The sequence below is a fragment of the Seriola lalandi genome, unplaced genomic scaffold (genome assembly GCF_002814215.2).
Source record: "Seriola lalandi dorsalis isolate HSWRI2012SDOR001 ecotype SW California unplaced genomic scaffold, Sedor1 jcf7180002054956, whole genome shotgun sequence".
Classification (NCBI taxonomy): domain Eukaryota; kingdom Metazoa; phylum Chordata; class Actinopteri; order Carangiformes; family Carangidae; genus Seriola; species Seriola lalandi.
Genome location: NW_019525507.1, coordinates 1,261,230 through 1,383,171, shown reverse-complemented (window position 1 = coordinate 1,383,171; position 121,942 = coordinate 1,261,230). Strand labels below are relative to the sequence as shown.

At 38.7% G+C, this 121,942-nt stretch overlaps 1 protein-coding gene across 1 annotated transcript; it reads right to left on the bottom strand.

Moving 5' to 3' along the window:
* Positions 1–8,511: 8,511 nt before the first annotated feature.
* On the bottom strand, positions 8,512–99,824 carry LOC111645798 (cadherin-12-like). The gene is made up of 12 exons (XM_023395109.2): positions 99,364–99,824; positions 68,210–68,643; positions 50,696–50,990; positions 47,006–47,125; positions 45,048–45,215; positions 42,227–42,414; positions 28,735–28,988; positions 23,263–23,399; positions 19,708–19,829; positions 14,429–14,549; positions 12,803–13,054; positions 8,512–9,821 (listed from the first exon to the last, which is right to left on the bottom strand). The coding sequence occupies exons 2-12, from the start codon at positions 68,453–68,455 to the stop codon at positions 9,310–9,312; spliced, it is 2,415 nt and encodes an 804-aa protein (XP_023250877.1). The 5' UTR covers positions 68,456–68,643; positions 99,364–99,824; the 3' UTR covers positions 8,512–9,309.
* Positions 99,825–121,942: the final 22,118 nt, after the last annotated feature.

Genomic DNA, 121,942 nt, shown 5'->3' with positions numbered 1-121,942 from the left:
AAACAGTCATGTGACTTAACTAACCAATCAGAAGCTACAGTGACTTAGACTGAGGTAACTGTTAAAGAATCACATAAGCAGATTCAACAATTTATCGTTACTGTTCACCAGATGTAATATTATGATTTAAATGTGTAAACATAGATATGTAAATAATTGTGTAAACTTTTTAAACAAATCTTTAGTGAATTAACTGCAATATATGAATTAACTTGAACTTCTAAATCTTACACTTCTAACCTTTTCATTTTCAACCTCTCACAGACTCAGTTTGAATATTAACTTAACTCAACATTGGATTCCTGCCGGCTCATAGCAGGTGATGATAGAAAAACCTGCCAGACAACATGAGAGCTGATCAACAAGAAGAAAATGTGTTTGTCTAATAAAGCAGGTCAAGGCAGCAACACTTTAACACATAATTCTGATCATATTTTTACCTGCTAGAAAGAGTTGTTAATATTACAATACATTTACATGTATTTCGAATTTTGTCCAAAGGGGACAAAAGCGTGTGCCAATTATACAAATGAGGAATAATCCAAGCCGAGCGGATCAAGGAGAATAACACTCAGCTCCATGCTGCACCTCGCATGAGTGCCACAAGGCTGCAATGTGCATGAGGTCACACATAGTGCATAGAAAACGATAGAGGATTGGGAGGTAGAGAAAAAGAGAGAGAAAGAACATATCAGGTGAGTAGGAATTCTTAATTTTTGAAGACAGAGAGGGATTCTGCACGGATGACCACTGAGGAAACACAGGAGAAGAGATTGGATTGACAGTCAGAAATTAGCTCATGTCATAATGGCTGCTTCTGAGATATGCAGGGGTGGACATTATCAAAGTACATTTACATAAGTATTGAACTTAAATATTTTTTTCAAGTATCTGTACTTTGCTTGAGTATTTTTTTTTTTTGTGGAAACTTATGACTTTTACTCCACTACACTTAAAAGACAGATATTGTGCTTTAGACTCCACTGTGAAGTTCTCCATACTTTGAAGCAGAGCTTTTAGTCGGTGGAATAAATTCTCCTTTATTTTGAAAATGTGATAGACCATCTGTTGTGTTCCTCACAGGAGAGAAACCAATCACAGTCAACTCCTACTCTGTCAGTCATGTTGTGCTGCTGCATGTTTGAACGGCTCAGTTTGAACTTGGCAGTGTCCTAACGATGCTACGTTAGATAAAGACCAGGCAGAAGATTCTTCACTAGAGCACCATGGCCTTATCTTAAGTCTGTGTTTGAAGTTTTAGAAATAAAGATTCCTTTCATTTTAAATGCTTGCTGTGTTCACTACGACCAAACTTCATCACTGCCTAAAAAAAATGAACTAGGAAAATGATGGATTGTTGTTGCTCAGGTTGTTTCAGAGTCATTAGGTTCTGTAATTGTGGAACAGCACAACAATGTGTTGACATAAAAAATTAACTTTTGAATAAGTGAAATACTTTTAAAATCATGTGCTCCAGTACTTCATAACGCCACTAAAAATTTGACTGAACAACTGTCACTTGTGTTGGAGTCATATTTGACCAGGAGGATCTATACTTTGACTCAAGTAATGAAGTCGTGTACTTTGTTCACCTCTGGAGATTTGTTTCATAAATCCTTTGAGCTTTTCTCTGTTTGCATCTTTTTGCTAATCGTTGCTCCCACATATTATAAGACATCTTCACCTCTTTTCATACATTGACATCCTCTAAACATCACTGCTTGCCAAAATCTTACATTTGCAGCGTTTTTGCCATAAGCTGCAATTATCCATTACAACAAAATACACTGGTTGTAGCTGCAATTCAGAACAATACATATGCTGTGAGTTTTTCTCTCCTCTGACACTCCTATCAGCAGTCGTTATTTTTTTCATCACAACTCACTGTTGCAAGATAGAAATAAATTCATGTCAAAGTCTGATGTTTGTTGAACAAGCCGCAAATCCCAATATTCCCAGGGAGTTTTATTAAAATAACAGATTAAGAGGATTGTGCAGCCTTGGCAGAGGTATGCACCCTCTCTGGTGTTAATCAGTAATCTGCTCAATTTCACAGATGTGTGGTCAAATCTTTTCAAGGAATCGAGGGTTCCTCCACGTTCAATCGTTTACTGTACCAGCAGTGCATTGAAGAAAGCTTAAGCCAGGAATGCTAAATTCAATACTCTTGCAGCTCTCACTCTCAGCAGAGCCAGATCCAAATTGGGTGCCGCGGTAACAAGAGTTCACACGTAAACCTCCAACACAGATAACAAAACAAACGGGTGTTCACAGCAGTTGAAGCTGTGGTTTGCCCTCGGTTCATTCTCTACGCATGAGTAAGTGCTGCCTACTGGATACCAACATCCTCCTTTTTATAGCCGTGGAAAACCTTGCATTCTGGGTTTGCTTGCTGTAGTTTGTCCACATGATTTGCACTTGAATACCACAAGCACCACTGCAGCTGGAGGAGACCTGAGAGCTGTACTTTGAATCTTCTCAGTGCTGTTTTCTGGTGCCCCATGTGCCGAACAGACTAGTCTAAAAAGTTGGAATAAACTGCTCCAAGCATGATAAATGTGTACATTCTCAGCCTAATCCTTCACTTTATCAAGGCTTTTCAGGGTTTTACAGAGAGGCAACCAGCTATAGTCCTTCCTTCTAGCTAAATAAAAAAAAGAAAAGTACAAATGCATTTTCATAAATGTGTTGAAGGCAGCCTTAGAAGGAGACGGCTGCAGAAAGAGAATCCCCAATATTCTTTTAGATAACACCTTTGTAGTAGTTGGCTTACTAATAGCATGCACGTTCGTATCTCGCCAGGCAGCTCAACCTGTTTTTGTATTGGTTTTTAAAAATAGCACAGTCCCTCGGGAGATACTGCATAGGAAATGGTCTGTGTCTGTTGGTGTTAGTAAAGCACACAGGCAGCCGATTGGATGAGTAAGAGGAATGAGTTTGAGCCATGTGTGGTCTACATGTTAAGTCTGAACAGACAACAGAACATATGCTCCCGAGCTCACTGAGTGGTAAACAGAGAAGATGACTCGTCTTAGTTAATGACCTGGCAAAGGCAATGGTGACTAAATGGTTTCATTTCCTGATTGAGAGCATGAAAAGCGCATCAGTACTCTGCGTGCACAAAACATCTTTCCAACTTGAAGCCTTAGTCTGTTGAATCTTGTATTTTCTAGCATTGAGAAACATTATTTTCACACAGCACCACAGGAACATCTTCATTTCAGTAGAAGTAGAATGACTAACATACAAAGTGGAATCCATTTCCGTCTGCTATTATGAGTAATCAGATGTAGTGGCACTATGTCAAACTCTCTTGGCCATGTCAATGATACTTTTAAAAAGACTTTGGTAAACTCCACAACTCTATTATTCTTTTTTTGAGTTAACCATTCTCATGTGATATGTTTAATGCTGTGGGTTGTGTGTACCACATTGACCTGCAGTAGTGCTGACATAGTCTTTTTTTTTTTTTTTTTGGTTTGCATTGTAGGTCGCTGCCTTTTTAAAGCATGGGGGTTGGGGGGGCGGGGGTGTGTATGGTACAAGGCGCATGCTGAGTTATTATGGCATTTAATGTTTAATGCAACTGTTTCCACTCTGGCCGTTTATCGCCTGGAGCAGCAATATCCAGGACTTTTCTGAACTACAGAAGAGCCAGGGGGACGACTGAGGTGAAGCTCAGTGCGACGTAGCAGAACACACTTGTGTTTGTTGACTGTTGAATTTGCAAAATATCACTAAAGCACTTTTCACTTTTTATTTGTCACATTTTGTTTTCAAATGGAAGGTGTGAGAGTACGATTTATTTCACTCATTTAATTCTGTTTGGTTTTATTTTCCTCTTTCCCATGTTTTGAATTGTGTTTCTTTTTTCCTGGTGAGAAACACTTCGCCTCTGTATGTGAAAGGTGCAACACAAATAAACCTGCCTTGCCTGCTTTATTGTCCCGAAAGGCTCTTCTTTGTCTCAGTAAACATTCGTTTTGTCTTTTTGCAGTATTAAACTAACAGTTCTACAATGGGCTTTTCAGGATAGTAAACAAGTGTGCTGTGAGAGGAAGTAGAGCCCACTACATTTTAGGAAGTGTTAACAGCACAATCTATCTAGTGTTTTATTTGACATAACAAATGACAAATAATACAAAAGTCCTCTGACTTAAACAGCCATATAGGTCGTTTTTTAAGGTTGTGGAACAATCACGGTTTGATTTTAGCACTAAAGCCACTTAGTTGGGTTTCGGAACAGATCGTGGTTTGAGTTAATATACGTACTTACTTAAAGTTAGAGGAGCTTCATCGTCATGGAACCAAAATTGGATGATCTGGTCTACAGAGGATTTCCACCTTGAATCTCCAGCTGTGTCCGCCTTTACCATCGCGCCGCATAGCGCCGCTCTTGTCACCTAGCAAAAAACTTTTAAGGCTTTTTGGCGCAGTTGTACCATTAGCTTTTCAACTAAGCTGAAAGTAAGTACTTAGACTTAAAAGTATAATCCTCAGGCTCTCTGTCGGCATTGTTTGCTTGCATATTATTTTCATTGATTCATCAATGAATATTGGGATAGGTTGCACCTGCGAAGCATCCACCCGTTGGAAACGAAGGCCACATTTGAAGCTGCCTTCGGAATGGGACAGTCTAATCGCGCAGCTGTGATGCAATCCGTTTTCAAATACAGCCCCCGAAGGATACGGCCCCTGATTTGAGACACAGCTATTGACTAAAGGTTTTAAATGGGAAATTAACAGTGGTCTCATGTGTTTTATCGACCCAGCTGTCCCCCCCACCCTCCTCCTAATGTGGACTTTATTGATCTTTTTACTGCATCACCTGACTTCCTCCTTTGCTTGTCATAATTAGAGCTCACCTGACAATAAAACGTTACTATGGGTCGTAATAAGCTGCTGACATATACGACCTATGGGAGTCTCCAAGTCCCCATGACGAGAGGTGTTGACTTACTCAGTTTTGGCCTGATGTCTGAAGGTTACTGTTGATTTGTTCCCTTTCAATTCTGCCATCCCTTAATTGAATGTAATATAATTTTAATTAGTGTAATGCGGTTTTTGACTTGCTAGGGAGAACAACAGCAACCAGCTGGAAACTAAAGACACTGCATGAGAGAAGAATTCAGAATTTTTCACGTGGAATTTAAAAAGTTGCAGATTTGCAGATTTAAAGAATTTACTTTGTGTTTTAATTTTGATGTAATACCTTCAAAGGAAAAATGCAATGCTTTTTATTCGGTGGCAGACTTTTTTCACCCTGTTCTTTTCAACCCTGTCTCCAGTGTAATTCCAGAGATAGGGTTGTGTTTGGTAGCTGTGACTTCTCAAGTGATTTCCAAGTAAATGAGCTGTACATGTACCTGGACTTTATTGGTGGTTTGGAATCATGATGGAGATAAGGGTGTAATTGTCACGCCTATATAGATTCCAAAGCAAAATTTAACACCAACTGTGGCCTTTAAATCGACCCCATCACTTGACACCTGTCAACAAAATGTGTGCATTTTAAGCGTCATTAAGACATAGTACCTTGCTGAACCTTTCTATTGAATCGCATTAGCTTTACACTACCTAGGTGTACCAATAAACTATCAACTGTGTGTTTATTAGGTACACCTAAGTGCTAACAATTATTGCTTAACACTCTGTTAACATGTTCTTAGAGAGAGATGACTACTGTGTTACTTATATGCTACACTCAAGGGTAGTCACTGCTTCTTCTGAATAATTAACAGGGTTAACAAAGGTTGTGGCCACAAATACATGTAGCTTTGCACACTAAGATCAGCACATTCCTGTAAACCAAACCTGTCAGCTTATAGAGAGCACTCAGCAGCAGTGGAGACAGCTTTATTTCCATATGCATAACTACTCTCAGAATAATACAAAGTGACTGGTATTAATTAAAGCAACCCTTATGTATCAGCACTATAATCCCTAACTGCAGTGCAATACAGGGGTTCATTAGAAAATTAGGCATATTTCCATGGCAAACTGAAAAGTAATAAGAAAGAGTCGTCTTGGTGACGGTGCGTATTCATTTATTTCAGTCTAAACAAATTGCTCAGTGCCTTTAACAATAGAGTTTGTTCAAAAGGCGCTGTGACAACTCGTCTTTGTTGAATCATGACAGCTATGCTTGCACAGACTTGTATGACTTTGAAACACATTGGTTCACAACCAAACAATGCTGCCGTAATTTGTAAGCTCGGTAAATTGTGATGTTTCCCTACAATGCAAAGTCAAATGTAGGGACATGTTTGCTGCGCCTTCCCTGTGGCTTCTCGTTGTGATGAAACTAGTGATGAATGTAGTGCAAGGAAGGGGACATTTTGATGTTATTGAGTCTCTCTACTCATAGTGGAGTACTCGCAGTAAAACAGCCAGAGAGGAGACTGAACAATGAGATTGGACAGTGCTGTTCACTGGGGGACAGAGGGTTGAACCTGCTCCAACATAAACAGTATCAATGCCATCACTTCTTTTTGCTTTGGCCGGTGGTAATGGTTGCTCTCCTCTGAGCTATTGGGTGTATTGTGCCAGTTCCCTCATGTTTATGCATAGAACGGCAGCCACCTCACTCCCACACCCACGTTCCTCCGTTAGTGCTGATGTCTCTGTTTGGTCTGTCTCTGCAGCCTTGTGCCACCAGACATGGTGAGTCATAAGTAGTGTGGAAATGGTGTGTTTTGGGAAAGGCCACAGAACAGCAGGGGGGGGGGGGGGGTTTAGTCATCAAAATGATACTCACATGGGTCTGCAACTAATAGAGACTAAACTAAGTGGAGCTGAGGCTGATGGGAATTTCATTAGTTCAGCAGCTATTTAGTCATAAATTAAAATATTGACATTTTGACCTGATGAAAAGCATAGGAAAAGCTGGAGCCAATGATTTTCTGTTGATCCATCAAAGTGGCAATCTGGAAGATTTGAGTCCTGGTTGATTTGGCAGTACCTGTAGTTAATGGTGGTAACTGCAGATGTGGTTTAATACTACAGGGGGACAGCAAAACTAACTATTGTTGTTTTAATAAAGAAGTTAGACAAGCATGAGCATTTTTTCCATCATTCTGTTAGAAACCATGACCCGATTTTATGCTGCACACAGCAGGAGTCTGCGAACAGCAGGGCACAGTGAAAAGCGTTGGTTAGCTGACTGAGAAGTTGGAGGTGTACCGCCTGTCGCCTGCAGCTCTTCCTCTTACACCTCACTGTGGCCGCTCCTTCTTGTTTCATTACACCCTGCAGTGTTTCAGACTGAGCCGCTGTCGGAAAAATGCCAAAAATGGCCGTTGTCTTGTTCTGTAGACGAAATTTCGATGGACGTTAACAGTATAAAACACATTGCATTTCCTGTGCCTGCTAAGTTAAATGCTTTTAGCAGGTAGCTGCGGCAGTAGGAAATGTTCGGTTCGAATTAGCAGTAACTTAATACAGGATTTTTTTCTGGGAATGTCGCTACAGAAACACCCAGTTCATAATACTGCAATACAACATGACCGTTTTAAAAATTATTCACGTGATAGTGCTCTCAACTAGGGGAGATCATGGTCATGGTTAAAGTAAATGATCCATCCCCAAAAACCTCCCTCAAACAGATGTCGTGCCATAACATCATATGGTTTCCACCTTTGCTATTAAGAGCAGAGAGTTTCTATTATTAGTCTAGTTCGTGCCATGGTATACATCTCCTCTCTAGTACCTATTTCTGTTGGATCTCTGCCAGTTACAGACCATCATAACTCAAGATGACGGTACGGGTATAGAAGTTAACTTTAGTCACTGTTGTTGCTGCTGCTTACAAGGGTCATAGATTGCTTAATGTCCAGCCTTGAGGTATACCTGTTGGATGTGATAGCGAGAGACAGAGAAGGGGAATCACTTCACATCCATTGGTAGACGCTGTCTGTATGGTATGTCACTGCTTTGGCTTTCATCCAGACCTTCCATTATGTCGTCAGCAGACCGTGGCAAGAAAGGTCTGAGGCACTCTATTCAATGACTGGGGAAATAGGGCCATTTTGCTTCCTTACTGAAGCCTCAGTGTGACTTAGTAATTCTTGCACTTTGATTGCCTTTCTTCAGCGTGCCGATATTTAGCAGAACCAGGAAACACTCCCTTTGAAAGCATTTATTTGTTGATTTGTCTGAAGAAAACCAATCAAATGTGAAGTAAGTTCTCTCTTCAGGGAAGGTTGAGCTGTGTTGTTGGTGGGATTAGCGGGGAAAAAAAGGTGCAAGTTAAATACTGTCATTTGATTCATTTGATGGTACATATGAATATGACATATGTCACCATGGATTCAAAAGATTCTGGTAATTCTACTTTGTGTACCTGTACCATTTGTTATATCTAGCGTGGTATAGCCCATTCACACTGACTGTCCCAGACAGTGCCAATGCATATGGTACATTTTTAATCACATGAGAAAAGTGCATTACTTTCAATATTAATACATCAGACAGAGTGTGAGCCAAACAAGTAAACACAGGAAGGGATTTTGTCCAAGTGTGGTTTATTTAAGAAAACAGTGTTTATTACATGACTGAACTGCAGTATTTAGCCCTAATTTATCTTTTTACAACTCTAGTACAAGTCTATTCACAGGACCCACATAACAGAAACATACATTTTCATGTGGGCCTTGATTAATTACAAAATTACTTGAGTGTCTCCAAAAATAAAAAATACAGATCGATGACTGAGAGATAAATAGATAAATACACAAAAATCTAATCAAACTCAATCAGCCAATAAATAAATAGAACAATAAATAACATTCAAAACATCTTTGGCCGAACTCAGGCCACTTCATAATCCCCAACAGAGTTGACATTGGTCTTGGTAGATGCCTGGGCCAGTCAGAGCACAGTACTGTGTGCTGACTCAATCAGCTTAACCTATGGGGTTCTAAGGAGCAACACTGGATATGTGGCATGAAATAGCGAGTGAGAGAGAACAATTATATTGAGGCACTTTTAAGGATGTTGTAGGAAATGACAACATTTCCGTTTGTATGTGTATTCCCCAAGAGGAAACAAATTGTAAGACGAAACAACATTCAATTTACTGACAATTGAACGGCTGCTTTGCTCATCATGTCAATCATGTTACCGTATGTTCCCTCGATTTTTACAATTTTGGGACTGAGCATGGTAAAGTACCACATAAAAAAAGAAAAAACAGTGAGCTGGAAAGAAGATGAGAACAGATAACATGGGAGGAAAACAATGCTGAAACGCTGTGTGTCGCCAACCAAAAGAACATTGTTACATACTTGCTTTTCGAGTCTGTGAATAACATCAATGTGTGTTCTCTGTGGTTGTTGAGTCCGACTGAGTTTCTGACTGTTCCCCAAATATCCCTGCCAATGTCTTAAAGCGGGGCCCCCAGTCATTGAGGTAATCATAGTCCTCCTCGAGGTCTACTGCAAGTGACTCGATGGAGCTGAGCGACTCGGCCACAGAGCCGTCGCCCTCGTAAGCATACGTGGCCAGGGAGTCATAGGGAGGGGCTGAGTTGTCCACGTCGTGCTCTTTCAGACGCTGGTTGATGAAATCTCGGATGTCGGCACTGTCCTGAGACGCAGCCGGCCTGGGATCTCTCTTCATCTCGGGTTTGACGTCCCTGCGGAACAGGTTCTCTTTGACAACCTTGGGATTGCGGAGCGTCCCCATGTCAAACGCGTGCGTGTCCTCCTCGCCCCCTCCTTCGTCATCATAGTGGATTACATTATCCCGGATGTCCTCTTTGGATGACATAAGGGTTTCCTTTTTCTTCTGCCGTCTCAAGCCCACGTAGAGGACCACAATAACTGGGGGATCAAATTGAGAGAATTACATATCAGATGACAGACTGAGATAACTGTGTGCACTACCTGTGAGGAAAGAGGAGACTTTAGTAATCATGGTGTTGGTGGTCTGAAGCTCAAAAGATATCAATGTATTGAGGAATTTGGTCGACATTTTTGAGAAGTTAGACATTAGTTCTTAGCCGATCCTGGCAGGGATGGCAAGATGTTTGGACAGATATTCATAAAGAGGATGAAGCCTACGACTTTGGCAGTCCCCTGACATTTCTTGTAGCAACACCATCATGTTGCCATTTGTGGTTTTGTGTGAAATGCTTTTACAATTGATTAATAATCAGTAAATCATTTGATTGATTGACCTAAAATTTGGCACAGATGTTCATGTCCTCCTCAGGACGATCTACAAACACTTGGGTCATCCCTCAACATTTCATCAAGAGCCGTTGTCAGGTCAAAAACAGGCGTATTCATCCCATGCTGTGGCTTATGGCGAAAAACCTTCACTACTAATCACATTCTCATAAGCTTCAGGTGTTTAGCGCTAATTAGCGGATGTTAGCATGTTAACACGCTAAACTAAGATGCTGAAAATGTCATTGTCAATGTCATTTTAAGTATGTTAGCAAGTTGGCATTAGCAATTAGCTCAAAGCACCACTATGTTTATAGGTACAGCCTTACATAGCCAGGCTGAAGACTCTTAGTCCTGTCTACCGGTGTCCTTGAGTGCCAAGAAAGGCGCCTTTAAATAAAATGTATTATTATTATTATTACTGTAGGTTAAATGTTAGAGTAAAGTCAGAGTAAATGGAATCCTGTTGAAGCAATATAGAGCATGCAACCTTGATATGTGCAAAAACAAATTTAGCCCAATTTTCACCTACATGTCTAGACATATTCTGACCTGCAAATCAATACCTACTGGGATTTGAATTGTTATTGTAGCACAGAACAAATAATTGCACTGTTGGCATTACATACTCAGTTAGCACAAGAGCTGTAAACACTGTTGGAGGCAAAAGTGTACCGCTGAGAATACACCCAAAGCGACAGTTTACTGTTTTAGCACGCATCCCTTCAGAGCTTGCGTGAGGTTCTGCATATTTTGGGCACTGTAGTACCACTGTGTGATTTCTAACACGTAATGTTACAATAAATTTCCTTCTCTCCCTTTCTCCTGTCAGTGCAATCTGTCTCCCCCTGTCTATCTTGCTCCGTGTCCCTCTCTCTGTCTGCTTAGTGAAAAATGCAGTAAAATATGTGGTTTTCCTCTGGGTTTTTAATATACAGTTGCATCTAGGAGAAAGAGCAATGACCAGGATAAAACTGAAATCATTCAAATGAAAGAATCCAATGAATATATTCAGACTGAAAAAAAAAAACCTTGAGTAGGTCTCTTACTTTCATCCTTTTTGCATCTCACTTCCTTTCTGCCTTCCTTCATTCCCAAGTGATTTTATCTACCTGTGTATAGTGTGATAGTGTGCCAGCTCCCCCCAGTGGCACCTACACAGACTTCAACAACAGGCAGTTACTATAGGACACACTGGTTGGACACAGCTTGTCACTGGGTGCACCCAATCCGTATCAGTATGGAAGAAACAGCAATGCAGATGAAAGTCTCTGTGCTGGTCTGTTTAATTTACCTCATCATTTCTTCGCACAGGAGAGCTACTACAACTGGGTCATCCTGACAAATCCTACACAGGAACTAAGTGGCTCCATGGAAATGTTCTCACTGTGAGTTCTGATTTTCTCTGCCACTTTCCTGCTCAGGGACAGCATGACAGTTTGGCACCTGCCTCAGCCCTGGGTGTGAGTCAACTCCGAGCTTTGAAGACATTTGAACACACCGATACAGCCTCACAGTACACCGCTACAATCACCTGTGTGCTTTTATGTCCCCTCACATATAAAACAATGGAACTGGAGCTGATATTTCACATATGAATGAAAAAGGATTAATGTTGAAGCATAGTTGCAATTTCATGGATGATTCTCTGTTAGGCCATATAATAGAGATAGAGAGAGAGAGAGAGAAAAGTAAATACAACTCAATTCAAAAGGTCATGGCTAGCCTTGACTTCCACAGTAAAATGGGACCTTCTTTAACAACCGACCGTCCCACATTCACAATTCAGAAAATGATGCCATAAACCCACATTTACTTCCTCCCTGCTATGCAGATGAGTTTGGACATTAATAGCAGGGAATTAAGGAGGGGTTTTACAACTATGACCTTGTGGGAAATGTAAAAGCTGCAGCCTGGGAAGCGACCACGGGGCAGCCAAATTGGATTTAGTTTATAGAGCCAAGCGTCCCTCCTTCCAATCTCAAATGTCTCATTGAATGACCAAAATCATATGGGTTATGTGATTATCTGCAGACTTTCCCGGAGAGATGCCCAGCCAAACTGATGGTCAGCTCAGTCTGTTTGGAATCAGTTTTTGTCAGAAATGGCCGAATGGAAATAGATCTGGTCATTTAGATGTACATTTAGATGCATATTTGTATTTCATGAACTGAGCTCAGGGTCTTGCAATAAATTTTAACTATGACATTTTGAGCTAATCAAAATCTAAAAACTGCACCAGGGAAGACTTAAAATAGATAAACTTTGGACAAAGTGAGGTTGGAATTCAAGGATGGACCTTTGCACAACATTTCAACATTTGATACGGATACATTTTCAACTAAATTTGACAGAAAGGTCAAGCAATAGTCATATCTCAACAAGAAAGAATACACTGAGGTGACAAAGCTCACTGAGATACATAAATTATAGATTAAAAGATATATTTATAGTCTTAAAAATCATACCCAGGTGGAGCAGTGGAAGGTTATTTTGTGCTTTAAGATCATGGCTGTAGCACTAAGGCAATACAAATAACAATTAGGGTTAGAGTTTCCTGTCTCCTTAATGATTATCAGTGACAATGTGCTAAAATGAAGAACGTTTACAAGCCAGGAGACAACAGGTCTCACCTAACAAGATGATGATACATAGAAGTATGGCAATCAGAGCTCCTGTGCTGAGACCCACGGGGAGAAAGATGGCCTCTGCGCTGCAGGTTAACAGGGATCCATCGGATTCGCAGCCACATACACGGATGGTAAGTGTGCCAGTGCTGCTCTTAGGTGGGTAGCCATTATCTTCAATCATCACAGGAAGGAAGTAGATCTCTTGTAAACGGCGTCTAAAGCCACTCCGCTTTGTCACAATCCCGGCTGTGTTATCTAGAAGAAGGGAAACAGAGATTTTTTTTAAAACATATGTAGCCCTAAATTAAAAAAAAAAGATTTGTGTGGAAAAACTTAAAGTACTGCAGCAAGTGCGTATTCCTTGATCTATACAGGTGTTCTGACCAAAGCCACAGAAAATACTCCACCCAGTCCAACCTCATATCAGTCAGACAATCCTCTGAGCTACATTACAAGTCTGTAGGTACAAGAATGAGAAAGATAAACCTTTTCAGTATCTGATAACTCTTTATGTTTGATATGAGATCCTCCGCAAATGTGCCTCTCTGAAAAACTGCAACATATCAAAGACATGGCTTATCGCAGCTCTCGCCATTTTACACCGCTTACTTTAAGAGGCGATGGAGCCTAACCACACCCACTACATTTACTGCCCGAAACACTGTAAGGCGTTTTCCCTCTACCTGCACTGCGAGAACTATTTGGATCTGTTGTTATTTTTTTGTTATCTCTTTGTGCAGGCAGCATCACTCCTGAGAAACAGCAGATTAGCTACGATAGATAATAGATTAAAAAAAAAAAAAAAACAACACACAAAGGGAACAACTTGGGAAGACAGCCGGAGGTGTGAGGATGGCGAGTGGAATAGAGGTCGACAATGTATACGAGAGAGAGGGAACATGTCATGTTGGACCTGCCTGGTTCTGTCTGCTACAGCTAGACTGTCTGACCCCTGTCAAGCTAGGTTTGTTCTACTGACAAAGCCTGGCACATTTTCTTGACAGGAGGTCAGGCATTTTAGCACACCTTGCATGTTGTGCACAACAGCGATTGTGTTTCTGCTCCCTCTCTCTCTCTCTTGCTGAACCTGTTCGCGGTGCCCATGGTGTTTTTATTTCCTGTCCCTGCCTATCAGATCTCACTCTGTATCTGGAGAGTGTGCTCGCAGGGCCCCTGGCAGTCAGGAAACTGCAAGACAGTGTGTCCAAAAGGTAAAACTGGATCAGAGGTTCGGACCGGGGCTTGTCAAGGATGGTGAATGCATTCGTTTTCCCTGGCCTCATCCTGCCATGTCCCACTTTTCATTACCGTCTTTCTGGTTAGACTTCAAAGGGCTTGGCCAGTGCTCTCTGCAGAGTGTCATATATGCCCTTATGATAAGACAACGTCTGACTGCATGTGTTGAAGTTATTTTTAGAGCTGAAACATGCCACTCTTATTGCTTAGAGCAGAAAACTTTTCACCTAGTTAATAATAATTACTCCTGAGCTTGTTGTGGCTTAAGTAGTTTAGCGGAGGAAGCTGCGTACACTGTCACAAGGTGATATCTTCAGGCTCTACACTGTATCACACTGCACTGACTCACCATGGCACCAAACACAGCTGTTGTCCCACCATAAGGACACTTACTTCCAAAGTCCCGGATGGTGAAATTCTTGTTGTTTTTCATATCTTCCTTTGGTGATTTAAAGGAGAACTGTTGTCCAGAAGTCGAGAGATCCTGGTCTTTTGCACTGAAGGTTTGAATCACCTGTTAAAAATAAAGTTATCATTAGCATTTACTTGTCGTTTTATGTTGTAGTTCTGTCTCTCTCCTCTTTGCATGGAGTATACCGTAAGCCTTTCCTCTGCATCCACTGATTTGCACAGTTGGAAGGTTTTGTTTTGAGTAGTCTTTTCAATGTCAAATAAAAATTCCTACAGGTCAATTTGTTCTGTCAGAAATTGTGAAATTATTCAACTAGTCCTGAACTGACTTTATGTCAGACCTGTCAGTGCTGGAACAAGGCAATGGATTGTTCCCTCTGTAGTTTTGGATACAGTCACTGAACACTTGATTGATAACTTGTTGAGATTTCTAGATTACCTCAACACATAGTGTGATGGATTAAGTTCATTCAAAACTGCTGGAGCTTGTTCAAGGGTCATCGACAGTTGTTTTATATTGAACTTATTTTACAGTACATCTGCTGTAACCATAGAGAAACCCACAATAGCAGAAGAAAAAAGACAGTTTGATCAATCCAACACCTACTTCAAACAAACTCCATCATTTATGTCTGAAAATGTGCAACAGGGTTTACTGAAACAAGTCCTCGCCAAACGAGCATTAACCTCCACCCTGCTGGACACAGACTGCTGATTCAGCCACATCTGTGTCAGACTGCTGACTTCTTTTCCCCAAAATGTCTCGGAGCATTTTTTGTTTTTGTTTTTTTAGCTGGTTGTCCTGCCAGCCCAGCTGTGCCACCAGTCTGCTCTCCCCTGCTCACTGTGCTTGACCTGCTGGACACCTGATGCCCTCGGCCCAGGATCCCCCACACGCAGGAGCAACTAATCAGCCCTCCTGCCCTGTTACATCCACCTCACTGTGCTGCTCTCCCTCTCTTTCACCTCTCATTATTTGAATAAAATCCTGACACCAGGTGTTTTGTTGTGTTCCCCACAGCAGATGTACACTTCACACTCTTGATTTTCTGTGACCAAATTATCTCTGTGATGAATAAATCTGAAGCTGCAACCAACAATTACACTTGCATTTCATCCATCGACCTTCTTTTTTTTTTTTTTTAAAGCGAATTAGTCATGTTAGATGTAATGGCTGATGCCCATCAAACATTACCGCAACCCAACGTGACATCTAAAAATAGTATATTTTGCAAGTGCAAGAGCAATTAAGTTGCATCCCACAAAACTGCTGTGTTACAGGTTCCAGGTCCAAATGTCCAACATCTTACTCAACAAATGACTGAATCATTTTTTTTTATTGATTTTGCAAATATTTTTAAAAAGCCGTTTCAAAGGCAAGAATAAATACGGAACTGAATGAATATCAAATGTTGGTATATGACACTGGCTCGTTAACTTCAGTACTAAAATAACACCATTTGTTGAATTTTCTAATTGCAATATTAGTTGGAATCCATCAACTACAAATGCTCTTTTTCTCTTTTCAAAGTGCCTCCCACCTCCTCTCAATCACAAGGAGAGCTGCGCCTGCTGCTACTGCTTATTATTTAGTGCTTTTGTATATGTGAAATGGCTTTAAGTGTACTCTGATTTTGCACTCGGCCGCATTTAAGTTCAGTGAGATAAGAGTGGCAGCTAAATGGTGCAAATGTAAATGTAATTATTCCGGCATAACAAAGTGATTGAGGTGGTTAGCATTCCACTGTGTTATTATGTTTTTTTAAAAAGCAAAGGAAATAAATTAAAGAGCGGGGAACATATTATAGCACTGGTTGTCCTCAGTATATCTAATTCGTAGCGCTCCACAGTAGTAAATGCTTGTTGTACGTTTCCTTTGTTGCTGCGTTTTCTCATTTCACACTTGACCAGTTGACCGGTCGGGCCTCTGAGTACAGTAAATAATAAAAAAAAGGAAATATTCCACTGTATTTCTTTGCCACAGCACTGACCTTTTTTTTCATTTGCAAATCTCACTTATGCCTTATGTCCTCTTCCTGCTCTTCCCACACATTCAAATGAAAATAGTAGGTTCCCTCTCTTGCTTGGCGATGTCCTGGATAGAGATTATTTGCCATGGGAGGTTGTGCCATAGCGTGAGACACTCCAAAACAAGTGGGCTGTATGCTTTTTGAGCAGTTTGGAGTACAGATAATCATCAAGGGAGAAATGTGATGGATTTTTACAAGTGAGGATCTGCAATTCTTTATCATCCACCAGCTGTGCGCAACACCTGGTGGAGTCACGCTGTGGGAACACTGGAGGAAGGAGTGTATTCTGCACTGGAGGGCAAGGAGAGGAGAGAGGAGCAGGAGAAGAAGCGGAGGGGAAAGAGGAGATAAAAAGAAGGAGATTAGAGCAAGTGAGTAAGAAATAGGATAGAAGATTAGAAGGTGAGAGGAGAGGAGAGACGGTGAGACTTTTAAATACAAGGCGCGTGTTGTATGATGATTGCAGCTGACCTGAATATCTGGCTGCAGTTATCTAGTCTTGCAATGTTTCTGCTGTTTGCCGTTTTTGACTTTTTGTACTTTAAAGTACATATTTCTCTATAACTCAATCAGCTGAGTGGATTAAATGTTACAGACCTCATTTGTCTGATGAATTGAATAGCTCAATGGTGAAGTGTTCAGAGCAGAGGTCATGCAATTGAATATAAAGAACTGTTGATCCTGAAGGCCCCTGAAAAACTGGTTTCTAATTCAAGTTTTTCTCTATAACTTCATGATTATATAAAAATACTTTGCTTTGAATAATAATTTATGTCTGATATGGTTCAATTAATTAGTTTTCTTAAAATTGCATCTACTCTTTCTCCTGACTGGAAAATCCAGAGTGTGCAAATGTAAAAATTGTTAATTTCAAAAGTTTAACTAGTGGACAACAAACGTCTCCTACTTCACTGAGAAGTCTCGTAATGTGACAAAACTACATCACGTTTTAAACTCAGACTTAAAGTGAGCACACAGAAACCGACTTCTTCAGCAGATGAATGTAAAAACAGCCTTCTGGTGTAAAACTCCGCACAAACTTCACTCGGCTCAGTGAAGGGCAAACATCCAAATGAAGTGACAATAAGTAAAGCACGTTTTTTGAGACGACGGGGACTTGAAATAGGCTAAAATGAAAGTCAAAGTTTGGAAGAAAACTGTGCCAAAAAAAAACTGTCAGCAGATTTTGGTTCAAATGTTGCTATATCCTGATTGGAAAATTTAAGTATGTGTTGACAGGTTTTTCCACCGCAGCTCTGCACCCATCAAAACAGTGAGAAGAGCACGGACAGATTCAACTAACCCAAACTTGTTGTGCTTATGTAGGACACCATTGTTGCAAGCAGCTGAATGAAAGAAAAATATTATCAGGGCCTTTAAAAAAAAAAAGCTTTTTCTAAGTGTCTGGACTTGACTTTGAAGGCTGAAAACATGGCAAGGAAGACAGCGGTGCCTTCAAACGGAGAACACAGCCGTAGTTTTGATTGTAACGGGTCTGAGGACTGGCAAAACATCCTCAATGTGATGAGGAGTCTACAGCAATTTGATAGACTGCCACAAAGAAGCTGTTCCCTCACAACGCTAACTGCATATAGATGCTAGTTAATGGGTTAATTTACAGGCACAGGTGGTTTAAAATGCAGCCAGGCAAATTCTCCACAGCATCTCAAATATATCATCTGAAACAGTGGCATGTCGTCAGGACCAGCAAGGCAAGCAGCACTTGATCAGTTAAAGCTAAAAATAGACATTAATTAGAATGTGGAAGTGATATGTCTCCTTACACCTTAGAACAGCGGTCTGTCCCATAAAGGATCTAATATGGCCTGTTTGCATTCATCATGTAATTTACTACCCTCTAGTGGCAGCAGTAGGCTATTGTCTCTGGAAGCTAACTTCACTACCAGCTGTTGCATTTATCATTTTTCCGTCATTTTCATGGGTGTGTCCCGTTGACAAAGTCTTGGGCTTGACAAGAAGAGGGGGGAGCAGCATGTATTTAGATGTTTGCGCATGTGCATTGAGGATAATCCTGGTGACTGGCTATAGCTAGCCACAGACAAGTGTGGTAGCTGCCCTTGACTCAGCTGCCACCGTTCTGAGATCAGTAATGATATTGCACACATTATTATGTATGAAAACTGTACTGGTGCATTAGAAAAACAGTCTTTTCCTAAGCGTTAAGAGGCAGCAGCAGCAAATAAATTAGCACATTACACTGAGATTAATCATCTCAAATTGTTATAAGTGGTCGTAATACTTTTTGGTTATCACACTAATATCTTTTCATTTCTGTTAATCAAGGTGTAGGCTTCTCTGTGCAAGATCTGCAGTTAGTTTGAGAAGTTTGCGACAGCATATTAAGGCAGGAAAATACAGGATTTTGCATTGTCACTGGAGCGTGTCATTATCAATTAATGGGAAATATTTCGAAGATTACCATAAAGGTGAAATTTTACTTCTATACTGGATATCTGAAATGTTTACTGTCAGTTCAACTGAATAATCCCAATACTTCGTCAACCAAGAAGGAGTGCAGAAAGGTGGAGATGTCCAGGCGGAGTGCAGCAAAATGCAGGAGAGAGACAGTCAGTGCAGGAAACACAGGCAGCACAAAATCATGAGATAGAGAGATTTTCTACTGCTAGTGTCATGAAAAGGTGTGTTTTTTTTACTCTGGTCCATTTGCTGGTGTAGTAAACTGTTGAGTCGTACGTCAAGATGGTGATTTGTGGACGGAACAATATGACACAACCAGTTCAAGATTTAGATTCTTACTCTGTGCTGAGGCGTATTCTGCTAAACCCCTTGAAATTAAAGGTTTTATTCAAGTGACCTTGAAAACCCACCCTCTGTTAGGTATCGATGCAAAAGCTAAATGTATATACGGTATTTACTACAGCAATATGGTGCTCCAAAAAGCAGAAAAAAACATCACTACATTTTTATCTCCACACACAAGCAAAATCAGCGTTTATTTCTGCCTGAGTGTAAACAGTGACTCTATGTCAGTGCTTGTATAAATCAACACCTTTCAGATTCAATTTAGCACCTTTAGAGAGATTTCAACAACCACCTTGAAGCCATATCAGCTCATGGGAAGAAAAAACAACACTCCAATCATCCGTTGGGAACTCACTGAAAAATCAACACGGTTTAACACTCGAAGATTCGCTGTGTGTAATGCCATGAGCGTGTGAGAGGCAGGGCAAAGAGTACATGCTAACATACCTGTCCCATTTTAGCGTTTTCACACACAAAGGTCTCATAAGGACTGGCTAGCTCAGGTGGGAACTCGTTGATGTCCAACACGTGAACGGTGACGGCGACCCGACTGGTCAAGACTGGACTATCTGGAAGAAAAAAAAAACACACACACATCACAAAACTGTTTAAATAAAGCACAAATGTGCAATCAGGACTGGACAGTGCAGAGAAAAACACAGGAGTATTTTTTTTTTTTCACAGCACTGACATCATGTGGATATCTAAAGTAACACCACCTTGATGATGAGCCAAAGCACAAAGGTTTATCCCTGTTGAAGCAGGGTGGCCGAGTGGTTAAAGAGGCAGGGTCATGCACGAGTGTCCGGTCAGTGTCCTTGAGCAGATGCTACACCACCCAGCTGCACGCCCATTATAAGACGCTCCGCTTAAATGCTAACAAAACCTCAAATGTGTGAACATGTTGATGCATAAATTGCCTCGGGACTCTGCTCTGCTGCTTTATGATGCTTTTGATTGATGATGAAAAGGAGAATTAAATAAAAAAACACACAATAAATGCATTACATCCGCTGCCTACAAATAAAGCATGCCTCACATTATGGTATATGGCTCTACAGAGAGGATTCTTTTTTTTTTTTTTACTCAGGTTCTGTTATGGGTTTTAGCCATAAGATGTGCAACCCATATTAATTATAGTGTGAAAGCCCCCTTGAGAAAGACTAACTTGAATCCAGGGTTGTTTGTTACAATGGTCCCTTCACTGCAGGTGCACGGCGCGGAAATGTTCTTTTTGTGTGGAAGCCCAAGTAAGGTAAACTTTATGGATTTGATGTGGGAATAGGCTTTGCTTTTCAGTGGGGGGCTTAGCGTGCACTTGTTTGTGTGGGTGCAAGCGCATGGGTGCGTAGGTGTGCAGGTTTGTGTGTAGGTGGGTGGTTGAGAAGAATGCAGGGGGGATCTGTAGAGTCGTCTCACGGGGATTGGAGACGCAGCCACGGCTCAGTTAGTAACCTGTCTCTGACCTTGATGGAAAAAGCAATCTTCCCACTGAGGTAAAAATGACACTGAGCATGGGATTTGCTGCTTTGCACTGACAAAACTACTAACATTAATGCTCGGCCAGCAAAAATACTGATCTTTTCTGTCATCGAGGTCCTGAATACTTTGGCCTTCAAAAAGTTGCAGCAACTTCAAATCTTGCCTATCAATGAAATCTGTGAAATTAGTTTTTTTTTTTTAAAGTCTTCTGGATACAAAAGTTTATCGTTTCCTCCTCCTCTCATTTCAAAAACTCATCTTCTAAACTGTTGACCGACTCTCAGTACATCATCAGTGATATATCTTTCGGCCCACTAGATGGAGCAATGGTATAGTGATTATATTCAAATCTGACTAGCATCAGCATTTCAGTCCAATAACACATGCTCTGCGTATTTTATTAAATCAGATTCCTGTGTTGCCTGCTTGAGTGGTCAGCCATAAAGTTCCTTGCCTTATATTGCCTTTCTGTTGGATATTACTTTTTTAATGAAGCTCATTTTAATAAAAAACTCCCAATCTTTGCAAGTCATCAACCACAAATCTATAAAGTGTGCTGGAAAACGGAGATAGAAAGATTTCTCGTGGATAACAATCTGTTAAAAGTGAACCGGGGCCAGAATACATAAGCAAACTCACGACACAAATGTTGTGTGAAACGAAACTCAGTTGCTGTAAACAGAGAGAAAGTGTGCTTCCTCAATGCCTCCTGCCAAGGTTATTATTGCGCTTAATAGATCTTTCTCTCCCTATGACTCCTAAAAATTTGCCACTGGGCTTAAATGCCAAAAAGCAAACCGTTAATCTAACCCTGGCTCTTATTTAGCCCGCCTTCTGCTGTGTACTGTGTCTCATGAGAGCAGCACACACTGCTCTCATTTTGCTGCATGACTGCAGTGTCTAGCAATGACCGAACAAGTCTCTGTGGCTTTGTGAAGTGAAAAGTCTCCAACTCAGGTGCTGTGCTAATAATTGCAGAGTAAAAGAAGCTTTAGTCAAGGAAAATGTCATCTGACAACTCATATTGTTAGATATTTTATTCCGATAATTGTGAATAAAAGGTGTGGGTGGATACATTTTAAAAAGCAAAAGCAGCAAGGACACAGTAGATGCTGAGACAGGTCAAATACGGAGGTGAGCAATAATTTAGTGTTTATTGAAAACTGCTGTGAACTGCCATCTGAGGCTGCTTGAGACTGTAGAAAACACTTTCTTTGTCTGCCTGACCTCTCTTCATAGAAATAATGAATTATTTTTATGGGCATTAAAAGCCTTTTTTCTCATGGTTTAAAATCCAAATAACGGACAGACAAAATCCCAACGATGATAATAGAGTGCATGGCAGAGGAGCCACAACAGCAATGCAATACTGTGAACACAAAGTTCTGCCAAATCTCACTCAAGGTCAAAAGCAGATTTGAACTTACAAGTTGGGACGGACACCCTGGGGGTGCTTTGTTTATCTCTATGCTTCCTGCCATTATTTTTTAAACAGTTTTTTTTCCTTTTCTGCCATGGGGGAAATTGTCTCTAGACAAACATTGGCCCTTGGAGAGGGGAACCAGAGAGGTCACAGAGGGCTGTTTCAGAGGCTGATGTTGGTGAAAGGTGATAAGAAAGGAGTAAAATGTAGGTGGGCGAGGGCAATATGTGAAGAAATACTGCTCTATTCCTGCGTCAAGTATGATCAGCCTTGTAAAACCATCTCCATCTCCCCCCTCCATCCACACTGCATCCTTTCAGCTTACCTCATCCTTGACACTTATACACAAAAGCCACACAAAGAAGCACACACACACACACACACACGCATAGAAAACAGAATTAGCATGTCACTGCCATGACCTTGAGGGGAAGTGAGTAATATCAGTTTCCAAGGCGACAATGACTCAAGTTTTAACAGCCCATATTTCACAGTCTATCCTAATGAATATACAGCGTGGGTAATTTTGATTGAGCACCAGCCTGCCTCTGGGATAATGACTTTGACGGTTCTTAGCAGATTTGATGACTTGATGACGATGGATTTGCTTATTTATCCGGAAATTTGCTCCACTTCCTTCATAAAAACATAATTAGCTTGATGACATGTCTTAAAGGCACGGCTCCACATTAGCTCGCTCTTCTTCAGTTTGGCTCACAACATGCTGTGACGCGGCTGCATCTGCTTGCTGTAAAACTCTGGATGGTTCACATTTTACTGCAGTGTAAGTAAAAGTTGACTCTGGCAAGAAAAGCTCCCTTCCAATGCCAATGTCATCAAACGTGTAAAAAAAAAAAAAAAAACGGCAGTTAAAAAGGAAAACAGAGTTGAGGTGAGTGTGCTAGAGGAGACAATGTCCTGAAGATACATTCTTCTGGGAGAGCCATCATGGTTTATAGTCACCTATAAACCTTTCCAGCAAAATGGGATTGAGTATTGACTTGAGTAAAAGTGTGTTAAATCCTTCACACAGATTATGGCGGGGGAAGGACAACGACACCTGCATGAATCACAATGTGTTTTGTTGTCATACTTACTAAGTTTGGTGGCCACGACGGAGATATTGTGCTGCGCGATGCTTTCTCTGTCAAGGAGTTCGTTTGTGGAAATCGTCCCCTCCACGGGATCAATGTCAAAGTAGCTGTCCAAGTCGCTCTTCCAGTCAATGGAATACCTGAAAGAAAATGTTTGTTTAATGGCATTCATTTCCCACATAAACCAGAGAATTAAACCACAGTGATTTTCCCTCTGGGCTCATGTATTTGAATTAGGCGTAATATAATGTTGGCATAGCCTTCATTACTCATTCTGAATGGTCATTTCCAGAAAATGTGCTGAGGATTGCATATATATTCCAATCTAGTAATGGGGCACATGCACTATGGCCATGCTGAGCAAACGCTTTTCTTGAGAACACAAATGAACTTGAAGCACTGTTGAAATCATATCAATCTTTTGCGGCCGATGGAGAATCAAAGGTTTAAAATGTTTTTTTTGTTTTTTGTCTTTGAACAGAGGGGAAGACGTCCTCTCTGTGAAATGCATCATCTTTGGTCTTGCCCAGTCGCTCTGAGTGCAATACAAAAGAGATCTGAAAATCAAACGGCATGCCACTGTCAGCGCCATTCATCACAACATGGTGTTTGATCTGAAAAGGCGATTTTTCATTAATAATTTGGTCATCGTCGGTTGAGTTCCCACAGGAGAAAATATGTTGTTGTTTTCGTCTTTTATTCCCCTTCACAAGGAGGTCAGAGGTTGGGGGTTTAGTGCCTTGCTCTTGGGCATTTCCACATGACTGATGCTTAATTTCTCATGGGCTTGAGCCTGGGCCTTTCAAATGAAGAACAGCCTCTCTATGCCATCATTCTGCCATTTTTTTTTTTCTCTTTCACATGGCGAGCTATTTGATCTTAAAAGGCTATTTCTCATTAATATTTATCATGCTTGTTTTTTACACTATAGAGCCTCAAACTGGACTTGACTCAGTCATTAAGTGAAAGAGGTCTAGTGTACACTCAAACACCCAAGTTTTTTTTCTGTAATGAGAATGATAATAAAACCACTTCAGTAGAAATATTTTACAAGCTTTCGTTCCATCAGATTTTCTGTTTCAACTCTGATTTGTCCACGTCTTTAACTCGGAGTTGCGTGCAGCCTTGAAGTGAACATGATCGTGTCCAAATAGCTTAGTGTGACTTTCTTTGATAAATATTACAGTCAAACTCCCATCAAGAGTTCAAAAGATCAATGGTTTGCAATCTCACCTCAGGGCAAAACGTTTTTTTTTTTTTTTTGGAGGGGTGTTATTGGAATCAAGCTGCAACTGATGTATATGTTCAGAGTCGGTATGGCCTAGCGGTAAGAGAGACCGCCCCATTACCAGAATATTACAGATTAAATCATGTATGTGAATGTTTTGAAAGTTCCTTGAACGAGACAACAACCCCCCCACCGCCAACACCAGGTCACTCACAACCTCAAGCTAAATGGCAAAACTGTTTCAGGAACTACATTTCTTTATAAATAAATTCCTGTGAGATATGGAACATCAAAAATGTTTTACTTGTAATTGGTTCAATCTCTACATTATCTTTAAAGAGAATAGAGCTAATCAACAGCTGTGAGAAAGAAATTACAGATCTAAAGAGTCTACTTAAGCTCAGCTCAGTACTAAGAGCTGCAGATATGAAAATTAATTACAGTTTTATCTCCCGCCTTGAACTGCAGTGATGTTAATTCAGTCCAGTGAACATTGCACACAATACACAAGGTAATTTAAGAACAGGGGAAGGCATGTATGAGTTTATTTTCCACAGTCATTGATTTTTAGAGTTTAAGCTTTTGCTGCTGTAGTTCCTTTAAAGACCAAGACCATTGTGGCTCTGCTGTGTCTTGTGATTTGTGATATTACCGTTTTAGACTGAGGCCAAAAGTGCAGTCTTTAAAACTCATTCAAACTGTAGGAAGCTCTTTAGAATCGTCCAACAATGCAGTATTCATGATGCCCTTTTGTTTCCCCAGAGATAACTCGGCACTATACTGCTAAATAGCAAAATCATTTGAGTCTAAAAGCATAATTCCCTATGCATGATGGGTCACTGGGTCTATTGTTTTGAGGTGAAGAATGCAAGGCTTCCCTCTGAAGGCACACAAATGAACAATGTCAGCTGTGATATTGATGAATATTTAAAGTGCTGTAGACAAAGTGGAGATCCACAAGAGTGGAGGGCATAAGATTTTTGTTGTACAAATCTCTGCTTTTTCCATTCTTTTGTTTTCCCTGGAATAAAATATTCATAATAAAACAACTCCATGCAACAGGTATTGTTGCCATTTATGTAACGCTTGAGTGATACATCTTCGAAGAACCATTACTACAAAGAAATCTGCCTGAGCAAAAGCAGCTAATAGATCTTAAAAACAAAAGGGTTCTCATACATTTTTAATAATGCACTTCTTTTGTCTTTGTCTATTGTTATCTACCACTCAAGTTTTATATATCAGGGTAGCGTGTGCGTATGTATTTGTGTGGTTGCAGGTGCATGGTAAGACAGAGAGACTGAGAAAGAAAAGGAATGACTTGCCCTGAGTATAATTCAGACAGATCTATAAAACCGAGCAGTGATGTTCAAGCGTCTCACCTAATAATTACCAAGGAGCGACCAGCGATCGACAGTATAGTGCACTGTAAAAGTATTTTGTTAAACGCTTTATTGAAATATGAATTTTGTCTCATCAGGATTCATTAATGAGGTCTATGAAAACAATCACATATAAATCAAAACCTAAGGAATTCACTTTAATCTATAAATTAAATCAGCAGAGATGGCATTAAATATTCAGTTCCTTTGCTTCTGTGGGGCTACACTGATATACCACACTACCGCTTATATTTTTTATCATCTGTCACGTTCCATTTAGATCGTATCTATTTTAATGAACAGTGTAATGTGCAAACATGTTTTATACTGTCCAAACACCAGCTCTTTTTTCCAATCCAAGCCAACATTATTACTCTTAGCATTAACTAGTTGCTTCCTGACAGCTACGTCAGGACATGAGCAATAATAAAAACACTGGGAAAGCTTCCTCTGTGTAAGTTAGTTCATTTTGATTCCCACCAAGAAAGTTGAAAAGCAGAACTCTGAGTAACACATCCACTTCACTGTCCTTTCAATTACGTCACATCACTTTGCCAAGACAGACAACACTACCAGCAAGGTGCACAGTGTTTTGCACTTGTTCTTAAAGAATATAAAATTAGCATTATTTGTGTCAATCATAGATAATAATAGACAGCAATATAATGTAATCTACAAAATAAGTCTTGAAATAACTTTAAAGAACAAACCCAAGTGCATGGAAACAGCTGATGACTCGTTTAAGAAAAGAAATGATCTTTTTCTGAAATCTTATCAGGCTTTAGTGGATGTTAGCCACAGAGGTTAACATGTTGTATACACTAATGGTTCCTAAGCAAAAGGTGAATGAGTTCCTACAGCACTAAACTCCTAAATCATAAGCTACAGGGCAAAATAGCATACAGTATATAAAACATGTACTATCATAGAAACTGAACATGACTTACATCCAGTGTCCAGCTGCAAATACAGTGGTTGAATGAATTTAGAATCTAAGTTTAATATAGTTTTATCAGTCATTATCAAATAAAATCCGATAATATCTTCGCTCTCATGCAGATATTACTCTCATTTTGAGAGAGCAGATATCAGGTGCAGATATGCAAATACGGGAGCCACTAATAATGTTATAATATTCTCTGTTGCGCAACGTCACCAACAACTCCTGACCTGCCAAGAGATGACGCTAGCAGGATTTTACACGACAATGTCAAATGTTCTACATAGATTGATTAGTCCTCGAGCTGATGAGTAAAACTGACAATACTCTCAAGATTAAAGCCGTGATGACATTGATGAATGGAGACTGGAGACAAACTGAACATGACTTACATCCAGTGTCCAGCTGCAAATACAGTGGTTGAATGAATTTAGAATCTAAGTTTAATATAGTTTTATCAGTCATTATCAAATAAAATCCGATAATATCTTCGCTCTCATGCAGATATTACTCTCATTTTGAGAGAGCAGATATCAGGTGCAGATATGCAAATACGGGAGCCACTAATAATGTTATAATATTCTCTGTTGCGCAACGTCACCAACAACTCCTGACCTGCCAAGAGATGACGCTAGCAGGATTTTACACGACAATGTCAAATGTTCTACATAGATTGATTAGTCCTCGAGCTGATGAGTAAAACTGACAATACTCTCAAGATTAAAGCCGTGATGACATTGATGAATGGAGACTGGAGACATTGACGAATGGATTAGAGTTCTAAAACCTTCAATCACTGGTTGCAGTATCACAGTACTTCTCCCGTTAGCTCCTTTGTCCTCGCAGGAGTAACGAGGGAGATTTGGTTCAATCGTAAAACCCCTCAGGATGAAGATGTGCGCTAAGATCAAGGCCTACTTCATTCACGATAAATTTTTATTCCAAAGTAAGGATGATATGAAAAGGATTTACATAACGCTTCTTTTACCATCACACAGACATGTGGTTTCTTTCTTTATTTGGATTTTGACCTCTATATACTGCACACTATGTCTCCAAAACACCAACACTGCGATCGGAGGCCAGCGTCTTTATCTGAATACTTCAGTACAGAAGTGTGGTTGGTTTATGCATTATTTTAAGTACATTTCTTAAATTTTTTTTACGGAAAATATACAGTAAATGATTAAATGATGTTTTTCTGGGATTTTCATCTTTGGCTTATTTGTGAAAGTCCAGAGTCAAAATTGACTTGGAAAAAAAATCCTCTGAAACTGCAGATGAATCTTAAAAATATTGAAAATGGATGAAATATGTATTTTTTTACCTCCACCAAGGAGGTTATGTTTTCACCTGTGTGTTTATTTGTCAGCAGAATTATCCAAAAAGTACTGAACAGATTTCCACCAAACTTGGTGGAAGGATGGGGCGTGGGCCAGGGAAGTAACCATTACTTCAGATCTGGATAATTTACTATGAATTATTACTCTCTGAAGTCTGGTGTATGTTGTTTGACATTGCCCTTGCCTCTTTCAGAGTGCCCTTCTAGTTCAACCAATATCATTACAAATGAACCATTTTTTAAAGCATTCTGATGTCCCATTAAGTCCCTTCAAGTTCCATTAAGGTTGAGAATTTGAACTGTTTACTTAAGACATCGAAACTCGAACTTTAAAAGGAGATATTGTTTTACACTGAATATCATCTTAAAGCTGTATATCACAAGTCAAACTGCATGTCAGACTCTTGCTTATGTGGTTTAACAAGTTTAGCAATTTTTGTATTTCATATCACAAATTAGATCACTTTTCCGACTGTAACAAACCTGATTAAATGCATTTTGATATAACACCATCATGTAACACCATGCACAGACAGTTGTGTGTAAAGTGTGTATTGTGTTAGACAGAAGAGTTGAACTTCACCTGACTGGACTGCTGCTGGCATCTAAATCCTGTGCCGTCACCGCCCCGATGATGGTACCTGCGGGTGTGTCCTCGTACACATCCATCACATACGCGGGCTTATTGAACACTGGGGGCTCATCCACATCCAAAACGTTAATCTTCACTGTTGCTGTGTCTTTAAAGGCCCCAAAGTTCTGAAATCGTGGATCCAGGTGAGCATTGGAGGCATCTACCTTAAAGGTGTACGCCTTCTTGGATTCATAGTCCAGTGGCTACAAAGAAAGAAGAAAGAGAAAAGAGTAGAGTTACAGTTACTTTTACACCGATAGTTTATTTTCAGGTCATAATCATGTCTGGGTGTAGAATGTGTCAGCACTCCTGCTGTAATTTACTTTCTGTGTAGTGTTCATCCTGTACAAGATAAGAGCTCTTGAGGAAATGCTGTAACTGAATATGAGCATCAGTGTTTCAACAGCAGCTCACTTTCAGTTTGTTTTTGTTGTTCTTGTATTTTCAAGGATGAGGATAAGAGCTATCAGATCTCAACATCACCTTTCTCATATCCAACAAATTCCAGCATTCGGCTGATTTTCCGATGTTTATGTTGTCACACAAAACACATTCAAATACCATTGTTCTCACCTGCATGAACAGCAGATACAAGATAGTAAACAAACTTGTGAAAATGCCCTCAGATATGATATTGCAGGTGCTTGTTGTTTGCATTTTCATTTATTTAAGTGACAGTTCAAAACGAAGTCGATTGCAGAGTTGTGCCTGTTGCAGGAGAGACTCCCTGTAGGTCCTGACCAGGTTAATGTTTTGCCCTGCCAAAGTGAGAAAGTAAAGCCGCACTTACTTGGTTCAGCAGAACTTCACCTCTTTACAAGAGTTCTTCAGACACCAGCTTAGGGGTTCATATGTTCTACCCCCTCAAGCCTCTGACATATCAGCTCAGGGTCAATTAGTCAAAAGCGAGCGGAGGACTTGGCATCCTCAGCATGTCTGCGGCTGAGGTGTAAACATCCGACAGAAGTGACTCCCGTGTTCGTGCTTCTGCCTGTCTCCTGCCCTCTCATGTGTGACCGACCATACTTGGCGAGCTTGCAGTCAGTCATGCTCCACTGGCCTGGAGTCACATGAGAGACATTCCTTTCTGTGTATTTCAAATTGACTAACATGTAACCACTATGGCAGCAATGCTATCTTTCAGCCCCAGGACTTGGGCTTCTCTGGCATGTTGCTCCAAAAGACACCAAATGAAAACAGCTGGTAATAGCACTGTGAAATATGCTTATGCAAAGAGACAGTGAGAAGGGGAGGTGTAGTGGAGGATGTAGAGAAAAAAAAAAAGCTTTTGAGCTTGTGATGCAAAATAAATATGACCAATCATCTGTCCAAGTTAAACGCACATGAATTAGCGATATAATTAGAGTCCAACCACTAGAAATGATCAGAGGCTGTTCAGTCATGATTTCACAGGGATAGCAGATGCTTCTCAAGCCCTCTGTCTCGCCTCCATCTCTATGGTTTCACAGTCTTTCTGCTACAGCAGGTGTCCGTAAAAATAAAAAAAAAGAGAGCAATGTGAAGGCAAGCCAATCTGAAAGCAATCATTGACCATCAACCACCATGATTGGTTTGATTACAGTGCGCCAGATGCAACTGAGTAGGCACAGCTATAAGATCCTTCAACAGGAAATACACTCCGTCCCTTTCAATCTCTTTCAAGAAGTGACAACACTGAAAGAAGACCAAGCTCTCTAAAGCAACAGTCCTGTACAAACACTGAATTCATTGTAGGTGTCATTCAAATGCTGATCCCTACAATCAAACTCAAAGACTTCCCGCTAAGCTACACCTACAAAGTGGTCGAAAATGTACGGCAGTCATTATTTCAGTTTTCTGAGCTCCCTGCTGCTCCCTGTGATTTGCCGGAAATGAGAATCAAAAGGAACTCAATGTACCTTGCTGCACAAAGAGACGCCAATAAATGCATCAATATTATAATCATCACATTCTCACTATTTTCAGTTTATGTGATGACAACTATCAGGTAAATGACAAAAAATAAATAAATATCTTATATTAGGAGGCTCTCTTGTGCAGTATATTACACTGTGCCGGTGCGTATAGACCGCCATGCATAGCTCAGCTGAAATACATGCACAGGTGGAGTAGGAGGAGGGAAGGCGATGCTGGGGAGGTGGACAGCAGGAGGTGTACACCAGGCCTCATTAGCCATGAGTCTCACTGGGGATGAGGAAAAGCGTTGCTTTCCATCTCAACATGCTGCATCACCACAATTAGGATAGAGGCTCAAACTCTCACCCTTTATAACTGTCTAATTTTCATGTAATCTTCAGCTATCCGAAGACAGAGACTTGTGGAGTGTGATGGGGAAATGCTCTTTACACAAACAGAATTTGCAGTTTTGACACAAATCTCCCAGCATGCACAGCTGGCTTCCTGGAGTTACAGTTGACAAATAATGCCTTAATTTAAAACAGTTGAGCAGGAGAAATGCTACTTAGGTGCAGGTGTATTCAGCAATGTTAAAAGTGACTGGTTTCAAAAGATATTTACATTTTTATCTTTTCATAGAGCCAACTTGTATTTAGCTTTGTTCACTTTGCACTTTGTACTTGAAAAGTATCACCTCAGTCTCAAATATTTACATTGCTATAGCTCTATAACTAAGCCAATACACAACTACATGTGGTAGATACTGAGAGTACATGGTAAAAACTGAGAGTTAAAAAAAGAGTTAAGACTTGTTTGGTATACTCTTGGGTCTAGAGGCATTCCATCGCACTTAGAGCACTCCCTGTCACACTTTTTCTTTTCTATCATTATCCATTATTGGAAAATATGCATTTTGAAAAACTAAAATCCTGGTGATTTAGTTTGTTATTCAACATAGCGTTACAAAAAGAAAGAAAATGCTGCTAATTAGCTTATGCAGCGACTAAAAGAGCTGGTTAGTAAAACTTTTGATCCCTGTTAACTATGGATTGTAAATAATCAAAATAATGTTGATTTTTTTAAACAAACTAGTTAAGAAAGGACAAGAAAGCTAAAGTAGTCCATTTATTGGTGGATATAAAGTACATTTACCACATTTCTTAGAAATTATGGAGGTGATTTTTATATACAATAATCAGCCTTAAAAGGCATGCAATGGAGTCCTTATAGCCTTTCTATCTGTTACACAGTTTGCCTGCCTGCCTGTAAACTTTAAACGCTTCTTTCCCACCTTCACGATAGTTGCTGCTCTCTTCCTTTGTGACGCAGAATTTACCAGTGTTGATGTTAATAATGTTAACATGTAACTGATAACTTCTACATGATATGCTGTCCAGATGCCCTCAGTCTAACAAAAGTGTTGTTTATGAGAGTAATTCTTAGTTGGCCAGATGCTCGATTAGCTAGCTATTAAGCTAACATTATCAGCAAACCCAAACAGAGTATTTTTTTTCTTTAGTACCTCTAATATAGTTACCAGAGGGCATGCTACATGACCTGACAAGTGTCTCTGCTGAATGATCTTCCATATTTGAGTCAAGTGATTTTGTATAATAGTTTGTCATTGAATGTCCACTTATTAAAAAAAATTATTTAATCCATTGGACATATTTATTTAGTCTAGTATACACTATAGTAATTCATCAGGATTGAAAGGTTTTGGTGGTAAAGGTACTCATTAAATTGCAGCAAAGAAGAGAGATGACATCGCAGGAACAAATTGCGGCTCATTTCCTCAGCAGATGTAGGAGTGAGAGGCCTTTCTGACACCAGTGGAACACTGCATGGACTACCATATGATTAACTGTCATGCAAATCCCACAGATTCATTTACATATTCCGGTTTTGGGTGCAAAAACTGTAATGTTGAGCGCTTCACTGCCTTTTTAATGGGTCTAAGACGCAGGATGGTCCAAGTGTGTCTCGGATATCTGTTGTTAAATAGGAATAAAATGAGGCCAGGAGGGGCTAATGAGAAACTCTGAGTTAATGAGAAGACGTGCTAATGTGTCAACACTTGACTTGGGGAGAATCAAATCAGATCTGGAGGCCATAGGGGAAATTTCCCAGGAAGGAAAGAAAATGGCCATTCATTCTCAGACTGCATGCATCATTTTTAGTTTTTCCCCCTTCCTCGAAGATGACCTACTTATGCACTCAGAACCGGTGCTGTATGAGTAAGTATTACCCATATCCACATATACATCATCCTTAAACAAGTTGCCCACGTGTATGCATGTTCAATTACACGTTTGAAGTGTCTCATTATGGTTTCACTTGCTATGCACCTTTTATGGGTTACTGTGGACACAACAAGGAAGTGAATCAACGGTAGAATTTGTAAGGAGGACAGACCGAGTTCCTCTCATGTCAGTGCTGCTGCTCTTCAACATCACAACAGAACACACTTGAAATTCTAGACATGGTGCTGCGCCCTTTGATATGTAAATGTGCACCTTCATTGCACTGGCAGTGATACTGAATGAAGGAACTTTTTTTTTTTCTTGCCAATTGAACCTGTTAAGTTCCAAGGGAATTTGTTAATTTAGAACAGGGGACTAATCAAGGCATCACAGTCTCACAGGTACAGTATAATGTTTCACACACATTAAAAAGTCCTTGCATCATCACATTCACGTGTGAATACAGAACAATGGATGTGCTTGTTGACGATTTGTGGTGAGATAAAATAAGAGAAAATCCATAAAGTGAAATGTGTTTCTTACTTGACTCTAAGGTGTGTTTCTGTCCTCCCTCACAGCTCTCTGCACGTTAGAAAGTGTTAGTTGCAGCTGTTTTGTCAGCTTGGAGGTTATTTTGGGGATGGGAGAAGCAGGATGATATGCATATTTAATAGACTCTCAGTTTGTTTGTGTGTTCAGTTCAGTAGTACAATAGCAGAGTTCAATATTCTTTTCAAACCTCTTCAACACTCACCCACTAATACAAGGAAGAATCGTCTGCCAACACCCATGGGTGAATCTAGTCTTTCCCCTTGAAGAATCATTATCACAGCACAGCAAGTCATTAGCAGGCTGATTTCATTTGTTTGTGCTGAACACAGGTATAACCTGAAGAGGGTGATGATTAAATAGTGTGAAAAATACTGCAAATGTTGTTTAATCTGTGATATGCAGAGGGGCCTTAAATCCATTTAACCACAGTATTATATATTTACAATACAATTTATGAATCATTAACGCCCCCTCATATGATTTAGCCTCGGAGAGCAAATCAAAGCTAAGCCAAACATGCCTAGAATATCACACATTTCTAACTGCAGCTGTGTAAGGCAACACATTTGTCCAAACAGACACATCAGGCTACGTCAGGGTGCTTAATTCTAGTTGGGCCAAAACCTCTTGATCCCACATGACAGCACATATCATCGTAAACCTAAAGACTTGCCTCTTGGGTTGCAGTAAGCTTTAATAGTCTTAACAATGCCCAATAAGCTAAATTCATTATTTAAGCTGCTACAGTGTGAACATTTCTCTGTGATAGGCAATTATGACTCAGTAGTTTGAGCCTGGTCTTTCTCTGTTGTGAATGAATGACTTCATTTATAAGGTCGTTGCAGTCAGTGACTGACAGTTCAACAAGATTCTGCCATGCAGAAGAATGCTAAAGACCTCTAGCCACCATTGTGCCATCGGCAGTCAACTGACCACAGAGCACAATAAGCTTATCATCAGTGAGGAAAAGCTTACATGCCTCAGAGAGCCATTTGATGTCCCTCTGAATACCAGGGGGTCCTAAAAGAGATGCTCACTTTATTGTGCTGCCATCAGTCACATCAGTTTGTGTCCTTGGCTGTCTCGAAGCATCTCCATCCCCACAGTGCTCACAACAGTGGAGTGCCATCTGAGAGCCTTGCCAGCAGCACTGTCCACACCGCACTGAAGTGGAGTGACTGAAAGACTCGCACTGCCACTCTTAATAGGACAGGGTTAGCCATGGGATGAGCCCCGGGACACTAGTTTAATCTATTACACCCACACCTCCCCTGGCCACTGGAGAGAAAGCACTTCATCGGCTCCAAGCGCCACCTCTGCCTTCTCTTTGTCACTCTCTCTCCTCTTTTTCTCGCTTTGTATTCATTCTCTCACACACAACACGTGCATACGCAGACGTACACAAAGACATTACTCCCTGCTTGGTTGCCTGGTGAGGTGTTATTCATCTGTGCCGGGCACCTGGATCTCCTGCTGTTCTGCGGTATTGTTTCGGTCTTTCCCTCTTCTTTCGACTCCTTTCACACCAGGGCCAAAAATAACTCATTTCACCTCCCACTGGAACATTCAGCACTATAATCAATAGATTAGTTTCAACTCCTGTCTGTGAGCAAGACTCTGTTGGTATCATACTGCTGGATGAGCTCTTAGATACAAAGACTATCAGTTTTGAGCTACGATATCCTGCAATCACCCAATGACAATGTAGGGACTACATGAGTGTTTCCGAGACTTTTCTGAAGGTAAGGACATTTTGTTATTTTAAATTGTATGAATGTGTCCTTATGTAAACTACAAACTATATTAGACAACAACCTGTTGTGTTCCCTAATATTCAACCAAAAATTCTCACATTTTTCTGGCCTTAAGTCAGGTTAGCAGGTTGTTCATTACTTTTGACATTTGGCCATTACTGTTTTTTACTGCCTGGTTGTATCTCATCAAGACTGAGAAGGCAGTAACAGCTTCCATCCTCTGAAATGATTTACTGTTCAAACAGCCCAGTAATGACATTTCTGATAGAGAAATTAGACTGCAGTCACTGTCTGGCTTTAGTGAAATTAAGTCCTTAATTGATGGCAGGAAGGATGAAAAAGGCTTCTTGCCTCAACACTGCCAATGGCTTTGACTTTGGGGAAGTCTAAATGGGGCCATTTTTGAGCTGAGGCAATCCAGGCGATTAGTGGCATTTGTTTTGTATGCAAATGTTTTTCAGTTTTGCACTCTGTTGGTGACAGTCTGTCTTTTCTTAAATGTCATGCAATACTACAACATTAATTATGCGAATGTGCTGTTCTCAGGAAGTGGGAAAAAATGTCACCTTATGCAAGCTGGATGTATCACTGGATATTTCTTAGACTATTACCTTATTATAAATCCGTTTGCAGTGGTAAATCAATTACAGACCTGTAAAATACCTCAAAACATCAACCTGATCTGGAATCAGCATACCAAAATAAAGTTTTTCATTACATTTGCAGTCATCTGTTTTCAAAACTCTTATTTAAGTGTATTATGAATTACCTTAACAACCAACATGAACACCCTAGCAGTCACTTAGAAAAACCCAAATGATAAAACTGAGAACCAGAGCAACATCAACCCCTAGTAAATCACCTGCATTTAATACTTGTGCTTTACATTGTGCCATTCATTCCCTCAGGCCTAGCTACTAAGAGCAATTGGGGTTCAATGTCATGCTCAAGGACATGTGGACAGGAGTAGTCAGGGATCAAAACACCATCCTGAATCACAGCTGCCCAATCAACATTGAGTATGCAGCACTATAGCAACCACTGTGATCAGCAAAGTAAGTACTGTAACACCATAGCAACAAATACTACATAGAGATAACCTCATAACACCATATCTGCACCCCAAAGAGCTACATGCAAGCACCAAATTACTTTTAGTAGTCATATATTGTAACCATTACTATTTGTATTAAATACTTTAGAACTAAATATGAGTAGTTTAAGTGAAGTCTACTAGTGTGCTCCGTCTTCTCCACATTGTTTTTTGAACCCCTGTAACACAGGGCAATGGATAGGGAGGCAGTGCCAAAGGTCTGCAGCAAATGCTCTTTATTCAATGCACTGTGGGCGCTGGGGGCATTGAGTTTGTAGTGTGAGGAGATAGTCCTGTATTAAAATGGATTCCCTGAATGTGAGCCAGCGACTATTATGCCACCCATGATGTCATTAAACAATGCGGTTCCTTTAGGCTTAGCGCAGCAATTTTCAATTATCTGCCATCTCTTTTTTTTTCCTCCCAGGAGAAGGTAAATAAACACACAAATGGACAAATGACATTTAATCTGACTAACAATTCTTTTATGAACACAACCCAAGGTTATCATTCTGAAACTCTCAATCAGTGCGCCTGCCCTCCACATACTCCATGTTTGAATAAGCCTGTGTCCTTCCACATGCTTATTCATGTACAGTATGTCGCTCTGTGCGCACACATTTGTCTGCACGTTTCCCTGGGAAATTCATTGGTGGATTTACCTATTGTCTCCCATAATCTTATGTTTTGCAGATGGGATGTGAAAACCCCATCCATGCCTCTGTGCCTCTTTTTTTCTCTCCCCCTGTATCAGCAGACTGGGAAACAGATGATCATCCTTTTGAACCCATTACTCAGCCTGATCCTCTTATCATAACCAACCTTCCCGAGTCTGTAATTTGGGGTCTGCCAAACTCTGCTCTTTGTACAATGTGGCTTTCGTCTCTGTCGTGCTGTGTTTGTTCGACGTGTGCGTGAGGGAGGCAAGTCAAAAGAGAAAGGGAAAGGGGGGGGGGTAGAGAGAGGGATTGTCTGCACACATTTGCACACCTGTCTCTGGGGATATCCTACCAATCTGAAATAAGACAAGTCTGTGGGCGGGTCAGTATTCTGGGAACACAGTGAGCAACTCATAAAGGCTTCATCTCCAAGCTACCTACTCCCCACACCTTTCCGAGGCACGTCTCGTTCTGTCGCTCCTCTCCTTCTCACTCCGTCCATGTCCTTCCAATATCACAATCACACATGTGTAAGATCACATGTTGTTTAGTAAATTACACTGTGGGAGGCTTGGTCAGTTAAAGGGGCTCAGAATGTCCCCCATCAACAATGGCTTTGTGCAGCAGTCTCCCACTGTAGGGACTATATCACGCTGCTTCATTGTTGTTATGGCAGCATATCAAACACTGGAAGTAAAACAATTAGAGGAAAGATGCATCCTTGCCATCCATCGAGGGTATACATGATATAAACAAATAACTGTCTTCATTTACATCATAATTGCATCCTGTCACATTCTGTTATTCCATTACTGCCAAATGAGAAGGTCACTATACAGTGATATATGGCCACGACTATAAGCACCATTCATACGTTCAGTGCGTGCACATATTCATGATTTACTCACAGAGGTGCTCACACACACATGCATGTAGAGAACTGAGGGGGCTCTTACACTGAGCAGGGAATCAATTACTCACTCGGCTGCATATTTTTGGGGATCAAAGGATCACACACCTTTGTGTGCTTGTGTGCTGGGGCATGTACTAAAAATGTACCAGTTAACGAATACCTCAGCCTGATACATCATAAAAACAAATGCAGATTTGCATTCCCCCAAAGAACATTTTAGACACTTACATCAGAAATACCCTGAAAGGCACAAAACCAGATAGAATTGGCTGCACATTTTTCTTTTATTACTTTTGCAATCAGATGAAATATATGCTCTCTGCCTGAAATGAAACAAGTGACAAAAACAGATATATTGCCACTTCTTGAAAGTATTTTGTGAATTTGCATGGAAAAGGCGAGATTTAATGAGAAACCCACTTTTTTTTTTTAATTTTCCAGAAGTAAATTTGCATCTAAAGCCACAAAGTTTTTGGAGGAAGTCATCCAAAAGTTTGAGGTTTGGTGGTAAATAAAACTCATAACTGTTGTCTTAGTCTTTCAAAATGCAAGTATTTGTGACCATATATGTCCCTATATATAACAGAAAGCACCGGTAGTGCTGTGTGATCAAATTAAAATGTGATACCCATTATTGGTTAATAATAATGTTTGCTCTCACAAAATTATTACTGATGTGTTGGTACAACAGAATGAGTTGTTAGTAAAGTTGTGACATATCAGTATTTTGGGAAAATAAGCAGAGAGCTCATTCCAAAAAAGGAATCCATCTCATTGGTGCATCATAGCATTGCTTACAAAAATCTTCACTTTCTGACACATACATTTTTCTCCTTTATTGTATCGCAGAGACATTGTGTGACTGTAGCATTATGTCATCTTAGCATTGCTCTGCACTTCTTTTATTTTTCTATTGAACCTCAATAGCACTGACAGCAAACGGCATTTAAACTCACCACAGGGGTGGACTGCATCCTGCCAGAGGGAAATGCAGCAGCAAGAATGAAGGAATCAATGTGCAAGGGCTTGTGTGAGCGAGTCAGCAACACAAAAGCAGGTTCATTCATTCATTCATTTTCTACCGCTTATCCTCTAGTAGGGTCGCGGGGGGGCTGGAGCCTATCCCAGCATCTTTTCGGGCGAGAGGCGGGGTACGCCCTGGACAGGTCGCCAGTCCATCGCAGGGCAAACACATAGAGACAGACAACCATTCACACTCACAGCCACACCTATGGTCAATTTAGAGTATCCCATTAGCCTAGTCCCCATTTTGCATGTCTTTGGACTGTGGGGTGAAGCCAGAGTACCCAGAGAGAACCCACACTTGCACGGGGAGAACATGCAAACTCCACACAGAAAGATTCCACGGCCGAGCCGGGACTTGAACCCGGAACCTTCTTGCTGTGAGGCGACAGCGCTAACCACTGCACCACCGTGCAGCCCACAAAAGCAGGTTGAAAGCTTCTATTTCTGCATGTTTGCCTGCATGTGTCTACACAAGAAATTGCATCTGTGCGCACCTGTGTAGTTTTGTGTGTGGGCAACATTCACACTATATGCTTCTTAACTTTTTCATGTCACATTCAAGACACTGAGCAGTGAGAGGTAACAGCTTGTAAACTGTTTCTAAACTGCATATTGCACGGACTTCTACTAACCAGGCTGGCCTATGACGCTTGATGCTGTCAGATACCAGACAGATTAGCGAAGCATCAGTGAGCCTCTACACAGTACACTTACATCCTGATTAATATGACCAAATTTAGGCAAGGAGTCAGTCTAATGATGATTTCATTTATATTTTCAATGAATGCCCTTTTTGTCATACAGTTTTAAAAGTAGGTGTACCTTTTAATGTATGTATGAAATATGAGACCATACTGAGACCGTTTCATTCCCTGCCCATGCAGCACTCGTAAATGCATATTACCCACCCACTAACATTGAGCTGAATGCTTTCAGTGTCTAAAGAGATATAATATCATGCTCTTGCTTTCTACAGTCGAGCTTGTGAGTAGAAGAATGACATTATTTCGATTAGTGTGTTTGGGTATGATGGATCTTCAAGTCTTTAACTAGGCATACCCTAAGGAGAGTGTCACAACAGAGCCGAGAAAGTACACAAATGAGGGAATACTTTTAATGGGGAGATTTTCACTAAATAAACCAGAACATCACGAAAACATTATGAAAGCTGACGTTATCAGGCGCAGTTGTGAAGCTCATGCTCTATTACTCGATGTCTTCTTATCCAAGTTCAAACTTGGTATGGTTATTATTAATAGCATTGTTTAGAAGGAAAACTGCACTGTGGTAGGCTATATTTGAAATGAAATGAAAGATCTATCAATTGTTAATTCACTCCGAAGGTCCTAAGGACATGAGGTCATGATATTATTTAAGTATGAATGAACTGAATTTTGGAAGAGGGCTTTATAATTTTTTAATATATAGGCTAAAGTTAATAATTGATTGCATAATAAGTCTTATTATAGTCTGGCTATTTAGTACATTAGTACTTATAGCACTGACTAGACCACTCTATTTCTCCCTCTAATTTTAGTCTGTGGCTCTAATGTCCTTTTTCTTCACCTCCAGCAGTTGTGGGTCTCCCCTTGAAAATGAGATGATAGATCTCCAGGGGTTTATCCTCGGAGTAATAAATTTCTCTCATATCACTGGCGCTTTTGTGCCACTTGCCATTTTGTGGAGTGATATCACGGCTCTACAAATGCTCTGTATGTGGTAAAAAGTTGGCATTAAATGAGATACTTTTGCTCTGTGGTTCAAAGAAAGTACAACCAAAGACCAAGACCTCTTGCTGTGGGTCACGATGCACTGGATGTATTAATCCATGTGGCAAAAAAGAACATATGGCATAGTAAATGAGCCCTGACACGCTGAGTGAATGCTTCATATAACACAGGCACTCTGAGGGAGTAATGCTTTTGCTCTGAACTGCGCTTTAAGGCATGGATAGCAATGAGACAAACAGTTAGAGAGCAACATTACACAACTGAAGGATCATAGGTTCAGCCCTCATATCTGCCAAGTGACCTGCTGGTACAGCATAATGAGAAACTATCATCATAATTTATTTTATTATATAACTTATTCTATCTATATTTAAAAGTTATCTCCTCCATTTGTTTTGTCCTGTGGTGTTTCTGTTATTGAAGTAAATGCATGTAAATGTAAAATCTACTGCAAAATATACAGCAGTCACACCAGTGGAATATTACCGCTGGGGAGTTTCTAGGTGTAAATATAACACAGAGAAAATCGCATACCTGTGGGAAGTAGGGGTGCTAGGAGTGCAGCAACACCCCCGCATCCCAGGTGCAACACATCCACCTCCACGTTGCTGAGTAAGGCCATATATATAGGCTATATATATATATATATATATATGTATATATATATATATATATATATATATATATACATACAGTATATGTATGATTTTTTTTTGTATGTCAAGATTTTTTCTTTCTTTTGTGTTACATCCCATTGGTCCTAACCCCTGTAACTAGCAAAATCTTTTCTCATTGTAAGCAGAGAGAAATTTCCATTAGATTCAATGTGCAGTGTTCAACCAATAAAATACCAGCACTATAAAGGTGTGGCATTGTCATGACAACTCTGTGCTAGGTCTCACTATAGAATTCGTTTTAAGTATATGTTTTTTCATATTGTCAGATTGTTTGATATCATGATAGGGTGCTGTCAAGAGGTTATGATGTGTTTTATGTTATAAAAAACACTCAATATACAAAGTTATATAAAAAAAATATACCATATTATATACACCAGCTTTTATTACTAATTCACCTGCTTCACAATAATGCAAACTTTATGTTTACCTGTTATTCTGATAAATTCATTATTATGTTGGCCCAGATTTCCACATCACTAAATTCCATCAGTACAAAAAGAGAGTCATATGATACTGTACTTAAAGCTGCTGCTCTCAGTTATTCCGCTGTGAGAGAGAAAGCCATTTTCATAAACCATGTGAAAAGTCAAAGTCAAAGTCAAAGGAGGTCTTGAGCTTTTTTGACAGCAGCTTAACATCAGTTGGAGAAAACAGAAAAGTGGGGCTGATGAGCATAACCTGACTCTGTTGTTGTTGCGGAAATGTGCATGATTGTGAATTTACCATAAGAGCCATACAGGTAATTTTACACCCCTCATTTTCTTTTTTCCCCGGCCTTGATGAGCCTTTTACTTGCTGGCTGCTTATTATCTGCTGCTCTTACATTTTTTTCAGCTTTTATATGAGAATTTGCAGATTTCTTTAACATTTTGTATTAGTTTCTGAAATCCCGTACCCTTTTGAGAATGATGATCCCCTCTTGGTTGTGTTCATTGGTGGTGATGTCAAACATGGCACCTCCATCACCTGGCACAATAGTGTACTCTACTTCTGCATTTCTCCCGATGTCCAGGTCATGCGCTTTGATTCTCCCCACAGCCGACCCCACTGCAGAAGACTCAGGAACTCTGATGTGAAAGAAACCTGTGAACAAACAAACATCAGACTGAACTCAGAGTCATTCATTATCATCGCTTGACATCGGATGGAAACATTGAGCTCTTCACATCCTGTCTTTTATGTAGTCTCTCACCCACCCGAGGATGTCTTATTCACCCACAGGCAAGTTGCTGATATGCTCCCTGTCTGAAGTCAGGCCTGTGGCTATAGGCATGACATTATTCAATTTTGATGTGTCTGGACATCAAGGCTGCTCTGCTTTTGATAATTGGCTGGCTAAACCTGTAAGATCAACAAACACAAGAGCCCAGGGGCCTTAATACTCCCAACAGCAGAAATCACCGCAGACGACGTGGGAAGAAATCTACAAACCACCAAATAGCGGATCGCTTGCAATGCGGCTTACACTGGACAAGAGATAGAAATTGATCTTTTCTGTGTTCCCCTTCACTCTCTGTTCAAACAATGGCATCCTTCTGTGCCAGAGACATTAAAACTTAACTGTTGCATTACAAATCTACACCTGGTGTCAACATTGAGGTGCCGTGGGCAATTACACCTCCTTTTTCACACTCTTGATGGTTGAAAAAATGTCAGCAAATCATTGTGACATTAATTTTCAACATTACTTTACAAGCCAGTGCTGTGTCAAAGGTTACAACATTCATTTGGGGACTATCCATTATGACTAAATGAGTAAATTTCCATTAGTCCTTATAATCATAGTGTGGCTCTGGTAGGCTTTGTGTTTACATTTATTTATTTAACCAAATTCTTAACACATTCACACATTTGATTCAACATATTCCTAAGATATTTCTCTGCTGCAACAAAGAAACAGAAATTAGGTTGATTTATTTTGGGGAATTTGATTCATTCGGCCCTTGTATGGGGAATAAATCCTCACTTGAACTAGAGCTAAGGAATGAATACATCTAAGAGAAGACAATGTGCCACAGAGAACGGAATGAATGACTCTATATAAACCCCGTCTCTTCTTGACACAATGGCAAGTTGGAGATGGATGAACTTGAACATAAATGTCTATGATAAGCCCGAGTGTCACACACTTGGCAACAGAAGGTTGAAAAAGGATGCTGCTCGGCAGAGAGGTTATTTCTTATTTCTCAGTGGAGGACCAGAATAAATGTGCTGAAACAAACCCAAATTCCCCTCTTAGTTTATTGGAAAATGTTGCATTAAATGCTCAGTAAAGTCAGTACTATACATGAGGTCATGATACACCACAAGATTCTGGTGCTGCTGTGATGTGTAGTCTATGTTATTGCACTTCTCATTTGTCATTCTGCAATTTTACTGCGGATCTTAGGTTTTTCCTCAGTGTTGATCCTAGGATTGAGAGATGGGGAGCTGAGGCATATGGATGATTTTTGGTGCTATAATTTCAATAAATAACAAGTACTCTCAAGGACATGCATTAATTGTAAAATGTCCTTTAAGGTTCACATCCTTGCAACTTTTCTTTTTGTTAGCTCCAGTGCCAAAAAGGAGTGAGGTGCAGGTTAAGAGTAGTTCACAAACAGCTGCTACATGGCATTGTCAGTAAGTAAAAAAAGCTTATGGGATAATTCTGCAAAGCCAGAAAGAGGTACTCTACACCACTATTACTCATGACCTCTGCAGGGTTTGCAGTTGCAACCACCTCTGGTGCCATCATAGAGGTTTAGGGGATTGACTTCACAAATGCATAATCTATAATAACTAGGGAGGAAGAGAGAGATTTCTGGAAGCGACAGATGTGGGGTGGATTCAAGCAGCAATATAATATGTACATTAAAACATCTGATGAGGTCCAGCAGTAAAGCAAGAACAAATATATATTTTTTTACATAGCCTTCTACAAGCCTTCTACAGACAGAAAAGAGAAGAAGACAAAGAGAGGATTTGGGACAGGGCAGAGGAGGCGCCATACTTGGCCCACACCTCTGTGCTGTGACAGCATTATGGAAATATCATCTTTTCCACACAGCCAAAGGAGCATGACCGTCTGACTGCCTGAATTTACATGCAGAGGAGACCACTCAGTGTCACCTCAAAATACCTGAAGAGACTGCATCAGTACAGCACAGTAGTTTTGCTTTCCTGTCATACACATGCTGTTTTGGAGGAGGAAACATTTTGCAGACAGTTTAGTATTTATGCCTATATGTAGAAAAGCTTTTACAGATCAATGAGTATACAGTTATGTATTCCAGCTTGGCTTTTTACATGACCTGGTGAATAGTACAATCAAATTAATCTGGTTTAGCAGCTTATATAAAATACCGGATAAAAGACAGTGTTTAAATACACTGACTCAATCCCTGGTGCAGCACCATCACGCTCAAGCCTGATCTAAATATAGAAAGATGCCCCTAGAGTGAAATAACACAAATCCTGGTTCATTTGCCAGGAGTAGTAGCTGTAGATGCAATCATGCTAAATAAACAGACCTTTGCTTACGACAAAGCATAATGACAAATAATGAAAACCAATTACAAAGAGTAGATGTGATGAATGCCCCCTGCCCTGTTGTAATTGCACAGTGTTTATTTTGTTATCATAAAATATATCAACCTGTGTAAGGTCATCTGCATTATTACTCCTTTCCAAAGAAGAAAGTCGGTTTTGTGTATCAATCTACAAAAGGCACTCACTTTTAGAGAACCTGGGTGGGTTATCGTTGACATCGCTGAGGGTGATGTTGACGGTGGTGGTCCCGGCCAGGCCCCCTAGCTGGCCCCCCATGTCCTTGGCCTGGATTAATACCTGGTACTGTTCCTTCACCTCTCTGTCCATATTGGGCAAGGCTGTCTTTATAACCCCTGGTGTATGGTAAGATTGATGAGAAATACAGATAATAAAAAACTGAGAAATAGAGGAAGAAGAAGAGATAGTGAGAGACAGAGATAGTGAGATAAAAAGACAAAAGGGAAAAAGCGGTACACATAAAATCCACTGAAATATGTTTGATGCCAAATGCACAATTTACTTCAAAATGCACACTATATTTCAACCTAAGGAGTTTGCTCCCCAGGAAGAAGCTGCACATGTGCCCCTGACCAAGACTGAAATAGAGGTCGTTTCACAAACTGGAGACACTTGACATTCAATGGGGAACTCTTGTGAAGCCATATGATGATTCACTTGAGGATCAGAGACCCTGAGATCAGAGAGCGTTTGTACTGCAGATTAATTGCTAGGTCAGTGGGAGGTTGGCAGGCTAAAAGGAAGCAGGCAGTATAGGTGGGTCTGCACTTTATCCCTCGTGTTACTCCATTTATTATGGTGAGGATGTGAGGATGTCTCAGACTCCTAACATACATGATTCCAAAATCAAACACGAAATTTCTGTCTTATTTTTTTCTGGAGAGGGAGGGGTGTCTGTCTCTGACAGGGATAATTCCTGTGACATGCATGGTGAATTACCTATGTTGTTATCGTCCCCCTCCCCTGCTCACCTTTTCCCTCCCAGTGTTTGTTCAACTTGTTGATGTGCGTTTGGAGATAGATGCAGGCCCAGCAGGGCAAACATTTACTTTAACAGTTAGATTTTTTCCAGCAGCAGTTTGAAATACAGTCACAGGATGTGCTCTGTTAGCAGCATAATCAGCAGCAGATTCCACAGAATCTGCCCGTGTGATATGTATGAACCTATTTTCATATGCTTTGAACTGTACCACATAGTAATCCAACAGCGGCCCACTGCCAGCAAACGCTGGTGGTATGAAGGTTTTTTAGATTTAGAGGAGTCATGTGCCACAACCCCCTTGCTGCCACTCTGCAACCTTTTTACTGCCTCTGACACTATCCGCCCGATCCAGCAAAGTGCAGGTATAAATAAAATGAAAAATAACTAAGACTGTTGATGTTTCAGCATCAGTTGTTGTTGTGTTATTTGTTTTTTTTGCAATTCAGTTAAGCCACCTGCTATAGCAGTTTGCTGACTAACTGTACACAACACTGACTACCCAGTATCCTTGCAGCACAGGTTCAGAAAGTCACTGGTGGTTTAGAGATAGCAGTGTATTTCCTGTTGCTGAGACTGTCAGCTTATGGGTTTACCTAACATTTTGATATGTTGCAAAAAGTGATGACATTCTGCAATTCCACCGAGTGAGCACCTGCCCCATTTAGAGCTACTGTAACAGAAATAAATCATGTTTGATTTTCTTATCTTGCTCTCTCTGAAACAGATATTGTGACTCTTTCTCTCTCTATCATACATTATACCCACCAATAATGGTGAATGCTTGAATTGACCCTTTATTTAATACCTGTCAAATAAATATTTATTTTTTGGGGGAGCATGTGTCCTTTTATGTCCCAAAGGTCAATTCCTGGGCCTGTTTTATTGCCCTGATGTATGGTACCACTAGTCCAGTGTTTAGACACTCAATCATTCATATCATTCAAGACTAATGGCCTAGATAACCTTATTTCACTGCAAGATTGCCTCGCTGCAATTGCCAGGTGCACATAAAACAGAGGCACTTATTTCCTGACATGTCTGACTCACACATTTAAAGTAAAATTTAATTTGTTTATGAACGTTGCATTGGCAAAAATCACTATTTTGTCACATACTCAACACAAAGACGGATAAGTATTTTACCTGTTTTAGGGTCAACAGAGAAGTATGGCTGGCCATGGAGGATGCTGTAGACCACTCTAGCACTGTTTCCATAGGTAGGGTCATCCGCGTCTGTGGCTGTCACTTGCGTCACATATGTCCCTGTGGAAAATAGTGGGTAGACTTATTAACATTGACTTAATTTGTTTCCCCGTGGGACTGAAATCCAAAGTGTTTGAGGTTCATCAGATTCCTGAATGAACCCACCTGACACTAATGAATGATGAATCACAACTGAGAACGCCAAAGTTGACACTGAACAGTCAAAGTCCCTGATAGAGTGCAATGGAGAGGAGTGCAGAGGAGACTGAGTGTTTTGGGAAGTTGTTCAATTTTGCTGTTGTATGTTTTGATTTGCACATTTGTAGCAGCACTAAGTGGCTATTATTTTAAAAAAAGAAGCAAACACAAGGGTAAAAATGCTCTTGTGCAAACATTCATTAAACTATGTTACCATTAAGAAAACAAAGGTCCATGGGAAGAATAGTATTAAGATGGCAGTCTTCCAAACTCCTGCAGTAACAGTGACAAAATAATTACTTGCTGGAGGTTAAGCTCATCTCCCTTAACTAGCTGGCATTGAAAACACCATTCGAATAACACAGTCCTTATTTACCATCTATTTATGTCCAACAGATTTAATCAAAAGTTTCCAGTTTGAGTATCTGACCAAAAAACGTCTTGTCAGCTTGACTATTTTATAACTGTAAGACACAAACAAGCCTGGTGTGTGGGCAGATGGGCAGATTCTTTAGAAAGAATCCTTGCAGGCAGGTTGACATGGATGCCTTCACAGGCAGACAGCTCTGTGTGCATATGTCCATGGATCAATCACATGCCCACATCTGACTGGCTTAAACACATGCTGTGTAAAATGTAGGATTTGTGGAATTCTCACTATGAACAGGAGACACTGACCACAGGGATGGCATTTACATGGTCATTTTAGATTCGGTTAAGCTCCCAGTCGCCTGTAAAGAACTTGCTGTATATCAAATAGGCTTTGCAGTCTGAGCAGATGGTAACAATGGAATTAAAACATTAGGTGAGAGAGATTAGTGTCTCAATCCTCCCTAACAAAGCCACACATTCCTGATTAGACATACCAGAGAAGGACTGCATTGTGTTCAACACGAATATACAATAGATGAGATAATACATTAACACGTATTTTCAGTTCAGCCAAGGGGAGAAAATCCACAGCAGTAAGAGCTCAGATGTAGTGCAAGTTTAAAAGCCTTCATGCCCGGCTGACACCTACACATTCCCTGGCAACAGAGGTGACAGCCTCTACTTCAGCATGAGATTATAAACAAGTTGAAAAATATATTAATATAAATTGTGTTCGTTTAATTATGGTAATTCAGGTGTGTGAGTAAGGGCTAGCTGGAAGGAATGTCTTCAGAGGTCACTGCTGATAAACACAGGAGGAAAATGCAGACAGTAGTTTTGCAAAGTGTAGATTATATGTCTGGCTTCATTGAATATTCTTTACATTACAACATTTGACAGTTTATTAATGTTACAATACAATCCAGAGGAAGCCAATCAACCTAACACAATGTACACTTATTTTTCTGACTACAGTTGAAATACAAAACACATTTTATATCTAAATATGAAGATAAAGATAGAATAATTGCAATGTTGCAATAATAGGACTCATCTGATTGGGAAAGGACTTCTGCAGAGGTATATGTAAAAGAGGGAAAATATGGTATTAATAAATGAAAATGCAAGTTTGTAGACAAAGAGTGAAATGAACAAATTCCTCTCAGGTAACTCTCTTCAGTATTTTTTTTTATTTTGTCACTCTTTCTATATCAATCAGGGATAAGCTTGTTGCTAACAACTCCAGGGGAGTCTCTGGATTATGCCACCAGTAATTTTTTAATGTTTGGCCATAGATTAGTCTTCATTACCAACCATTATTGCATATTTATGTTCAGCAACTCTCTCTTTTCATTTTTGTTTTACCCCCGCTAACACAGAAACATCCACAGGGACGTTGTAGTCAAAGACAACAAGAGGGGTGTAATAGTTAATGAACCCATTGATCACACAAGTCTCGCTGGTATAAATATTGATAAAGACTTTAGTTGGTTTAATGTTTATACAATGGCTGCCTCTCCCGTGGCATGTTCTTTTTTGCGCTGGCTGTAAAGATAACTTTTTACACAAACTGTGTGGGGATGTTGAAAACTCACAAATGAATTGTCAACAAAGATATTTCCATTAGCGGCGTCATTCTGCATAATTTGGAGACAATTATCAGAGTTCCTTATAATTTTTATGGTATCTGCTGTAACGTGCATCAGTGAAGGTTAAGTCTAAACCCACAACTCATTTAGTCTTGTTTTCTAATCAGAATTGTTCATTTTCCTGTTAGTGCACATTTTGTGATTCTGCTTGATTTCTCGCACCTTGATCACTTTGTTTTAAATGTAGAAGTTTCGTTAGATACTCTTTAATGTTTTTTTCCGCACTAATAGTTGTTTAACAAATATCAAAAAACAAAACACTGTACATTCATATTTAGCATCCTCCTAAAAAGCAATCATATTTTGGCTAGAATTATTTTCATGAATAATTTCCATAAGTAATCGTGTGTGATTAATTTAATCCCTTGTTATTAAAAGAAGCAGACACATGAAGTTAACTTTGCTTATCACAAGGAGTACTACTCAGCCTGTGAAAACAGTTGTCTAATGTATCCTAGTGGGCTTAAGGCTTTGAATTCATCACAGAAAACTGGTGTTACAGAGTTGGAGCCTGGAGTTGTAAAGATGTGGGCATTTATGCAGCCTGTTGTCTATCATATCCAGTTGCATCATGGGAAATGTAGAGTTTTTGGGGCGTGACTCATACTAGGCACCAAAAGTCATGACATTTCATGCCTCCGGTGTTTTGATTTTTACTGTTCTTTAATAATTTGTGTCCAACAACTTTATGGAAGTGACACACATAATTATTGTAACTAAACATGAAAAGGATGGTCTAAAATTACTTTTGTAGACTGTTCAGCATCAAATTGAATAATAATAAAAGCGAAAGTATGTATCTTAAATCACAGGAATATAACATTTTGAAATAGGTAAATTCACGTGAAAAATTACAAGAATGTTCAAGTGATCTTAAACAAAACTAATTATTTATCTGCCAAGCAACCTAACTGATCATCTGTGGGTGTTTAAAGTTAATCTTTGTTCTGCGTCTCTGATTCCACTGAAACAGTTTGTGTTGTAGTTTATGATGTCAAGTGCTCACATGGGGGATGGGCTGTGTTGTTCCTACTTTCTACTTGTACTCTAGAGACTGCTGATTTTTTAAAAAGTTTTTAGAGCTTCATTGCCATTCACAACAAGAGAAACCATTCTCTCACGAATTACCTTGATCTGTTCTCCCTGGGGAGGGTGGGGTATAAAGACAGAGCTGTGAAATATACTCGGGGTACACCAAGAATAACTGGATCTCTGTCATGTCAAAATGGGTTGGAAGGAGCAGCTTTGCCCCCTGGTTGTACCTGTGATGCTCCTGAAACTCTGCTTTTGTCTTCTTTGGTTAAGGAGGCGAAAACAGAGCTTTTACTGCAAATAATTCCAATTCATTAGTGAAAGCACTGGCTTCTGAATCTTTACTGGGCAAAACAAATCACTTCAGATGGCCACTTGCCTACTGGTGACATCTCAGGCACGCTGGCCGTATATGGTCCCTCCAGGAACTTTGGTTCATTGTCGTTGATGTCTTGAACCTTGATTACAAATTCAGATTCAGGCTCCAGGGGCCTATTGGTGTTGATGTCAACAGCTTGGGCGCGCAGGGTGTAGTAAGGCTTCTCCTCCCTGTCAAGACTCCTTAAGGCATGGATGTCCCCCGTTGTTTGGTCAATTGTGAAAATGGAGCCAGCCCCATCCCCCGAGAGAGTGTACTTCACCGCACTGTCCCCCTTATCGAGGTCAGTGTGCAGCTGCAAGACAAAATAGGAAAAAGACAGGTTGAGTGCAAACTTTGGCACAGATAATGATTCATTGAAAGCACTGGGGAAGAGCTGTCAAAGAACACTATTTCACAAAGACAGTCAAGGAAACTGACTGTGCATCAAAGAGCAAATTCATGTCTCCGCAAAGATGTGCAAAACACTAAGTCATGAGAAAAATAAAATGATCGTACTTTCAGAACGTTTCACAGATTAATGAGGCTAAATCTCTCATAAATAATGTATTCTCTCAGTGCAATTATGCTGCAGTGATAACTCTTCAACATCTCAGAATCTTTTCTATTCAAGCATGACTCAAAAACCTTCAGCTATGTGTAATAGGAGATAGGAGTTTTTCTCATAGTGGCAAAGATCAGAGTGTGACAACTAGAGGTAAATACTCAGTTTCCACAGAAACACTTTTTAATACTTTCACCTGACAGCGGAGGCCTGTGACCAGATGACTCTCAGCACAGTTAAACACACACAAAATACTACTACTCCAGTCAGAGAACATCTTTGTTAATATAGATCCAGGGCCACTGCAGCTGTCTTTGTACAAGACAAACACATTTGAGGCTTTTGGCACAAAGCCTATTGACATAGTTATGTTTACCTCCCTGCAGAGATCAGTTATACTGTTCAAAGCATTTTAAATATTTAAGGACTCTAATGCAATGTGATCATCACCATATACAGTACGGACATCGATTTTTGCCTTTTTATCAATAGCATGGACTTTCCACCAACACAGCAGTCAACCTGCTAGTTTGGGGCAATATGGATTAATTGCATTGACATACCCCTAATTCTACACTTTACAATTGAGCATGGGGCCCATTTCAAACATTGCTATAACGAAATGGACTTTGGTTATTTATTTGGCTGCTTTCAGATGGGTGAACTAGCCTTTTCCAACTGGTGTCATCGGACTGAATACTGATTACAATCCTGTAATCACTTTCTTATTTGTGCAGCAGTGAATGACTGAATGGATTAACACACTAACACTGACTTTTTATGAGTAATTAAGTCTCTCTCTACCCCACTTGCAAACATCAAGAAGCCATTTGCACGTAGCCAATTTTCCAGTGAACCTCCAGCCAAGGAGAAGAGAGTAAATTTGAGATGCAGCTATAAATTCTCTGTAGGTTGCGGTTCAAAACAACGCAAGACGAGCAGATGCAAGCACAAACACACTAGGCGTGATTGGTGATTCAGTGCAAATTGCCCTGTTCATACAAACATAGCATGGCATTATAATGCTCTCACCCATGGTGCATTATTCATTGCTATTCAAATGAATGAATTATTTTTAGGACGTGACCCTTGCTATGACAACTAGATCACATCACATTTTCTGCAATGAGCAGAAAATCTGAAATGTAGATTATATATTGTCTGAATGAATAATGTCAACAACATGCGCCTCCTCCACAAGCTAGACAATCTGACAATGAAACAAAGTAGATTTCAAACTGAACTCTCTATTTATCCTTACCCAGAAATAAAAAAAGTGCTGGGTACATTCAGTGGTGGTGTTGGTAAGTAATTATTAAGTTCAGACAGGTAAAGCAATATGCTTACTTTTTGAGTGATGTCAAAAAATTTGGTGAATCAGGTGATGAATTTATATTTTCACAGTTGAAGGTCATTATATGTAGTGCCAACCATGCATATTATTAGTTGGAGGAGCCTTTGACATGGGACAGGCCCTGTTGGTCCATTATGATGTATAGAAATGCAGACTAGATATCCAAAATGCTGTGGATCAAACTTTTAAATTGATTGACAGAAAACTTTCCCCCTTTAGATTTCTTTTAGTTCATGATGTAATGAAAGAGGCTCTTCTAGTCTTGAGCAAGGGAATAACGGGTCAACTAAAGTTGAAATTGATCATCCCTCACAGTCAATCACAGAAAACTTTGGAAATGGAAACCTAAATAAGTAAACATGCTTCAAGAGCTTCAAGAGACACACAGTGAATCAACAATATCAGTCAGGCATCAGAAACCTTCATCTCCATCTTGCTTGACTTGTTTCATTTTCTCCAGCAGGACACCTCATTTTTAATTTTTTTTTTTAATGATAATTAATTTGCAATACTGTTTTTTTTTTTCATGTGTCCCTAATTAAAACAATGAAAAATGCTTTGGGCAAATTTCTTTTTTTTTTTTTTATTACAGCCTGTCTTTAGTATAGCTTTGTGAAAAAACAAACAGAAAGTCAAAGCTGATTTTAAATTGCACTTTAAATTTACATATCAGCTACAATTTGTAGGACCATATAGCACCTTTTTATCCTCCCATCTGTGCAATGACATGGGGTTACAGGTGAGCTGTGGAACACTTTGTCTCCTACAAGAAGAAAACGAGGGCACAAGGGCATGAGGGCACGAGGACGGATATTATCGCCCTTGCGGTAAATTGGAACTAAACTTAGCAGCCATCATGTTTCGCACACGGTAGAGTTCCGGGAGAAAAACTGAAATGAGTGGACCCACTCAGAGTCTCAACTTCGCCAAAACAAGCTTAAACAAACAGTACTCAGGAACGGCTCCGTGTATTTTTAGGCTGCAAAGTTTCTTGGTTGAATAGACTACATTTAAACAAAAAAAGTATTTTAATTACGCAAGTGGACGTTGGCAGCTAGCCAAAAGCCATACCGAGAACAGCCGCAGGTGTTAGCAAGAGAAGATAATCAGTTAATTAATGCTAGCTGGATAAAAATACACAGCCTTGGACGACGTTTTGAAGAGCTTTGGAGGTACAGTTACTCAAATGCAAACCTTTATGACTTTCTTTGAAGTATTTTAAAAAAAGAAAGAAGAGGAAGTCCCCCCTAGAAGACTTGTAGCAAAAAGCCAAGCAGCTGGAAGCGGAGTTTCGACCGCTTTGGAAATGGGAGCTATCAAAGTATTACATGTAGTGCTGTACGCTGCGACATGTCAAATTAACCACGACAAATAACTTAAACGTGGACTGTTGTGTGTCGAAAACCCGGATACCTTGAACAAAATGGCTTCTTCTCCAGCTGAACGTCGAAAGGACTTGACAGGGGAGCTGAACTTCGGTGGACAATGTCAGAAGTTTTCCCGATGCAAATAGAAGGGGTATGGACAGCAATGGTGTCGTGGACGGGTTGTCAACGCACCCGGGTTACCTGTGACTACGAAAAGTAGGACAATAATATATTTTATCCTATTAAGTGTCGCTGGGAAACCGCTTTGCCCTTTTCTGCTTTTATTTTGTCTTGCTTGTTGAAAGGCCGCCGTGCCATTGATTATTTTGCCTGTTGCAATTTTTGCGTGAGAGTGCAATAGGGCTGGGCAATAATCATTACAATTTATTTAATTCCAATGAAATTCTATGTCCATATCGTGTTCCAAATCAAAGAATTATTTTAAATTAACGTTGAATAGAAACTCAAAAAATTAGTTTTTACTGTTCATGTTTTTGATTTTTTTGCCTCTACCTTTAATGCAGAGCAGTGGAACTATTTTATTGCATTCAACATAAATTTTGGTACATTATATATACCAATACCACCATATGGACCATGTGTGTATATATGTGTATGTACCATATTCTTTGTTTACACTTGACATATTATGATCTAAATTGGGGGAAAAAAATCATAATAATTGATATTTGGAAATTCATTAAAAAGATATTGCCCAGTCTCATGTGTGGGGGTACACATATACACAGGCTTGTATTTGGTATTGAAATGACATTCTATTGTGTTTTCTGCTGCTGTGCTGTTCATTTGCTGCTGTGCATGTGTGTGCACATACATTTGTTTGGTATTGAATTGAAAAAGATGTGAACTTGTGAATATCAGCGCTTGAATCTGGTTTTCTGTTCTCAAATCTTGTATTGCAATGTATGATTTCTCCTTACAGAACCAAACATTTTTCATAACATGTTGTAACACATGTATTTTGACACAAAAAAACAAACAAAAATACATATGCATGTACATACTAGTGTGCATGTAAGAAGGATATCTTGAGGGTTTTACAGACAGATGGAATGATCGACCAGATGGCAGATGATTTCACACACTTCGGAGGCATTCTGACTTCAAAAGGTAGGACATTATTTTGTTCTTTTCTGTTTTGTGCTGTGCTGCTTGGCCGCCGTGCCTTAAAACTACATACTGGTGTTGGTCGCTGTACCACACACTTGCCTGTGAGCATGCCTGTCATGGTTTTGTCTCACCTAGAGTGGGGGTGTTGGTGATGGTTGATTTTTAGGGAATTATGGACATTTATGTGTTATACTATGCCATGAGACAAATTGGGGGAGTATTTTTAGCTATAATGGTTGTAATAATTTAACATTGTGAGACATGTCATGTAAACCCTAAATATAAACACGGCTCATTTGTTATTAATTAGCATAAAAGCTGCATTGTTTTGTTTTCAACCTTATGGGTTTAAACAGCTAACTAGCTGTAAAAACTATTCAGTGATTTTTGTTTGGATTATACTTGTTGATGTGTGAAATGTAGTTGCTGTAGTGTAGGGATTTTAACTTGGGGTTGGAAATGGGTGATGGTTTTGCTGAGGGCTGGATTTATCAGCAACATGCTTCTGACATGTCTGCTGTCTACCTACAAGTACAATTCTATTATCTCTATTCTGTTCTGTTCCTTTCTATGCTGCTTAGGTTTGTGCCATTATCATGGTCACTGTACTTGCCTGTGTGTATGTGTCCATGTCCATATGCATGGATGCCTGTCATGCTTTTGTTGACCTGTGACAGTGTTGTTGGCAATGATTGGTTACATTTTGTGGTTTTTGTATGTGATTGTTTTGGAAAATGGTTACAGTTTCGTGTAAAATGAACTGAGCAGAGAGCCTCCTCTCTAATTGAAGTGCTGCCATCAGAAAAATTGGGAAGCACTTATTTGAGCAGTGATGATTATAGTTATATATCATTGTGTGATTGTTTGAAATGGTATTTAACTGGCATATCCGTAGGTTAGGCTGCAGAACAATGATGATTAGCACTAAATCACCAGCCTTATGAGTTTAAACCTAAACTTACTCTATGGGTATGGGTCTTTGTTTCTTTTATAGCTATAAGCCTATATAATCTAAACAAAATAGAATCATCCAACAATTACATTTTAAGTTGAGCCAAATGAAAGGGAGCTGTTTCTTGTGGCTCTTTTTAGCTCTCAGCAGTATGGTTTAAGAGTCTTGTTGCCCTCGGGTGCTCCCCAGAAACTTGTGTTTCCAGGTTTGCCAGTCTTTAATAAAACACTGTGTATTCTGGTACCCTGTGTTTTAGTCAGACTGCAGGGAATCCTGCCAGAGTAACTGTTTTGCATAATTGTTTATTTATTATCCATCTTGTTTTCTATAGTTTAGTAATCCTGTAATCTTTTGCAATCCATTCACATTATATGCGACCTCATTGTGCTAGATTATCTCAAGATCTTAGTGTTGCAGACTTGTTCAAACTGTTTTGTCCCATTAGACAGATGAATTGTCAATACCAATAAACAGCAATGTCATTATTAGGCATGGTGAAAGTTACTCCTTTTGCTTGTGGCGTACTGCAGAGATCAGAGTGGAAGATGGACTGTTGCAACAGTGTAGTCATAACAGGGTCCTCAATCTCTTACTAGTTAGACCCAACCAACAAAAACACATTGCTGATGGAAAACATAGTGGGGTCCACACAACAACATAAACACCTGAGTCCAGTCTTATGCAATCCAACACGGATTGTCAGTAATAAACACTGTTGTGAAAATATAGTGTCCCATTTTTGTTGAGAATTTTTCATGATATGCAGTTTGTGATTGTAAGTACATTATATTACAAGCTGTTCCTCTTAATTTGTCAGTCACTCCTGGTGGACAAAATAACAAGCACCTTTCAGTGAGGTCTATACCTTTTTAGTGCTGAATCAACATCTTCTAGACAGAAATTTGGCGTTATCCTAAGCTGTTGCCGGCTTCCATCTTATACTACACTGCACAAATGCATTTGTTATTATTATATAGATAATAATTACTATATTGATATTCGGCAGGCTGTCGAGGCAACACAGTACTTTTCTTGACTGAAGCTGGATGGACCTTTAGTATCTCTGCACTGTGGGCAGAATCATATTTTGTGTACTGAATGATGATCACTTTGTATTCAGAATTAATGGGGAGTTTACATTTGGCTGTCCTCTGACTGACAAGAATAAGAAAAGAATGGCATATTTTTCCACAGTTGCAGTATATTCAATGCAAGCACCCAGGAGGGGCACCTGCAAGTCGATTCAGAAGTGCACAATTAAAGATGAAATGCAAATGTAAAAAGAATAGGCACATAGCATCATTAATTATAAATGCAAGTTGACTGATATTAATTAAAAATTCCATTACTCTAACAATGGTAATCAATTATATAAAAAAGATTTGTTAATAGGGAGGCAGAGGCTTCTTTTAAACTACAAAACACCCATTGGGCTCAGTAGACAAGAGGCACAATCACAGCCACAACCATCTTAACAGTATGCCAAAAGAAAATAAATTATTTTACTAAAGAGAGGGAAAAAAGGCCTTTCTTGTAACAGTTATTTCCAATTCATAAAACATAAATCAACAAAACAGTCTATGCATGCAGAATTCAAATGATGGCATTAGTGATAACCTTATGTAAATTCAAAAATGTAAACATACATCTGGTTAGCATAAAGTATATGCAGAGTGACTGAGAGCTGGCTTGTAGAGACAGCATGATGATATGCACCCATATTATGGTGAAGATGTCTTACCACTCCATTTTTCATGATAAGCATAATTAGCAAGATGCTCTGCTCAGGGTACCAGTAGACATGACAGCTATAAAAAGAAACAGGTAGTGTGAGGAACTGAAATAAGATTCTTGTTACCATCCAAACTTATACCATCTGTTGGAGTAAATATGTTTTGCATTCACGATTTTCTCAGATGATTGCTCAGTGTTATTTTTTTTTTTTTAAGATGCCAAGAAGGATTGTCAAACATTTTAGTCAGTTAGTTGATGCTTTTGTCAAATGGATTAGTCAGGTTTCATGAAGTAGTTCAGAGTCTTGCTGAACCTCATTTTGCCAGGATGTATGGCTTTTTATGTACACAAATTAGATATTGTATGGTTTCAAAGCTGTGACTTATAATTTCCACAATGTTCTTTCTAACCATTAGGCCATCTTGCCCTGTCTGCAACAGTTGAGGCAATGTAGATGGCCAGCTAGTGTGTCAGCAGTGTCATGGTGCAGTGCATCAGCAGTGCTGTCAAAACAAATATCGGCAAGCCCATTATTCATCTCCTATTAATCATCAGTGCAAAATACTTCTATTGACTAAAGCTGCTCAACTACTGGTACAAATGGGGAAAACGGGAGCTCATCTCACTGGCTATGGAATAACCACATACTTAGGATAGTGGTTGTGCTTTACAGGGAATTCTCGACTCGGAGAGGGGGGTTGTCCCTTTTTACTTACAGGATTTGCAGCACATGGTCCCTCTTTGGCAATGCAGTAAACTCGCATATTGATTAATTTGAGTGATTTCAGAGGAGAATGTAACCAACCTCTGTAGAAAATGCTGTAATTGGATTTCTGCAACCAGGATTATGTGCAGCTCCTCAGGAATGCATATGGAAGCCACAACTCTTTGCTGATAGCAAGCCGACATTGTTCCTTGAATGGCCCAGCAACCCTGCACCAGCAAGTACATTTACAAATCAGTAAACATTCTGAAAAGGGTTAGAGTAATTTAATGTGTTTGGTATTGATATTTACTGCTTTACAATATAAACATGCCCCCTAACTTGTCTTATTGTAGCTTTATTATATTTTGTGTAGATATAGGTTCTGCTCCATATTAAATATAATATATGTTGTATCTTTCCTAAGAATTCATAATGTGGTTGTTAATTAGTTTAAATCCATTCAGTATCCATCTGTGTTTTGTATGCATTCCGGGCCTACTGCTGTCTTGAATATATTTTTATGCTGCTATTCATGATTAGGTCTCAAACTACCTTTCAATCCAACAACTATTCAGCCACTGTCCTACCAACCCAGTAGTGTGATGACAGACTGGCAGCATGTTGGTATATTGTAGGGGGCTCCAAGTTTGTGCATTGTCAGGCCAGTGCCATGTCATTCCACATCATGACTGCTGGTTGTGAAGGTTTTGGGAGGTAGTCAGTGTACTGGTGAGTTGCTGATGGAAAGAAAACACTGTCAAATGCTGCAAGCTTATTATAGCTGATCGATATTGGCTTGCGAGCCATTTCTTTGCTGCTGACAGCTCGGAGCTTGCTATCTGCGTTGTGTCACGCTTCAGTCAGGTAATAGGGATGGAGGTAAAAATGCACACATACACTCAGGAGACTACTGAAGCGATGTATGTGTGTGTGTCTTAGGGCTGAATGATATGCAAAAAAATCATATTGTAATTATTTTGCGATTAAAAAGTCACAATTGTAGTGGAAAAGGTAAATTTTGATGATGTGACTTTGGATGGGGTCTGTATCAAACAAGCATGTTCCCTTACATCTGGAGAATATGATTTGTAGGCCGGGGCGTCTCAGTAGCACCACAATGCTTGAGTTACAATGGTAAGTTGTGACACATTTTACCTTTTTATCAAAACGTTGCAGCTCCTGTGATTTGGATATTGTGCTTGGCCATATTGCGATTTTCATAATATTTTGATTAATTGTTCAGTCCTAGTGTGTATGTGTGTGTGTGTCCAAATAAGAGAAAGCGAGAGATGAACCATGAGAAGACGGAGAAAGGACAAAATGGAATAGATTGACAGATATAGCCTTGGGTTTGTGACAACAAATAGAAGCCATTGAGTTATATTCACCTCCAGAGCTGTAATAGTGCAGTGCCCCGAGTGCAGTGCTCCGTACCTCTCACTTGCAGTCGTAAACAGGCATTCATGAGAACCAAACAACTACATTCACTCTGGTTGATACAACTGTTACTTAGGTCAATGATTGTGCGAACTACTGAGATTCACTATGTAGCAGCTTTGTTAATAAAAGTTATGTAAAATACGTGTTTTCATGTTATGTTTTGCATGGCAAATAACATAGTGTAAGAATGATTTTTGACATATCACATTAATGTACATGATTGTTATTGATCTTAGAGACTGGGGTTAAGGCTTGATTCCCTTTTCTCATATCACACTTGATTAAACAATACAGTGATATTGATACAACATACAGAATGCAATTTTCTACCCAGAATCACAACAGTATTCCCCATCAATGTCAAGATTCAAATGGAAAATGTTGACCATGGTTGTAAGTGATACCGATTGGGACATTAGCACGCCATTTGGAAATATGATCCAGGCAATTCAGGAGAAAAGTCCATTACCCATGAGGACAAAATATATGAAATATATTACTTTGGCAGGTCAGATGAATGACATCATTAGCTTTTATTTCAGATGTTCTTTTCAGAATTTCTTGCAACATTCATCATCAAAATACATTACAACTGTAAATGCCTTCAACCTCTTAATATGTTCTAACAAGCGACTGAATCACTGGCACACCTCATGCATAATCTTCAGGAGTGCAATCCCTTCAAATTACTTCGCACTTGACAGTGAATTAGTTAGGCAACACATTTCTAAATGAATTTCGGGATAAGATCATGTATGAACATTTAAAGGAGAGTGTTTTATACACGTTTTACAAAAGCTGCTCATTTACTACAGTTTCTTTATTTACATTCAAACATATATGCATATCTCTGTGTATAATTCCATTCATAAAACATCTGTATTAACACTAGAATGTAGTGTCATCTATTTGCTGATATACTGTATGCACTGGTGTGCCCTGTCTCAATGAATGCAGTATTGTTGTGTCAGGTAATCAGGTACTGCATTGGACATGCTTTATGGATGTCACGGAACACGATTATTGTTAGGCACTTTGCTCGGGCTCTGCATATAGTAGCCTTGCTTAGCTATAGGTCACTGAATAGACCTCTGCATACAGTGCAAAGCAATGAAGTTATGAAGCATGTGATTTTTAGAGACGATGTTAATTAGCTCCTGGCTTGCACTTAGTCCCACTGAAGTATTTTACAACAATGGCTATCATCATCATGGCGTGTAAACAGGTTTGCTGCTTTTATATGGGCCTCTTCAGGTTTTCAAGCATTTTATAGCTAAATTCCAGAGCATTTAAATTGAACCATATTTAACAATGTGGAACACGCTATCACCAGTGAGGCTGGTAAATTTCATATGGTCAGATAATGGAATCTCTTTGTTGGGCTTGGTGCATAAGTCTTGTTGAAAAGGTTTTTATGTCCTTCTGATAGGTCCTCATTGAAAGATTAAATTGAGGGCTCCACATCAGTAATAAATCTCAGCCAGGTGTGGGGTGGGACTGGGAGCAAGAGCCATCAATGAAAAGAGGGATGGTCATTCCTTGTCAGGCAGGAAGCAAGGGAATAAACAAGTTGTGGGAGAAACAGGGCTGCCCTTTCTAGGAAAAGTGGTTTATTGACTTTTATTTAAATGAGCGACCTTTAGTCGGCAAGTCTAAGGAACGAGGCATTGGAGCATGACACTGCATGCCATCACATTTTCTGTAAGGGTACTGAGAAACTTTTCTTTCCTTGTGTAGGTCCTAAGTGTGACTCTAAATAAGCTGATTGGGTTTCTTTTTAACCATCAGTGAATGTTGTGCTGTTATGGTTATGAAGTTTGCTTTCTGAACCTTATGGCTGGAGGGTTGTTTTCTTTTTTTTTTTTTTTTTTTTTTTTTTTTTTATTGGAACAGATTCCCTTACTGCATTTTCTTGCAAAGTGTGTAATTTATTTATTCCCCCTTTGAGAGACTCACACATATCCTTGTTATCATGTTCCCATGTATGAAAAGAAAACATGGTTGTGTCTGATGCTTTCTATGGGAAGGAACACAATAAAGTCCCTCTGACGTGCAAAGATGTTTTTTCAGTACACTGAGAAACTAGAGTCGACGTTACCCATATGTGGGTCCAATCCCTCATCAATTAGATTGCAAAGGATAGGACTTTAAACAAATGCTCTGTGTAGTCTCTTTCAGCTCCCTTGGTTTCTATCCAGTCCCTCTGTACCTTCTCTATCTGTCTCTATCCTTTTAATACACACAACACGCTCCTCTTTTACTCATAAATCAAAGCCTTTATGTGCATTGTGCTATCACAGGATAAAGTCAGTATAAATTAATAGACGGTTCATATGGAAAATACAAGTGCACAAATGTTCTTTTCTTTTTTCCTGTTTGTTTCAAATTTTATCTACTTACATCCCAGTGATGCGCTGTATGCTTTGTTTTGTAGCATCTTGTCAGAATGTGCCTGCATTGTTAGTCATGGCAAGCCTGAGAGATGTGTTGCTTTTGATTACACATCCCTGGTAGTAAGTGGTCATTAGAATATTAATCATGCGTCGAAATAACAAGAACAGTATCATTTTATGTAGATTCTGAATTGCCACATTACTATAATTCTAGAGAAAATATGTCAAACAGAAATTTCTGAACATTATTTTCAGATGGAGGGTGCCGTGAAGCTAGACAGAAATGCTGGGGAATAGCTGCTGAACTCAGTGGAGAGTTTAACAGAGAGTGAGGGAAGCAGCTTGGCTTGATATATAGCCTCACCACTAATGGCAGATTTTTCTTGCAGATAAACACTGCTCAGCATAGGAAAGGCCTCAGCATTATCTAATTGTGAGTGCACGGGGTCGTTACATTAACCCTCCTAAATCCTCCGGGCTTTAATTGCTAATCTGCAATGATGCGACTGTTGTCAACCAGAGATTGTCAGAAGTTTTTCTACATCAAGGCATATAATAAATGTGAAATGTTGGTGCTGTTCTTATGGTTCTGTTGTCTCAAGTGAGACATTTTTTAAAACTGCAGAGGAGGACAGTCAAAAAAATCTAAAGCTAATCGTTTTTATCTGTTTGTTTATTCTTAATGGCTCTGGGTATTGGTAGTGACATCTAACTATTTTTCACTCAGAACACATGCCACGCAATAAATTTGAACTGTTAATAAGTGGCATAAAACCTTTTTCAAATATTCTTGCCAGACTGCTTTGTCTTTGTTTATAGTTGAGGTCCATTGTGGTATTAATACCCCCATTGTACTATTTTAAAAGTAATTGATTCACTTTAACCAGCAGTGTCATCTTCCACAGAGGAATCTTAGTGGAGATTCTCAAGAGATTGTGACCGTGTGAAAAATGAAATAATCACTCTTCTAAACCACTGCAGTTCAATTGCCCTTGAGCAAGGCCCTAGAGCAGTTGTTTCCATACTAATGCCAGCAGTAGGGACCAGTAGCAGCGCTAAAGACCATGCTGAAGCTTGTCATGACCTTATTCGCACCTCAGGGTGCAAAGAGGATAATTAACTAAGTAGTGTAAGTAACAGCCTCCAGTTATGACTGTAGGTTTCCTAACATTCCCTTCACGTTGTGTCTGCCACCTCAACTTGCTTCATCAAGAATCTGTTAAGGCAATAATATATAAACTGTTGCATGAATATTTTTATAAAGTGTGTGTGTGTGAGTGAGATATCATTATGAATAATATTGCTGTACAACTTGTTTTTCAGTTACAGTTTCCCAGTTTTTTTTCTCAAATTAGGATGCATACATTGGATATGTGAGTCTAAATTAATTAAGTCTAAATTAATTCATTCTTTATTTTCTAGTCATACTATGCCACCAAAACAAGTGGAAATGCAGACGATGCATATTTTCCACTCATGCCACAGAAGAAAACAAATGTTGCATTCTCATTAATCCAAAATAGACCAGAGAGCATATAAAGATAAATTTTTAGTATTTCCTTTCCCCTATAATTAAGTGCACAATACAAAGATTTACCTATCCTTCATATGATGACATGCAATATCAGAAGAGAAGGGTTAGATGTATGTTTGGGTAATCTATAATTTGAAATAATCTATGATTTGATGACTACTTTTAAAAGAAGTTTACCAATCAATATGACAGGAAAATTTTTAGAGTACATAATGTGTCGCACAAATGTCATCCAAAGCTTAATTTGTGTTTCAGTATGGCACTGAAAATGTACACAAAAATAACTCTAGAAAGAGTAACAAAGATAAAACCAAACCAAACCACTAAGACAGGTGTGCAGTAAATGTAATCTCTGTTAAGGCTATTGTATTCATTTTTTCATAGTAACTGTGTCAGAGTTTTTTTTGGAACATGTATTAGTAGTATGAGGCAATATTTTATTGGATTGCACTGTGCTGAAATCTATATTTTCAATTTTGTCCAACATTGATATATACAGTCTACCATATTATTGGACATGGGCTAGCACAGAGACAGTGAAACTTATATGTTGTGTGCAAGCACAAAGATGTATTGTATTCTTGTAAGGTTGTATTGGTTATACCGGTTTAATGGTGAAATAGATTAGTATCAAATAGCATACATAATTATTTTTGGAGTTGGTTGATGGAGTTGATATAGGTTTAGTGACTCATATGACCATTTTAAAATTCTAATGAAAAAGCAAACTGTAAGACATTCACAAGGACAGCTAAATGTTATCATCTTGTTTCCAAACACCTGCCGTCACTACAAGCAACCACTGGTGCATTCAGGTGAACGTCACCAGTTAATAGACAAATTAGTTGATCCGTAACTCGGGTACTCTGACTACACAGTGCATCATCAGTGGTTGTACCTCCTCCTTTCCTCCTCCAGTGGTTGTCTTGCATTTTGTATGCTGTCAGAACTGACAAAAATTACCGCATCTTGTTAGTAATGTGAATTATGTTTTTAATGGCCAGTGCTAATTAGTAGTGATTTGGCTGTTGCAATTACAGTTGGCAGTGATGCATTTAATTTAACACTCTTGAAATAGATTTTTTTATCATTGCTGACACAGCCAGGTTTTGATAAAACTTACACAGAATTTCAGCAAGACTTCAGTGTTGGAAGCATCACACCTTTCTAAATGATGTCGTCTTTTCTTAGTTTAATTGCACTGTAAGGTAAAGCAAAAACCAACCCAAAAACGAAATGTAACACTTTGTATAGATCCAGAGGCCTCAAAGATAAATAGCAGCTAAGAAAGTTATAAATAGATAAGGATTGACTTTATTACCTGCTCTCTCACCAGGTTTTCAGTCTTATATTTACACCTGTTGAACAGCCAAAACATTTTAGCTATTTTCTTGTGCTTTTAATATGAAATGTACTACTGATTTGCAAAAAAATAAAGCTAACCATAATAATTATCTCACCAAATGACTCATAATTCAAATCATCAATGTTTTTATAGGGCAGCTCTAAAGATGAATAAATTATACATTAATACAAATACATCAAATTAAATATTCAGTTTGATTGTAAGCAAAAATTTACAGATCTCAGGTGCTCTTGAGCCTTGGATAACAGACTTGTTCATAAGACACCAAGAGAATCCAAGTATTCAGATAGCTACCATGCCAGACTTGGGTAGGGATGTCATGCATGACCTTAAAATAAGAAAGTGAGCTTTCAGTATTAGCAGAGCAATTTTTTTCCAAAAACAAAAGGTAATCGATATTTTCCCAATGTATATGAGCAGGAGAGGAGGGGAGAAAACAAAAATCAATCAAAAAAAGAATATTGAACTGGAACAGCACTGTAAACAGACATTATGAATGCAAAATATTCACATGCTTATATCTCTCTCTGTTTTTTGGATAGACAAGTGTTCAGAAGTTCTATGTAAAATCTTTTTTGGAAGCAACTTTAGGGGGGAAATAAAAGACTGAACACTTCTCCCTCAACTTTTCCTCTTTGCTTCTGTTGCCTCTCATCAGAGTACACTGCCAGCATCGCCATAAACAAAATGCAATTTGAAGGTTGTTTTTGTAAAGCTACATTACCTTAGATGTGCACAGTGGATAATTATCCTATTTTGGTAATGAAATTAGCAATAAACAGTTTCTATGGGCAATTATAAAGAATTTGTGTTATGCCAAAAAGTTACTCAAATATTAGTACACATAAAAAGTAGAACCAAAGCATGAAACTGTTACATAACCCAATTTTTAAGCACTGGCATTAACGTGCAAACCAGCCATAAATACTAAGGAAATCTACTACTACACTCTGCAGGTCCCTGAATGGAAATCTTGTTTACGCTCTGGAGTGAATATGTTACCACAATTAGGCATTGATATATTACACGACAATCATTAATTGCCAAGACTTGTGGTCCATTAGAGTCAGTTTATCTGTCTTGAAAAGAAAACTGTTACCTTTTTATAGGCCTCTGTGATGGTACTTGATAACTCCTTAGAAGACCTGTCAGTAACATCCTGCCCTTCTGGTCTCTAGCAAACTTTTATCCTGTTACAGCTACAATCATTTTAAAAGCAAAAGACTTTCCTTTAAGATTGTCCTGACAAAAGTCCCAGGATCTCATCTCCAAATGCTTTTCATATGGCATAGAATCAGTCAATTATTTTGAAGCAGTGCAGCAGCTCAGGATTAAGTGACTTAGGAGTGCAGGAGACAGCAGCCTCCCTCCCCCTACTTATAGCCTCCGAGACTTCCACAAACAGCATGGCTTGTCAGGGCTGATTGCAGTGGCACTGGGGCAGATAAGTCAGTCTTACTATTATCCTGTGTAAGCTAGGAGTGCCAAATTACAACTTTAGCCTTAAAACCCCCATAGAGTTTACTTACGGATGTCTTAAGCCACAGCAGAGAATAAAAAAAAATCCTATACTTAAAACAGAGATGGCCGAGATTTTGGTGGTGGGGGGGGGGCAAAAAGAAGTGTCTGATGGGACGTGTGTATATATCTCAGACTATTGGGTGTCGCTGCTGTCTTTTTATTGCTGTCAGCATCTTCCCTGCCTCATAACCATGATGTTCTGACAGTTTTACAAGGACTGTAGTTTAAATTTATTTCTACCATGCCATCGATTCTCCCACTGCTTCTCTGCCATGAGTATCTGGCTACTTTAACATAGAAGTGTAGGCACATCTCCATTATCATATCTAGATTTTTTTTTTTTTCCCATGCCCAAAACTACGTATATCCTAAATCACTAACACACAGGGACAGTTTTACAAAAATGTTATTAGATTAAGATAATTAGGCTCAACTCTGTGGGCAAAGGACAATAGATCTCTTTTGGCAATTGCTATCAGGGTGGGTAGATGTAAGTGAACTGTTTGGAGTTACCTCCATTTATGTATGAATATGTCCTAAAATATGGTCAGATCGTCATCCAAGTTACATTGTGTTTGTTCATAATTCTATTTTAACCAATAACACACAAATCCTTGTATTGTTCTTGACCATATTGAAAACATCATTCAAACATTCACAGTGTAGGCTGGAAAAAGAATGTGAAGCCATCGGCTAATGACTTTAACAAAAGCTAATTGGAGTCAGGAGTTATCAAACCTGGAGTGCAATCAATGGAACCAGATTGGAGGTGTGGGTTAGAGCTTCTTTGATTTACAAAAAAACACTTAAACAGTTTGAGTTTGCTGTTCACAAAATACATCTGCTGATGTGAAGCATGTTTCACAAAAAAAGGTCTCACAAGACTTAGGATCAAGAATTGTTGATTTGCATAAAGCTGGAGAGTGTTACAGGGTCATCTCAGAGAGGGGGGATATTCATCAGTCCACAGTCTGACAAACTGTCTATAAATGGGCATGATTTAGTCCTATGGCTACTCTCCCTAGAAGTGGGTGCCCAGATAAGATGATTCCTAAAGCAAAGGAATCATCAGGCTGCATACCAACATTGAAATATCATCCCAAAGGTGTGAAGTATGGTGGAAGGAGCATACTTTTCATTTTTTTGCCACTGTATTTTTATGTATATTTGTTTAACTGGAAAGCCTAACCTAAAAGATTGTCCCAGAGTTTATATGTACATATACGTGTGAATTATAAATAAATATATTGTGATGGTTTCTTATATATGTTAATGTTGCCCTGCTAAAACCAGAATAGCTTTAAACTTACTCAACATTACTGTTCTTTTCTGTTCTTTCTCTCCAATGTTATCTCCCTCACGTTCTATCGCTCCCTCCATTTACCACCAATTCAATTTCTTTCAAGCTCCTTACTATGTGATTTATGACTTCTTGCGCACAATAAATAACTGGGAAAAATAAGGCTCTTTACCTTGCCCACGTACTGCGGGTCTGACCCCATGTATTCCTCCAGTACAAAGAACTGGTTCCACACCCAGCCCCTTTTGACCCGCTGAAATCCAGCTGCCCCATTCCTCATAGGGCCCACCAAGCTCCTGGCGTGCTCCCTTCCTGTCCGGCTCCGTCCCAGTGGCGGTGAAGGTGGATGTAAAGAAGAGACTGAGCCTGCGTCGACAACAATCCACAGGAACAGCAGCAGGCAGTTCCTTGTTAGCATTGGCAATCTGTGAGGTTCAGGTCCCCAAGTTAAAATCCAGTGATGAGAGCTGAGCCACACTGAAACAACTTGTGAAGGTCGTTATGGGGAATGGGTGAGGTGGGGGGCTGTACCGGGTGTGGCAAACCCGCAAAGCAGTTTTCCTGGGTCTGGCAGGATCCCACTCAGAGATTTATGGAGCTCATCACCTGAAGGAAACAAAACAAATACTCAGTTTAAAAGGTTTGCTTTAGGTTTCCATTACCTAATCCTGCATTAGTTCATTACCTATATTCATGATGCAGTGTTATTATTCTGATTAGATACAGTCTCACGGCACACATGCTCATCATGTACAGTAGGTATCTGTTGTTAATACTTAGCTGTTCAAAAATGCCAATGATTTTGTGCCAATTTATGGCCCCTATTTTTGTCCACACCTCCCACCTGCTTTAGTTTTAAACTGCTCAGCGTTAGAATTATTTGCCTGCGTAAGGCTTACGTCTGCACTACACAGTTCTCTTGGATGTATCGTCTCATTAGCTAGATTACTTGTCTCTTAAGTGAAAACTGTGACTTTGTTATGCTGTCAGATACATGCCACCACACACTGTGCTGCATACCTGTCAGTGTTACTGCAGTTCTTGATTACCCGTAAAGGGTGAAAGTCATGTATTATTTAATGACACTTTAATGAGAGGGTGCTGATGAGCTTTTATGATTTGCTTCAGAAACCATGCCTCAGTATTTTAGTTAAACCTCCCAGAAAGCTGCTAAAATTGGAGGAAAACCCTCTTCAAAAAAATTTTGACCAAAATGTGCTGTTGTTAGAGCAGTTGCAGCAACCATTTGAAGATATAGCATGATGCATTGGCAGTTCATTTATCAAAATGACATATGTGCTGTATGAGATGTCAGTGCAAAGAACCATGCACACAATGATTTCTTTAAGATGCTTTGCTTTCTCTCAGACATCACTCTGGTGAGGAGCACAACAGATTTGACAAGCATGGCCACAGGAGATTGTTCCGCTTGCTGCGGAATGTCATTTGACAGACTGCTTTCTGTGAAAGAGGGAGCTCGTACAGAAGATTACCAATATGTAATCCAGCTCACAGATGTGCAATTGAATAATTAATTAGTTCTTTCTTCCAATATGTTTTTTTTTTATTTTTTTTAATGTTTTTTTTTATTTTTTTATGGTTTCACATATTTCAGTGGAAGTACCAATGAGTTGGAAGCATGGGTGGGATGCAGCATTTTACAGCATTGTCCTGTCATACCATTGAAGCTGATTTAGCATGCATGAGTAAAGCACAAGTGTAGTCAGGAGAAAAAAATGTGAATGCATATTTTTCACCACATACTTCAGACAATTTTTGAATAACTAAAATCTCTTCATACAACATTGTTCCTTTTTATAACAATACACCATGATTCCAGAAGTCCATGTAGCTCTGTTAAGTTACTCAAGGTGCAACTTGTGAGCTACTAAAGTTCTGAATGTTGATAGACATAAAATGTCTGGTTTAAAGTTTATTTACCTGTATTGGTTGATGTCAGGTGAGTTATGTTTGGATAGGTAGCAGATTTTTATCATTAAGAGGAGTAAAATGGGATTTTTGGAATTTGACAATTGCTCATTATACAGTTGATGCATAGGAGAAAAGAAAATATTACAGAACCAACATAATTTGTTAAACATCATTCATTATTGAGCAAACAGCTATTGTCCTGTTGCTGTTCCCACCTTGTTTGCAATCCTGGCTATCATCTCAACACTCAAGCATTCAGCTCTGGCTTTGTTATGAGATACTTAATTGTGCTGAAAACAAGAGAAGCGAACCACAAATGGTTGGAATGAAGAATGAAGCTAATGGTTTCCACACCTGTCTTATTGTTACTCTCTCCCTCCTAATGCACTTATAAGCTGTACAGTAATGGAAGACAGCGTGCCTCTAATTTCATAACCGGAGCCCTCATTGACATCATTGTCTTTGATTAATTATACAGACTTGGAACATCAGCTTCAGATGGAGACGACTTCAACAAGGTTATGCTGTGCAGCCAGATCCATTTATTCTCTGTCACCACAGTATCTTAAAAGTCAAAACTGATCTGCAAAGTTCTCAGTGCAAAATTGGCAGGAACTATCTGGACACGGGTCAGACATGCTTCTCCCGCAGGTCACTCCTCATTTAGCATTGACATAATGGAAAATGACTGTTCCCATAATTCCTGCAAAATCACGCCTCTGCCACTGTACAGCCCTGGGAGGGCTTGATGCATATTTTATGAGATAAGTTCATTAGCATGTGTCGGGCTTCGGTTGTGAGCCTTGACCCGTGTGTCTACTTCAGATAACACGACACAGTGGGCTGACAGCGTTCTCACACACCACCTTCAAAAATCAAAGAACATATGGCTAGCCGATCTGCTGGTGCAGATTACCACCCACAAGAGACTCCCACAGAAAGTTATTAGTCGTCAAGGCTGCCATAAACATGACAAACAAATAAGTAGACATTGACTTCGAGAATGGAGGGGAGTAATGAGTCATCTGGATCAAGTTTTTGTTTTGCATACACTTTCATGTCCTGATAGATATGTGGGCAGAGAGATTTTCTTTTTTTTTCCCCCTTCTTTAACAACTGCAGTGTTTTGCATTGTAGACTGACTCATTCAGAGACATAATGAAGCTATAGTTGTGAACCATAACCCTGAGTTATCACTCTTTTGTGTCAGTTTATAGATCTGTTTTTCATGTAATAGAACGATGCAAAAAACATCTTATGATCATGCAACCAAAGCATGTACAGTACACAAAGGCAGCAGTATTGAACCCAATGGAGAGCAATACTGTAATATAGTATAGATAATTCAACATCTTATACGATCATTTTGCATAAACATGCTTAAACATTTCACATTTAACTGAGAGAAGATGAAGTTGAGTGTCTGGATATGAGATAATGGATGTGAAGACAGGCTGTGTTGAGGTGTCCTGGACACTAATAGTTGTGGTAAGAGGAGTATCAGGATGAGCACATGTTGCCAGTCAAGATCTGCTTTTTAGGAAATGACCCATGTTATCTGCAGTGGTGAGATTTATACTTTACAGACTGAATTATATGACAATAGTGTTTTAAAAAAAACAAAAAAACATTTCTATCAAATTTAGTTTCTTTTGAGTTTTTCTTTCCGTACAAACGAGCTATAGTTTGTACTTTCTACAAAAGTGGTCATCTATTAATTCCACAGTTCAGTGGAGTAATTTGAGTAGGTTACTTGAATAGTAACCTGCCAGAAAATGATTAGCAAATACAAATTAGTATTTAAAGCAAACATTAGTGTTGAATCGGTACTGATAAATACATTGCAGGGCTGTTTTTAAACTCTTCTTCAGGCATTACAATCATGTCATGAACCAGATTTTATTTGAAGACAACACAGTAAAATTTTAGTTGTTTTGTTTATGAGATTAGAGGCTCATGTAAGATGTCTTTTATGTATCTTTTAAAAAATGTAGAGGTTTGGGGGCGTCGTGTGGCGTAGTGGTCTAAGCAGGCGCCCCATGTGTAGAGGCTACAGTCCTCGCTGCAGTCGGCCCCGGTTCGAATCCAGCATCGGACAGCCTTTCGCTGCATGTCATACCCCCTCTCTCTGCCTCCCCGTTTCCTGTCTCTCTTCACTATACTGTCGAATAAAAGCATAAAAAGCCCCAAAAAAAAAAAAAAAAAAATGTAGGGGTTTCTTCTGAAATGTAATGATTCCAGAAGAAATAAAAGTAATCTAGATGCAGCTGTTGTATTGTAAATCTTGACTGTCTGCATTCACTTGCCTGAATATGACTGTCATGAGCATTAAATGTGCAAGTTCAAAAATCAACAATTCAATGCAATTAAAAGAAAGGAAAACAACAGACTGGCAAAAACAGTTATGGCCTCTCTATTATTGTCAACATCTGTTTGTTATAGCAGTGAAGGCTCTTCTCATATTAACAGATGTGTTGATGTTCAGCACTGTCACCTCAGTGATCGAAATGGTGACCTCAACTGAACTGCAGCACTGGCTGATGAGAAAATATGTGCACCAAGGCTGAGGGGATGAAGGAAAAAAACTTTGAGTCAGTAAGGGAAATAGCTCTGAAGACATTGTTTTTGTATGGCTATATTATCATTGAAACCCTTCATGGGAAGAGTGGGATGAGAGAAGTGTAGGGGGAAGCAATGTAATGAAAACGGGAGTAACAACACAGCTGGCCAGTCGAGCTAAATTATCAAAAAACACCTCAAGCGTAGGTTATAGCACAACCAAAGTAATGAATAGTGAATGAAATGGCTTTGTTAGTTACTGAGACACATTTACTCATTTACAATGCGTTTGGCTCTAGCCATTGTATTGGCTTGGCATAAAAACAGGGTCCCTTATCCATGTCTAGGTGTGAAACAATGACTATGCACCACAGTGGATATGTTGCTGTGTTTGGAAAAGAAGGATCCTACACTGACGACAGATTTTCTTTTCTTTATGATATTCATTGGACGGCTGCTTGCATGCAATGCCTGTGCACAAAACTTGGTTCCCTGAACAATGGAAACATTAATATGATGTGATGAGTCATCTTCCCCACTTTTTCTTACATCCCACGCACATTATGTTTGGGGAGAGCCAAAGGATGCCTTCAACTCACATCATGTCTCGCCAGTTGTTAAAGTTGGTGGTGGATGTGAAATGCTGTGGGCACTCATACCAGGAATATGATGAGTTTTTACTTGGCCAAAGTCACCTCTCACTGTGTCACTGATGCTGTTCCATCTATAATATAATAATAATAATAATAATAATAAAGTTCCCACCCATTGTGGTTCCCACTCAGACCTTGAAGACACAGGTATTGTAAATATTTGGGTTAAAGTCAGAATGCATTAATGAAAAGTTTTCTAGGCACTTGTAGGACAGCACTGTGGGAAGACTGACATTTCCTTTTATATGGCTCACCCCCTCTGTGTGCATCTTAGTTTACACATTACAGGGGTTTGACCACCAGCACAGCAATTTAAATGACCTACCTTTGCTGAAAATTTGGTTCAGCCATAAATAACCTTGTTGTTTTAAAGAGTGAATACCACTATTGAATGCCAGTAAGTATTTCTGAACCATAGATTTGTCATGAAGAACACTTCTATCTTTCATTGAGTTCATTAGAACACAAAGACAGTAAGCCAAAACACATTATTTTTAATAGTGACAAATGGCAACTTCTCTCATTGCCAAGGCTATTTCTGTGATAAATGTGCCTTGATGCTTCCTTTAGTAAAGTGCTATGTCGGCAGAACCAAGAAGTCATCACTGGAAAGAGGCTTTGCAGAGGGTTTTGGACAACAAAAATGTAAGCCTCAAGAAATCAATTTTTGTTGAAAAAAGTTACTTAAAGTAGTAGTTCAGTCACAAGTGGTATGTAATGTATTTATTTAAAATATATTACACAAACATTAAATTGCAAATTTAAAAAAACCCTGTATTTCCTGAAATAATGTTTCATCCCAAGGATTGGTATCATTGTGGATCTGGGCATATTTTAAAGGACTAGTATCGGCTTAATAAAGCCGATCAAAATCATATTATTTCTTTACTATACTCTACTGTGTCTTGTCCATTTCAACCTGCTGGTGTTGCAGTGTTAATGGCCTTTACCATAGACAGGCTCTACAGTGCAGCATTTCACTTGTATGCCAGTGAAAGAGCATTTTAATGTGACCTGTGTTTTTACACCTGGGTTGGTAAAATAATATCGCATGGATTCATTAAGCTCTAACTCTAATGCTCTCTTTCTCATAAGCAAATAACTTTGTACAAAACAATCAGGTGCCCAGTGTTGACCATTGCTTTTGCCAGTTAAAATGACAAATGCTGCTGTCATATCAGCAGTTCCTGATTAATCCAAATTCTGTCAGTAAATTGATAGAAGGCCAAAATTAAACCTTTTTGTTGACCAGTGATTGGCCAAAGATCTTGTGAGAGGGAAGAAGTTCCACACTGCGACACCACTCAGTGTGACCATGAGTGTTTTTGTAAGGTCAATGACTCCAAGAGTAATATTTCTTCTCTCTAACTGAACGTTTCACATTGGTTTCAGGAATTACATTCTCCTAGTTAAATAATGAAGCTAATGGGCTTAATAGCTTTGAACCAGTATCAAGTAGCTTGTGAAACTTAAGGTGTGTAAAATTTAGTAGTGTACTTATGTTAGTACACTACTCATATTGACCTGATAGTAAATATCAGGTCAATATGAGTATTGGCTCAGATTAGGAATCAGCAGATACCCAATGTTAAAAGACTGGGATCGGGAAATCAAGAAATTTGATAGAGACGTCCCTATTTTCAAAAATATACACAGTGGTTATGATGGAAAGGCTTTGACAAGTTACTGCCAGAAAGTACATACGGCAATAAAAGCAAGCGAGACAAGGTAAGTTTTGCTACAGCAAGAAATACAGAAGATGTAAATTTTTTCTTTCATATATATATATATATCATATCATATCATATCATATGAAATGTCTGTCATCCATCACTCCTACTTTTCACTTTGACACCTTCTGTGTCTGAGACTATAGTTTCAGCCTAAACCCAAGCCAATTCAGTGCTTGTTATCCATAAACAGGAACGAGGGAGGGAAAGAGGGATATTAACTTTCCTTTCATATTAAAATAAAATCTTAGGTTGTCTTAGAGCAATGAGTATAATTCAAACTTCTAAGTACAGAGAAGTAAACTGGATAGGCAACACATCAAATATTAATAAAATAATAAATTTAAAGTACTAGTTTCCTCAGGCCTAATCATGTTTACACTGTCACTCCAGAGCTTAAGGTAATGTTTCTTATACAACCATAAACTGTAAATAATGAAAGCAACAAATCTTTTTCCCCTCAGGTTTCCTATAACTGATAATCCAGTGCTCAGTTATCTTTTATCATGTCTTATCATATCATATCATCTGAAGTTTTGACAGATACAAATATTCAGAGTCAGGAGACATGCCTGATCTTATTCTAGAGCAGTGAAAGACAGGCAGCTACTGAGATGAAAGATGAAAAGAAGCAGCGCTGTTGCCCCAAGGTAGCTATCGAGCACCATTGGTGCACAGGCAACTACTGTCATCTAGGCAGACAGTTGTATCCCTGTGTGCTTGAGAAATAACTTTTGACCCTGTGACTTATGCTGCTTGAACAGTTCTTTATTAAAGAGAATATATTATGAGTAAGCATATATTCACTGTCTTAACACCTTGTTTTTAAAGACCTTTTTTAAAAGGTGCTGCTTATCAAAAGCACATCAGTACCTGCAGTAGTGTCAGTCCTCTTTGTCAACATTGGATGCATTCAGTCACAGTATTGGTCATCTGTGTTTTAGCAGTGCTTATACTGTACATGTTATACATAAATGTTGTAGTTATATATGTAAGTCAGAAGCAAATAGATAAAATAAAAATTTGAGTGAAGCAAAATACTTCGTTTGACTGGTATAGACAGCTGCATTGATGAAAATTAAACTTATGAGTTCTTTCACACTTGTGTGTTATGGACGACTGAGTAACAAGGCTGATGTGAGTCCGGTGTAGACTACTTGTTATAGAGACTTTGCCAAAGCAGTTGATTGACATGTGTTTTTTAAGAAAGTAACTTGTCACCTTAAAATTCTGGTTCAGTCATGAATCGATTTACTACTCGAGAGTTCTTTCTTCTTTTTTTTTTCCTTCTTTTAAAAAGTGTGTTCCTGCAGGGTAGAAAAACGCTTTTTGAGTTGTTGTGGCAACCATAGATTACCTTTCCCCACTAGATAATATACTGATAGCATATGGCTTCATCAGTTCAATTTTGTCCAATTAGAAGCTCTTATATCATTGCATTCTCACACTGCCTGAGATGGTATATTACCTTGAGTATTATGCAGTGATGATGAAAAATAAATTAACTGAGTGTCCCACTGAACGAAGGTTGCCTCTCTGTTAGAAAATGAACTTTTCCCCCCAAAGATATGGAAGGCTTAGCTGTAGAGACAAAACTGGCCTGAGGCAATAAAGAAGCACCACACTGACTCAGCTCTCCCCAGTGTGAACACGTCTCTATCCCCTGCCAACAAAGTCTATGATGCAACAGATATAGCTCCATTGAAAGGTTATGATTAAAAAGAAAATACATATAAAACTTCAGATAGGTTCTGTGGATCTGAATTATGGATTTTTCTCCTTAACTCTTAGATGCTAAGGATAATCTGTGACATATTGCACACATACAAAAAGTATCCCGAAAGATTGAACAGCTCAAAACTGATGCATGGTTCCTGTTGTTTGAGTCAGAGCTGCCGCTGTTCTCTGATCTGAACTGAATGACTGTACATTAAAATAAAAGGTGTCAACGTGGAGACCTGTCAACACACAGCTTGACTACGAACCCACAAGCCAAATTGACAGTGGGGGGAATCTTGTTTTACTTGCTACTACAGGATGTGCAGTGCAAACTCAGATAGTGCCTCGACCCCTGCTGCTTAGTTCAAACTGAACTAAGGAAAGCCAGACTATAGGGCTGAATTTTGAACCCTGTTGTTTTGTTACAGATTGTGTCATTAAATTTTACTGACGGCGATGCCAACTATTTACAGAGGTTATTGACAGGAAGTCGGATTATAACAAGACAGACATTGTGCTGAAGCACCCTGTCTTTTCTGGTTAGAAAAAAAAAATAAAATTTTGTCAAAACAAAAAATAAGAAACTAATAATTTCTATAAAAACTAATGATTGTTACATTACTAGTGATGGGTATAATCAATTTGTGAATGACAGTGACCAGTACAACTACTTTTCATTATGAACATTATGCTGCAGAAAGACTAACATCATCATGGGGATAACAGTTCTCTAATGTACCCTTTGACAAACGAAGGGCTATTTCAGTAAAACCCCCAAACCTCCTTGTACAAACATATAATATTTTTGTTTATGTCACCCAAGGGATGGATTTACAGAAATGTTAATGTAGCTCAGCTTCTCTTCCGTGGACTAAAAAACACCATGTTGTTGTTTAACAGTCAGTGAATGACATTATTTGTTGGTGACTGCTCTACTCTGACAAGCTGTCAAATAATATAATAATTTATTCTTCTACTACAAGTGTTGCAGACATGCGTTCATGTCCCACAGTCCCACTAAATACAGGATTCTCAATTAAAATTTTTTACAATACAGTCAGTTGAACCTCAAATCTCCTGCTACCATCATAAATGTTATTCAATGGTGAGACGATACTACAGCTGGCTGGGGACCAACACTCTTTTTAAAAAAAGACAGTTTAAAATGTCTTTTTTTTTTTTTTTCCTTTTTTTTTTACCGTAATGCAATTTAAATCAAGAGTCCCTTAAATTACTGAATTTAATGCTTCCGTTATCCCCATACTATGTGAGGTAGAGGCAAGGCCCCTTAAGTATAGGTACATTAAATTCAGTCATGGGGTAAACCCTTTAAGGAAGGGATAAATTGAGCAGCAAAAGTAACTGAGTTGAGCTGAGTTGAACTGAGCTGAGCTTAGTTGACTGATTTAACAACATATAAATAATGTCTAATCTGGTAAAATAGTTTTCAATTCTTCCCAACTGCATTATGTCGAGACAAAACACGTTAAGTGTCAAAGGTTTCACTCGCCTGTGGATTGTGGATCTGTAGTTTCATGTCTGCTCAATTTTAGTTTTATACTTTAATAACATTAAGGCAGGACATCAATCTGTAAATTTATGGAATGCTATGGAAAGTGGTCATATAATGAATACACAACTTTATAGTTAATGGATAAACAAAGCTACCAGATAATGCTGTGCAGCAGAGAATTTGGCTTCATTTGCAACGCAAACTTCTGACTGGCCAATTCAGTGGTGATTCAGTATTGTTGAGCTGGTCCTGCACAGTTAATTTGTGTTGTTTCTATCAGATTATCCAAAACAGCATTTTCAGTATTAGTAGGTTTCCATCAAGCCTTCAATGGGTATAGTGAATGGAGGATTTTTTAGTAATTTGCCTTTGTGACCTTCATCAGTCATGTGCACAGCTGAAACTTTATGAGAAAACAATTGATGTACTGCAAGTTGGCCTCTTTAATCACAGATGAACAGCTTCTGTCTATTACAGCTGTTGTCTTCTTCTAATTACCCTGATGTAATAAGTGCATTTGTTTGCTGTGACAGACGTATATCCCAAACTATTATGACTATCATTACCCGGCCGCAGCAGTTTTCAGCCGACGCGTTTCCCATTTTCGCTTAATTAGACATTGCTAAATGTTAACAGATAAAGCTTGGGCGAGCAAGTCAGTCCGTGTTCAGATTTACACCCAGGCTGAGCAGATGGCAATAAATTAGATATGAGAAAGAGAGAGGAGAGAGAGAGAATGGGCATTGGCCTAAACAATTCTTGAATACAAGTTTAATGGTGGAAAAAAAGAGAACCTGCCATGTTCACTTCTGTGCCATTTTGAAGGTGCCACTCCCCATTCTTATCAACAAGTGCAGAGCTGGTATTATAAGCAGTTTCCCCTCTTCCCATCCGAGGTGGATATATTTTATTTTATTTTGTTTTTCGTTTGCTACTCCAGTTATACATTGAAAAGCAAAGCTATTACGTATGACAGCTTTAATATTGCATTGTATGTTCAACATTTAGGAAGTTTTCACCCAGTAACAGCCTTCACATCAACGACAGCCTCTGTACCTATCATGTTGATGCTCCACTGCTCATTTTGAGTACTCACAAATATATGAATCGTAAGCTTCTCAAGATTGTTATTCACTGAAGCCTTAAATGGGGCTAACATCTTCACGTCTGCAGTCAACTGAATACTAATAGCATCCGACAGTTCAGTGTTGCCAGTCAGAGTTCTGTTTTGCAACAAGTGTATCTTTGTCAGTCTGTACAGAAATTAAAAACTTGTGAAACTTCTATTTGTGTCACCGCCAGTTGATCATGCATGGAGTAACAGCAGTCTTATTGCAGCAGTCTTATTGTCATGCTGTGCTGCAATATAAAGTTCTCTCTTAGCTTGAAAAGTAAGTACAGAATAAGTTCATGCTGAATAAATTATCTTCAGATTGTGTTCAATTGTGTTTCATTCCTTTTGTTTACATTTTCTCTTCCACAGAAATGAATAGAGTCGATGGGGGAATTCTCCCTCGATGAATGCCTTATTATTTGATTATTTGAGACAGCTCTAAAAAGTGTGTATGTCTGGAGGCTTGGTGATGCTTAATTAAGTGGCTCTGATGCTGTGGAGCCGTCACTTTTGCGATTGGAGGATGGGGGAGAACTGAAAACAAATTAAGCCCTTTTGGTATGCACTATTGACAACAATGTGGTTCTCATGAATATGAAAATCAGCACTTGACGTGGTGTGTGGCAAATGCCTCTCATGACTGGAATATAGTATATTAACATCTACCATGTCTCAAAGTTGTATGGGACGAATATGGTGCTCTTTTATTCTTGTATGGCATTTATATGAGTGAAGGTAGCAGAAATAATGATTTTGAATTTTACAAAATCACAACCTGCCATTACAGTTTGTAGAATCACACATGGAAAAGTAAGCCTAACTTTGTGAGAGCACAATTCAAACAAGGCCATCATCAAGCAATGGTGGTGGCAAGCTGTTTGGTTGAAGACACAATATACCCTCTAATAGTCACTGTACAGTATGTACAGTGTGGACAGTTACATTCATTATCATAACATTTGTTTCTTTCTGCATAATATTTTCCACATGTTCGTAATGTGGCTTAGCTGTTATTGTTTAATAATGATATATTGATTATGACTATTCCATTACACATCTTTTCATACAGATTCGCCCTGAGCATTTAACTTAACTATTTTATTCCAAATACAACCACATTAGTCTCTTTTTCAGAACAAGATTCATCACCATGGTTTTTCTATTACCACAGTAATCTAAATGCAAATTTTAACTGTCCCGTTTTCCACCAGGATGATGCTTCTGGCACAGCATGTGCACTAGAATTGAGATGTGTTTTTTTCCCCTCCTATTCTACCTCTGTTACATGGAAATTTAATCTCGAATGAAGACTGCTTATCATGTTGACATATTGCAAAAGAAAAGATGTCACTAATTGAACAAAAATAAAGCCTTGTAGTTAAAGCTTAACACTGTTTGTCTGCATCTACAGAACTAGACAGTCAGCTGTGTAAAACTGGGATGACTAAAGAGTCTAATATTATACTAAAATAAATCATCGCCTTGCAGGGAGGAATCAGCAAGTTTAGTTATGGATTCTGGTACTCTTGGATTATCAAGATCTTAATTTTGAATCTAATCAAATTGCAGTTTCAGCATCAAGTCCTTTTTTAAATAAAATGTGTAAATGTACTGCTGGGGATATGCTGCATTTACCATGTGGACTTAAATGGAAGCTTTGCACAGTTTTTGTCACTGAAGGTGTCAGCCTAGTTGCTTTCATTGCTCAGGGAGGAGAGTAATACACACCATACACACTGTCTACACACAGTGTGATGCCACAGCTATCTTGGATGCACTGATATGGACTGGTGGCAGTGAAAGGCTTCATCATTCCTGCCTTCCTTCTTGCCCCTGCCATAAATTTTCCCTGCATGGATATAGTCCTGAGTGACACCTGGTGAGTTGCTTTCTCCTATCTCCGCTCTTCCTCAGGACTGTAAATACATCTGTAGCGCAGGAGCTGAACGTGTCCGTCCTCATGTAACTTTAAACCCATGTGTTGGTGGTCTGATACCAATAATCTTACTCTGCACGTCGCTGCTTTGGCATTGCCACTCAATTGTACTCTTATCAATGTGGTCAAGGACGCTTGCTGTGGCCTTTTTTTTTTTATTTTTATATATCATCTCTTGTTCATTAAAGGTTTGAAGGCCGTGGAATATCTGTATCCACATCATTCTTTTCTTCACTGTCTCTTAAAGTAGGTATTTATCCAAAATGAAACACATCTGTTTGATTGCAACATAAAAATAGTCTACAATGCTTACTAATTATTGTGTTATAGTTGCCTCTGTTTGTACATACAAATTTTAGGTGTCGAGAGTTGCACCTTGATGTACAGGAAGTTAATGCAGAATCTGAAAAACTTTTGATGCCTGCAGAGAAACAGCTTTTTTACAAGTTCACAAGGAAAGAGAAATCTTTCCTTGAGTCAGAGCCTGACAAAAGAAAGCTGGACTCTTATATGAAGGCTGAACCTGCGATAAAGAAATGTTCAGATAAATACAAGGTTGACACTTTTTCAGTAAAGAAAAGACATTTCAGTTTTCAGGCTTAGGATGTTTAAATGAGACAGCAAATTTTATCATCTTTACCATCTTTCTTGTTAACAAGGGGGCTTGCGGACAGGATTTTTAAAACGAGCCTGTGGGAGCCTATTTTACTCAATGTTACATGCTCAATTCTGTTTACTTCCCTAAGAAACTAATAGAACTATTTTCAGCTTTCTGTTTACCAGTTTTTTGTGAAGCTGACAAAAATTTAATCTGTCCTGTGAAAGAATAACACGCGAAGTTATGTGAGGGGGAAAAAAAAAAAATCTTTAGTTGGGGATGTGGTGAATTTTGTTATGCTGTGAAAATCACTCTTTTTAATCTCTGCAATGTTGTTTGAATAGGATGGTCCTCAAAACATTTTCTTTTAAAACAAAGGAGAGTCAAAGACCTGAGTAGTCTCAACTATATGGTTGCTATTCAGGCTGCTAGATAAATGATAAGTGCTTAAGTGCAAGAAGGCTCTCTCAACTGAGGCTAATTATACATTTTACAGTCTCTGCTGACAAACTGCTGTCTGTGTGTTGCTGGAATATAAAAAGTAGATTTAATGTTTCATTTAACATTTTGACATTTAGCTGCCATTCAGCAGCTTTGGAATAAGAGCTAAAGTAGAGGGAACACTAATCGGGGTCTCCCTGTACAGTAACAAGAGCTTACGTACTACTAGATAGTGCATGTGAGATGGCTACCAATACTTAACAAAAGTACAAATGACATTTTAATTGTAAAAGTTATTAGTCTGGCAGTCTCTTGGTGCAACATGGTTTTTATTTATTTATTCTTAAATAAGAGGGATTACAGGAAACTTCAGGCCCAGCCTTTTTCTTTCTCTGCCGCTGTCTGTGGTGCTGATTTGTCTTTCCAGCAGAACTGGCATCATGGATTTTAGCCTCACATCTTTTTTGTTTTCACAGTTCTTGAATGTCTATATAGACATTAGAAAGCACGGGGAAGTCTCTTCTTTGCTCTCAAATATTCACAGTATGATTGTTAAATACAGTGCAAAGACATTGACAAGATTAATGATTTGAGCATCCGATAACTGCCGTCAAATGCTGGCACTCGCTTATTCCTTGGTAATCAAGTACCAGTGGAAAAAACACTATACGCTATGAACATTATTACATTATGGTAAGATTCAAAACAACATGTAGAAACACTGAATTAAAAGGAATAACTCATAGAATTTCATCTTGTCAAAGATAAACCTCTGAACTTTTCAGACAGTTAATGTATTAAATTAGTTTTTTTCAGCATGTGACAATATTTCAATAATCTATATTGCTATACTCGTGTTGAGCTTTCCTTTAGAAAGAGAAATGGGTTTATACAAACATTTTAATCATTTCTGCTGATAATTACGTGTGAAAGCATATCTGCTGTAGTCCAATAAGCATTTAGAATAAATGATGAGGAATTTTTAACTCGGTATGGTCTGCTTAATTATTTAATGTCTCGAATGGATTCAGTAGTCTACATCAAATGGATGAACATCAAACAGAGGATAAGGAGATGACAATTATTCTGCTGCAGAACTTCCCATCCACTCTAAATGAAATATACAAATCTTTGAATTTTGCAGGTAGAAAACCCCTTTGCTAACTTACACCATCTCACTCTGTCTATTCAAATTTTATTAATTCTTTAAATATCAATATGTGAACAACAGTATGTTCATGAAAGTACAAAAAATAGTTTAAAAATAGTTGCATGTTAAACAATGTAATACAGGACTTTATAGAATGTTTTCCAATATCAATACATTATATTTGCAGCTGCAAAGAGTAATGGAATTGATGTGTTGACTAATAGTACACGGTTTTAGAGTCTGTCCATATTTTGACAGTCCAAGATATCTAACTCCACAGGTTTTGCCATTGTTGGACTACATCTTTTGCAACAAATGATAACAAAGATGCATAATAACTGCAGGGATTCCACACAATCCTGGCACAAGGAGAAACACAGTAACATGTAAAATTATTATACAGAGTTGTTAATCAGTGTGTACCTAGGTTCAGTGTTTTCACAATTACTCTGTCTGACAGAAGACTTATACTGAGTGTAGCATGGATCAGATGTGTGACATTTTATTGCAGGAACACCGACACACCCTGGGACCTGCAACATATTGAAAAGAGGCATGACCCTGACCTATAACCCCATGCATTACTGTCAATAAAGATGAGCATGAATCAGATGGGTATACAAACTCACATGTCACTCAGGAGGATAAGGATATTCTGTTGCTGCAAACTTCTACTGCAGATTCATCAATTAGGACCTTTTAACAATAGTAAAAATTATTGCCAAACCTATTGTAATTGACCAATAGATCTTTCAGAATTACTTCCTTACTCCACTTTACTTAAAGTAGTTATGCATCATACACCTATATAATACAGTGAGCAGGTGAAACAGACTATGAATATGTTTACTTTCAGTGTCTCTTCCAAGTAAAGGTTTTTAGATAATTGTGGTAGACCTATCTGATTGCGAGTGCTCCTGTCGCTTGCCCGGCGTGACCGTAATTAATACGAGAGTAAGAATATAGACCCAAACCACATAAAAAAAAAAACAAAAAAAAAACAAACTCCTTTAAAACACCTCTTTAGTGTCAGTGTGAGCTCTGGATACATTACAGGCATTAAAGATAAGTTAATAAAAATATACATCACAGGCCAGTTTAATTAAATATATAGTATGCAGTTTTTTTTATATAGCTGCAGCCAGGGTGAAATATCCATTGGATCTTTGGTGGATGACTTGCCTGGCTGATGAACTGATAAACGTCCATTATAACTCAGATTCTCTTGCAGCCTTGCTGGTCTTGCTCTAATTATGTGATTGAGAATTAGATACATGTTCTACACTGTACCTTTTGATAGATTTTAGATTATGTATGGAGGTTGCACTGCGGATACTTAAACAAATAGCTCTTCTGCAAATCGATTCCTCTCAGCTTAAAGTGTCAGAATGTCAGCACGCCAAATTTGTGTCTTAGAGGAATCAAATGAAATCATGAAGACCGGTGTGTTATGTTGAAGTCCTTTGTAACAATTTTCACATATTGTTTATGTACCCTTCGAAAAGTGTGTGCCCTCTCCTTTGACATCTGAGTCAAAGGAACAAATATGTAGGGAACAGTGTGTGATCACAAGAGCAAAAAGTAAGGACTGCATGAGTCTTTTCAGGAGACTGTAACAGTGAAAGTGCCAAGAGTGTTCATTTGAACTTATTTAACAGGCTAGCATACTGGACTGAGGTCATTGCACAGTTAAATGTTTGCATTATACACTTTTTTTTTTTTTTTTTACATAGATGTTGAAAGCAAGGACTATTCAACAGTTTCTCCTTGTGTATTTTAATTTCTAAAAAAAATACTGATTGACAGTGTAATCTTCAGTCTGATTCAGTACTTAATTTAAAACTTGACAACAGGGAGAGGTATTTTGAACTTTTAGCTTGTGATACAGGAAATTCAAAGTCTATGGACTGTTTAACCCCAGTTTCATCATGTCAAGCACTTTCTGTATCCTACAGCGTTCTGAATATACAATAAGATGTGCCAAAGTCAAATGAATAGATGCTATATTGCAGTCATGTCTAATTGGAGTGGTAATTCTCAAAGCCTGTGGTTCAGCATTGAGAAAAACATATCAAGAATCGTTATATTCTTATAAGAAGGTTTTACATCGCACTATTGTCTCTTCAAACCTCTCTTTGTCACAGAAATAAAAATAGGAGTCTCAAGAGCATGTATCACAGAAAATAAACAGAACACATGTTTTTCTTGCTAAATAAAGACTGCATATATGCAAGGTAGCTAATCTATTTAAGGGCAGTTTACCTCAGGACAAATAAGTCCTGAGATTTTTGCATTGTCAGTAGTATTAGAACAAGGCTGAGATCTTGGCTGAGACTTGAAAGAGTCCACGGTGCCAGGAACCTGACGTTGTTTTCACTTTAAGTGCAGTGTCCATTTTGCATCTGCTGTAATGCCCTTTCTTTGCCACATTGTTTTAGCTGTTTCCTCCTGTTTATCAGCCCTACAAAAAACCCAATGTTTTGATGATCTTTTTTACCTCTTTTTGTTGTCTTTTTTTGGCTGTCACATTATCAGAAAATCTACTGGAAGATTCCACTAAGTGCACTGCATAATTTCTTTTAAATAACAGGAAAATTGGCTGCTACCAGCCATCACCCATACCTCACATAATTGTTGACAATTGATTCGGGTCTACTTGGGTCAGCTGTGCTTTTTAAAGTATTCTTCTTAAAGCCATGATACTTTAACGTGTAGATGCCTTAAGTTGATTTGTCCATCATCCTGTTCAGTGATGTGTGTTACGTCTAATTTGGATGTAGAATGCCCTTGAACATACAGAACATCTTTTATTTTTTAATGGAAAATAAATACAAAAATAAAATTTAAGTGGAACCCTGAACAGAAATATCATATCAGTAACATAACTGGGCTAATTTCTCCTTTATTGGAGTTATGTCCTTGAAATGAAACCTCCCGACGAAGCACTCTGGACCTAATTTCATTAAACAGTAGATTTTGCCAAGTCAGTGAACCTAAAATGATGCAGTTGAACTCTCTGGTCTCCAGTCTCTGTCAAGGGGAGAGGGGGTGGGAGTGAATCAACCTTAGACAGGTTACCAAGCTGTGGCCTCCAGTCAACCTCAACTCCTCCTCAACTTGCTCTGTTTTAACCTTGCTTTAAATGTGTCCTTCATTTTCTCCTACATGTTGTCCATTTTCTGCTCAGCTGTGCTGCAAAATAAAACTAGAAAGAGAAAGACAAAAACAAATATTTTTTTTCACGGAGTTATGGGTTATTAGGCACACAGTCGCATTAAGCTGAGCCTCATTATCACGGCAAAGAGAAACTCAAAAAGCATTAGGGTTGGAACTCACTGATGTATAGCTATGATCGTCACATTGGTTATGCTAATGGCTGTCTGTGTTTTCCATGTGTGTATGTGCTAGCCTAATAGCCATGTGCATCTGAGTATGTATGTGTGCATCTCCATGTCCCTTAGAGTTTGAAAGTGAATGTGGCGTTTCAGTGTGCTGGGTGTAAGAGTAGTGACAAGCAAAATGGTAAATGTTTCCTTAAAGCTTTTCATAGACTTTCAGTGTTAGAAACTCAGCGGTCCAATCTCATCACCTCAAACTAATGGGCCATTATGCACATTGTGCACACTAGAAATTCAGTGTAATAATTATCTAATTAATTAATGCAGATCAAAAGAGTGCAAGCAGAAGAGAATTGTGTTTAGGATTTTGCCTTAGGCAGCCCTCAGTGACCACAGTATGTGATATAAATGATACGCCTCATGGAATCTCATCTTCCTCCCTTTAGCAATCGGCACTGCAAGCTATTGATGTTTGCAGCTACGCACTCTGTACTGCTGGGCAATATTACTCTCTTGCCAGCAAAAATGGTCCACTTTAACCTGTGAAACCTTTTGTGCAAATAGGAGAGGAGTCACTTTGAGACTCAGTGACTTTGAGGTGGATGTTCTATGGGATTATAGTTTTGAAACGGTTGTGATCTCATTTATTTGCCACCTCCACTGCCTGCTGTCATCTGGCTGTGATTACTGAAAACAATATGAGGCACAAAGCTGACAGAGAACATTAGGAATGGCAAGGGTGATGTGCTTTCAATTAGAAGGAAGTCTTTTTTTTTTTATTTTATATCCAGCACACTAGTCTTCTCGCTCAGTGTAACTGCATGGCCCATAAGTCTGACGCTTGTCTGACATTGAAAAGAGATTTTAGAAGTAAATAACAAGCTACAGCATTCATCTTTATTTATTGTCTGATAACCTGCCCCTTTGAGAGTTTTTCGTCTCCAAACAGACGGCTCTCCCCCTTCCGGAGATTCCTTTTTAGGCTGTCAAGCCCCCCCATCTCAAATCACAGATAATCTAATGGACCCTCAACTGAGCCTCACTATTAAAGTGGAGTGGTCTGACCTCAAAGGCATTCAGAAAACTACTTAAGCACCAGTGTTTTTCAGCTCTTAATTAATGTGACACGAGCACTATTCCCAGAGAGTTTAATCAAAGCATTCTTGAAGGTATGACAGTCTCTTCATTTCATTGAAGTGGACTGCTACTTTTTTGTGCTCCACAGTCTAGTTTTCACTGCAGACAAATGATGCAACATAGAACTTGCAGTTTTGAAAAGCAGCTGCTATAACATGTCATGCCTACAATGCAACCTATATAGCCTACATTGGATTTAAACAAATAAGGTAGGGGGGCGGGGGGTGCTTACCATTAAAAATTAAATGGCGATGATATCCAGTTTGTGGTGTTTGGGATAATTAATTTGCATTATTTATTGATTTAATATTTGGGAATTCTTGGGGCTACTTTGTCACAGAGGACCCAACAGCATTCATAATCAAGCATCACAGTCCAACGTTATTAGCCTCAAGCACTGCTGGTATAATCAGTCAGCCAGGTAATATTAAAAGGTGGGCTCTTTCAGGCTCTCAAGTGACATAACTGCCTCAATCAAACAGTTATCACGCAAGAGGCCAGAGGGAGAGAGAATAATGAGAAAGCAATATCCTAGATTAAGAATTAGTCTTTTCTGTAATGGCTCTGTCTCACTGGGTCAATGGTGCATAATGGTATAGCATACAAAATTGGGGTAAAGAAGATTTGTGGATGGTGCACTGGGGTTTCATGGCTCACACTGATGGGAACGAAATGGAATCTATTTGTCCCCTGCACCAAGTGGAAAAGTAAAGAGTACAGAAGTTAATGCTTTGCCTGCTCATAAACACAAGGGCTTCCTCTGCTCTGATGGTCTGTCTGTGCCACTTTGTTTCCCCAGTGTTAAAAGCTCTATTTGCCATTTTGTGTGTGTGTGTGTGTGTGTGTGTGTTTGTTGCATTAAGTTAAGAAGAAGTGACAGCCACTCTTTAAAAAAAAAAACAAAAAAAAACAAAACAAAAAAAAAAAAATTGCTGACATGTCTAACAATAGAAACTCATGTATTTAACAGTTAAAATATTCACTGCTGAATATGAGATAGCAAAATATTTGTAAAAAAGCCTTTATTGCATTTAGAAATAGAAATGGAAGCACCTCTCTCATGGTACTGGTTGAGTTTTAGAAAGGATTATTCTGTATTTCAGATAGTATGCAATATCTTTGGTCTGTTGCAACAATACTGGCCCAAAAAGTCCCATAGGGTGGAACTTTCTCACTCGCTTCTTTCCATTTGTACTTTATTCTTCGCAAGCTGTATTGAAATATTGAATAGATGGAGTCTAATGCTGACAATGGCTATAAAAGGCTTATGAATAACTTCACATACTGCGTTTTTTTTTCTTCTACATTATTCAGTTCCAGTTAGCAAGTAAACTTTCAAAAGCTATTGCTATGTATTTAAAGTGGAGCAGGTTAATGTGTATTCCTTAAAGAGGAAAATCTTCCACAGAAAATCAAAGTTGTTTATCCATAATTCTGTGAGCTGAAGTGAATATGAAAAAAATAAAAGAAATTCTATAAGGTTTTCTTTCAAAGCTCTTCTTATTGTAGGCTATAAAATATGCTCAGGTAATCTGATACTGCAATGAAATATGGGGAAAATCCTTTTCACCTTTTGTTTCAAGTAACATTGTCTTTATTATTCTGACTTCAGCCCCTATCTCCACATATGTAATGTTTAATAATAGATAAATAATCTTAAATGCTAATAATTTTCTAGTAAATTAATCACATTCATTTGGGATCCTGTGGAATAGAGATGAGAAATGCTGCAACATGCACAAGGTTAGTATATTGGTATATTATACATTACTAGAAAAGGCTATCTTGTCCCAGTAAGAGACCCTGCTGTATAAATGGGAAAAAAAAAAAAAATTAAACTGAGGAAAAAAAATTGATTAAGGGCTGATGAGCAGCTACTGCGAGACATCATCTGTCGAATGTGACGACACCACACGCTTCATTTTTTCCAGCAGCTTCAAGCCTCAAATCATGATTTCCCCAGAGCAAATGTTAATTACGTAATTCATGCTCATATAAGATAATGGATCATCCATGTGTTTCTTGAATGAGTCACATGTCTCAGTTATTTGTCCTTTTTCATTCTCTTCTGCACAGTTATCACAAATGGTTTGTATATCTAAATGTTATGCCATCAGATGCATGTGGAGACTTAATCATCACTCGACCAAAGACATCTCCAGTTTGTTTTAATTATATTTCTTCATGGTGAAAGGTAAATGGTTTTCTGCAGGAGTGAAGCAAACAAAGTAAATCACTATACTGAATGTAAAAGGTCTGTTGGAACAGCGGTTTATATATACAACGACTTGTAGTTGTGCTACCTTTTTTTTAATTTATCCTTTTCTAGTAACGTGTACAGCATACAATTTTATGTATTTTATTTTATTCACTAACCTTGACTCGTTAGCTCGATGTCACAATATCAGTACACCACAGATCTCTGAATAGCTTTGTGTATTGAATGCATTAAAGAGTAAATGCGCCACGTGGCAGAATGCATTAGCTATCAGAGTTCTGCATAGTACAACAGGAAGCATTGTTTTCTTCACACAGCTTTGGTTTAGAGTGAAGTAAAAAAACTTTTTAAAAATATGATGTTGAGAGTTTTGAATCACTAACAGATGCATACTCATTCTTTCCTAAATGTATCTAATTTGTTCATTATCACTGTTCTTTGGAATCAAACAAAGACAATACATCCATAATTGTTACTGTAGCAGATTGCTTCTCAACTCCTTAATTTAAACTGAATTAAAAACCTAACCATTTTAAAGTTAAGATTTTTCCCAAAACATAACCAGAGTGATTTATGGCTCTATATAAGAAAGATGATAGATCTTTAAGTCCAGGAGATTTTATAGACGATCAGTGATGGGGCTGGCGAAGGCCTTGCTTGCACAAGGGTGACTGGGCACATTGTTGTTTATGCTCTACACCATGAAGTCAAAGGACTCTTGCTCATCAGCAAAACTCAGCGGGGTAGGTCACAGCTGTCAAATACAAAGCCCCAAGCCTTTGGGGTTTTGTCTTGAATTTTGCTTTCCTCTGACTCATTGTTCTGCTCTGATGAAGAAAAGTAAAACACAGCCCGTGGAGGTTTAGTAAGAACAATGGGCACTCCTGTGATTGTGCATCCATTTTAATAGTACTTTAAACTAGGAAAACCAACCATTCTGTTAGGTTACTACAAGTTCATACAGCAGTCTTCACATCATGCGCATTAATGATTAAAGGCACAGATGTTTACTTCAGTGGATCAATGCAGGTATAACTGCAGTATCATGTACTTATTATGCCAAACATAATAGCACACTGTGAATAAAGTCAAAACATATCACCAGCCACCTGTCATATAGAAAACTTTTTAAAGGTGGTTAGTTTTCATTTTGTCATGTAGTGCTGGATTCAAGGTTCCATATGTCCTACTTTTGATGAATTTAACTTTTGCCCCAGGCATTAGCATAAAATACAGGCTGATTCTGTGGGAGCCTATGAAGGTTACATTTTCAGACTTAATATGTTTTTAAAATTGCTTGGTGCATCCAGCACCTGATAATTTTAGATACAGCATACAGAATGCAGTGCAGCACCTGTGTAAATATCACCATCTGCATGGGCTAACCCATGCATACTGGCATTCCAAGTATGCAGATACAAAAGCAAATAAACCAACACATTCATCTGACAAGTCAATATGAAAAGTCCTACCCCACTGACTAAATCAAGATTTGTCCTTTTTTTTTTTTTTTCTCCCCCTGTTCTTTTCAGTTGCACGTTGGGGCCATAGAACCAGTTATACCAACTACTTTTTTCAAGGCAAAAGGGACTGTTTGACGCTGTTGCCACATTTTATCTGTCTGTTGCACTGACCAAAGCATTTGATTGTCAAAGTCCAGACTCGGTTTGTTCCAGTCCTCTCCTTTAAAATGCCATTCCCGCCTTTTTCTTTTCTTTGAAGCACACTAGAAACATATTTCTGGCTTTGTGTGATGCATAATATTTTGGCTATACTTGTGTGAATAGTCCAGTGTTGCTACTCAACATACTTTGAGGTGCGGAAAAATACTGTCAAGCTAAACTGAGAAATTTTACTAAAAAACAACCACTTGAGACAACAGCAATCCAAAAACATAAATTATCTATGACATTTCTTTGCGTATTTCACTGTGCTGAATAGACTATCTTTGGATAGCTTTCAGACTCTCTTATCACCAAATCAAACTCATTAGACTTTCTGTTGGCACAATATGTTGAATTTTGAATAGTACTCTGTGGATTGTGTTACAGATATTAAATATTGCAGTCTGCACTTTTGAAGAACGCCTCCTCAATGCAACGCTTATCTTAAAGCTGTATTGTAACTTTTATTTTGAGAGTTTTTCATTTTTAAAAATCAGTGAAATCCCAACCTCAGTCTATGTAACCTTAAATAAAGTTGATAAACTTTTTGATGAATAAATAAAACTTAGTAATTAATTCATAAACTTTTATTTTTGTGTTTTAAGTGTTGGGAGTTACAGATCTAAAATTATTTGTTTTGTTGAGTCCTCAAATAATAAAGTAATTAAAATGTATTTAAAGTCACTGCAAACAAGGATGTTTTTTAGACTTTATTTTTTCATTAAGTCCTGTGACTTGTTTGATTTTGTGGTATGGATTATCCAAAGTTTTATGTCTTTCTCGGAAACTTGTGACATTAATTAAAAAGGCAATGGGCTCCTGTTGTCTCTTTAATCTTAGTCACAACTGAGTAACACCCAACTCTCGGAAGTCTCTCTTTACAGGTAAACACAATACATTAACCCCCACTGAATCTTAGGCCCCCCTTCCTCAGGCCTCACTTCCTCTCCCCCTTACACCTCGTCCTATTCATCACAGGCACTGCACACACTGAGGAAAGTACGATCATGCTGACCTTGAGGAAGTCTTGCTCATAAGAAGGCTCACCCAGGCCAAGATCCTGGGGTCTGTCAAGATGATTTCTTATTCTATTTAATCGAAGAAGTGCAATGCTTTATCACTCCCCGAGTTCATGGTTTATATAAGGCATAAGGACCAGCCCTGTTTGAAATGGTAAGCTGTTAAGTCAAAAACCCTGTACACAAAAAAGATGTCCTTAAGAGTCACAGTGATTTAGGTGTGAGGGGGAGTGAATGGGTAATTTTATGTTAAATGGGCACTCTTCTGAATAGTAAACTAAGAAACAGATGACAATGTCCCCCTATCTCCTCAATGACATTTTCCACTGAGGCATTTGTTTGAAGATAAGCATGAATGAATGCAGTGTTTTGTTGTCCTTATGCTCTCATCTAAGACCACAGAGGAGAGTTTGATTCTTCTGCTGCAACAAAAGTTTTTGACTAGATTGATTGATAGATTTCTCCTTGTCAGGGTTTGAAGTTTGCAAAAATGTCATTATGAAAATGCATATTTGATCATGTAAAAATACATAAAACATACAGGTCTAGCTAACTATCGCTAACACCATCAGCAGCTCTCTCTGCTGCCTATATCTGAAGAGGGTTTGTGCTACATCTTGGTTTTTAAATGAAGAGTAAGATAAAGTTTATTGCAAAAGCCACAGTCCAATATTATTAAAGGAATCAGTAAAAAGAGCAAAGTCAATAAAGTACCATGGCATATTTAACAGACTTTTCTGTGGTCACAGAGTGGAACCTTCATCATATCAGCAGCAGGTGACATGACTGGCAGTCTAAACCTCATATAGACTCAGAGCATGATAATAATATAAATGAGACTGATATTTCATGGGTAAGTGCGACTGGGTTTTGTGGTTAGCTCCCATTCTCTCATATCAAATGACTGCCTGCTGCTGTGCTAGCTCAGCCTCTGTTCTACTCCAGTAAGTTATGATGTAATTTTCCTCTCTGCCATGATAACGATAAAAGCAGGAGATACCAGAAGGAGCAACTTCCACGGGTAAATATTTCAAATTAAACTTCAGCACCTACACAAGCCATTCTATGCACACAGACTTGGAATTACACCTCGGATATTGTAAATCGTATGGAGGAGAGTTTTCCTTCCTCTTAAAATGTCTTTTTAGAATAGGTTACATTCTACAGTATGCACCATGGTATCCAAGACTGAAATGTTACAAGATGTGGTGTAAGATACGGTGATGGTATTACTGAACAGATGGGATATAGACTAAAACATTTATGCTGCACTGGTTGCATTTAAACTAGTCTATATGCTAGGGAGGATGGCTTGCTCAAGCGTGTTAAGCAAAATGTGAAATGTTATACTTTGTGAGAGGTACTTCACAGGAAGGTGGTGTCTGCTGCACTGGGAAATGATGTGATTTAAGGAGCACATTTTCTTTTAATGAAATGAAGATGAGTTTTGACGTGGATGAATAAAAGTGAAAATTTTATGTGGCATACAGTAGAGGAAAGAATTAATTGCAGAGGCTCTTGAAAAGAGGAAAAGGGAAACACTGTCGCTACTAGACAGGTGAGCAACACAACCACTGCTTTATACTTCAGATATTTTATATCCAGGAGAGTATATTTTTAGCAGTAATAAGATGTTGTGACTGTGGTGGCGACAATAACTGGGGTGTTATATTAAACCTTACCTTACTAAATTTTCACACCTTTCATTTTACTTGCTGAACTTAATACATTATTAAAGAGAAAGTTCATGATTACTATTTCTGTTTTGGACAGGTACATTTGTCGGAAAATCTAAAGAAATCTTTTAAAAGATAAAGGTACCCATGATATGATGGATTTGCCAAATGACATAAAAATAATTTTTGATAATCTGCTGTTTAAGTCATGTATTAAGCAAGGTTCTCAAATCTCTAATTCAATGGGTGAAAGTTTTTAGAAGACTAAATGATTAATAATGTCATTAAAAAACTAATCAACTGATTCATTGACAATCAAAATTATCATTAGTTGCGGCTGCCATGCTAACCTCCATAAATGGAACTGTATCTTGGTGGTCATCTTAGACTGAAGCCAACTCAAGTGAAAATAAACACATATAAATTTAATTGATTATTCAAATCAAATGTCTTTAAAAAAAATAAAAGTCATGTTAATGGTCTTGGAGTACTCTTCAAGATTTAATCAATTCACCAAAATGGAGTATTCTATATCTATTTCTAACTCACACTTTCCTGCAGGAGTGCTCCGGTGCCGCTCAGCCCCTATAATGAAAGGCCCCCAAGCACCGTCTCTAGAAATCATTACAATCTCCCTCTACCTCTAGGGTCAGTAAACTAATAGTCATTCACCTGTGTGACAGGAAATCTTTCCCAAGTTGCCACTGGGGGCTGGTGAGGTTGTGTTTAAGGTTATAGAGTCAAGTCCAGCCTGAGATGACTGCTTATTGTTTGGATGGATCCTGATGATTAAATGTGTGTCACATCGAAAGCATTTCATTACAAATGCAAAGGATGGGGATTACGTATATAACCTGCTAATTGCCTGTTTTTCTGAAATGGGTAAGCAATTGAAACCCTTTATTCAATGTTTGCGGAATATATAGACACGACAAAGAACAGCTTTGTAAATAGTAGAGTAAGCACATTGGCAATGAAACACCCTCCATCATCCTCTTGTACTTGTACTTGTGCCTGTGCATGGCCTCCAGTGATTTTTATGACCACAACTGTTCCTGACCATTGTTGGCTGAGAATGTGTTTTGGGTTTTTCAAAGGGTTGGCACAAATGTATTCAAAGGCACCAAGGCCCCAAGGTCTCTTTGGGCTATTTTAAGACTTTCCTCTACAGTATTCTAAACATGAATGAATGAATGGAAGTTAATAAAGTACTCTAATAAAAGGAGAAACAATCTACTGACCTCACTTTGGAGTTTCCTGAAAATATCTTCTAGTGAAATGGATGTGAATGGAAATTCATGTAAGGGGATTTGTAAAAAGCGAAGCCAAGCAGCTTAGCAATGTCAATGAAGCTTAAAAAAAAAAAATAAAAAAAAAATAAAATAAAATCAATGTTCAAACTTTTCGCAGTCAAGTCTCAGAGGACTCGCCTCACCTTTTATCTCACACAGAGCAGCTTACTGTTTTGTATGTTTATAGGGCAGAGCAGTTGTCCTCGATATAAAATCGTATCTTCAGGTAACTGCATCCTTCCTACTTCTATTTTCACTGCTACTTCAAACAACACACATTTACCACAAGGAAGGTTATATTTGTTTGCTTTCCAGAAAAGCCTTGGCACCAGCAGGCTGCAGAAACTGTGAGGTTTAACCTCTGCGGGGTATTTCTACCACAGAGAGGAAGAAATGCCATGTCCAAAAAACTGACAAACGAACGGAGACAAATCTATATAAATAATTGCTAAGTAGAGTAAGGAGGAGTTGCCCATCATTCATAGCAGAAGCGTGCACAATATCTCCTGGAGACTGAGCTTCATCCATCACCGCAAGACTTTAATTTGAGATGTTTAGGACCCTTGCTGCTGATTGTCTGAGAGCCGGGGAGAACCTTCTCTTAGAGGTCTGCAGGGGTCTTGTCTGAGTGTTGCTCGCTGTGAGAGAAATTGCTGCCTGACACAAAGCACGTTCATACAAGTACAATAGTTTCATCTGAGATTGGCCTTGAAACTGCAGACAGAACATCCAAATTTACTGTCTGATTAGCAAGCAAGCTTCTGCCATTTAGCCTATTACATCTTATACTGCTACAGAAATGAATACAGACGGACACACTTTCACTTTTCACGCACACACGCACACAGTCAGACACAGACAGACACATAGATTCACATATGCACACTTGGACACACCTCATTTAGAGCGGAATGATGTCAAAATGAGTCCATTGAGTGGGGGTGGAGATTGAAGAGCCCAAGGTAAGGAGAGTCTGGAGACTCCAAATAATCTCAAGTATTGATTCTATTTAAGCCCAAGGCTCTTGATGGACACTTACTTCAAAACGCGATGATAGGTGGCATATCCGGATGACTGATCACTGTAATTCTGCTTACGGTAAAGGCTACGGACTATCCATAAATAAAAACTCACCTAATCAAACAGTGCAGCAGATGCGATGGTATGATGACAGCCAAGTGGACATGTGCTTTAATTTACTGCAGAGCACTCAGTCTTACCATTAAATTTACATGGACACTGTTGAGAATAGAGAAAGGCATAAGGAGCGGGTCGACTTTACGTTCACCCTGGCAAGTGGTTTTGGTATCCTGCTGTGGTCAATGTGTATCTGTCAGACCATGAAGGTGATTGATAACATCATGTTTTGCTTTGGTCATATCAGGTTTCCTCTGGTCGTGCATGTGCATTTAAAGATAGAATTTTAAGAAACAGATATGAACTGATTCACATCGGTCACAGAGTGAATCAAACACAATCACTTAATACAGGGTAATATATGAGCTTATAGCGAAAATCCATCTTATTTTTTTGGCACAAGGTATTGAATTAATCATTAATCCTAAAAACCAATTAAACTTGATGGCAGAGTTATACAATCAAATGTGCTAGTTAAAAGCTGCACACGCTCAAATAATTTCATTGGCCAAGAAGAACTGAGACTTGATTAAATCTGTGTAAACACAAGGCAATGTGGTACAGTGTGAAACAGGGCAGTCTGGTATAATGGTGTTCAATATAACACAATAAGATAGGCTGCTGTTTTCCTGCCCTCGCACTGAACCCTGTCACTAGATAGGTGGAATTATTATGAAATTGTCAAGAAATGCACCTAAACCAGGTAGTATCAGTGTCATCACTTAATATACCGCAAGTATATTGCATGTCTCTTCATTTATCCCCTCTAATGCAGTTATAATACCTGAGTGGTTGGTGGCTGCATTCCCTGAATGCTCATTTTCTGCACAGTAGCCTCTGTGTACTCAGTGTCCAGCTCCTCTTTTCCTCTGGAAGTGGACTCCTTGGAGCGTAATTTGATTATTCCAAAGCAGGTGTTTTCAGCTGCATGCTGATAAGAGGACTCGGTTCCTCTGACACTGAAGTGAGTAACATTAGATGTGCTTAAAGTAGTAGAAGGCAAGAGCTTATTTTTTTTTTTTAATCTAATCTGTAAATGAAGATGGGATTGACTTTGAAAAGCGGTGCTAGATTTCACAAGGAATTTCTTCAGTCAGACTGAAATAATGTTACACACATACTGAGGATGGGAAGTGAGTAATCTGCAGTTTGCCTCGTCTAATAATAGTGAGCTCATTGGTTCTTAAGTCCATAAAGTGGCAATAGTCATTGTTTGTCTCAGTCCATGTGGCTGCCTGTTACTCAGATAGTAGATGCGTTCGATGCAACAGAGTGTGATCACTGTGACTTGGAATGTTTGAGGAGATGCAAATTTGATGTTATAACAACTTGCAGTGGGGCTGCTGATGCAACAATCAAATGTTCAAATCAAAGTTCATAGCTGATGTAGCACAGCATCGCTCAGGGGTACATTTCTATATTTTGTGTCCTTATATTTTCTTTCTGGCTCATCCGAATAAGCATCTGCTCCTGCGGAATGGGGGGCAAGGTTGCATCTGTGATCCCATGTTTCCCAGCAAATCAGATTCTGTGAAGCCTCTTTGATATCCTCTCAGATTGTTCTCTCTAATCCCTCTCCACACCACAAGAATGGTTTTACCCACTAATAATATTGCTGATATACACTGTGTGCAAACAAAAGGAATAATCCCAAGCCTGTGATTGAGCCATCAGACCCTGCGTGCCCTAACTCTCCACTGAAATCATTGTTTTATTAGCACTGCACCGTGTAAACAAATACTACACTCTCTGTTGCATTTAAACTGGACACATTTTCTTGTCCTTGAAGCTGTCATCTCCATCTGGAGTAGACTATCAATTAATATTATTCCCCTTTTCATTTAAATTTGTATAAGAAGAAAATGAAACATGGTAAAGAAAATGTAGGTGGTTTGCTACCTTATTTAAACACAGCTCAGATCAACTTGCCACGACCACTTAACATGCCATGGTGTGATAATCAGTGTTGAACACTCTCCAACACAGAGTTGAAAGGCTACATAGCCTTTCATATGCAGATGAACTGAAATAACTCAAATGGGGTCAGCAACATCCAGAGTGAAGTGTTGCTTGACATGTGAACCAATCTGCTGTAATAGACACTTACTGAATTCTCATTTGATTCTACAAGCTATGATAGAAAGCCCAAGTGAGAGTGCACAACTGCCTAAGTGTCCGCGCTCGTCTGACTTAAACAGCAGTCTTGTTTCTCACAACTCCTTTGGTTGAAAGATTGTCAAGGACATGGCTGAGCCACATGTCATCACACTTAACCAGCTGTTGGAAATAATTGGCTCAACTGTGTTTGCAGAGGGAACTATACCGATAATCGAATAAAGCTCCTCCTGTTCTGTGAAGCTGTGTCAACAAGCTATAAAATGTAACAGCGCACAGCAATTGACAGGTCTAATGCTGGAAATCAGTTTAATTTCTATGAAGGTGAATGCCAGGGTACATGTGACAGGCAGAGCAAGAAAAGCTGAAAGAAAGATAGACTTACCTTTAGTGGGACACTTTGGAGCAGAGACGTAGCCAGTTTAATCCAAATCTTCACTGAATCAAACTGTCCTCCCACCTTTACGCAAGAGGAGACTCTCTCCTTTGCTGCTTTTACTCCTCTTTTAATTCCCTCTCTCAGCCTGCTTTCCTCTTTGGTGCTCTTCTTTCATTATCCCGCTCTCTGTGTACAGTTTGAGCCCACGCTGAAACAGAACAGATGCCTGTGAGTGTGTGCGCTGCACGAGGTACAGAGACAACAGCTTCAGAATAGCTGGAGAATACACACCAAAGTGGAGTGTGTCCGTGCGGTTACAGAATGACGACTGAGAGAGAGAGAGAGACACAGAGAGAGAGAAAACGGGCGAGTGAGTGAGCGGTGAAGTGAGAGAAGAGAAGCTTGTGTGTGCATGCATCAGAGAGTGGGTGAGAGAGGAAGTGTGTGTGCGTGTGTGTGAAGGAGAGAGAGGGGGAGAGCAAGAGAGGGAGTGAGGAAGAGAGAATGAGAGAGGGTTTGTGAGCGCTGCAGGCTCAGTGGCGAGCGACAGTCGTGATTGCATTGGCGTAAGGCAGTAGCGCAAATCTCCCCCCCCCTTCGCGTCAGGTCCCCTGAGCACTGGGGGATCTTCATCAAGCAGATTAGAGCCAACTACCAAGCACCCCACCCCCCCTCATGACACACACACACACACACACACACACACACACACACACACACACAGAGCCAGTGGTCTGTGTTGTGGTCACCAGGGATATTTAAATCGGAGAGACACTTGGAGAGGCTTCTTTTGTCTAGAGCTCATGTGCTTGTGGATCCTTTGAGGTCCAACTGAAATCAGAGAACTTCTACTTTGCAGTCAGAAGTGAGTTAATTAATCTTTTCTTGGAAAGGATGAAGAAAAAAAAATATTTTCTTTGCTATTTCCAGTAATTTTCTGTGGAAGGTTGGGCGTTGGAGTGAACGGTGTGGTTGTGGCGGGGTTCATTATTCTCACTTGACTGACAGCTGAGCCAGGAAGAGAAAGGGGACGTAATGTAAACACACTTGTCCTGTTAACTGACTTGCAAACCGAGAAATGTAGCTACATGATGTAACGTTGTTACCTTCTCAGCATCGAAAGTGTTCTGAATCTGGACGTTTGCCAGAAAGTTTTAAAGCTGTTTAAGCTGCTTCAGCTGACTACCTACTGGGTGTGAAGCCTACCTAATGACATTAACCAGCCCTTTTTCACTGGGGGGGTCATTTGTTTGCTATTAGCTTCTGCGAGCCATGTTGTGAGGCAATTTGTTTTCATGCTTGTAGACAAAATAGACACATTGCAGTGCAAAAGTTAATGTTTTCACATCTTTACTTTCCATGTCATTGGCTGCTGAATGGCTGGCTGCTACTGTTAGAGACAATTATTGCTTTATGCTAATACCATTACAATTAAAGTTTATATAAACAAATTATGTGAATTGGTTCTCCATCTAAGTTGATAGATACCCAATGGCAACCTTACCGGCAGATACACACCAGATGCCATCCTTAGAACAAAAGTTAAATTTGGTGCTTTTGAGTATCAGTGAATCGAGGCCACAAGGCCAGGTCATTTACACAGCATATTGTATATATTGAAGCTGAAAAAAAAAAAAAATTAATTTCAGTTCAACTTTGATCTAAGCGCAATAGTGGAAAGATGGTTTTTGGGTTTTGTCTGGTAAAACAGATTGAAGAATAACCATGGTGAGGTGATGGATTTTTTAAGTAGAGTAAATTTTGGATTAGTGTTAATAACAGAGTTGGTATCAGGTTCATGATGGATTTTTAAGATTATTGTTTGGGAATATAGCAGTCAAAAAAAAAAAAGGACCAGGGATGAAGTGGAATTATACAGGTAACTAAAGTTCATTGAGTTTTATATATAAATACCCCTGTGTTGATATTTATGGGGCTCTAACAGTATAGTCTTCAAATTAGGAGATGTTTATTTATGGCCAGGTTTTGGTTTTTGTAAGTATTGGGTTTGTAATGAATTTAGGAATTTTGGCTAAGGTTAGCTGGTTAACATTAGGCAAAGGTTAGTGTAGGATTCTGGGGTGGAGTAATGCAGATGTGTGCGTGCGCAGGGATATATTGTTGAGGTTGTGAAATGTGTCTTAACGTGTGCTGGCAGTAAAAGAGGTGATAAAGCACGGGTGTAAGGGGAATGGCCTGGGGTGGGCTGGGGGGTGGGAGAATCCAGTTGTAAGAGCAGGCATCAGCTGGCTCCTGCTAATACCATAACCTCTCAAAGAGAAAGAGCTAATAAAGGAACCCATCACCTCCCCCTCTATTCCCAACAGATATCACCACAGAGAAAGAATTACATCATCTAAACATCAAAACTTTAGGGGTTTCTCTGAAGTCTGGCAGTTGTTGCTGACGGTGACCTAAATTCTCTTATTTTCATGTCTGGCATGATTTAATGCACTGCTACTTTCCTTACTTGGTCATGCAGAACACAGATGTCATCTTGTCTCTCCCTGGCATATTGAGGAGCAAACACCAGCTTTAACCTTTAAAATTAGACCTTGATATGGTGGGGGAATCAAAGGTGGCACACATCACTCTATGGAAAAGGTTATTGCGGCATTAGCATTTAGTCCTCTCTACATTTCATTTCAACTGTCTTGAAGATGGACAGGACTCACAGAGAAACAAAATTCCCTTTCTTTTCCTTTCTTAAAATGACATTTTTTGTTAAAATGGAAACCTCTACTTTAATTTCATTCAAGTAAAGGATGTTGAATATTCACACATTTTTCTAGAATTGCTTGTAAGAATACATGACTCTCCTTTCTCTTTATGTAGTTAAACTTTCAGGACAGGTACCAATTGCCATCAAAATGCAAAATAATAGTAGAGTGCTTGACAGCAAGCGGCTCTTTATCTAAAGATAGGAAGCAACAAATTTGAAGTCATGGTGGAATTTTACACTGAAGACTCCCCCAGTTGCACCCGTTTCCCATTTCTCTTATAATATGAAGCAGACTGTGAAAATCAAATAGTCAACAGAAATTAAAAAAAAAATCAAATGAATACAAATAATCTGCTTCCACTCCTCAGAGGAAGCAATATAAAAAGAAAGCGATGTGTGAAAAAGGAACACTGAATCACATGAAAATGATGCTTTTTTTTAAATAAAATATGATTCTCAAAAGCTAAAGCCATATTTGAATGTAGTTATGCAGCATTTTATACACTCAGCAGTCCTGGCTGACAACCCTGCTCCCAGATCAACCCTGTCCAGATGGCATGGCGTGGCCCTAGAGGACTCCATTTTTAATCCTCTTGGCACAGGCTCCGCTAAGCAAGAGGTGGAACGGATGCTGGGAGTCAGGCGTCAATCAGGGCATTTCTGACTGGCCCACTGCTGAATGGGAAACAGAAGTGACCCTCACAAGTATGCATATAGGAGAGTGAGAGAGAAATGAACTGGCATCTAGCCATACAAGAAGTGGCTGACATTTAATTGAAGGTCATGATACATTGTAACTGGCCACTCATGTTGGCTCACTGCTGATTTGATGCAGTTTCCCTATACAGCATCAGCCCTCAACAACTCATTCCTTCAAATGAACACCACACCTCACATGTATACTGTACAGGTTATGTTGTCATAGTTCAGCCTTATTTGAATAGTAGCATGCCATGCTAATGCAGTTCAAAGTACCTATCATGGTAACTGAACTTTGAAACAAAGTAGTAATGATGAGCACCAAAAATTGTTCCCAAATGTCAGAATTTGCTTCCACCTGAACTTTTGTTTTGAAACTCATCATATTTACATTTTAAGGGGGAAAAAATACGAATTTGGATCCTTTTTGGGACATGAGAATTAGAGAAATACATGTTTCAATAAAGTTGCACAAAAAAAAAAACAATTAAAAGAATGTGGGAAAAAAAAGAGTCAGTGAAAATGTTGTATGCCAAAAATGTCAAAGACTTACTTGTTAAAAAAATAATATTGCTGGAGATAATATAAATAAATCTAGTGTGGTGGTCAGAAATGAGTAATTGTGATCCAATGCACTAGACTAGCTTGATTTCCTCAATGGTTCCACAGGATAGAACCATACTCATTTATTTGATTAAAATATCGCAATATTAGTTACGAGTAACATATCAAAAGACAATGTGGAGTGAATTATGCCTGTGAATTGTTAATAAGCTAAGGGAGTATTTACACTGTCAAACTAATGCACAGTAATAATTCCGAATTAATTGCATCTGGTTTTTCTTTTAACTTTAATTGGCCACCAGAGGAGTGCAATGGCTCATATTTCTTTTTCTTAAGATTTCAAATAAGTATGGAAAAAGAAACAAAGGTGTCTATCCTAAATACATGTGGATCAGCAGTGTAATATATCAGGGTTGGTCCTAATATATGGGGTAATGTAGATGCAATGTTTCAGTAAACCTCCAGTGAACCTAATTTGAGGGGTGACTTTTTGAGGGTTGTACAGAAGAGGAAAATCCAGAGATTGTACTCAAATTATTTATTTATAATTCTTTTCTACTCATTATTTTCCTGGAGCATGACTGGGATGAAGGGGGGAGGGGGGGGTGGATGGATGTGGATGTGTCGCAGGACAACAAGGACCCAGGTGTAGCTCTGATTAGCGGCTAAGCTAATGGAATCACTCGTCTGCCTCTCTCTGGATCACGCAGCTCAAGACAAGACCAGCCTGTCCTGAGGGAGGTCTGGCCCAGAAGAGAGCATCTGGAGCTTTGGCCTGCCTCCTCCTGTCTGACTTGACTGCAATTACCAGCGGGAGAGAGACAGGCATTATCCTGTAACAAATACACCAAATCTGTGGCTCATGATTTCTGGCTTCGGCTCCATTTAGGTCAAGCATACCTTGTTTTTGACAAGCTTCACAGATGTATCCTTGTAATACACTGAGAATTAACCTAAATTGGATTTTTATCTTTAATATAGTTAATTCAGTGTTGCATATAGTCAACATCACCTACCTGGTATGTATCAAATGACCATATTTAATAACAAAAATAAGTCGCAATGTTCTTTTTCGTACCTCTTCATCACTTTTACTCTATTCTATCAAGATATTACATGGTTGGTATTACAAATACATCTTCGCATACGATCTCTCTCAGCAATTCATGATATTAATGCATAATGTGTTTTTCAAGAGGAATACTTCATACATAATGTTTCTACATCAGTCACCATTGGTGCATGCAAAACTTGTCTTTATATTGGGAAGCAAGTTGGAAACTAGTAACAACATTTACATTTAACATTCACCTAACTCTGTAAGGGGAGTGCCTTACCTTGTGGTTATAGTTGTATTTGTTTGTGAAAACTCATCCATATCCCCAATGTTAAATCAGAGCAGAAGAAGGCGCCTGCCCACATAAACAGGCTCTTCACAATCAAGACCTGAGGCACAACGAGAAGAGAGTTTTTTAAGTAAAACTCAAATGCTGAATTCTGATCACAGTACCAATGCCGCATTGATCTGAATGGAGCAGTAATTAAAACAGCCATGTGTTTCAGAGAGTTGCTTGAACGGAGCAAGGCAAGCACTCTGTCTGACAATACCACTGCAATACAGGTTGCCATTAACAACAATCAGTGCGGGCACAAGGAATGAGACATCTAATCAGTTTCTTGAAGCTGTAATGCCAGCCTAATGAAAAAGATTAAAAACGCTTATTTGAGAGAGGCCGGAGCGTGTTTCCCTGATGATATTTTTCTTCCTGCAGCCGAAGATAAAAGCACGGTAATATTCTCGACCAGGATTTATGATATTGAACATGGAATTCATTTTCATGGATGAAAAATATTGGTCGTATGCCACAAAAAAACCCACATGCAGTTTGAGTTAGAGTCGCATCAGATTCTAAAAAATGAAATTGCCCCACAACTAAAATGGGGGGTCACATGTTTGCAGGTAGGAATGAAAACTCTCTCAAAGTTTGGATGATTTGACAATTTGATCAGCAATCTTTGCAAGTAATCAGTTCTGGCAGACACAAGCCCACTCCTGTCAGTGCCACTGGCTGCTGCAAAATGAGCCCATATTACTTGTCTGCTGCAAAGGCTGAGGGATGTGTTGTCAGGCAAGCATTTGGCAAAGGTTTGGAGTGGGAGTGGGAAGGAAGAAACGCATTAAATACTGTGGAGAGATGAAGCGGCCAGTATATGGGCTCCAGCCTGCAGAGGTGGAGGTATATTGAACGAGTGAACGAGGAAGGGCTGAACAGCCAGGAGGGCTGTGGTGCAGAAACTGCCTCAACTCACCGCAGGCTCTGAATTGTGTTCTGCAGCTACAGTATATTACCTTTTTATGCTGTCTACCTGAATGCAGCCCACAGCCTCACACTTGAGCCTTTAGAGAGTATTTTAGTATTTCACTCCTGCATAATTTTACCTCGAGCCTTGTGTTGTGAAAAGGATTTTGTGTTGTTTCCTTGTTTGAAAGAAGTAATATTGTTAGATTTCTCATTGTATGTTTGTACTGAGATGATATATGTGCATTTGTAAAGACCTGTATTTAGATGACACAGTTGCCCCGCTGTGGTCTGTTTTTCTGGCCACTGCGATGTGATGGGATAAGTACTGAGGTCTGTCCTATTAATGGTAGCAAGCCAACTTGGATGTTATGATGAAAACGAGAGACATGTAATCTCTGAAGGAAGAGCGATGCCAGGGAAACGGCTTTCCTGTTTGTCCACAGTACGGATTTAGATCCCTTCATCCCAGCTCTCTCTCCCACTGCCTTCACAGGGTTATTATTGTCTGAATTCCCATGGTGTGGACAATCAACAGATGTGTTTAAAGAGAATTTATTTCCCCTCCCAACAAGCCTACCCCTTCAACCAGTGATATTCTATCGTATAACACAACATGGCAAATTTGTCATGATTGCCAAGGTATTGTTTTGCAGATGGGGTTTGCATATGACTGACATTCAGCAAATGCTTTGTCCTTCAGCTAAAATATCAAACCAGCATTTACCTCTTTGGAGGTCAAAGCTGGCGTTGTAATAACCGGCAAAGAGTGTAAGAGTGCCATTTTTAATTGTAAATGTCAGTGTTACAATCATATTAATATATTTGAATATTAAAACATGGCATATTAAAACATATTCCACCTTGCAGTGATTGGTCATCATGGTAGTGGCTGATCTTTGGCACAGTTTAACCAGTGAGTAATTGTTTGATGTTTCAGAAATGTCAGCACCAAGGTCCCAGATGGTCTTCTTTGAAAGGGTAAATTATTTATCATTGTGCCTTTTTTTTCTGAGTGTGTGTTTGCACAGAATGTGGTTGAAGGAAACATAATTAAGGGACGTCTTGTCAATTCTAAAAATAAAGACTATTAACTTATGATAGCTTGTAGTCTACAATTTCAAACATTTAATAGTAACATTGACTTACAAACAGCCCAGTATGCAATTGGACAGACAATTAAAAATCAGTTAAACAGTCAATTAGAAGTGTGATTATTTTAACTACCAACTATTATAAAAATGAAATTGCCTGCCTGACTATTATGTCTGTCTGACATGGAGCTACTCTCAAGATTTTCAAAATGAAGTGGCAGAGTTGTTTCAGGAATAAAAAGCAAAAACACAATCGCTGGGCAGTATATTACAAAATACCAGGATTCTCATTGTGGCCATCTTCAACACATTAGAAATAATACCAAGATGCCATATGACCAACGGTTAATTCTGGTTGTTACTTGAAAGGTGGATATTCATTTAAACAGGGTTTCACCTGGGTTTGATGTTCCAAAAGTTTGTATTTTCATGTTAAAAGACACTTTTGTGTACTCTTTGATGTCAGGCGAATTCTCTGCTTGAAAACACAACTGGTTCTTTGAAGAGTACAACAAATAAAACACAAATGAGCTGTGTTTTATGTGCCACAGTTCCGTAGGAGATTTTTTTTTTTTTTTTTTTTTTTTTTACTTTATTGGATCACAGTCAGGAAGCAGAAAACATGGGGAGAGAGTGAAGAAGATAACATGCAACAAAGGTTCCCATATGGTTTAGAAACAAAGATACTGTCAGAGTATTCCTAGAATACTAGATGCCCCAAAAAAGCAACAGGAAATAATGAGGTCTGTACATGTGTCATGAGTAACCTGGATATCACAAACATACAAGGTAGCTCTGCAGCAGTTACAATCCAGAGCCTAATTTGTTACTGAACATGATTCCAGCAATTCTGTTTCAAAATTGGGTCAATAAATTGCTGTCAGTCTAATTAATTTGGCACTGTGTCATTAAAGCCAGAATGATGCTGTTGTAGCAATGCTGCATCCACCATTCTTGGCAAGCAGGGCTAAAATTAATATTCAGCTGGATTGGTTGTCATGCATATACACACACGTGTGTCTGTGGACACGCATATAGGCACAGAGAGAGACAGATAAATGTAGTGGGAGATGCCGGTTATTTAAAAAATTATGTTACCAATACAAGCAAATGATTGCCTTCAGCTTCTCCTTCAGGAACTGTTTTCACCGTGAATAATAAGGGATCCTACAGTTTTGGGAATACATACTGAGCTTCATAAACTTGAATCACCTGCTGTATTTCATTAGTACAACTCATAAACACATCAGAGTGAGTGCAGCTAGTTCTTCCAGTGACTGACTCTGCCAGCTGTTTTTGTGTTTTTATATTGAGCGACACCTTGTGACCATAAAAGCTTGTACTTGTTACATGCCAAAACACATTTTTCCACAAATTCCTCAAAGAGCCTGACATCATGTGCTGCCCTTTTTGCTGTGTGTCATTTAGCAGATTTGCTAAATGAATTGTCCAAACCATTAGGCATACATGGTTTATCAGTGGTCAACATGTGTGGTCAATTAAATAAAGGGATACTCCTCCATATAATTTCTGCATGGAAATCTGGGAAAAAAATTGCTTTGAACAGGATGGGTGCTTGCTAAAAATGCCACTACATTTCTTAGTGTAATCTCCACCAGGGGCTCCTGGGACTTGCTGTCGCCTCTGAATGTGTTAGCTAATAGTGGAATATCATTCGATATGGTCCTTGGCTGTGGACATAATTCATAGTACTTTTTTTTTTATGATGCATATTTGTGCATCATAGTAAGAAGGGAACAGGCTTTGGATATTGAGAAGAATCAGGCTCTTTGAGGCAATACAGTGTGTGATCTTCTTACACGCAAGGGCCTTTTCAATTTTCTCTTTTTACCAAAGGAAGTCAAGTTTTTAGATGTCCTATATTTTATGTGCTGTTGGCAAGGGAAATCACAGGCATTCTTCACCAACATCAACAGGCTTGTATGTGACAAATAATGCAGTTCCTGCTTGAATGCTTTTGTAACTCGAAGATTTTAAATCTGCCCTTGTTTTCCCGTTTAGACAATCCAAAAAACCTACACTACTTTGGAAGTACACAAAATAAATTGACTCCTATATCCTCATAGCCTCTGCTGGGGGCTTATTTTGTGGTGAACTGCACAACACCTTATAGTGGGTTTGAAGAATGATTGTCATTTTACAGCATTTCAGTGCACACTTTTCTGTGACCTGTCACGAAAAGGTCCAGCCTGCTTGGCAAGGGGTTTGGTTATTATTGGATTTAGCTTATGGTGATGTTGAGTGCGGGATCATTATCAAATGGTTTCTTCCAACAGGCACTAAAGAGTAGTGTTGGCAGCCTTAGGCCTCAAGCTGTTCAACCTTACGCTCACTAATTGCTCTCTGTCAGTAAGGCCAGAATGTGTCAGCTCAACAGTGTTCAAGGTTCAGGGAGGAACTCAAGTCAGGGAACAAATTTAAGAAGAGGAAATAAGTGGTGTCACGAGTGAAGAATTGTAATATGGAGTATTAATGACCTTTGTATTTGGCAACAACAAAACATTTTTGTTTGATATATTTGAACTTCCAAATATTGACATGAATAAGAATTACCATTGCAATTAATGATATTATCATCCATTCATCTTCTGATTATTTCTTTGCTTAATCAAATAATCATTTTCTCTATAAAATGTCGAAAAGAACTTGGATTTTTCTCACTTGATTTAAATAGAAAAATAGGCTAAATGATGAAGTGATAATCAATCGGTTGATTTCATTGTGATTAATTGAACCGTTGTTTCAGACAATTTTTTTTTTGTTAATGTATTTCCACAGTAACACCACAAAATGTGCTACAGCATACCTTGAATGCCACTAAGTATGTATGTATTCAGTTTTCCCTACTTAAATGCAGTGAGCAGGCGTATTATGACAAAATCAAGAGCCAGACTTGAGAGTCGGGGGAGAGAGAACTAAAAAAGTGAGTTTTGATGGTTTTAGTTTGTCATAATAACATTAAAGTGTAATTACACCCAGCACTGTTTAAAAAGACAACAACAACATGAAACAAATGCAAATTTACGGCAGCAATTGATTGGTTTCATGATAATGATGTCTGAAAATAGGCAATTTCAAACTCCAGGCATGTGTTCAAGCACAACCCACACACACTTTTTTTCTGTTCTGCTCTAATGGAGGAAAACTGTTCCCAGACCCTTTGTCTGAACTTCAGAGCACTTCTTTTTTAACTCGTTTCGCTCCACTAGGAGTGGAAACTGTACTTCAGAATTAGGTTGTATGGTGACTTGTGGTGACTTTTTCTTGGCTGATTGCATTGTCCAGATCAGAGAGGCAGAGAGAAAAATACACCAGGTTAATTTTTGTGCTTTTGAGTGGAAAGTGCAAACCTGGCAATCTACACTTTCCTCGGGCAAAAAGAGGGACCAAATAATCTGATAACATACAAAATTCAAGGGGCTAAGAGTTAAGAAAATTAAGAAGTTGCCTTTGGACATCATTCACGCATCAGAATGTAAAAATCCTCCAGACTAATAGCATTTTCTTTGGCTGTAGGCCAAACAGAACCACACAGCCTCAACAAACATGTTAGGCACAATCTGTAATGTAAACTCAACCAAAATGGTAGCTCCTTTTTACAATAGATTTAATACATAAGGCCTGTAAATATTCAAAAGGCTGTATTGCTTCAGCACAGATTTTCATTGTATGTATGGTCTTTTTCAAGTTTTGTATAATGTTAGACTCGTTTCCTACTTGGGTGGTCCAGTACTCATACAATACAGTGTTCTACCGATGGCCACTCATCAGTTAAAAGTTACCTGTAAGGAATAGCTTGTTTTCTCAGTGGAATACAGCATGTTGAATGTGGTTGTTTTTCTGAAGAGGCACATCACAAAGATGGACACAGAGTTGTAATAATGACATAAAAACAAATTGTTGATCAAAGTTGCTAGGGGCTTTTTACTATAGAAAATATAATAGTTAACTTAAGTGAACTGTGGGCCATCTTTTTACATATGTGCAGAGAAAGCCATTACTACCCTTTGATCACTTCCCTCTTTCATAGCAGTGGGGAACGAATGCATTATGTCTCACATAGCATATAGCAAAGTAGGGCTTTTAAAAAGAAAAAAAAATTAAGGCGGCCAGATTGTGCTGTTTTGACAGTTTCCCCTTTATTACACTCCATGTTGCCTTCTTGGTGTTCGGCCTGCTTGCACATAAAGGTGATGAAATGGAAGCAGTCCTTGAAGAAAAGACATCCTTTCATTTTTAAATAATAAAATCACACAATCTATTATTTATGCACCAAATGTCCAGCTAGGGATATCAAATGCACTTTTGAAGTCTGGAAGGGTTTATCTTTTCACCTTTTTTGAAGCTAGTCCCAACAATATAAAAGGAGGTGGGTGTATACAGATGGAGAATATAAAGCTGAGTGTGTGTTTACTTATTTATCTGTTTCATGCATTTACTCTTTCAGGGCTCAGTTCACAGGAAGGGCAGGATTGACATCTTAGCCTTTTGGGTAAGGATATTTCATAAGCTGTAATAAGTGTTGTGCGCCAGCGGTAACTTCTTTCTCTTTGAAGACAATTCAGAAGTCCTGTGAGAGTTACATATTACTTTTTCCATCCTATTGAAATTGGACTGGCAGCTGGTTTCAAGTTTGTATTACTGGAGAACTAATGACGGCAGCGACAAACCTTTTGAAACATTTCCCACAATGCAAGGATCTTGCTAGGATAGAAAAGTTTGAAACTTGATGACAGTAAATTATTGCATTGCATCTTCTAGTCTGTGTTTAGATTGACGGTTCCATTCAAAGGCCTCTAGACATCATTGTTGTTTATTGTTTTATTGGCCTCACCCTGACCTTTGTTTTGATTGACAAGTTGACCCCTAAGATTTCATCCACCACAAACAAGGGAAAAAAAGTGTTGGCTGACTTTTTCCTGCAACGTATTGGGCACTAAATTCTATTCCCACAGAATAGATATTAAATCCTTATGTGTAGAGTGTTTATGTGATAATAACTAGGGATGTCAGGATACCAAACATTTGATTGTTGCTACAAATACTAAAGAAATTCTACAATTCGCAATACCAAGTTCTATACCACAGCAACAAAACGGAGGTTCCGCTGCACACATAATGTGCTAAAACAACTGCACGCACCTCCATATAGTCAGTGTGTAAACAGCAGTTTAAATAGACTAACAAGGTGACAGACGCATGATGTGAATATTAATTTTACTAATTTTAACTACAAATGTTAAGCACGCTCGTCTCACGTTATGAGCTGTCGCTCTGTTAAGTTAAGCAAACTAATGTTACCTTTGTGAATTTTGTGTATGGAGCGTTGCTACAACAGCTGCCAGCTGTCACAATTCACCAACAATAACGGAAACATTTCAGGACATGAACATTTTGGCAATGTTGATATAAAGTCAACAACTGAAACTGATCCAGATGCCTGTCTCTCAGCTGCTTAGATAAGTCTGAGGTGTTTTCTTCTTTCATTTGAAATGCTCTGAGGCACTATTTGTATACTTGCTTTAAGTCTTCCATAACTTTACCCTGATGATCTGTGTTAAATACAAAATATCTCCATGCACCAATCTTGACAGAAGTTTTTCACAACTCATGGCGGAGCTGTTGCTTCTTCTCTTCGATGTCAGATGAGAATATTTGTAGGATTACTACACTGCCTTCGTCAGTCGTGAAATCCCCATTAATAACATATTTTTTTATTATTCCGATGCCATATGTTTTTCATGTTCTTTGCTTTCTGCAACATTCGTGAAAATAATTTTTATACTACTAACCAAGGGTCTTGACAATTATGTAACAATAATTCTGGAGATTCTCCTTTTTCAAATCTGTTTTGAACCTTACATGTCTTTAGGTAAAAAAGTAATTTTATGGATAATGATAAGTGCATGCTAACTAAGTTATTGCTATGTAAAACATTTTTTTTTCACTGAACGGCCTATTTTGTGCTGGTTTTGTTTTTCCTGATATAAAAAATTCTAGTGAAAGAAAGGAAAGTTTTGAATATATTTGCAGAACAAATGTGACAATTTGTCATGTTAAACCATGAAGTGAGAAATGTATAATTGTTGTATCCAGGGCACTGGTGGTTTTAGTGAATTTTTATTATGTGATTTTGTAATTCACAAACCACAGAGGTTGTTGATAGTTCATTAATTACCTGAGGTCTCCACATAATGATGATCTCGTGAGAGCAGGGCTTAAGGCTTACTTCTGTTGATATATTTGTCTGGCATACTTATGCATGCATACATAGATACATACACACATTGAGAATACAAAACATGTTATATGGGGGGGATTTTCATTCATTTTTCATTCATGCCAAGCATTAAAAGAAGCAAACATGAGGGAAAAAAAGACAAAAGTGATGAATTTATTGAAATTGAAGTCGAACAGTTGGTTTACAGTATGCTCTTGCTGCAACCTGGGTGTTGAAGAGAGCCTCTGCTTCTGCCTCACTTAAGCCTTGTTAGCCAAACCTCAATTGGTTTTCTCTTCCACATATTTTCCTGATCTGATGAGCGGAGACATAAATCCTGTTTTGCTTGAGTGTCATCAAAGGGAAAACAGACCCATTTGCTGCCCATCTGTCGTGGAGTAAAAACATGCAAGCAGTGTAATCGCTGGTTTACCCTAAATAAGTCTCTGAGTTTGTAGGCGTGGCTGAAAAAGCATGACAGTAATGTTTCATAATACTCCTATTTGGGTAAGCTATGACAGTTTTGTAAATCTAAGTTTGAGGCTCCTTCCCAAAACCACAGATTTTAAATTTGTATATGAGACCCAGCTGTGACTCAGTTGTTTTCCTCGTATTTAGCTCAATGCAGGCACAAACAAACCATGCACATAGAAACACACACAAAAAAATTAGACTTATAATCACAGTGCTGATATTTCATTGACATATAAAAAGAGGTCTGACATAAAAGGAATTAAATTCTTAGGGTTGTAGGAAAGTTCTTTGGAAAGTTAAGGAAAAGTCGCACTTACACATGTAAGCCACTACATGGACTAGCACTAATATAATGAGGTGTATGGACCTTCACTAACAATAAAGTGCTCTGATTTGAATTCCGAATTCCCCTAAATGGTTGCCTAAGCATTTCAGAAGTAGGCATTTTCTTACACACTTACACTCTGTCTCTGGTGATAAATCCCAATACCAATGCCTATTACTCCTGCTGGAATAGGGCTGTGTTCTCCACTGTAGAAGGATTGAATCGACTCTGCTTTCAGGGTGAACCAGTAATGCGGAAATGAAAGAAAAGCGAAAAGTTGCAAATTAAAGTCCACGCTTCCACTGTCAGGTTCTTTTCAACGGGAGCTGTCAGGGCTTTGACCAGAGGTCTGATCGCACTCGAGGAAATGATAATTAAATAATGGAGGCCCACGTCTCGCAAATTCCATTGTATAGATTTAGGATCTCAGCAGTTTCACCTTCCCTACTGTGCTGCACAATCAATATTTGATCAAGGTCCCAGTCATCAGAGCCTTTGCATCTCCCGTTTTAACTTTTAATTCCTACCCCAGATGTGTAATTCCCTTAAACTGGGATGGCAGCCTTTGCCAATATTTGACTTTCTTAGTGTGTAGCCACAATCAGTGCCCCTTGAACTGTATAATTTCAGGCATGAGTAGCTTCCATGTACCTCGAATTGACCAGAGAGTGTGGTCCATAAATGCATTCACGGCATCTGCCCACACATCTGCCATATAAAGAAAAAAAAAAAAAGTTGAGCACAGGCATTGCTTGAAACCACATTGTGGCTGTGCTCGAAACATGTCAGATCAATTAATACAAAACTGCAACAAAATGCACAATTTCCATGTTAAGATGGCCAGTATTAAGCCAAACTCATACTTGTTTACTCTGAATATTAAGATTCATTACATTATATACAAATATACTGAAAATAGTAATGATTTACTTTTATGTTCTATGAAATTCTAATTCATTTTTAAACACTTGCCAGATGGGAATTCTTTTTTTATAAAAGTGTTTTCACACAAGCATTGACTGAGTGCTAATGAACAAATTAAAATGGTGTTGTCTTCACAGTTTAGTGAGCCACTGGGTGTTAAAGTGATTTAGAGTTATTTTCAGAAGACACGACCGTAATATGTGGGGGAAAAAGTTTCTGCAATGGTGACGAACAGGAAGTCATTCATTTCTTCTTTTTTTATTTATTTATTTATTTATTTTCCTCAAGTTTTTCCTATTTTATAGGAGTAAATTCAGCTGGGGGAAAACACAGAGGGTTGTTGAAGGCATTCTGTTCTTTTTTAGACAAGCACTTGGAATAGGCAATAATTAAAATCTTATTTACATAATTTTCTTCAAAAACTTTATGGACAGCAAATTTAATTACACAACGGTACTTACTCACCATGACCTTGCATTAACTAAAAAACAAGATGCAATTTTTCCCTTTCAGAGTTAGTCTAATTATATCATTTGAAATCATTTTCCACCCCTTCCTCAGTTTCTAACATACTGAACATACCGATTTTCATGTGACCACTAGAGAGATTTTCTATATCTCTCTAGGGGTCACATGGAAAAAAAAAAAGAAAAAAAAAATCCGTACAGCGCTTTTAAGTTTGAACTAGTAAGCAGGACAATTAGAAACCTCTCAGCGGTAAATATTAAGTGGATACTGTGCATTTGCCTAAAAATGAGGGATTAACTACTTAAAATGTTCTGCTTGATCCCTTGACTGGACTTCAAAGTGAAGTTATATGGGAAGGGGAGTGTTTAAGAAGGCTGGGCATTATCTGTGGCCGTTGTGTTACTGACACTCAGAAGTCACAGAGTGCTTCCAATAAAGTTTGAACCCAATGGAAAGCACACCATGATTACAATGGACAAATGACTGGTGTGACATGTGGCTGTTTAGCTGTGAGACTAAAGTAAAAATCTGTGGCATTTTTGTAAGAAGAATGCCTATTTAGAGTTTTTTTTAATCGCAATATGTAACAAATTGTATATTTTTCTATTTTTCTGCTATGTCTTGCATAGGAAAAAAATCCACTTGTAATCAAGGACTGGAGCACTTAGCATGGTAAGTGAACAACTGCGTATAATTAAAGTGAAAACGAAGTAAGAAAAAACGCGTCACACTGTCCACATTTACTGACAAGTAATACAATTGTGTAGTAGTGAACATCATTTAGGCTTGCTGCAGGGTCACAGATTCAATAAACTTAAAAGCAAAGGTTGTCTGCTTACTGGATTTTACATCCTGCAACTTGCTGGATGGATGCCCTCTGGGTTTTTTTTTTTTTTTCTTTTTTGAGTAATGACACAACAAAGAGTGCTGAGGACTAAAAATATCAAATGAGTCCGCATCACTCAGTCAGGTTGTTTTAGTCATACAGTGTTTTGATAAAGGTGTTTGTATGTTTGCATGCAGGGAGGGTATAAATAGCAACACTAAGCTTGGTTTTCCTCAAACTGTCACTTTGCCTACTGTTTTTCCTTTATGGTTTACTTGCAGTTGGTAGATGAGACAGTGATGCTTGTTACATAGCATACTCGGTACTGGCGCAGCTTCAGAGAACGATGGCTGCCTTACAGTGTTTACGATTGCTTCTTTCTCGGCTGAGCGCAAATCAAAAGGTGGTTATGCATTGCTTTGTTATTCATTGCTCATTATCTCACAAACATTTCACAAACTTTCCAATGCATGCATTTTGATCTCTGTTAGTTCTTAATGACGGATTGCACTAAAATCAAACATTGTTGACAGGTTTGTTGATTTCTAATAAAAATGAAGAGAGTCAGCTTGTGCCAGATGCCTTTGGAAGCTGCAGACAAAATCTGAACCTGACAAGCCAGGAGTGCAGCTCAGTGGATTTTCTTCCTCTAATTAATTCTGAGAGCACAAAACTTATAATTGCTGGTTAGAAGCGTGAACAACAACCATTGCAAGATGTAGTTCCATTATTTAAATTTATTTATTTTTTTATGTCATTTATTTTTTTAATTATTTCAAAAGAAATGCTTCAATTCATACAGACATTCCATTCAGCAGTTTGCAATTACATCCAGGTCTGACTGTGTATGTATGAGAGTAAAGTCAAGGCAAAAATGTACACACGGTTTGAATACATACTTTTGTACTCTGATGATGAATGAATATTGATGACAAACAAGCAGCTGCTAATCTAACATAGGAAAATACATAAAATGTGTTATATTTGGAGAGCCACTAGTCTGTCCAGAAAAGTATTTGCTTTTCGTGACTTTTAGGCACAACCTTAAGTGTTGGGGATGGAGTTTATGACAGTCAGATGTGTAAAATCACTCTTGGAGAAAAGCAACACAGTTTGCTCGGTAGTGAAAGTCATACCTGCTTCAACTTTTCCATCTCTGACTTTCCGTTTTTGTTCTGTAATTCTGTTGAAAGGTTGCTTTATTGTTGTGTTATTGCTGCATCCATTCTCCGTGCATCTTTCCCCCTGAATTTTGCTGTATGTCTCTCAGCGCTCATTTCAGGCAAATTGCAATCAGTGACTTTGTCTCTTGCTGTTGGTGTGAGCGCATAATCAAAAGACTTACATTTTGGTTTATCCTCCATAAATGTCTACTTGGAGGTTTGGAACCTTATCTTTTCATTCCAACAAATTGCATGGGCAGTTTTGCTAATATTTTTGATATATAATATTAAAACATATTGTATTTAATTAAATGAAAAATTAGGACATAGGAGGAATGTGTCCTGATAATTACAGTGGGGATTGTATATATTATGATTGTTGTTTCATCTGTCTTTGAGAGGCTGTCGACCACTAACGACATTAATCCTTTGAACATGTCAACGGAAAACCCAAACAACTTAAATTAATCTGTGCTCAGCTTCCGCCAAAAGCTCTGGGATACGGTGGTGTCATGGAGATCACAGGTGTTAAGTCATGCTGGCGAAGAGAGCTGAAGGAAGACACAGCACTGAGGCATAGCTTGGCTCCATTTGGAGGAAGAGACATGTTCTTCCCCCTGATACCTCTTCAGCAGGGACACTTTCATTTCATACCTACAGTGTTTGCTCAGGAGAAAATAGCGTTGACTCAATCTGAGAGTAAATAAAAAAAAAAAAAAAAAAAAAAGGTCGTCTTGTATTGATACCATCAATTTTGAGAATTGTTCTACTGTGGAAAACATTATTGGTATCCAGGAGAGTAAGTCAGCTGTGGTAAACATGCATCAATGACACATTTTTATTTCAAATATGTTATGGCATATAGCTGTAAATAGATAAATAAATAAATCAATTGTAAATATAAATAAATACATTTTATTTGGTTTTCTCTCCTAACAAAGCATAAAAAAAGAAAACAATCCATTGTCCCCAGAAGACCGGAGTTGAAAATCCGCATGATTGATTTAGATAATGTTGGTGTACATATGTATATTTGCTCTTTCCTCACTAGGCTCCTCAGACCAGATTCTTTGATAATATTTCCATTTCACTATGTATACAACTCTAAGAAAAAACTTAAATGTTGGTTTACTTAATTCTATAACTGATATTGCCTGTCATTACATCATGGGGTCATTAAGGCAACCTGCTGTCTTTGCTCACAAAACCATGCATTATCTTGAAAAGGAACACGATTCACAGTTTCTGTATATACTTTCACCTCTATTTCACCTCCGTTGTTTACCTGCCAAAAGTAATCAAACTAAAGAAGTAAACCATCTAGAGTTAGAGTAAACTTCTCAGAACATACCTTTTCCAAGCATGCCTTTTAAATTGTAGAATTAAAGCTATGTGGAGTGTATTTTACCGACTCCCATCCAAGCATTACTACAGCTGAATCAAGTGTGTCTGTGAATAATGACTCTGTATAGCAGCTTGGAGAAATCTGTGGACTGTTGAAAGCAGCATTTAATCAATTATCAAATAATGAAATTGTTTTTCAGCCTGATTTTGGAAAAAAGTTAAATCTTTTTAAAGATGGATCACCATTTAAGGTGAGCTCTAAATGCTCAGGATGCATTTAAGAATAAGACCTCCAGAATTTAACTGGATGTATTTTGCAGGCAGGCCACTATTTGCTATTCTCAGTGTGCTGCTTCGTTATCCATGTGCCATTTTGCAGTGCAGGAGTCATTGTAATTAGGGCCCGTCCTCAAAGACAACAAAAATCTCCCTGCTGGCTTTGCCAAATGTGTTTGACAAATTATAGTGTTGGCTGATGGCAAAGCTGGTAGCTGTTTTCTCAAATGCCTGTGGTAAATTTCATTTGAATTTCTAATAAATTAGACTTACCTCTTGGTTCGGCTTGAGCAAAATGAGCTGGGTAAAGAACTTTTTCACACTGCTGGTTGGTTCCTAAGATTCATTCTAGACTTGCTCCAACACTAATATTTGACTACAACCACAAGTGAAACTATAGACATGAGTATACATTTTCAGTGTATACTTGTTGAACTCTAATATGTTCCCCAGGGCTGAAAATTATGTACCTTTTAAACAGAAAGAAAATAAATACTGTATGTTACTGTATGTTTTCTCATCTCATGTCACCAAAGAGTGGGACTTTTTAATTGGTAAACCTCAGAGTATTATCACAACTCAAATTAGTGGCTGATAAACAGCTGAAATGTTAAAGTAAACACCTTTTTTTTTTTTTTTTTTTTTTTTTTTTTTTTTTTTTTAAATGAAATGTAGAAAGGAAAAATTCTATCACTCTTCAAAGTAAGTCAGCAGGGAGCAAGCCACTGATTGGCCATCTTAGTACCCTTATTAAAATATTAAACGTCCAAGGACGAACCTGTTCTGAAGAAGGAGCTTTTGGGCTTTAATTATGTATGTACTAGATAACGAGACCCTATGATTGAGCTTTGGGCAAGGTTTTGCTACCTCAGGTCAAGGACTACTACAGCCATTCACATCCAAGTACCAGTCCTTCCTCTTATTATTTCTATTGTAAAGTAGGGCAAATATGAGCCAGTGAGGAGTAAAAAGGATGCACTAAAAGAATAGCAATAATAGAATTTAAAACAAAAAAAGAAAACTTCTCAACTGTGGTTCATCTTTTGACATGTTGTGTTTACAAATGAGGATCAACTTTTTCTATGTCTGAGAAAATGGGCGTGTTCCAAAGGAATGAAGGCTTGTAACCCACAACAAAGAGACTTGGCTACAGCTGCGGAGATAAAGAGACTGCTTATTGCAGTTCCATACAGTAGACTTCTCTGTTGGAGATCTAATTTCAGTAATTAGAGTCATAAAGGAAGTGAAATCTCATCACAGTTAGAAGATCAGATCAGACACATCTAAGGCTGCTTTAGATCTTCTATTGAGCTTCTTTAGACAAAGAGAGCTTGGGTAATTAAGTCTGGGAACCCCAGTGGCTCTGGCTGATTCACTATTATTAGTTGGGCCTGCATGAGGACAATGACTGGAATGATAAGTCTGCCCTGATTATTTAGCCATATGTTAAGGCATCAAAAAGAAAATTAACCAGAGGGCGGCACGTACCATAATGCATCAGCTTTTAAATGCATTATTAGTCACACCTACTGGCTAAGCAGTATTTCATGGTATGCTTGCATACTTCTTTAAGACTGTTAAATCAATAACATAAGATACTGTGGATGAGTGTGTCATTTGTATTTATTGTGAATTCGACTGTACTTTAGAGATGAGAAAGGGTTTTATTTCAAAGTCAGGTTCCCGAAGAATCCATTCTGCATTCTAATAGCGTCATGGCTTGCTCTGGCTTTCCGGGCATAGCTCTTTCTCCTCTTATCCCCTGCAAATATATTACTGCAGCACGTTCAAGTTTTCAGACATTCATAATTGAGCAGCATATGATGAATAGCACAAGGGTGTTCCATTTTAGGCTGAATGGAAAACAGTGGCAGGATCTGCAATGAGCCAATGCTTTCTTCCAGCTACCAAGCTCCATGTATCTCTATACGGAACACAATTTGCAACAGTCGATGCATGAGTGTCAGATAGATACCGAATAATTTCTCATGTCTGTTGTGCAGATAATTGTATGTGTGAATACAACGATTTATTATTCGGGGATTAAATAACTGAATATAGTTAATTTGAATAGCATACAATTAAACTTAGAACACCTTTGCACCTAAAAAAAAAAAAAAAAAACTTCACACATATATAAAGATTGTTATTGATAATAACAAAATATGTAGGAAATGAAATATCTAGAGGGTGGGACTTCATAGCATAAAGTACACACTGTATATCCACAGCATTCTGCTGAGCTGAGACAACTTTCTTTCAAATATGTCCTACCCTGTTCTGTTGGAAACCACGAGTCTGTTGCTCCATTGCTTGTCAGAATTTTATCCAAATAACATTTTGTCAGATGTTTGTGCAAGATTCTCCCTCTGCACACTTCATAGCTTTTACCCTCTCTCTCTCTCTCTCTCTCTGCTTGCCTGCTACTCAACACTTTACACCTGCTCTTTAAAAAATTCCTTCCAAATATAACGAAATACTTGACTGAGATTCAGTATTGTGTAATCTGCTGGGTGGGTGTTGAGGTGCTCGATGCAAGAATGCTGGTCAAATTTAATGTGGGTTAAAAAAAAAAAAAAAAAGAAAAGACAATAGCCCCGAGGAGGAGAGAGTGAAATCCACCTACATATGTGGAGAAATCTTACACATTTGATCCTAACTGTCTAACTGAGCCAGGACCTTTTACACCTTTTGATGGTGACCTTTTAAATGGCAAATCATGCCAAAACAGGCAAAGAGCACAGTGTTGGATTATCATTGTGTTAGTGCTAACAAGTGTTATTTTTGTGATTCACAGCATTGCATATTCACAATATGAAAATATGTAAATATTCACACACAACTGTAATATCTTTATCAAAACTTGATTTTGAGAATATATTACACCAGAGATTATTTCTTTTGCAATACCAAGACTGTATCAGCAGCAAGTTGTGAATTTCAGCAAATACTTTAATAATTCATATGTGGTATTTCGGATTATAAGCTTCATACAAGCACCTTCGAGTTACTCACGCAGCAAAGTGCTATATCTAAGTGTTTTACTAAAGTCTGTGCTCCCAAGGAACTTGTCCTGATATTAGCTGCAAGTTGTCTACACTCATGACATTTGCTCAAGTAATGCCAGCATATCTTGTTTTTCCTTTTTAAGCGCTAAAGGCCAAA

Coding starts and splice junctions, on each gene's coding strand:
- LOC111645798 (XM_023395109.2), bottom strand. CDS start 68,455: ATGCTAACAAGGAACTGCCTGCTGCTGTTCCTGTGGATTGTTGTCGAC. Junction 47,126..50,695: donor GCCTGAGATGTCACCAGTAG/GCAAGTGGCCAT, acceptor TATTTTCCACAG/GGACATATGTGACGCAAGTG. Junction 28,989..42,226: donor GGATCATCATTCTCAAAAGG/GTACGGGATTTC, acceptor CTTTCTTTGTAG/CCACTGGACTATGAATCCAA.